Raw genomic sequence first — 144,179 nt, forward strand, 5'->3', positions numbered from 1 at the left:
GTTAGAATTTATTTCCTTCAGCTGAGACAAAAAAAGAAAAAAAGAATTGATTTTTTTTCCAGTCACTGAAGCAATGATAGTATCCAAAGAAAATCCAATCAAGTTGTGAAGAAGGATGCCATGTTATTTGAAGGGCGTTCAGTGGGCAGTCAAATAGAGACTTTCTGGATCCCAAAAGTGCACTGAGGCATAATGAAGAAATGAATTAAAAAAAAGTTATAGTCTGTGATCAAAGAATCCTGCTGATATTACAGAGCCAGCAATTTTTCATCCCTCATGTCAGTGCTTTGATCTACAATAAGTAAATGGAAAAGACAATCTGACGACACATCACAAATGTACCTGCTAGGTATCTTGAACCACAGGACTTTGCTTCAAAGATCTGTCAGTTTCTGCTCTGATGGCTCAGGTTCATCTGGCATTTCTCTGATGCCTCAGTGAAATAATATGTTGTTGGACATCATAATGGTGATGGTGAACAGTAAAGCCAAGTAAGCCAACTTCACAGAAAGCATCCTTGCTTTCCATTACCCACTCCATTGATACCTCACAGGTAACTCTGGAATGTTCCCATTTTTTCAGGGTCATTGATTAGGACAAAGTCCCTGACACCAACAAATATGCAGAAATTTTGTAATGTGCCAAGCTTTCTTTCTATATCCTGCTACCATGATAAAATATTTGGGAACTCAAGCCAATTTCATAAGCACAACAATCATACATACAAATGTGTGTTGATCTTTTAGTCCATTTTCCTTGTGATATGTAAAAGCTGCACAGGCTGGACTTGATTTTAATTTGTTTGCACTCTAATGGAGCAGCTCTCAAGAAGGACTTATGGGTTAGCCACTCTTTCACTTCCATATTTTTATGAACCAAAGAAAATTGGAGACATAGACACCATGTCAGACTCACCAATGGGTCTCTGGGAAATGTCAGCAGTGGTTAGCTGGAGGCAAGAACGTCATGCATTGTTGCCCCAGAGTCTCCAAGTGCAGCAAATGGCAATAATAGTAGGAGCAAACCCCTGGCTCTCCTTCCTTCTGGCTTCCTCTACCTGGGTAGAGGGGTAGAAACACCTATGGGGGACTGCCAGTCTTGTCTCTGTTCTCAAGGAGTTTTGCCTAAGACATTTTTTTGTTTAGTTTTATGAATTAAAACCACTGTAAAATTATTCTATCCATAGTGAGGTACATATTAATGCATGTCCCCATCTCTGTACATGTGTTACATTATGCATCAGCACCTAAATGGGAGCCTATTCTCAAATATATTATAATGGCTAATATTTTGGTCTGTCTTTTGTCACCCTTATGTCTAGTAAAGTTGGCAGTGTATGTCCCTTTGTATGTATGAACAGAGAAGACTTCAGTTGCCACACAATAAATATGCAGCACCATTTCATTCCTTGTGTGTATTTATGATCTGATCTAATTTTCTAATCTAGAAAAGAAAGGGCAGAAGAATGGGTCAGTGATTTAAAACACTGACATACAACTCAGGAAATCTGGGCTCTGCGGTTGACATCCTATGCAACCTTAAGTGACTCACTAAATTTTACTCTGCCTCACATTTCCTATTTGTAACAGGAGGAAAGTGTTATTTTTGACTCAGACGTACTGTACAGATGCATTCATTAATGATTGGGAGGCTCTCAGATACAACAGTAATGGAGGCCATATAAGTATCTAGAAAGACAGAAGATATAGAACATTATAGATCAGTTTGATGGCCATTAAAACTTCAGTGGGGGACTACTATTTGCAAGTAAGGGTTTACAGAGTTGGGCTTAATATTTATAAACAGAGCTTGTCTAAGCCAAGTGTTTACTAAAGATTTCACAGCAATCTACTACTGAGCTTACTGCTACCCTTCCGTCTAACAGGAATCTCTGTCAGTGCTAGCTACCTGTTAACATTTTTTTAATAACGTGTATCGTCAAAATATCAAGAACTCTTCTATTCCATGTTTTAAAGAATGAAAATTCTTCCTCTAACAATTGCACAGATTACATATGGATTTTGATTTACTATGCTTCACATTTTCGCTTGAATGTCCATGTGTTGTTAGTCTCTAAGGTGCCACAAGTCCTCCTGTTCTTCTTCATGTGCAAAGTGTGTTTTGTTCTCTAACTCAATGCATGTAAATCAAGAATGTGACAGTACTCATTTTTACTAAAAGCCAGTTCATCAACAGAGGATTTTGCTGTAAGCATTTCTTATGCCTGATATTTTACTCTTAATTGCTATGCCCTCCTTAGCTTATTTCATTTAGTCTGACACTTGAAATGAAAATAGGACAGATGACCATAATTAATTTAGCCACTAGTGTCCCAATTTCCATATTGGATCCCAAACCAGCATGCTGCATATGTGTCAGATCAGACAGATGGATATAGCAGATGGGAACACTGCTGTCAATCATATCTCTTCCTTTAGAATCAATGTCATTATTGCAAAAGAGTTTCTCTAAGACTTTCCACTTCCAATGGTATTAATGGTATTAAAGAATCTGTTATTAATTGGACACAGTTTTACTATTAACAATCAAGAGAGACTTATTCATGAAAGTTTAAAAACGAAACAATAAATACCATATACCTAAGTATTGTGATGGGGCAAGACCAGATGGCTACGGTAAAGTAGTAAGAAACAGGTATGTTAGCCCCAGGCTAAACAAATCCCTGGTACCATGGTAACCTAATGGCAGTTGCTCCAGGTTAATCAAGACACCTGGGGCCAATTAAGATCCTTCTAGAGGGCAGTGGAGATAGCTAGATTGATTGGGACACCTGAAGACAATCAAGGACTGGCTGGAACTAGTTAAAAGCCTCCCAGTTAGTAAGTGTGGTGTGGGTGTTAGGAGCAATAGGAGGGAGCTGTGCTGTTGGAGGAATGAAGCAGTAAGAATCCATATCAGGTGCAAGGAAGGAGGCCCTGAGGTAATTGTGAAGAAGATACTGAGTGGGGGCTGCTGTGGGGAAGTAGCCCAGGGAATTGTACACGTCCTATTTCCAAAAAGTCAGATTCCATAGCTGCTAATTTTAGGGTCCCTGGGCTGGAGCCCGGAGTAGAGGGCGGGCCCGGGCTTTCCCCCCTCCTCTCCCTGATTAATCACTGATACTGGGAGACAACAGATACTGTGCGAGGGAGGGTTGTTTCTCCTTACCTCCCTTGCTGGCTTATGATGAAAATGGCTCAGTAGACTGTGACCGTTGCCTCTAGAGAGAGAAGAGCTATGTGGAGGGTCACAGCGAGCTTCTGAGGCTAGCAAAATCCGTCAGGAAACGCAGGACCCACGGAGTCAAGGACAGAACTTTGTCACAGTATAATGAACTGAACTAAACCTGTATCTGATTACTCCATAACCCTAGATATATTCAAATACTATTCTGATTAGAACTTTGCATCTTAAAAGCTCTCTTTACTCCTGACAGATACAAAAGGTAAAAAGGCCACATTATGTACTATATTTAAGTGTGTCTTAAGTCTTTAAAAATCTGTGTAACTCTGTGAACTAAACATTTTGTTTTAGTTATCCTGGTAGAGCTGAAACCTGTTTAGTTTCCTACAATTTTCAGGGCATCACTGTCTACCACAAATATAGATGGGAAAAAGTCAAAGTCACCTTAAAGAAAACCATTTTTCTCTTAAGGCTATTCCTGTGTTTCATCTTGAGACTTGGGAGAAGCTCACTGCACAGATGTGCCAGACTGTAAATGGCCACTAAGCACAGAAATATTTTGCTATTTAATGACAATACTACTTGCTAATTATCCACAAAAATTCAAGCCACAGGCAGCCACTATGATTTTTTGGTCATTAATAGAGCTAATAAAAATATCACAGCTAGGAAAGGGACTCAAATGTTCTATTTATCTTTAATCTGACAGTTCCCTGGCCAACACCTTCCCTCCGTGTATTGCTGTGCGTACGTCATTGGTAGGATAATGTAATAGTATTAAAGCAATTCTATCAAAACATCACAACAGCATTTGATGGCTCAGCCCGGAAAATGAAACAGACTTGTCTCAGATTTCCAAGGAAATCACAGCTTTCAAAAGAAAGGTTAAACTTCTCCTCTTTGATTTGCACTTTGGGTTTTCTACCATATATTCTTCATTCCTTTCCCATGCCAAGTTTCCACTGCTGTAAGTGGGAGTGCAATGTAGGGAATAAGTGTTTTCTGAATCATGTGTGTCTGAATAACATTAAATGTTGGTTTAATTAGATCTGTTTTTAATTATGGGTATGAATAATAAGAGATTTCTTTTTGCCTGGTATATTCTAATGATTTGTATTTATTCAGAAAATATTAATGTCCTTTTTTTCTCTTTTCAATGAAAATTAAAGAATTTAAAATACTATGCAATTAGATCATCAGGGCAGATCATAAAATAAAGTTTTGCTTTTCTTATCAACCTATTATCCTTTTTTTAAAAAAGTGAGTAATCTGATTTCAATTATTGTACTTCTCAGTCCCTCTCTAATTTTTCTTGTAATTACAAATGAAAAAAAGCTAAAACAAGAAATGAGCTCATTTCTGGTTTTTTGTTTTTGATTTTCCTAATGACAGAGAGAAAATATTTTTTCTGCTTTAAAAAAAAAGACATAAAAGAGAAATGTATTATTTTAAAGAGAATAAAAACAGATGCTGTCTGTTTCAGGTATTCTTTCCCCTGCGCCGCCCCCCCCTTCTAATCTATTCTTTATTCCTTCCAGCAGTGAATTTTCTATCTGTTTAGTTTTGATGTGTTTTATCAGCCACATACTGTTTCTCAATTTTTAGGATTTAAGATTTAGGAGTCTCTTGTATCAATATGAAGGTGAAGCCTATGGCACTTCTAAGGCATATTGTTTCCTGTTTTCTGTATGTAATTTCTAATGCAAGTTAGGCTTCTCTTAACTGTGCTTCTTTTTGGATTTTTTACCATTTACTCATTGTACTATTTGTGTAGATTTTATAAATATATAAATATGCATTTCTCCTTTCTCTTCTCTCTCTCTTCCCTATCACTTTCTTTGAACTTTGATGTCTAAGAATGCAATGACACTTACTGATACCATCACTGCAAATTTGATGACAGACCTTCAACTGTAGCAGATCAGAACTAGCTTCACCCATTGTTCCATATTGGTATGACAGTGGCCTATCAATGTAGGGTACGTTTAATTTCTTTCTTCTGTCTTTTTATTTCCTTGCCTGAGGTCTCACTAAATCCACAGGATTTACTTCTCAAATCTCATACAAATTATTGTGAATACAGTTTTTATACTGCCCTTTAACATAAAGTATATGCTTTGACTTTAGTCCATCATAATCCCATATACAACTATTGGTTACATAAATGTTTACTAACCATATATCAGAGTAATTATTTTTCTAAACAAATGTAATAAAATCTTCTCTCAGATCACTGTATGTTGTGTCTATTAAATAGTCATGCATCTGATTCAGCCTGAATCTCTGTGACATCTATAGTCTCACTTCTGTTGTCTTAGAATGAGCCGTAGTTTCACTATATCCGAGGTCTATAGTTGATATATACTACTCTCTGCCTTGCTCAGCGTGTCAGACAGATTTGTGTCTATAATATATAGATTGCCTGTAGGAAATGTCTAAAAGATCCTCGGAAAAGATATTGAATGCATTATATCTGAGGGTATAAGTAAAACTATGACCTGTAGTTAAATTCTGACACAGCCTACAGGAGAGGGAAAGTGAAATAAAAACGCTATATACATTAACTGCATTACTTAATCTGTCCAGTACTGAGGGCTTCCAACTGTTGTGTGTAGAGGGAAAAAAGAGACAGTTCCACAAAGGTTCAATTCTCCTCTGTCTTTAAGCAGAACTCCCCTTGTATTCCTGCCAGTACTCCCTTCTGTGCCTATGCCTGTCAGGATTGCTCCATAAGAGCTGTCATTTGTTAATACGTCTCTTTCTTTGTTGTGTTTCTGTGGTGTAAATTCATCTGTGGCCAAATTTGCTGATGATCCAAGGATTGGAGATGTATCTGTGAGATAATGCAATATCTCATTAAGCAGCAGCAGAAGATATAAAAGAGAGAAAGGAAATGACCCCCCAAAAAATAAAATAAACTTGTACTACCCACACTGAAGCATTATTTGTTATTCTCTAGAGCAAAGAAAGAATAATACTTCCGATTTCGGGCTATTGCTGAACCAGGCTCTTGTCTGTTCTAGCACTAATTAAACTCCATTAAAAGATGCCTCCGTGGTTATCCATAATCCATAGGCAAAAGAATTCATATTTCCCTCAATTCATAAATAGCCCCATTTCTCATACGTGTTCCAGAGCTCATAACCACCTTTTAATGCAAGACTTCGCTTGGTAAAGCTATATTCTTCAGTTTGATTGAATCAACAAAATATGTGCAATAAAATGGCAACTCCATTAATCAACTACACTTCTGAAAAGATTGTGAGATTTAAGGTCAAAGTTCACCCAATTATCCCAGGTATAAACCCCTGTGCATTTGCTGGAAACTCTGAAGTGAAAGGACAATGTCCAGCATAAGTTTGAGTTTTCTGGCTCTCATGACATTGGTGTATAAATAAATATGTGAACTTGCAAAGAAGATAAGGTATCTTTAAATAATATATGCATCAATATATTGTTCACCAGCCATTTCTGGGTTGCATCATTTAACTACATAATGAGAATCTTAATTATTTATCCTTCCAAAGAGAAACCTAACATAGCCCATTATTAACTCACAATTACTCTTATAAGTTTATGGTCTTTTAAACATTCCTCTAACTAAAATGCTACCAGTCACAGCATAATACTTGCATGTTTTAAGATTGTTCTGATGTGCACAAGAAAGCAAAATAAAAAAAAAATTGCTGATCAGCAAATGAAAGGGAACAAATCATAACCATTTATTTATATACACCCCCAGTACAGACTGGTAGTCAATCCTATTCAATCACTTAATGGAGCATAATACTTAAAATTAGTTCTCTACGTGTCCATGTTGCTGAGGAGGAAAGGAGTTCTGGGGAGTGGAGGCATTATAGGCAGAGGCCCTAGGAACTATGATTTGGAAATTCTTTTCCCCAAGGATTTCAGCCAGTTTTGTGGGAACTCAAACTCCTTCATCTGGTGGATGGATTCATCTTTTGAATTTCTGCAAAGAGAAACTCACAGTTTCCCAAATCCTTTTTACAACAGAAGGATACAATTCAGTCCTGTGATTAAACCATATGGTACAACGTCTAGCTCTGGTTGACAGTGAGTTAATTTTTGTAGGACTGTAAAGTAGAATCGAGGAAAAATCTGAATCATCTCATTTCTTCAGAAAGTATCACCGGTAAGCTACTCCAAGGTCACATCATATATTAAAGCAGTGAAACACATCCCACCGGTCATGGCACAGGCTAAACCATGATTCTAAACACCTCATTTTCCCAGAACATCTGCCACCATTTCATGCTGAAGAATATTCATATACACATTGGAGAAAAGGGCATTGAAGTAGGCCTACTTCAGAGAAACAAAGTGTATAGGGAACTTCTGTTATCACAATGACTGGGGAGGGAGAGAGAGGAAGCAGGACTTTAGAAAAATTATTTTTTAAGCAAAATAAAATTCATTTCCAATATATTTATCTGCCTGAAAGTAGGTACGGTAACAATATATAGGAAACGGCTTGCCTTGTGTCTCTCTCTTTCTGGCATTATAAATATTCTGAGTGTTTGGACTACTCCAAGAAAACTCAGCGCTGCTTTACTTTGCATGGTATGAAGCAAACAATTCACAAGAACATATTCTAATTCCAGAAAAGAGACAGGCTGAGAAACTCTAATGGGCAGATAAAGAAGGATAGTTGCCTTATGTTTTTTTAATGTGGCAGTAAGTTGATTCCAAGGGATATCCAAAGGCCTGAACTATGTCATTTCATTTTAAGTTGGAGACCAAATTCCAGATGACTGATGGAAGGGTAATGACATTAACTTTCTTAAATCTGAGGGCCCTGAATGCATCCGTAGGACTTGGTAGCATTTTATACTCAGTTTGCACATGTATAAATGATTACACAGGATGAAAGTCTGTGGGGAATCAGACCCATAGCATATTAATCCATTTAAATAACTGTTTAGGAATGAAATGCTGAGGTCTGTCAGCGTGAAAAGAAAAGACTTTTTCCTCCATTAATATGATTCTGACAGTTATGGCTTTTAAAGGTGATGAAGTGTCTTTCTGACCAAGATAAAATTAGCAGCTCTAAAGAAATTTCTTAGGATAAAAAGATTCCTCCTGAATAAATAATTACAAAAGTAAGTAAATAAATACATAAATATCTACTTTTATCTTAGACTTAGGAACAGGATGTAGGCCTTAGGGGCCACAGATGGTAGCACCACCTTCAAGTGTAGAAGTAATTTTTATTACTCATATTAGCATAAGCATAAGTTAAAAATTGAATTAATAGCTTTAAAAGTCACATCTCCAGGGACCTGTTAGTATTTTAATAAAAATAAAATATTGATCTAAAACATAGATCACGTTAGTTTTGGGAAGAAAGAGAGATTAGGATATTGTATCAGTACTCAGTGATGTTATAGTTCTGTTCTTCAGCAGATCAGTCTGATTATAATCCAGACATAACCAGACTGACGATGGACACTGAATGACCATCATACCCACTCCTTGAAAGGGATACCCTTATTTCTTATTCTGTTCATTTCTATTGCTTGTGTCATAATCAGAAATGAGAAAATATTTTAGTGGAAAAATTCAGCCTCTTTCTGTTTGTAAATCATTTGTGAATAGCTCATAATTTTTTTAACATATTCCTTATTTAAACTTCTTCTCAGAAACATTTTCTCAAGTAATTCTTGATGTGTAGATTTTGACTGGCCACATAGGTCACATGATATTGTTCTTGTTCCCGGAATGGAAGAGTATTGCTTTTTTAGAAACAGGGTTTTAGTGCAAATATTTGCTTTTATAAGTTTAACATTCACTTTCCAGATGCACTAATTAATATTTCCTGAAAGTCATTTTTCCAGACAACATTGCTGTCAATAATTTCTTTCCCCCAGAGTATTGACTGTTTAATGTAGAGAGCAGACAAATAAGTGTGTGAGGAATACAAAATAAGCCATCATTCATAGAGAGTAAATTAGATGCTACTATTTGCCCTTTCTCTCAATCCCAGAAAAAGGGGATAGTCAATAAAATGGAAAGGTACTAAACTTAAACTCAATGCATAATTAATCTTTGTAAGTCATTGCCACAAGATATTATTGAGGCCAAGAGCTTAGCAGGATTCCATAACAAATTAGACACTTATCTGGATAATGGACCTTATCTACAAACCCCACTGTAATTAGTGGAGAGACTTCTATTGACTTCACTGGGCTTTGGATCAGGCCCAGTGAGAATAATGACACTTACATTAGGTGAGATGTATATATATAAAATAAAGGGTTGTGAACACTGTTGCCTCACCATATAAGTCAACCTGTGAGAAGATTAGGAAGAAAATTCTGCTACGGGCAAGTTATTCCATAATTACACACTTTGGGGCTCTTATACCTTCCTCTAAAGCACCTGACCCTGGTCTTTCTCATCACAGGATACTGAACTATGACTCCTGCCTGCTCCCTTCACTGCTCTTTTCCAATATGGAAATCCTATTTATAAAACTGTTAAGGTATAGAACTCTGGAAAGCATCAGCATGAAAAAAACAATTGGGCAGCTTTGCACCACTGCATTGGAGAACGTGGCTTAACCAGTTGGAGAGGATCACTACACAGCAGATAGCTGGTGGAGTTATACAGAGCTATTATAATGTCTAGTATGCACTCTCTCTCCCTGTAACCCAGGTGATATAGCCAGGGAGAAAGAATATGGCAAAGTATCCTTGCATCTCAATGATTCCTGCCTTAACTGATCCTAGCAGAGCACCCCTATTGTATCCCCACACCTCTGAGCTGTACCGAGCAATCTTAAACCAGAACTGTGATTTTCTAGGCTGTTAATTCTGCTAAAGCCCTGTTAGAAAAGATCTTCTAATTTAACCAACCCATCCTCTCCTGTAATCTCAGCAAAAGAGCAAAAGTGATATGGTATATTTCAATCAACTATTATCATCCAGAGAATATATTTTTGAACATACCCTTCTTTGCACTCCTAGCTTCCTAAGTCCCCCTCCCCCTCCCTGGGACTCAGGGCCCAATCTGCTTTCTTTTTCTTTATGTAAATGAATGTTTATAATTGAAGTCTCAGATGATGAGCACACAGTGAAAGTTATTACAAGAATATTAGTGGGGCAAGATAAAACTTAATGGTAACGTTAAAATTTATATAGTCTTATGCTTTTGAAAATATTGTGATATTTTTATTAGGTAAGAAATTATATTAAACACTAATATTAATTATCTGCTTGCTAAGAGGATATTACCTGTAAAGTATCCTTGCATCTCAATGATTCCTGTCGTAACAGATCCTGTATTCAGTAACTGTGGTTCTTATGTCCATCCTAATCATAGAATCATAGAATATCAGGGTTGGAAGGGATCTCAGGAGGTCATCTAGTCCAACCCCCTGCTCAAAGCAGGACCAATCACTAGACATATTTTTGCCCCAGATCCCTAAATAGCCCCCTCAAGGATTGAACTCTCAGTCTCCCCTTGGATATGGGACTGGTCTATATGCTGCCCCCTCCCTAGGAGGGCAGACACTAGCAAGGGATCCTTCTGTACCTGATGACTAATTGGAAAAAGGTCTAGTTGAAGGAGAAGCTTGGCCAAAGTTTCAACCCAGCTCCAGGGAAAAGAGCTCAATTTTCCATTCTTAAGAGAGAAGAGTGATTGTTTAAAGTACAACCCGGCTCCAGGATGAAGCTGGGGGTCCTCCTAAACAGTGGCAAGAAAGCTGATCAGGACTCTCATATGGACCCAAGTGAGCGTTAACTGTGGCAACTAATGCCGGTTGTATTTTATGGAAAGCCTTAATAAATCAGACCCCATGAAGAGGGTACAGGTTTTGAACCAATCTTGCCATGGTAATTGATTAAAAGAACCCAAGGGAGCACTAAGTAAAAGGTGCCTGCGGGACAAAAAGGGCCCATAAGAAGCAGGTGTGCTGGACTCCATGACAGGCATATTCTGCTTCTAGGACTAAAAATCAATTTAAAAAAAGTTTGCTAAAACCGTAAATTCCATCCTCCATGCACTCACATACCCACTTCTATGATCCCAAAAACCTCACGCAAGAATATCATGTATTTATAGGTTTCAGAGTAGCAGCCGTGTTAGTCTGTATCCGCAAAAAGAACAGGAGTACTTCTGGCACCTTAGAGACTAACACATTTATTAGAGCATATTCCACTCTGTATGCATCCGAAGAAGTGGGCTGTAGTCCACGAAAGCTTATGCTCTAATAAATTTGTTAGTCTCTAAGGTGCCACAAGTACTCCTGTTCTTTTTTCATGTATTTATAGTGTAACACAGCTCTCCTCCAATTAAAACATAAGAATACAAACAAGTAAATATATATGGCCTTATACTTCCTCTGTCTTTTATTTCACTTTTTCTTATAATACATGATTCAAAGTCAATGGAAAACTTTCCATTGCCTCCAATGGTTTTGGATCAAGCCCTTAAATATTAATTGATCAAGTTAAGTAAATAGTCATGATTACACTAGATCTTTTGCTAGTGGGCCTGAACTGAGCAGTTATCATTGAAAAACGTGCATTTTTTTACTGTTCTGTCTCTTCTCTATTAAAGTAGGATAATAGTATACAGCAAAACATAGAACATATGCTTTCCAATTGTGAAGGACTTGTAAGATAACGTACCCTTGATTCCAAAGTACACTCATCATAGATGTAATTTAAACACTTGGATAATATTTCTCCTTAATATATACTCTGCATGTATAAATGGAATAGTTTATACTAGTAGCTATTCACTGGACCTGTGGAAATGTGTCCATAAATATTGTGGGCATACCTATTTGCTGTGTGAAACCCAGCCGTGAGAACAGGCATGCAGAAATTTAAGCTAGTTAATATGTTGCATAAATGCATTTTGATATGAGGATGTGTCTTTGTGCAAATAGATGTGATCCTAAAAGGAAATGTGATCCTAAAATGCACCAGCTTTAATGTTGTTTGCTTTCTACCTTTGTGGGTTTTTGGGGGGGGAGCAGGGAGAGGTAAAGGGAGGTACAGGTTATTAAGTTCCACTCTTTTGCTTAAGCAGAAGCATAGAGTAGATTCCCATGTGTCCCCCAAACAAAAAATGTAGTTAATAGGCATATTATTTGTATAAACAATATCCTCTATCAGAATGTATCAGGCTTTATCTTCTGGGACTCAATGCTGCTCCTATTAAAGTCAATGGGAGTTTAATGGGAGCAGGATTGGGCTCCTGAATTCTAAAGTATTATAAAGTGTATTTACTTGACAATTGTATTTCTAATACAATTATTGAACAAAATAGTTTGTAATAGCGATGCAATATTTGCATTCCCATTATAGTAGAATCTAGCTAATTAAGATATTTGTCATCATATGGTTTCTTGTTATTCAGTGTGTCCCTTTCCCATTAAACTGCAATGGAGCATCTCTGCAGCATTTCATCAGTCGGGTGTAATTCTTTACAGTAGTTTGTGTTTCCAGATTTATAACCAAAATAATAATAATAAAAAACCCTCACTTTCAAGCTGAAGATATTATGTAGGGAAATGAACAGAGATATTTTTATACAGCATATTTTGTTTTACAGAACTGCAGTTATTAATGCTGTACATTACTTCCACATGACTACGTGTCTTTTTCAACCAGGAATAAGAGTACTGTGTACTGATTGTGTTAAGCAGCCATTTTAATTTCCTCAGCTCTATGTCCTCCCTAAGTAAATTTAATTCCAAATACTGAATGCAATAGCTCTTTGAAAATTGTCTCTCTTTTTTGTCACTGTAATTGTATGAGACATAGGCACACAGTTTCAAAATTGCTAACACATACATTGTATAGAATGCTAACTTACTAACAAAGCCTTCTACAAAACTTTTTGAATTAAACTTACCCATATCTTTGGAGAGTTTATGATTCTTCATGACCATTATTACAGACCAGCACAATTTGGAGGCAAAAGTTGTAATTGAGCCAATCCAGTGTTGATTGATGGGACAATAATCCCATTGTGTGGTTTCTTATAAAGTCAGGTATTGTGTTCAATGGTTAAGTGGACTAATTTAGAAACCACTATGATGTCAAGGCAACAGGAGGCAAACAATTTGTGCTAGTGATGTGCCTCCAAGCAATTTATTTTGACCTTTTCTATATGCTGCATGGAATGAAGATAAGGCAACAAGCTGTAACAGTAAAGTCCCCAGAGCCTTCTGTTTAAAGTTAAAGGGCCTACTTCAGCTCTGGCATGAGAAGATGCGGGTGCTGCTCCCATTCACTTCATTTGGAGTTTTTCCAAGTTTGGCCCCAAAAGTTCAATATACAAACCATCTGCAATTTGTAGAATCCATACTTCATGCAAGTTATAAAAATCACTATAATTAGCTGCTGCACATCGTGTGGAAAAAATGTTCTACTACTCATCCTCTAGTTAGAGCAAGCTGGAATTAAGCATTAGCAGAATTGCATATTGTGTCATGACAGAAAAGAAAATGCAATCTGTTGTCACCATTCTGATTAGATTGTGTAGAGATCTCACAAATCTGACTGCCCTTTACAGGTTTTTAAATTTTTATTTATTATTATTAAACTTTTTTTCACCAATTTTGCTTGTAAGTTGCTGATCCTGCCAGGCCCATTTTCCTCCTATTCTATTCTATATAGGTTTTTATACCACACTTTTCACTGTATTACCTGAGTTCCTTCCAGTAGTGCATTAAGCAATGTCATATCTGTCACATGTTTGTGTCTCATCCTCTCCCCAAAGGGAAGAGGCATGGGCAGAGGAGTGTCTTGTTTTGGTAGGATGTCTCTTTTTTTAATATAAATATATCTTTTGCTCTGTGTTTATGCTAGAGAAGGCAAGGTAAAAAAATGTGCCTTGCACTTGGAGTGGAAGTAGTGAGGTTTGTAATGGTCCTTAGTTGCTGGGGGAATTCATTTCACAATCTCAGACCACCACAGGAGAAGGTTTGTGTCCTCCACAGATGAGCTTTACTCTTATTGTTGAGAGTTCCCTTGTGCCAGAGGAGCACAGTTGTCAACCACGGTCTTTTAGGTATCCTGGGTCTAGGTCAGGATTTCTTTGAAGATAAGGACTGAGACTTTGAACTTGATTCAAAAATCCTATGGGAAACCAGTGTAGAAAGTGGAGGATGGGTTTGTTACGCTCATGGTAACCTGTGTTGCTGAGGAAACCCCCTGCAGTGTTCTGAACTAGTGGGAGTTTTGAATATGCTGAAGGCTTCATGCCCAGGTATATCTCATTGCTGTAGTCCAAACAAGAGCTGATGAAGGCATGAATAACTAAGGCAGATGGGATGGAGCTTCTTACCCAAGAGGAGATTGTAGAAAGCATCTTCTTTCCGAATTCAAAGCCAATATGGAGAAGAGACAATGTATACTTAAAATAAAGTCCAGAGGGTGAATTCCTTATTCACATTGGTGAGTACTTACTCACATAAATAACCCCATTGGCTTCATCCTATCTGTAACTGTCCACCAGCATGAGTGAGGGGCTCATTATCAGGCTGCAAGTGAGCATCGGGGAAAAATCAAAATTAAAAGAAAAAAGTGTGATTTAGAAAAGAGAAAAGGAAACTGGCACATGTGTGTTGGGAAATGAAAAAGGAGCATCTTCTCTCCACCTCAGCCAAAAAAAGCGTTGTTATGCCCCTAAGTGGGACAGGCTCTGTTCCCAAGCCCTTTGAAGTTAATAGGAGCCTTTCCTTTGACTTCAGTGGGCTGTGGACCAGACCCATGAGGAGGGCAATGAGCCCTTTATTAGAAGCTCTTGATGACTCTGCTGCAGTAGAGGTCCACTTGGAGTAACAGTGAGAGAGGCTGAGAAGCCAGTGACTTCTTTATTCCCTGCCTGACACCACCCATGCCTCTGCCTCAGCAGAGATTTAACCCAAGATCGAAGGGCATAGCCAAAGCACAGTATAATACAGATATTTGAATGATAGCTTCCTGGTTGTTAGACCTATCAGACAGGGAAATCTTAAAACATTTCAAATTGTTTGAAGAAGTAGAAAATAGATGGTAGAGAACAATCCTGCATCTTTAAGGAAGGAGCTAAATAGGAGGGATGTTTCAACTCCATTTTATGTTCAGTTTACCAATCACTGAAGTGGAATTACCTCGAGGAAGATATGTAGCAGTTGTTTTAACAGGATCCAGCAGCACCACACCACAGTTTAAGGAAGGAGGAAAAGAATATTTTCCCAGCTGAATCTACACAGGGAATTTAGATAGTTAGTATGCGATTACCAAAATCAAATTTTGCACAGCACCCTGGATTTGTATCTCTGCTCTTGTGAAATGTTCCCTTGGTTACTTAATTATCATAAGTATTTGGGGCCTAGAGCCTCAGTTTTGTCTAAGCAATCAGCATAGTGCTACCCCACCAGTGAAGGGGCTCTGATTCAATACAGAGTCAGTGGTTAATCTTCTTACTATTGTCTATAAAATCCATATGTTCCTTGGAGGACTCCCATCCAAGTATTTACCACACACAAAACTGCCTAATTTACAATTCCTGACAGGATCACAATGCGAGTGGTATGGCTGCCAGTACTGTGGTTGTTTACAGATAATGGTAATCTTGTCCTGTCTTCTTTCTTCCATTATGTTGCAGACTGTGGTATACATTTTTCAAATGACCTTAGGCAGCTAACTCTTTGAAACAGACAACTCAGTAATCAAAATAATTAACATTGGCCTTTCATCTTCAGTTCCTTCTGAACTCCTAAATAAAATGATTTGGATGTTTCAGGTTAATCTTCAGTGGCAATAGTAAATATTATACAATTGCCAGAAACAATTTCATATGGCTTTTGCATACTGTGCAGAGTTGTCCCAAGAGCACACTAGAGCAGAGGATGAACTATCTCTAATCCTTCCAAACTTCAAATTGAAACAATTGGCAGGACATTATAAGAGATTTTGCATAGGTTTCTATTTGGCTTGTGAATAGAAGGTTTCAGTTTCCAGCATGAGCATTAACCTTCAAATACCCTCCTTAAAAAAACAAATACCAGAGTGGTTTGTGTACTTATTTGAGATGTGCTATGATGGTAGTTAATTTTCTGTCATCTGAAATTTTAGCTCTAAATAAGAAAAGACCTCACTGCTGGGCTTTTACCTAATTAAAAAACAATAGTTCTTCAAAACTAATGAAGAATGGAACATGTATCTCTTACTTTAGCTTAGCCTGCTGTAAGAGAGAAAGCAGATGAGTTGCATGCATTTCAAGAGCAAGTTTAAAAAAAACCTCAAATTCCAATTTTTTTTGTTAGAAAAGGGACAATTTTTTCATTAAAATGTTCCTAAAAAATGTCCTGGTTTTGACCATCTCTAGTCATTGCATCAGCATTTAAGGAAATTGTAGTTTTGTTCTGCATACAAGAACATTTTGATATCAAAATATACGTTCTTCCTTTGTGTATTGCTATCTGTGGCTACTTTGATTTATAAACAAAGGCATTGGCATATATTCATTAAATAACAGCAGAAATGTATGGACCAATTTTCCTACATTTTGGGGGTTCTGGCTATTATAATTAACTTGTGAAACACCAGCGAATTATGAGGATAAATCATTAGTAATTGAGATATGCTCAGATACTAAGGTGATGAATGCCATAGAAAGCCTATAAATAATTTTATTAGGGCTGCCTATTAATTGCAGTTAATTCACATGATTAACTAAAAAAATCAATCAAGATTAAAAAAATAATCACTATTAATTGCAGTTTTAATCGCACTGTTAAACAATAGAATACCAATTGAATTTTATTAAATATTTTTGGATTTTTTTTACGTTTTCAAATATATTGGTTTCTATTACAACCCAGAATATAAAGTGTACACTGTTCATTTTATATTGTTTCTGATTACAAATATTTGCACTACAAAAAACAAAAGAAATAGTATTTTTCAATTCACCTCATAAGTATTGTAGTGCAATCTCTTTATCGTGAAAGTTCAACTTACAAATGTCTATTTTTTTACACAACCGCACTCAAAAACAAAACAATGCAAAACTTTAGAGCCTACAAGTCCGCTGAGTCCTACTTCTTGTTCAGCCAATCTCTAAGACAAACAAGTTTGTTTACATTTACGGGAGATAATACTGACCACTTCTTATTTACAATGTCACCAGAAAGTGAGAACAGTTCACATGGGACTTTTGTAGTTGGCGTTTCAAGGTATTTGCATGCCAGATATGGTAAACATTCGCATGCCCCTTCATGTTTTGGCCACCGTTCCAGAGGACATGCTTCCATGCTGATGATGCTCATTAAAAAAAATGTGTTAATTAAATTTGTGACTGAACTCCTTGGGGGAGAGTTCTATGTGTCCGGCTCTGTTTTACCAGCATTCTGCCATATATTTCATGTTATACTAGTCTTGGATGATGACTCAGCACATGTTGTTCATTTTAAGAACACTTTCACTGCAGATTTGACAAAATGCAAAGAAGGTAGCGATGTGAGATTTCTGAAGATAGCTACAGCACTTCACACAAGGTCTAAGAATCTGAAGTGCCTTCCAAAATTTGAGAGGGACGAGGTGTGGAGCATGCTTTCAGAGGTCTTAAAAGAGCAACATTCTGATGCGGAAACTACAGAACCCAAACTACAAAAAAGAAAATCAACCTTCTGCTGGTGGCATCTGACTCAGAGGATGAAAATGAATATGCATAGGTCCGCACTGCTTTGGATTGTTGTCGAGCAGAACCTGTCATCAACATAGATGCATGTCCTCTGGAATGGTGGTTGAAGCATGAAGGGACATATGAATCTTCAGCGCATCTGGCATGTAAATATCTTGCAATGCCGGCTACAACACTGCCATGTGAATGCCTGTTCTCACTTTCAGGTGACGTTGTGAACAAGAAGTGGGCAGTATTATCTCCTGCAAATGTAAACAAACTTGTTTGTCTGAGCAATTGGCTGAACAAGAAATAGGACTGAGTGGACTTGTAGGCACTAAAGTTTGACATTGTTTTATTTTCTAATGCAGTTATTTTTGTACATAATTCTACATGTGTAAGTTCGACTTTCATGATAAAGATATTGTACTACAGTACTTGTATTAGGTGAATTGAAAAATACTATTTCTTTTGTTTTTTACAGTGCAAATATTTGTAATCAGAAATAAATATAAAGTGAGCACTGTACACTTTGTATTCTGTGTTGTAATTGAAATCAATATATTTGAAAATGTAGAAAACATCCAAAATTATTTAAATAAATGGTATTCTATCATTGATTAATTATGTGATTAATTGCGATTAATTTTTTAATCACTTGACAGCCCTAAATTTTATTAAATTAAATATGAAACTTTGAGTAACTCAGATATTTTATCACCCAGAGAACACAGCATACAGAGTATCTTGACATTAAACTGCATCTCAAGGCAACCTTGATAGTTGCTTAGTTTATTTTATTACTTCCAAGTCTAGATGATGTATTCTGATACACATTGTCTGATGCACATTGCATAGTGTATCAGGTAAGCATATAAGCACATGCTTAATTATATATGTATTGAAATTGTGAACTCCTTTTTGTTTTGTGACTTCATACAATCATAGAATATCAGGGTTGGAAGGGACCTCAGGAGGTCATCTAGTCCAACACCCTGCTCAAAGCTTCTTTCTTTGCTTCTATCTTTGTATCTTCCCGGTGCTAAATTGTTACACCAGTGTCATAGGTTTCTCCCCCACTTTGGACTTTAGATTACAGATATGGGGACCTGCATGTGAACCCCTAAACTGAATTTCCAGTTTAGATCTGGTTTTGCTGCCACCACTCCCAAGTTCTAATTCCTTTCCCTGGGCAGCCTTGAGAGACTTCTTCACCAATTTCCTGGTGAACACCGATCCAAACCCTTGGATCTTAACAAAGGGAGAATTTAACCATCCCCCCTCCTTTCCCCCACCAATTCCTGGTGAGTCCAGATCCAATCCCCTTGGATCTTAACACAAGGAAAAATCAATCAGGTTCTTAAAAAAAGGTTTTTAATTAAAGAAAAGAAAGGTGAAAGACAAACCTCTGGGAGAGATTAGCATACCAGCTACTCTCACAGACAACAAATTCAAAACACAGAGGATGTTTCCCTAGGCAAAAACTTAGTTACACAAAAATTACCCAATTTGATTATTCCCTAATGCCCAAGACAAGTTACAAAGAAAATAAACATAAACCTATTTATTCCTTCACTAATACTCACTACTTGATAAGAGGCTGAATTCTTGAGCTTTCCCACTCCGGTCAAAACTTAAACTGACTCTAAACAAAGGAAACTTCTCTCCTTCCTTTTGAACCATCTTATCCCCCATTGGTTCCTCTGGTCAGGTGTCAGCTAGGCTAGGTGAACTTCTTAACCCTTTACAGGTAAAAGAGGCATTAACACTTAACTATCTGTTTATGACACCCAGTTTAAAAGGGGGGGGGAAGGCGGGGGAAGAGATATTGATGCTTATCTCAGTGTCTTTGGCCTGGTCTACACTAGGAGGTTATGTCGAATTTAGCAGCGTTAACTCGAATTAACCCTGCACCCGTCCACACAACGAAGCTATTTATTTAGACATAGAGGTCTCTTTAAATCGATTTCTGTACTCCTCCCCGACGAGGGGAGTAGCGCTAAATTCGACATGGCCATGTCGAATTAGGGTAGGTGTGGATGGAATTGGACACTAATAGCTCCGGGAGCTATCCTACAGTGCACCACTCTGTTGACGCTCTGGACAGCAGTCCGAGCTTGGATGCTCTGACCAGAGGGCAGGGGACAGCGACTCACAAAGTTCCAGGAAAGTTCCCTTATGCATGCGAAAGTTTCGCAGCCACTGTGATTCATCCCAGACCTGCAGCACTATGCGGTCCCAGCAGTCTGTGCTTATTTCCCGGGCCCAGAATCGCTGTTCCACAGCATCAACATGACCCATTGCCACCATGATGTTCATGGCGCGGAGTCCCATGCTTTGTGAGAGGTCTGTGCCCCTCTCAGACTTAATGTCCTCACCGCGCTGCCGTAGCCTCCTCGCCCGATTTCTCAGCATCTGCCTCTGAAAAAGGTGAATGATAAAGTGTAAGGTGTTGACAACGACCATAACTGCAGCGATGATCGCAGAGGGCTCCATGCTCTCAGTGCTGTGGCGTCCGCGCTGTCAGTCACCAGAAAAGTGCACGAACTGATTGCCCGCTGGCGCTTTCACGGAGGGAGGGCAGGAGTGAGGGTTGAATGACGACAGTTACCCAAAACCATCCTCAGCACATTTTTTTGCCCCAGCAGGCATTGGGGGCTCGACCCAGAATTCCAGTGGGCAGCGGGGACTGCGGGAACTGTGGGATAGCTGCCCACAGTGCACCGCTTCCAATGTCGATGCTTGCCCCGTTAGTGTGGACTCACAAAGTCGAATTACTGTCCTTAGTGTGGATACACATGTTCAACTTTGTAATATCGGTTCCACAAATTCGCTTTAAGTAAAATCGAACTACTTTCGTAGTGTAGACATACCCTTTGAGAAAGCTTGTGATTTAAATCAGGTTTCTCCTGTTGATCAGCTCCATTTACAAAGCAAAGTAATAGAGTAACCTCCTTGCATGGCGGAAAAGCCAGAGGCCTACAACCAAATGGATGGGACAGACTGTAGAGACTATGAGAAATTTAAAATGGCTTTGGTACCTAAATTGGAATTGATTTCAGAGACTTAGTTAAGATTTTTGGAAGTTCAAAAGAATAAGGGGGAAACATATGGAAATGGCAGTTTAGGTGGAGGAGTACCTCTGCAAATTGGACAAATGTTGGGGACTGGATAAGAAGCTAAGAAACCTCTGTGCCATTCTGGCTTTTGAGTATCTGGATAGCAGTCCAAGGGGAAACAAATGGGGAATGGGACCCAGGAGGCTCTGAGATGCTTCCCACAAATGGGAAGTGGGTAAACCCAAGTCAGGAAGAGCAGTGGTCACAAGCTAACCCTTTCTTTCCCTCAACGACTGATCCCAGGATCTTGTCAGGTGCCATGGCACAAGTGGGCAAACTTCCCCTTTACCTTGTATTGGATGCTGGCAATAGCTAATATGGTAGCAGCCTAGCCAGAAGTCGGCCAGGATCTTGCCCCAACAGAGCATCAGGATAATGCAGTGATTACAGTCTGTGGGGGGATGACCATGAAGCATTTTGTCCCCGTACCGCTGGACATGGAAAGAATCCAGGGCTGGAGAGACATGGGTGCCCAGGTAGCAATAGCTTGATTTGATATAGTGGGCCAAGCTAAAATGTTGCCTGATGATTACCTAACATTGGGGGTTTAGAGGACCTTCCATTTAAGATCTGAACCATGGATATATACCTGAAACAGAGTGGAGGGGATGTGCAAGGATGTTGGGTTACCTGTGGAGGTGTTGCTTAGGAAGAATGTGGACTCTTGGCCTGGATAGCACTCATAGCAAGTTAATTTTTACAAGGTGCCAGAGAGCTTCATCCAGCCCTGACAAAGAGGAGAGAGCAGACAGACTAAGAGTCTGACAGCCCAGTGGCAGAGCTGGATGGTGGTGTGGTTTGAGAAAATTGCTGAGAGGAGGGAAACTGAGGCAGAGCGGAGTGTCACGTGGCTGAGACTCCAGCCAATAGGAGGGAATTGAAGCTAGCAGGAAGGAAGAGGCCCCAACAGATGAGTACAAAATGGAGCTGCAGGCTTATCCCTCCTCCTGAGGGTGGCTGTGGCCAGGCCTAGCTCTGGAAACGCTGTTAGTGAGGAACACAGGGAAAAACTCCTGTGGTATAAGTAGGTATTCTGATTTTAGGTTTTAACCAATAAACATTGATAAAACACCCCAAATACCTACAAAACATGAAATCAGTGTGTGAAGGAGCAGAGAGACTGCAGCCAGGCACAGCAGGGGTTAAAGAACACCTGTGGGTTCAGTTAGCCCCACCACGTTATACCTGCAGCCAGGCTCAGAAGGAAGCCTGGCTCAGAGAGGGGCTGACTGGCAAAGATGCAGGAGCTCTCTGTAAGCCTGCCTGAAAGCACAAACCAGCAACCTGCATGCCAGCGCAGCCACTGAAGGCAAGTAAATCTTCCCCTGCCAAAGGGAACCTACAGATAAGCTCCAACTGTGGGGCAACTGGACTAGCGAGGCCATGCCCCAAACTAAAAGGACTTTCATAGGGAGCAGGCCAGGAAAACAGGCCCTGAGCGCGCCCCCCCCCCCCCCGCCCCCACTGCTGGGAGAAAGATCCATCTACCCTGTTTAGTGACACAGGACCCTGGGCCAGGACCTGAGGGAGAAGAAGGGATCAACTCCACCTACAGCCCCGCTAAACAACGATCTAGCCACTAGGCTCCCCAGCCACCCAGGGCCCTATCACATGGTGTTAATACAATAAGCACCCATTAAACATCAGAAATGGTTACTTGTCTTACTAAGTTACTAAGGACTTGTCTACATGGAGCAGTAAATAATACTGTAATATGTAATATAATTACATTAATCATTATGGTATGTTCAAAGTGAAACCCCCCAACCCCTCCATTTTTGATATTTACATAAAACTCAAAAATTGCAAATATAACCCTCCCCCACTCCTCCTGCCCCCCCCAAAATGAAATGAAAACTAAACCCAGAAAAACCGAAGAAATAGGTGTAAAAAGTTCCCTTGCAGGAAATGGGTAATCCCAGGGAAATTGAATCTTGGGATATCAGGACACAGTTGGTGGTGTCCCAGAACTACACCCATAAGATCTTGTACTTGGCACGTGATGTCCCCTTTGCAGGATATCTGGGGTGCCAATGCATGAGACACAGGTTGTTCCAGAATTTTTACTGATCTGGAATTTTTTGAGCCACATAGAAACAAAACGTGATTGCTTCCAGATGATGATAACAATTTGAGGTAAGTGTAAAGCAGCCATGATGCTGCTACCTGTAATAAAGGGACCTTTTCAGAGAGTGGCCAAGGATATTGCGGGACCCCATAGTAAGGAGACCAAAGGGTAAAACAATGTATGTTGGTGGTGATAGATGACACTACTTGCTACAGGCTCTGACTCTGTCCTTTGACTGGCAAAGATGCAGGAGCATGGTGGCTGATGCTCTCTTACCAGATTTTACCAGAGTGAGTTTCCCCAGCAAGATCCTCGTGGACCAGAGAGCCAGTTTCTTCTTAGTCTGTGCACATCACCCTCCAGCCAAGAGACTGGTGAAAAGGTTCAGTGGGACACTTAGAATGATGCTGAAAACTTTTGTAGATCAGCCCTCACATGACTGGGATAAATGTTTATCTTATCTGTTTGGTTATAGGGAAGTTCCCCAAAAATTCACAGGGTTTTCCTCTTTTGAACTGCTCTTTCAGAGATGGTTTCTGGGGCCTTTGGACTTAATGGGGGCTGAATGGGAAGATAAGACTTCTCCTGAGGTGGAATTGATAATGGACTTTGTGTTGTCTTTTAGAGGAAATCTCTCAGAGCAGGGCCAGCTCTAGGCACCGGCAAACCAAGCACATGCTTGGGGTGGCACAATTTTTTTTTTTTTTGCTTCAGCAGTTGTGCTATCGGAGGTTTTTTTTGCTTGGGGGGGTGGCAAAAAACCTAGAGCCAGCCCTGTCTCAGAGTATTTCTACACTGCATTGTAAGCCAGGTGCTATTGGACTCAGGCATGTGGACCTGGTGATTCCAAGCCCATGTTTAAAAGTCCACACTTCATTTTAAACTGGGCTTACAATTGCTGAACCTCTGTCTCTCAGCCATGTTAATGTGACCATACTGCATTATTCAGATCTTCTGACTTGGGTTTGTGGCTTGAGCTGTATCCACACTACAACATGATGACTTGAACCCAACTGCCAGCAGGATTCAGGCTCTGACCCTGAAGGTCCTAGGACCCAGGTCCTGAGTGCTTGCTGACCTGAGTCAGATTGGTTTTTGTGTGGATGGAAGGGGAACTTAGGCTCAAACCTAGGTCAAAGCCTGGGCTTACAGTGCAGTGTAGACATACCCTCAGAGCTCATGGATTTTGCTTGAGAGAACTTAACAAAGGCTCAGGAGAGACAAAAGGTTTGGTATGAATACACCATGTGTGCCAGGTTCAATGGGATAGGGAATAAAATAATGCTGTTCACTCCAGAACAGTAGAAAAACTCCAGACTGCCTGGGAGAGGGATCCTTTAAAATCAACAAGTGTGATGAATTATATTGCTGAGCTGACTGAACATCCCCATCACCACAGAGTGTATTGTAACATGACGAGGACATATTGTGATAGGCAGAATATGGTCCTAGTGGTATGTGGTCAATGAGAAGGAAGAAGATCCCATAGTGGATCTAGTGACAGAAATGGGGGCCAGCCCTTTGCTGAACACCATATCCCTTGCTGAACTCTTGCTTTTCCACAGCAAGCACAGCTTCAGATTTACAAGCAGATGTTCTCCATTTACCCTGATTGCAGCATGTTTGCTGTCCACCAGGTGGAGATGTAAATTAGCTCCAACTGGTAGTGTTTCTTTCAGAGCCATTGGGAAAGTTGATCAGAACCTGGAGAAAAAAATCAAATATGTTTGAGTTGGGGTTAATTCCACCCTCACACAGTACATGAGCATCACAGATACCCAAAAAGGGTGATTTCATGTGTATTATAGAAAGATCAATCCTCTCACGGTGTTTGCATACCCCATGCTTAGGACTAATCAGATACTAGACAAATTGGGGAGTGCACAATACCTTACCATAATTTACCTTACTAAGGGTTATTGGCAGGTATCTTTGAACCCTTATGACAGACTGCATTTACCATCTCAATGGGGTTCTATGAGCTCCATGTTTAGCCTTCAAGGGGATCCGCTTACTTTTCACCATCTGGTAGATAAAGGAATTTTCTCTGGCACATATAATCTATCTTTAGCCAGATGGGCTATGCAGGGATGAGCAAGTTTCCCATATGAAGAGGGTTCTTAACCACATTCATAGTACGGGACAACTATAAAGTTGGAGAAATGTAGAGTGAAGATGGCCAAAGTGATTTATCTAGGCCATAAAGTGGGAAGTGGCTGGATTATGTGAGAGCCTGGACACATGGCCAGCAGGAGTCGAGACTGTATTTAAAGAGGGGTGCCCTGTGAGAGGGGTGGCAATCCACTGCCAGAAGCCATAAGACTAGACTGGTGAGAGAATGCAGGAGAGGCACCTGAAATGTTGACCAGGCCTCGAGTTCCCAGAAGGGATAAGATCAGATTAAGGAGAGATGCATCTCAGGACTGTTGTTTTTTTGGTGAAGATCTGTAACTCTATAGTGCTTTCTTAAGAGTAAATGTAACTGTGGTTAAGAAATTCTTTTGCTAAGCTTGTGCACCTTACTTGCCTGCCACATGTCCCTGAATGGGTTAATAAAGATGCTCATTGCCAACTGCAAGGTGGAACTCTGAGGAAACACATATAGCAACTGGGGGTTAAGCTTGGATCTGATTTTGGGGTCCAAGATGGCTGGACTGTGGTGCCTCATATACTTAGGAAGAGGGGCAGATACAAACTCTGCACCTGGGAATGTGCTGTATTGACCCAGAGTTAGGAATAGTGACCCAGCTCTGCCGAGATCTGGTTGTCTTAGGAGCACATGGGATCCAGCACACAACCGACTGCATTGCTTTCAACGGAATTACTATTGTTTAAATATTTTGCTGAATTGGAGTGTTACTGTGGATTATTATGCTCAAATATCAGTGATATAGCCACAGGTCTTGAATATTTCCAGTTGTATAAGTAAACATGAATCCTTGGGGGGAAGGGAGAAAATTAGATCAGATGATTTTTAAAGGAAGATTTAGTAACTCAGGAAAAATGTTTTAAAAATAGACATCCCTCATTTGGTAAGATCTGACTAATAGCAAGTTCTACATGTGGTGATCATTTTCTGATTTAGTTTTTTAACAAGTCAATCTTCTACTACAGGCTAAGGAGCAGTAGTGGTTCTAACTAATGATGAATATACATCCAACAGCATAAGTGACCGAAATAATTCATCCCAATCAGTAGACTTCTCTTTTTCTGACTGATTATCTGATAAAAATTGATGTGAAACAAAATGTTGTTAACTGGAAGAACTTTTTTAAATGGTGCTTGTAAACAAAATTATTGAAAAAAAATGCTTTCTCATAAAAATGCTTTAATATTTTTTAGGTCTTTCTCTTTATTTTAAAGCAAGCAGAAAAAGTTCTGTCAGAAAATATATTAGATGGGCCTCAATACCACTGGTTTTAAGAATATATGTGCTCGACTAATGCCTATTGATATACAGAATGATGTCTCTCCACTACACTAGCTGTAACCCCAAAGATTTGTTTTATTGGTGTTCTTCTAACTTGTAAAAAATGTGGTGCATGTATTGATAGATCTCCAAAATCAGGAATGTTTTGTCCACCAATGGGTGTTTGGGGACAAATATCTGAAAGGAGACTTCTGAGGCAAGCTATTGATCATAATTCACACAATATGCTCACTAGAATAATTTACACTCATTTCTAGGACTTTATGGATGTAGAGCCACTAGGGAGTTGTCTGAGTAAATGTAGTTTTATATATCTTTCATCAGCTAAATCAAAGATCCAAATGCAAAATATAATGCTCAAGGACATCCTGTGGATCTGTGACATTTCCTGTAGAAACTGGAGACCATAAACAAATGTATGGATTGGTACAATGAGACCTATTGTAAATATATCAGTTTCATCTGTGACAGAAAAGATCTTGCTTCAGTATTTTTCATGTTATTTAATGGAAAATAAACCCATTTGCTCAGTCCAGGTCTCTGAAAGTTAAAGGATTAAGAATTTCCCAGCATGAATAAACTGTGAAATGTGTCTGAAAATTAAGTTTGTACTGCAAACCATTTAAACATTTATTTCCAAATATATTTCACAGTTTATGCTGAAAAGAATTTAACTTTTGCACTTCCAGGCCCAAATTCCTCCCAGGTATAATTCCATTGATTATAATTGTTTACAGGCCATTAACACATAATACATAAATTGCCGTGTTGTGCTGCTGAATTCATTTAGCCCTGAGATGACAGGCCTGAATGTAATACATACAGGTTTCTTCTAACTTTCAGATGTGTGAGGGAATACAACAGACTGAACACTGCAGTGCAAAACTGTGAGTTGCAGCATTTATGATAGTAAATACATAGGGCTCCATGTTCTCCGTGATTCTTTTATTCAAGTCAATTGGAGATGAGTGTTCAGCACTTCAAACAAAATTTGTTCAGGTGCTTAAACATAAGCGCTGTCCAAAAACTGAAAACTTATTTTCACAAAAGACCTGGAAATTTCAAAGTTGTTTTCATTTCAAAGTTTTTGAAGTGGAACTGGTTTGTTTGTTGTTATATATATTTTTTTCAATACTTTTTCTAAGCTTTTTATTGAAAATGTTATCAAAAATAGTTAATTGACCACAAACCCGGTGTGCTAAGAGCTGTACAAACACATAGTAAAAACAGTCCCTTTTCCAAAGAGCTTACAAAGTAAACAGAGAAGACAAAGGGGAGAGGGCATAGAAACACAGTAAGATGAAATGATTTGCCCAAGGTTACACTGAAAATCAGTGAAAGAGCTGGAAATGGAACCCAGATCTCCTGCAAAGGGGTGTGCCTGGGGTAATAAAGGGCAAGACAGAATGCTTGGTTGGTTGTAGCAAGGGAAATATAGAGCAGCCAAAACACCCCCAGGTTCAATGGAGCAGAAGAGTTTAGAGCCCTTCCTATTGTCCACCAAACTGTGCTGAATGTAAACTAAGAACAGCTGAGAACTGAACTCAAGCTGTACAGAACATCATCACGGGACTATGATCTGTTCCCAGTGAAGGTAGTGAGTCTATACTGTAAACAGTAATTTGTTTGGAACACAGTCTTTATTTGGAAGCCTGAATACAAATGATAGGTGGTCTAGGTAGTGATGCCTAGTTAAGATTCCCTGACATAGATAAAGTGGGTTTTATCGGCATTACAGACACATTTTTCCTCTCATGCTTTAGAGGAACTTTAATATCTTTATATTCATAGTATTTATCTCTACTGAATTAATATTTTTATACACCCAGCTCCAATTATAGCTATAGTTAATCAGTTTACTCATGAGCACTTATCCATTGTTTACTTGTTAGAAGAGTAGTATCTTTCAGGGGTAAAAAAAACCTCTCTTTATATAAGAAGGAAAATGACAAAAAGAAAATAATCCCTGTTTTTGAAAACTGTGGATACCTGTTGCAATATGCCTTAATGACTGGAAGACACGGTAATTTTTTTTTTGCATGTTCTGCAAGTGAATTATGAGTAAACTTTCAAAATGTCACAAAGCAGACTGTTATCAATATGTATCAACATCCTCAAGCTACTTGTTGGTAATAAATGTCAGTAGAAATTTTTATGGGTTTTACAGCTTATCTGCAATTTGTAATAAGCTTTGTGCATGACCCATTATTTTATGAGCGAGAACAACTGTCAAATGAATGTATTTGTAATGTCAGGAGTTTCATTACAACATGACCGCAGGCTGAAGGCGAGGTGCTAAACTGCTGTTGGGTTTTTATCTTTTGACCATACTTTGACAAAAGGGCCATGTAGCTTGCTACTTTCATTACTTTTTCTTTACCATTTTTAATTAATAATTTAACTTACATTTTCTATGGCCTCATTATCACTCCACTATTTCATTAACTAATCATTACAGCATTGCAGTTTATAGCTTTACAGGCAAGAGACTAGAAGTATTAACCAGTAGCTTTGAGTTACATAGCAATACCTCTGATTTGCAAGCAGAGCCTGCAGCAATGTGGATTTTATGTCATTAGAAATCTTTTCATCTTTTTTTTATTTAAAACAGAAGAAAAGATTTTAATTCTTTCTCTGAATGATTCATATCCTGTGGATTTTTTCTTTTAGGCAATGAAGCTATGATATTAAGATTGAGTATATAAATAATTCTCATAATTCACAGAGAAGAAAGAGAAATAATTACCTCTGAACATTTCATTATGAATGGAATTCTGTCAAAATTTTTTAAAAGGGAGCATTAATACAAATTAAAGTCTGAGGAACTCATTTTTTAAATACTTAATCCTGTATTTTATTTAACTTTAGCCAGACCAATGTGAATTTTTTTGATGGGCAAAATGAATGGCTTTGTTGGAAAAATATTAAATGTAGAATGTATCATTTCTGCCATGAACAAATATTTTATACTTTATTTTGTCTGTTTAGAATAGCTGAACTTGTATAATTAATCAACTCTATAGAGAGTCCACGATAAACTGAGTGTCATATATAGATATATATATATCAGAGGTGAAAGTAAGTTAGGCCACTTACCGGTATGGGGGTGGGGGGAGAGGCTCCAGTGGAAGAGGCGGGGCTGGGGGTTAGCATCCCCCAACCAGCCCTTTCAGGCGGCTGGCCCGCACCCGTGTTGATTTAAAGGACCTGGGGCTCCGGACACCGCTGCTGTGCTAGCGGCAGCAGCGTCCAGAGCCCCGGGCCCTTGTAAATCACCGGGGCTTGGAGGCTGCGTGGGGGGGGGGCAATGGGGCAGAACATTAAAGTGCTGCAGGGCCCTTTGCCGTGGCAGCGCTTTAATGTCGCTGCCATTCCCGCCCCCCCCCCCCCCTTCGGCGGCCCTGCCGACAGGGGAGGCAACGCTTTAATGTGGGCTGTGTATGGGCCGGTGTGGGTTCTTACCGTACCAGCTCACTTTCACCCCTGATATATATCCCTCTTTTTCCCTCCAGGTCCCGCCAACAAATCCATTGCCAGGACCCTTACCATCCACCCCCCCCCTCGTAAGAGGGTTAAGGTGGGCTATAAGAATGGGGGGTTGGCTCCCTGCCCTAGCAATTATAGGAGTCCCCAACTGCCCCCGTTCCTTTAATGAGCACCTTCAACTTGAATAAAAATCAAAGGGAGTTGAGGCCACTCAACACTGCAGATTACAATAGAAAGTGGCTAGCATAATTTGGAACTATATTAAAAGTAATAATAAAGGATGAAGTCCTGCATATTCTTATGCATGTGGGTAACTTTTCACACAAAACTAGTCACAGTGACCTCAAGAGTGTAAGTGGTTGCGGGATTGGGCCCATATCTCCACCCTCCACCACCACACCCAAGTACTTACGATATTCCTCAGCTAAATTATGATCTGGTGAGCTCTGTAGCCTGAAAAAAAGCAAACAAAAAAAAACAAAAACCACCACAATCTAGCCTTCCTCTGTTGTGCTTAAGGTATTTGTGGAAGCAGGTAGTTGCTTATGATTCTACACAAATTCAATGAGGTGAGGGGAAAAATACCTCTCCTACTGGCAGAAAAAGAATAAATATTATGTCCTTATAGATTATTTTACTGTATTTCACATCAGAATATAGAATCATACAACTGTAGGACTGGAAAGGACCTTGAGCGGTCTTCTAGTCCAGTCCCCTGCACTGAAGGCAGGACTAAATACTGTATTATCTAGATGAGGTGTTTGTCTAACCTGCTCTTAAAAATCTCCATTGACAGAGATTCCACAACCTCCCAGGCAATTTATTCTGGTGCTTAACTACCCTGACAGTTAGGAAGTTTTTCCTAATGTCCAACCTAAATCGCTCTTGCTGCAATTTAAGCTCATTGCTTCTTGTTCTATCTTCAGAGGTTAAAGAAGACAATTTTTCTCCCTCCTCCTTGTAATAACCTTTTATTTACTTGAAAACTGTTATCATGTCCCCTCTCAGTCTTCTATGTTCCAGACAAAACAAATCCATTTTTTTTTCAATTTTCCTTCATAGGTCATGTTTTCTAGGGCCTTGTCTACACTACGAGAGTAGTTCGATTTTACTTGCATCGAATTTTTGTAATCGATATTGCAAAGTCGAACGTGTGTGTCCACACTAAGGACAGTAATTCGACTTTGTGCGTCCACACTAACGGTGAAAGCGTCAACATTCGAAGCGGTGCACTGTGGTCAGCTATCCCACAGTTCCCGCAGTCCCCTCTGCCCATTGGAATTCTGGGTGTAGCCGGCAATGCCTTCTGGGTAACAAAATGAGTCGAGGGTGCTTTTGGGAAACTGTCGTCATCCGTCCATCACTCCCGCCCTCCCTCCCTGAAAGCGCCGGCGGGAAATCAGTTCGCGCGCTTTTCCAGTCATTGACAGCGCGGACGCCACTGTACTCCGAGCATGGAGCCCGCTGCGACCATCGCTGCAGTTGTGGCCGCTCTCAACGCCTCGCAGCTTATCATAAAGGTTTCCCTGAGGCAGATGCAGAAAAGTCAGGCGAGGAGGCTACGGCACCGCGGTGATGTCCTGAAGTCTGAGAGTAGCACAGACCTGTCAGAAAGCAGGCGACCCAGCGCCGAGGACATCACAGTGGCAATGGGTCATGTTGATGCCGTGGAACGGCGATTCTGGGCACGGGAAACAAGCACTGAGTGGTGGGACCGCATAGTGCTGCAGGTCTGGGATGAATCCCAGTGGCTGCGAAACTTTCGCATGCGGAAGGGAACTTTCCTGGAACTTTGTGAGTTGCTGTCCCCTGCCCTGAAGCGCAGTGACACCCGGTTGCGAGCTGCACTGAGTGTACAGAAGCGAGTGGCCATAGCCCTCTGGAAGCTTGCAACGCCAGACAGCTACCGGTCAGTCGCGAACCAGTTTGGGGTGGGCAAATCTACCGTGGGGGTTGTTGTGATGCAAGTAGCGAAGGCAATCGTTGATGTACTGCTGCCAAAGGTAGTGACCCTGGGAAACGTGGAGGCGATCATAGATGGCTTCGCAGCGATGGGATTCCCAAACTGCGGTGGGGCCATAGATGGAACTCACATCCCTATCCTGGCACCGGACCACCAGGCCACCCAGTACATTAACCGAAAGGGCTACTTTTCCATGGTGCTGCAAGCACTGGTGGACCACAGGGGACGTTTTACCAACATCTACGTGGGATGGCCGGGCAAGGTTCATGACGCTCGTGTTTTCAGGAACTCTGGTCTGTTTAGACGGCTGCAACAAGGTATTTACTTCCCGGACCACAAAATAACTGTTGGGGATGTGGAGATGCCTATAGTCATCCTCGGGGACCCAGCCTACCCGCTAATGCCCTGGCTCATGAAGCCCTATACTGGCGCCCTGGACACTGAAAAAGAACTCTTCAACTACCGGCTGAGCAAGTGCAGAATGGTGGTGGAGTGTGCTTTTGGCCGTCTCAAGGGGAGATGGAGAAGCTTACTGACTCGCTGTGATCTCAGCGAAACCAATATCCCCATTGTTATAGCAGCTTGCTGTGTGCTCCACAATCTCTGTGAGAGCAAGGGGGAGACCTTTATGGCGGGGTGGGAGGTTGAGGAAAATAGCCTGGCTGGTGATTACTCACAGCCAGACAGCCGGGCGATTAGAAGAGACCAGCGGGAAGCGCTGTGCATCCGGGAGGCTTTGAAAGCAAAGTTCCTGAGTGAGCAGGGTAACCTGTGACTTTATAGTTTGTGTACTGAGAAGCTAAACCTGCCCCCGTTTCTTTACCCAGGTAATGTTGACTATCCTATCCAGTTACATACCCCCTTCACCCCCCCTCCAACACACGTGTCGAAATAAAAATAGTTCTACTTTGTTAAAGCACACCGTTTTCTTTAATACTGTTTTCGCGGGAATTTTTTAAAACTGGGACGCAGACTGTGGTGCGGAGCGGGTGTAGTGTTGTGACGCGAATGCAGCTTCTAAACTCAAGGATTGACAGGCTCCGCTGCGGTGGGATGCTTGTTTCAACGGAGCCTGTCACCCCTCCTGATCGGGACTGTGTGTATGGGGGGTCTATTTGACTTTGTGGCAGGGGGAGGACGGTTACAGATCCCATGCTGTGTGGCTCTGTGATCCTGCCTAAGGACCGGCGCTTAAGATCTGTAACTGCCCTCCCCCGCCACAAAGTCACAGAGCAACCCCCCCCCCCAACATTACATCAAAACAACCTCCCAGACTAACCGGGGTAACTAGTCACTGCATCACTGCACTGTGTATGTGCCCTGCTGCTGTGCCTGCCCCCGACTATGTACCCTGCCAAAGGAGACTGTCCTGTCCAATTACCAACCCCCTTTCCCCTCCTCCTCCAAAAGAACATGATTGAAACAGTAGTTAACAGAAACGAAATTTTTATTATCAACTACACATGGCATTGGGAGGTGAAACTTGGACGTGGGCTTGTGTCAGGCGGGAAGGAAAGAACTTTTCAAATTTTGGGAAATGAGAGCTTTCTGCTACTAGAGCTCTCTGCAGGGGTGGAGTGAGACTTAGCAGGGACTCTGCCGCCTCTCCTTCTTTGCACTTTGGGTGAGGTGGGTATGGGACTTGGTGGCGGGGGAGGGCGGTTAGAGATGGACTGCAGCGGGGCTCTGTCCTCCTGCCTCCGTTCCTGCAGAACATCCACAAGGCGCCGGAGCGTGTCCGTTTGCTCCCTCAGTAGTCCAAGCAGCGTTTGAGTCGCCTGCTGGTCTTCCTGCCGCCACCTCTCCTCCCGATCCATGTTGGCTTGGTGCATTCGGGTCAAGTTCTCCCGCCACTGGGTCTGCTGTGATGCCTGGGCTTGGGAACAGGCCATAAGCTCAGAGAACATGTCCTCCCGTGTCCTCTTCTTCCTACGCCTAATCCACGCTAGCCTCTGGGAGTGTGATTCCAGGCTAGGTTGTGAGACAGTCGCAGATGGGGCTGTGGAAATGGGAAAAAGGGAGTGAATTCCTAAGAAAGATAAATGTAGTTGTGAACAAAGAACATAGTCTTTCTCTGTGAACAAGACCATGCACAGCACCTTTCACATGCGCACTCAGCACAAGGTCGAATTCTCGGCCTTCGCATTCAGTGCCTGGGGTCTTGAACAGCAGATTTGAGAAGCGAGGCAGCACAACGGAATTTCTGTTGCAGGCAGACATGGTAAGCCGTACACTTGTGGCAGTTTAAAACTTTTATATTACCACTGGCCTCATTTCACATTTAAAGCAATGTCAGTCCCTGCTGCCAGCAATCCGGCAAGCGGGAACTCTGCCCCTGTCCCACCCCCTCGCGGCTGTCCCCGGGAACGATCCCTTTCGGCTGCCCCTCTCCCGCCTCCACCGCGTGGCTGCAAACCAGCGGTTACAGTTCTGTAAAGGAACGGGAAAGCAGTACCAACACTAACATTCCCCTACCTAATTAAAAGCAGGTCACCATGGGCGACATCACCCTGATGAGGATCTCCGAGAGCGACAAAGAGAGAATGCTCCGGGAAAGCCTCCAAAGACCAGGGCCGTATGCCGCCCTGCTGTGCAGAGCAATGATCCCCGAGTACTTGATAATCTCGTGGCGCGGCAACGTGTCGTACTTCGGAGGACCCAATAAGGCCGCTCTCCCCAAGAACCTCATGCAACGGCTTTCAAGTTACCTCCAGGAGAGCTTCATCGAGATGTCCCAGGAGGATTACTGCTCTATCCCCGGACACATAGACCGCATTTTACTGTAGCTGCAGTAGCAGGGAATAAACAATAGAGCCGCTTGTGCAGGACAATCACTGAAAACCGGACATTGCTAGATTTCTTTTCAAAACTTGCACTGCCCCTTACTAAACCGTTAAGCGCCTAGGGCACACTAATCATGAACAACCCATTCTTTTAATTGTTAATATTCCTGTTTTGTTAAAAATAAATGTTTAGATGTTTACAACACTTACTGGCTGATCCTTCACCAGATTCTGTGTCCGGGGTAACGGCTGGGGACGCTTCGTAGGGGATCTCTGTAAGGGTGATGAAGAGATCCTGGCTGTCGGGGAAATCAGCGTTGTGAGAGCTGCCGACTGCCTCGCCCTCCTCATCTCCTTCCTCATCTTCCCCGTCCCCTAACATGTCCGAGGAACCGGCCGTGGACAGTATCCCATCCTCAGAGTCCACGGTCACTGGTGGGGTAGTGGTGGCGGCCGCACCGAGGATGGAATGCAGTGCCTCGTAGAAACGGGATGTCTGGGGATGGGATCCGGAGCGTCCGTTTGCCTCTTTGGTCTTCTGGTAGCCTTGTCTCAGCTCCTTGATTTTCACGCGGCACTGCGTTGCATCCCGGCTGTATCCTCTCTCTGCCATGTCTTTAGAGATCTTCTCGTAGATCTTTGCATTCCTTCTTTTGGATCGCAGCTCGGAAAGCACGGACTCATCGCCCCACACAGCGATGAGATCCAAGACTTCCCGATCAGTCCATGCTGGGGCTCTCTTTCTATTCACAGACTGCACGGCCATCACTGCTGGAGAGCTCTGCATCGTTGCCAGTGCTGCTGTGCTCGCCACGATGTCCAGACAGGAAATGAGATTCAAACTGGCCAGACAGGAAAAGGAATTCCAATTCAAATTTTCCCGGGGCTTTTCCTGTGTGGCTGGTCAGAGCATCCGAGCTCGCACTGCTGTCCAGAGCGTCAACACAGTGGTGCACTGTGGGATAGCTCCCGGAGCTATTAGCGTCGATTTCCATCCACACCTAGCCTAATTCGACATGGCCATGTCGAATTTAGCGCTACTCCCCTCGTCGGGGAGGAGTACAGAAGTCGAATTAAAGAGACCTCTATGTCGAACTAAATAGCATCGCAGTGTGGACGGGTGCAGGGTTAATTCGATGTAACGGCGCTAACTTCGACATAAACGCCTAGTGTAGACCAGGCCTAGAACTTTAATAATTTTTGTTGCTCTTCTCTGGATTATATCCAATTTGTCCGTATCTTTCCTGAAATGTAGCTCCCAGGACTGGACAAAATATTTCATTTGAGGCCTAATCAGTGTGGAGTAGAGCGGAAGAATTACTTCTCGTGTCTTGCTTACAACACTCCTGCTAATACTTCCCAGAATGATATTCTCTTTTTTTGCAACAGTGTTACACTGCTGACTCATATTTAGATTGTGATTTACTGTGACCCCCACGCCTTTTTCGCAGTACTCCTTCCTAGGTAGTCATTTCCCATTTTGTATGTGTGCAACTGATTGTTCCTTCCTAAGTCGAGTACTTTGCATTTGTCAGTATTGAATTTCATTCTATTGACTTCAGACCATTTCTTCATTTGTCCAGATCATTTTGAATTATAATCCTATTCTCCAAAACACTTGCAAACCCTCCCATCTTGGTATCATCTGCAAACTTTATAAGTGTACTCTCTATGCCATTATCTAAATCACTGAACAGAACCAGACCCAGAACTGATCCCTACTGGCTCTCACTTGATATGCCTTTCCAGCTTGACTGTGAACCATGGATAACTACTCTCTGTAATGGTTTTCCAACCAGTTATGCATCCACCTTATAGTAGCTCCATCTAGGTTGCATTTCCCTACTTGGTTTATGAGAAGGTAATGCGAGAGAGTATCAAAAGCCTTACTAAAATCAAGATATACCACATTTACTGGTTTCCCCCTCTCCACAAGGCTTGTTACCCTGTCAAAGAAAGCTATTAGGTTGGTTTGACATGATTTGTTCTTGACAAAGCCATGCTGACTGTTACTTATCACCTTATTATCATCTAGGTGTTGTCCTTATTCCCCTTTTTATAGATGGGCACTATATTTTCCCTTTTCCAGTTCTCAGGAATCTCTCCTATCTACTGCGACTTTTTGAAGATACTCACTAATGATTCAGATATCTCCTCAGTCAGCTCCTTGAGTATTCCCAGATGCATTTCATCAGGCCCTGGTGACTTGAAGACATCTAACTTGTCTAAGTCATTTTTAACTTGTTCTTTCCCTATTTTAGCCTCTGATCCTCTGATGCTACTAACCTTTCTGGTGAAAACTGAAACAAAAAAGTCATTTAGCATTTCCTTCATTTCCACATTTTCTGTTATTGCTTTTCCCATTTCCTTGAGTAGTGGTTCTACCCTGTCCTTGGTCATCTTCTTGCTTCTAATGTATTTGTAGAATGTTTTCTTGTTATCCTTTTTGTCTCTAGCTAGTATGATCTTGTTTTGTGCCTTGCCCTTTCTAATTTTATCCCTACATACTTCTGTTCTTTGTTTATATTCATCCTTTGTAATTTGACCTAGTTTCCACTTTTTGTAGGACTCTCTTTTGAGTTTCAGATAATTGAAGATCTCCTGGTTAAGCCAGGTTGGTCTCTTGCCATACTTCCTATCTTTCCTACACAATGGTATAGTTTGCTCTTGTGCCCTTTATAATGTCTCTGAAAAACTGCCAACTCACTTGAACTGTTTTCCCCCCTTAGACTTGCTTCCCATGGGATCTTACCTACCAATTCCCGTTTGCTAAAGTCTGCCTTCTTGAAATCCATTATCTTTATTGTGCTGTTTTCCCTCCTACCATTCCTTAGAATGATGATCTCTATCATTTCATGATCACTTTCACCCAAGTTGTCTTCCACTTTCAAATTCTTGACCAATTCTTCTCTATTTGTCAAAATCAAATCTAGAACAACCTCTCCCCTAGTAACTTTCTCCACTTTCTGAAATAAAAAAAATGTATCCTTTACACGCCAATAACTTGTTGGATAATCTGTGCCCTGCTTTGTTATATCCAGTGTTGTTCTTGCACTGAATTAGTTTGCATAATGTAGAACTTCACCAACTATTGAAATATATACAAGCTTCCTTTAGAAGTTGGTTTTTTAAGACTTACCTACACATTCTTCATTATTTAACCTCAGAAGAATAACAAATAAGGAAAATATAGGGGAAATATATCCCTTTAAATCTACATAAATCAGACTGGTTTTAATTGCTTCAGGCCTGATTCTGCTCTTATTGAAGTCAACAGGAATTTTAGCATTGACATCTATGGGATTCCTTATGAAGTTAGTTGGGAGAAGTCAGAGAAGCAAGTATGGCATTGTTTCTGTTCACTGATGGGATAAAATATGCTAGCATTTCTGATGCAAATACATTGTGAATTTATAATTCAGTTTGTGAAGGCTCATCTAGTCATATATTACAAGGCGAGACAGGACCATTGTGATCATCTAGTCTGAGCTCCTGTATAACTCCAAAATAATTCCTGGAGCAGATCTTTTAGAACAACATGCTATCTTCATTTAAAAATTGACCATGACCCTTGGTAAATTGTTCCAGTGGTTAATTACCCTCACTATTTAAAAAAATGTCTTTTTTCCAGTCTGAATTTGATCTCATCATGATCTTTGAATTTTTCTGGTGACAAGATAGTGAAGAGATTTTTTTTATTGTGATAGAGTAATGCTGTTATTTTATTAAATTTGTTAGTTGTTTATGCAGTTAAGCTATTTAAACAGCCGGCAGTGTTATCCGTCAATGTTATGCTGGCTGCATTTCTGAAGGTGATGAGCGCCCTTAATTCTCTTTGAATCTAGTTGAAGTTGTGGGTACTCAGCTTCTCTGAAAATGAGGCCAATTGGGGGAATGCATCTTCCAATTAAAATACTCATTGCAAATAATTGTGTGAGAAGGCCACAAACAGAAGCTCCAGCATGTAAACAGGCTGCCTGATACAGTAGTATGTCTTTCTTTCTTTCTTTCTTCTGCAGAGCATCACCAGCTTTGGGATTTTTCTGCTTCTGTTCTTTTAGGTTACGGACTACATTTCCCTGATTTGGAAGCCGGTATTAGCCCAAGGGCATACTTTGCTGATTATAGTTACTTCCTTTATTTTGTAGTCATTTGGATGAAATACAATTTTTCTTAAAAACAGGGAATTTGGACTATGGAGCTTTTTACCCCATGTTAGATGCCCCTCACCTCACCCTGTTAATTTAAAAGGTGACATCAGTGGCCCCACAGACAGAATGAGTGGGAATAAGCAGCTGGGAATGCTCCCACACTGCGTGCTCCCAATTTTGAGGCAATTCGGCTGCTGATGTGCTAGTGGGGGAGAGAGGCAGGAAGCATAGAAAAGAAGATAGCAGCTCCCACTGAGGTGAGGCAGATGGCGGCATTGACATCTCCTGTTTCCACACTTTATGCCTTTCGTTCTGAGACTCTTCTGCTGCTCATAGGGTATTGTTTAAAGGGCAAGGGTATGGATCATCTAACCAGAGCAGAAAACAAAGTCGCCACACTGTGCTTTTAAATGTAAGAGGAGAAAAATCCTTGAAAAACCTTGACACAAGGGTGTGCTCTGCCACTGCTGGTCCCTAGCATGGGGAAGGGGCAGGAGATGGAAGTGGATGTTTCTGCTTTCACCTGCTCCCTAGTTCTGCCACTGCTGGGCTCTGTCCAAAGCACTGTTGTAATACAGAGTGAGTTATAACCACCATGATTTGGGGCCACCACTGTGCTGAGGCCTCCTACATGCTGACTTTCAGAGGAGTACAGATGGAATATTGGCAAGTAACAAGGCAGTTGAGAAATAGCTTTTTTCTTTCTTTTTTCCCATCTGCATTGGAGTTTTGTGGATCCTCCATACCCTCATACAGTACTCACCATTTAGCCACAATTAGCACACATAAGCATCCAAGACACAATGTGGTAAATATCACTGTGTGGTAACAATAGGGAGATGGTGATTTTTCTTAAATAGCAACAAACATACTCCTGATTTTCCACCCTTTGAAGTATTGCATAGGGACCAAAACACTGTCACTGCTGAGCAGGACTGTACAGAGCCTTCTTTGGATCCTGTCAGTGTCAAATGTTGAGGTCTTAGTTTAGTTATTACTCTTGAAGTTAGTGTGAATTTGGTTGAATAAGGGTTGAGTGAAGGAGGCCTGACAATTCATAACCTACGGAGGCAAGAGGGCATAATGGCATTCTGTACAGCTGGAGACCGATGAGGATGGGCAGGCTGTGGCAACCAGCGAGAAGGGGACTAGGTGGTATTCCACATAGCTAGAAGTTTCCAATTGATACCAGGTTTTTAGCATGGAAACTGTGGAAGATATCCCTCAAGATCCAGCTGGTCCAGGGGATGGAGAGATATACAGAACACACCTGTGACTAGCAGCTCAGCCCAACCTGTAAGAAAATCAGACTTGTCCACAAAGAGTTCACCAAAAGAAGACAGATGATCATTGAGAATTCAATACTCAGAAGAATCAAAAGAACATTCTGCAAGGGACAGGCAGACAACAGGATGATGTGCTGTGTTCCTGGAGCCAAGACATGAGATATCACTCTTAAGGCTTTTGAAGTCGATGGAAAAGGATCCATTGGTGATGGTTCATGTCGACACCAGTCATGCTGCATTGCAGGATAGCTTCCAGATAATAGATTACTTCAGGGAACTCAGAAATATGCAAAAGAAGAATGTGCAAACAGCCTTCTCTGAGATCCTTCCTATGCCACGAACAAAGGAGACAAAAAGCGGAAGGTTCTGAATCGAACTGCTGGCTAGATAAATGGTGTAGAGTGGAAGGTTTTGGTTTTGTGGAACATTGGTCCACCTTCTCTGGGGAGAGGGGGGCTGTATATTTGGATGAACTCCACTTGAGTAGAATGAGGGCCAATCTTCTGGCGGGGGAGGAGTGGCTAGAATATAAGGAAGGGGTTCAACTAATAACAAAAGAGGAGGGTAAAAATAGGGAAGATATGAGCACTCAACACAAAATCGAAATCTTGAAAACAAAATTAATCAAGAGACCAAAGAACATGAAGAAAATAATATTTTAATTGACTATATAATAATGCCAGCAGCCTGAGTAACAAACAAGAGGAATTGAAATTGTTCATTTATTAGCATCATTTTGATCTAGTTGATATTACTGAAACCTGGTGGGATAATTCTCATGACTGGAATAAAATTAATGGTGAGAACCCGTTTAGGAAAGATTGAATGGGCAAAAGGGGAAGGGGAGTAGCACTCTGTGTCAAAAATTGCAATTACCATGTCTGAGTACTGATAACTCTTATGAAAATGATCTTGAATGCTTATGGATCAATATCCTAACAGATAAAGCACAGTATGGGGTAGTAGTTGGTGACTGCTATAGACGCTATAAAGCACGCTAGGGAACAGACCACCTCCATACAAACCTATCTATAATATGTAGGGAAAAAAGCTGTGTGATCGGGGGGACTTCAATTTGTGTGACATATGTAGGAGGTCTGATACTGCCACTGGTAAAACATTCTTGGAATTTATAAATATTATAGATTACAATTTCCTAACTCAAAAAATGTTGAAGCCAACCTGGTGGATTTTTTTAATTAGACCTGTCCTAACAGATATAGAGGAACTGATAACAGAACTAAAAATTAATGGCAGCTCAGATACCTGTGAAAATGACTTGATAACATTTACATTGTGCAAGCAGAACAAACTCCAGACAACCAGTACATGTTCTTGGTACTTTAATAAGGACAGTTTCACAAAGCTGAAAACAATTCTGAGGCAGATCAGCTGGGAGGAAGAATTTAATCAGAAAAAAAAATTATAATTGGGAATTGTTTAAGAACACACACCCTAATGCCAAAAAAGCCACAATCAAGGAAGAAGGTCATATTGTTTTTTTGTTTTTAAAAAGGCCTGGTTTAGGGGGTAAGTGAAGGAAGCTATAATATACATGGGAGAAAGGGGAAGTTGATAGTAATCGATATTAACCAGAAGCTAGGAAATATAGAAAATTGATAAGGGAAGCAAAGGGACACAAGGAGACATCAATGACCAGTAGAGTTAAAGAAAATAAGGAGGATTTTTTAAAGTATATTAGGAACAAAAAGAACCATAACAAGGTATTGGTCCATTACTAGATTGAAATCTTACAATTACCAATAATTCCACAGGATGGAAATTCTGATTTTTGCTTCTATTACCTACCATTATTGTTCATTATGAGTGACTCTTATCTTATTTTAATATGTAATATCTTTCTCCATTTTTGTACTTCTTATAACCAATGATGTTTCTTTTTAAGAAGCTTTTGGGTGCACAATTATGTTTATGATCCCTCAGGAATATATCCTTGTCATTATCTTTTTTTGTTTAATTTTTTGATGTGTGCGTAATACTTAAGTAAAAAGTCTCATGAAATGGCATGATAGACATAACAGTGGTACTTGGCATGTTTGGCTTTAATAATTATTGTTCTGTTCACAAGGACTGCTGCATGATGTCTGATTATACATATGGTGTATATCCTTTTTTCAAATTCTAGAAAGGTTTTTTGTGTGTGTTTTCAGACTGTTATATAACTTCCCTCATCTTCAAGACTTCAAAACTCCACCTTTGTTTTGCTCTCATTCTTTCCTTATCTCTTTCCAACCAATCCTTCTTACAGCTTCTACTGTATCCTTGTCCCACTCATACCTTTTCAACTTCCATCCTCCCCTTCCATTGTACATTTTGGAAGTACATCTCTCCCCTTGGACTTATGCAGGACTTATGTTTATGCAGTCTTTCTGTAAAGAGGGTGAATTTCACACCGAAATAAACAGCTTCCTTTATTCAAGTCCCTTCTTAGCACTGACCCTCTTATCCTCCATGTACAATTCTAAGCATAATAAGGGGCCTTAATAAATAATAATGAGTTTGAAAGCTGCATTATGGTTTTGATTTGTGCCAAAAGATTTTATTCGTTTTTGTGGTCACAGCAACTTAAATTCCTCTAGCAGCTCAGTGCAATTGTTGGTATTTCTTAGGTTTGCTCTTTGTGAAGCTAACTCAGAGAAATTAATGATCATATGGGCCTTTTTCAGTGGAATGTATAGAAGTTTGAATTCCAGATAGTCTGAATGCCTAGGGAACATTTTCTTGCAGCTCTGGTAGAAATCCATTGGCTGCTAAGTTCCCTAGCACACCTAAACTGCATAATTGATATAGTCTTATTGTTTTCAAATGCAAAGAGGGTCATGTTGTATAATCTACATTCAAGGGCAACAGAAGCACAGTTCACCAGCCCCTGCATTGTACTGTACAGTATGTGTGGAAGACACAAGAGACTAATTAAGGAATAAGTACTATTTTTGCAACAGGAAAATAGGAGTGACCACAACAATCTTAGGGCCAATTAGAAAAATAAAAATAAACACAACACTTGTCATAATTAAACGTTTTCATCAAAACTGTAAAAAGATGTTCAGAATGTTTTCAGATGAAGAGGAATTAAATTTAAATAATAGTGTATTGATAAGCACCAGACACTTAATGCATAGGTTACAGAGAGGGATAAAATTCAGGAATCAAGAAAATGTCTGATAAAGCACAATGAAGCCTTGTAACTAAATTCAGCCGCTACTATTTTCCATCCCAAACTAGCTCTATTGTATCATCAATCAAGGAACCATTTAAAATCTGACAGCATGGCAAAAAAGTGTTTAGAGGGTTGCTGTGGATTTCAGTTGTGTTTTAGTATATCTGTGACCCTTAATCTATAGATGGAAGTCTAGAACTCAAATACCTTGACTGATACATTTTATTTACTGTATCATGTCAGATTTTTAGATACTACAATATGGTTTTCTTACTGCAAAGTTACTATACATATAACACTCTGTAAACAGACATTTTTGAAATATAGAAAGTGTACTTATTTCTACTGCATTTATGTCTGATCTGTTAATCAGATCTTAAATGGAAGAAGGATAATCCTTCTCTGATTTTCTTTTTGGTGTTTGGTAAAGTATTAGTCATGCAAACTTTACAAATAATCAAATTCGACTTGAGTTCTCTACAAGCTCAAAGAGTATAACTATATGGCATACAGTTCAATATTTATTGTCCTGCCTGGGTTTCACATGTATAGAAATGACATTGTCTAATTAATCAGATGACTTTACATTACACATTGCTGTGCAAAATGATGAAGAAATATTTTTAACATTTTTAGTTTTAAATGTTTTTGCTTTAAGAGAATTTAAGACAGTAATTCAGTAAAATAAAATAAAAAAAATCTCCCTTTTACCCCACCCCAAAATTCATACATTGTCACCACTCATATTGAATCTAAGCTGCTCTTTTATCGTTTATTTCATAGTTGTATGATTGCAAACATTTGTGATAAAAAAAGACATTACAGATAAAGAATACCTATACTTGTGCATTTTCTAATAAATAGTTTTTTTTATTGTATCTGTGCTCCTACTAGGAAGGAAAATGCATGGAAAATCACAATTTCGTTAAGGCAGTAGTAGTATAAAAATTTCTAAAGCAATTAATAGACTAAAATTTGAAGAATGATCTAAATACATTTGTCTATGTACTGTAGCAAAGGACTGGGATGAAACCAAATTGTGAAGGAAAATTCAATAAGTATTAATGCATCCAGGGCCATCCAAATGTTCCAGCTTCCCTTACAGAGAGCGACAGGTGGTGCCCACTCATAAAGGCCTCTCCCATTCCCCAAGCCTCTCTTTGAAACTTCAACCCAGCTAATGTCAGAAGGGAATCCCAGTACAGTATACAGAGTTAGAACCAATCTGGGGGCGGGGGGGGGGGGGAGGGAAACCAAGTCAAGCTTCTTTCTTGTGTCTTAAAAGTTTGTCACACTCCAGAGTGTAATGAAAGTCACAATATTATGTAGAATGGGCAAGACTTGATTAAGAAGCAAGTAACTAGAATTACAATTCCCTTCTATTACTAGCACTGAATGCTGCTATATCTGCTTCTTTTGTGCTTGTATTATGTCCCCCTGTAAGTCTAGTGTTACACTGAAAACTGGTATTACAGGACTCATATTATTAGTTACAGCTAATGACACAGCTGTCCCTGCTCCTCCATGTCAGTAATGCTGGATGTGCAAAATTAGGAACACTACCGTGTTGCCACCATAATGCAGTGGTGCTTTATATAGCAAGGTGCAGAAATTCAAGAAGTGGTAGAGAACCTTTCTGTACAAAGGGGAAGGGTGGAAAAGCAATTCAAGTCACACATACATATGTATGGACCAGATCCTCAGGTAGTATAAACTGACAAAATCTCCATTGACTTCAGTGCATCTACTTTGATTTATACTAGCTGAAGATCTAATGGTGCAAGTAAAAGGTCAAGTTTTGCCCTCATATTCATGGGTACAATTCTCAATTACTTCAAATTGCAACCATGTATTTAAAGGGAAACTTGAGCACTGTTGACATGTTACAATGAGTCATTATTTAAATCAGAGCTGTATAAAATATTCTTAGCAACTTTAAAAATGGTCCGTGTTCACATTTTCACACAATATATTAAAAAATGGAAGAATGTTGTATATCAGGACAGTGCCTGAAGTCCTCAACATCCCGTTTTTAATAAAGGTTGAAATGAAACCACAATATACAACAGTCTTCTCATGCTTTGAAATGGGTTACGGTTTTGATGTCCTCACTGCAGTTTTAAGATGGTTTTCCATAATTAGGGCTTATCCTTGAATTCCATGTTGGGGAAATTATCTTTTTATCCTTTTATTCAGTTTGCCATTCTCACTGGAATGTGGAAAGAGGCAAAAGCAAAAGAACATATAAAATTGACTGCTACACAAAACCTCATTAAAAATATCCCAAAGCAGTAAATGTTATTACCTTTTGAAAAAATAACTTAATGATTTTAGAACTGCAGCACTGTACGTATCAGTATAAATGTACAGTATCCCTTGTAGGATACAGCGAGATCCCCAAGAGACCACAAAGAACTACCTGAAACCAGTACTTAAAACATCAATAAATCTATTTTGTATATATATGAGTTGTCCGGGTCTGTTGTCTAGCATAATTTCTTCTTTGGCAGCAGTTTCCATTCTGTGGGTTTATTTTGATAAGTGTTGGGGTGGCAGGTTTGACATACTGAGCGATTTAACACATCAATTTGTATTTATTAGCATTGGGTGAAATTGGTGAAACAGTCACCACAAATGTGTGCAAATTCATATGTCATAGTTTTTAGGTCATCAAGATTCCACCTTATGATTCCAGAACTCTTGTGCTAATCATTTCAAAAAGTCCAGTGAACTTCAGGTTATGTGTATTTGAAATGTTAATCTTTGATCATTTTTGCTGGTGGAGAGAAGACAAGGAGTGATGAAGCAGCAGAGAAAGGATTGGCTATATTTCTAATAAATTATGCACAGAGACACATACACCATCAGATGGAATTGGTATCAAGTCTGTATTGGGTCCTTGCCCCCACAACTTCCACCCTATTAAGTGATGTGTGTAGGGCCAAGCTGAGATGAGGCAGCAGACTTTCCTTGGCCAGTGGTAAGTGCCAGCAGGACTACCAGAAAGAAAATATCTAGTATCCTGTCTGATTCACTTCAGAACTGTTTCTAATTTTAAGTAGCAGTAAAACTGACTGGATCCCTAGCTACTTCTCAGAAGCCTGCAGCCTCAGTCCTTTGTTGCTGCCTAATGTATTTTTGGTGAGGAGACTACAGAGGACTGTGTTCTTCATATCCACTTCCTCTCTTCGTTTCCTCAGTCCCTTTCTGTCAGTAACAGAGGACTGAGTCTGTGTGTCTTGGCTGCTGCTTGTAGCCATCCAATAAGGTATTTCAGTGGTACTACCACCTGGTTGTTTTTACTACTGCTGTAAACACTGTTGGTCCAGAACAGCAAGAGAGAGATGGGTCGGGGGTAAGTAAAGATTAATGCAAAGCTACCTTTGTTTCTCCAGCATCCAGGAAGGCAAGAGAAGAGTGCAGACTCCCTTTCTCAATAGGGAGCAGGAAGAGTGGGCAGCGACTAGGAGGATGGAGAAAGGAAACAGAGGCAGGGGAAAGGAGGAGAGAAAGTCATGTTTCACATTTTTTCCATCAGTGGAAGGATGAGACACCTACAAGGCAAGGCCCATATGAAAGGTGAAGCCACTCAGCAGGGAGATAGGCAATACTCCATTGGGAAACACCCAGGAGGAGTGTGGTGGGGTCATGCTGGACTTCACACCAGGTTCCTGCCAACCCTGGATCTTCCTCCACCCCAGGTCATATTTCTCAACAACCTCTTGCTAGCTAATTTTAGTGCTTTACCTTGTAAATTCCCCAAGCCCTGCTTCATTAATGTCATGCTTTCTATTTAATATGGGGACTTCATATTGAAAGAAGAGAAAACAATTTGAAACTACCCACAGTTAGAAGTGGCAGTAGCAGGTATTCAAATACCCACCTAGGATTAAATCCTGGCCTTTTTGAAGTCAATTGAAGTTTTGCCACTGATTTCAATAGGGCTGGGATTTCATTCATAAAGTATCTTTATTCATAATGATCCCATGGCTATATTCAGCTATCCACACTGTTTTCAATTGGAACCTAGAATAGTTTGCCAGCCATTCAAATTATTGTTGGATAGTGCAGCACATTTGTAATTTGAATCTGACAGCTTCAAAGATGAGGTTGAACAGAGTAGCAAAGCTAATGTGCAAAAATGATCTATTATATGTAGGGCCACATAAAACAGTTCAAATTAACCTTTGTAAGTGCTGAACATCACTGTTTTAGATTAGACTAGATTGCACTGGTGGGATATTGAGACTGAATGATAGGTAAAACCATGCATTAAGGCTTGGATCCAATTCCTATCACCTAGTTTCAGCTAAAAGTTCAAATAGTCTCATATTTCCCTCTAAAAATGTGCAGCTTATTTTAGAGATTTAAGCATCCCCAGGTGCACAGTTTTATTCAGAACTGGAACAATCTTCCTGCTGGAGGTGACTGCTTTGTGATATTGTACTTGCTCCTTAAAACTCCTTTGTCTCCTATTCATCTCCAATGAACTATATACTATTAGAAATCGAGAATACTGTCCAGTGTGTTTGAATTACAGACATTTAAAAATTCTCAAATGTGCAATAATCCTGTATAGCTATATATATATATAAAATTACAGGAGTCCTGGGAGCAACTCAAGTACTCTCACGCAGTTTCTGGTAATCAGGAAATACCCTGGGAATTGTAACTAGGGCTTTGTTAATGTAGCAGCCTCAATTTGTTTAATTTTGCATGAAGCTAAATGCTTCACTTTGAGTATCAAGTTTGAATGAATTCTAAAACATATCTAAAAATCATGTCATGTTCCCAAAATCATGAAATTGACTTAAAATCTTTTTTTTTAAATTGATATAATTTAATTCTTGTATTTTCCCTTCTGGTTTCTAAGCCTTGCACTTTTGCCATGGTTTCAAGCTTTTCTTGGAAACCATAAGAGCTAGAGACTTAAAAAGCTGAATTTTTCATGCAATTTCTTGATTCTAGGAGCTGCTGTGGCTTTGAGGAAAACACTAAATATCACCAGACTTGAGATTCACAAGCATTGGCAACAGTGTATAGAGCAAGGCTGGTGATTGGCAACTGGAGGAAGAGAAAAACATCCAGCTTCAGCTCTGTGCCTCCTGCTCCTCTCTCCGTAGGGAAGGAACTGTGTTGTACAAGAGCTTACTTCTAAGATAGGCCAGCTGTGAGGAGGGGCAGCTAGGCTAACACATTATTTGCAAAAGGTGAGAAGAGAGAAGGGACCAGAGCCAATCTTCCCTATTCTGAAAAGTATATTCCATCACCCTCCTTTTTAAAACTGACATAGGGTTTCATCAGCTGCTCTTCTTTCCTCACAGGATTCTAGTTAGTCCTGAGAGCAGAGAGACTTGCTGAGGATGAGGTAGGTGCCTACCCAGCAGCAGGCAGAGCCAGTGCCAGCTAAGGTAAATAGGGCCCTGCTAGTGTTCATTGTCTGGGCGTGGTCAGCACTAATTGTGTGTGGATCAGAGGGCTATCTTCAAAAATTACCCCCTACCTTCTGGTACTTCACAAGAAGCCCAAACACACAGCCCTTTTCCCAGCAGCCTGGGCATAGATCCCCCATAAAAGCTTGTGCTTGGAACCCTCAAGCCCCCTCAGACCTTTGCTCCCAAATGAATACAATTTGGAACACCTGTTTTTTACAGGTAAATGTTGTACATGTTCAGTTATAAGCAACAGACCACAATGAATTTTAAAGCATGACATCTGTTTATAAAACAGTGTTGCTTGTTTAGTCGAAGAATTATTGTGAATACATGTATTATTGTCCTTGTGTAGCAAGAAATAAATGTCCCTAATATTCTGTCCCACCATGCACTGGGCTCTGGTTAAAACCTGAGATGGGCCCATTGGGATTGCCACCAGTTTAGCATTTCCAGGGCTTGGTTACAGAAATAGGTCCTGATTCTGATCTCATGGACACTGCTGTAAATTAGTGTGAGGGCGATGGCAAACAGGCCCACAGAGTGGATATCTCTAGGACATTGAAGGCATAAATTGCGTACTATTTCAGTTACAAAGTCATTTTCATGAATGCTAGTAATCTATTTTAAAATCATGAAAAATTGTTTAATACATTAAAATACTTCATATGTCTTCTTTAGTCTTTAATAATTAAAAGAATTTTTAATTTTCTTATGAGGTAGTGGGAATAGACAAAGTAGGCAATGGATGGGATAAATCAACATGATAAATTAATTAATGGATCACAGGGGGGACTTTAAATTAGGTCACTTCTTAGATTGAGGCAGCTGGTTATTTGCTTTAGAGCTCATGTTAGGAGTACCTAAGGAGATGTTTCCTGACTCAAAGCTCTCCAGCAAAAGCCACGCATAAAAAGCTCAATAACCCCAAGCATGTCATCTGGGAACAAGATTAATAAAGGGACAAAGACTTATAGGTTTTGTTCAGCATATGGATATTTTTCAGCATACAAGAATTATACATGCCAATTTTTGGCTAATTTTGTCCCAATCTGTTAAAAATGAAGCCCTCCATTTACCTATATATTTTTACAATGCCAGTAAGCTTGTTGTGGACTTTCTGCATTGCTAAGCCACTTAGATCAAATCAAAATGGGAAGTATTTCAGCTGCTGGGCAGCATGGTGCTTTTTTACTCTTTTTCAGTTTTGGGTATCATGCAAATCCATATGACCAGATTTTGATTTTGGGTGGAGTTAACCTAGACTTTTAACCTTTATCCATAGTTCTCGTTAGACTAAAATCCAGTAGAACAAGCCAGGATAGCAGTGACTCTGCTCCTAACGAACCCTCCTCACACCTCAGTGGGGGAAAAATTCCTTTAGTGCCAACCCAAACAGTAAATGGATGAGATGGAGAGAGGCAATAATTGCCAGGTTCCAGCTGTTCCCATCTCCAGCAAGTAGCAACAGGTAAAATTTTCAGAAGTATGTAAATGACTTACGAACCTAAGCCCCATTTTTGGAAGTGACTTAAGCACTTAGAAACCTAAGGCTCATTTAAAGTCACTGTGACTTAGACTCCTTGGGCACGTCTATATTGCAATAAAAGACCTGGCGGATGGGGGGAGGGGGGGACGACACTGTTGCAGGTGACTCAGGCTCGCCTGGCTCAGGCTGCAGGGATATAAAACTGCAGTGTAGACGTTCAGGCTTGGGCTGGAGCCCGCGCTCTGAGACCCTATGAGATGGGAGGATCTCAGAGCCAGGGCTCCAGTCAAAGTGTGAATGTCTGCTCCCTCACAACTTTATATCCCCGCAGCCCAACCCTGCAAGCCTGAGTCAGCTGACCCAGGCTCTGAGACTTGATGCACAGGTTTTTTTCTCTCAGTGTAGATGTACCCCTAAATTACTTACGTACTTTTGAAAATTGTACCCAGGAACTTCTACCAGTCGTTCTGAGGCTTGAGCCCTTAGCTAATCAGTTTTACTCTTTCTTTTGTCTTTTTAAATATTTCTGGGTGCCAGGCACTAGAGACAGTTCGGGGAGTTGTTTACTTCCTAGTTAGTGTACTCCATTATCTCTGTTCCCATCATCAGTGTGTTGAATTGACACCCTTCTTGTGCCTGAATGGTGTGGCAGGTAGGCAGCATTGCTAGTCATTGAACCCTGCCCCTGCCCCTGCCACATAAATGTGAGGTAACAGGAGGCATATCTGGTGGCCCTAATTCTGATAGGTATGTTGGCACTGCCTGGACCAAGAGATGGATCTGCTAATTAGCAGCTTTCACTTGAGTGGCTGCTGGACCTCTTTCCCTCCTTTGTCTGGTATTGTACATTGTGCTATCTTACTGATTTTAGATAATGATCTCCTCGGGAGGGAGGGACCTTCTCTCCTTTCATTCCTGTAGAAGCATCAGGCACACCACTGTGCTATACAAAGGCTGGATCTTGAAGCGCTGGGAGTACATACTAAAATTGTCTTCCTGAGCCTTAGAGATTTATATGACACTGCACAATTTGGAGTTACTACAATTTTGTTCAGGTGCTCTGGGCTTGTGCCCTATTTAGGACTAATATGAGACTCCAAACTTAAATGGATTTGATTTTCATGACTGACAACTACATCATAAAACCATAACACTGTTGGACATAACTGAGAGGTTCTGCTCACAGGAAGGTCAGAATTGAAATAGCAAGGATGCTATTAGATAGGACTGAGGTGTATTAGCAGAATTGTGAGAGTGGGTTAGTAATATGGGTGAAAAAATATTTCCAGAAGCCAGACTGTAATTTCCCATCACTACTGCCTGTAGAGTTTAAAAGGAATATCTTTATTGAATTGTAAATGATCATAAGTAGACAATCCAACTGCATCAGTACAAACACTAAGAACCATGTGTTACTTTTCATCTATGCTCTTTCAAGCATCTTGGAAACAATATCAATACAAGATCTAGTTTGAAGACTTTGCTAGTTCTCTTTAGCTAATGTATGTTCTAAAATGCAACACAGATGTACATGATAGGTCTGCATGGTGCTAGCTGCAGAAAGTAATGCATGGACAACAAAATAAAAATTGATTTACTGGTGTAAATCAATGTAGCACCCAGTGGTGGATTTAGAGTTAGTGGGGCCCTGTGTGCAGCTTCATTTTCGGGATCCAGCCAAGAAAAAGAACATTCTCTCTTATCTCCCCCTACCCCAGGTTTTCATTCTTTTTTTCTTATCCTCCTTCCTATAAGTAATAGGAAGTAAATGAAAATAAAGAGAGGTACCTTGATTGGGGCAGAGGCTTGGGGTGCAGGAGGCGGTGTGGGGATCAGACTCTGGGAAGGAGTTTGGGTGCTGGGTATGGGCTCTGGGCTGGGGCAGGGGATTGTGTGTGGGAGGGGGGCAGGGGGTATCACTTACCTTGGGCAGCATGGCTCCCAAACTGACAGGCACACCCCTCTGGCAGCAGCTTCTAGACCGGAGGGGACAAGGGGCAGGAGATCTCTGTGCGCCGCTCCCGTAGCTTCCATTGGCCGGTCAATGGGAGCTGCGAAGTCAATGCTCGGGGCGGTGGTAATGTGTGGAGACAGACAGACACTCACACACCCAGGGGCACAGGGACATGCCGGCTGCTTCAAGTAGTGGTGCAGAGGGAGGGAGCGTGGACAAGGAGCCACCTTAGTCCTGCTGTATTGCTGCTGGCACGTATGTGCATGCCCTTTGGAGGGAGGGGGGCAGTAGGTCTCCATGTGCTGGTGGGCATGGGAGCGGCAGGCTGGGATTAGCATGGGGTCACTGGCCACGGAATGCAGGCAGCTTGCCTGCCTGAGCCCTGCTGCAGCCATCAGCCAGGACTCAGGGGTAGGTTGTCAGATGAAATTTGTCCTGCATTTTGGGGTCCTCCCTATCATTGAAGGCCCCGTGCCACCGCACTGTTTGTTTCATGGTAAATCTGCCTCTGGTAGCACGACTGATTTAGATGGAATGACAGTGTTTTATACCAGTTGAGGAGCAGGCCCATTATGTCAAAAGGATTATGGGCCCGATCCCCTGGCATGGTGCAGTGACCAAGTGTAAGGGGAGTTGCCTGGGGGAGCAGAGGCTCTTGTTGCCCTCATCCATCCTTGCTAAAGGCAAAGCCAATTCCACACTACTTCTGTTCCTGGCTATGGTTTTATCTCCTTGGGACTGTTTGCAGCAGTGGCTTCTCTAAATGATGTTGAGGGACTGGCTCTACACAAAAAGATCCCAGGGTCCAGAATGTGCAGAGATTAACTTTGCAACCACCTCCTCACATAAACTGTATGCAGTTTGGCCAGATGGCAGGATCTGGCCCATCATCTCATTTACCCTGGCAATGATAACCACTCTGAATGTCCTTGCATCGAAACATGAAAAACAAACCACAGCTGTGGATGGATTGGATACTGTGCCTTTTATGTAATGGGTTACTGATAATCATAATAGTTCTAAGGGTTGCTTTGTTTTTTATATAGTAACATATTTCAATTCAATTATTTAAAAGTGATTGTTCACAAACATGGGTGTGTGATAACTCTGATATCATCTTCAGAGTAAAAGTCTATTCTAAGCCTGGTGTGATTTCCTGTCAATCAAGCTCGTGTTGATTTTATGGGAAAGATATCACATTGGAAGGTTTGAGTGAAAAATTCTTTAAGGAGAAAAATCAACGTTATAATGAAGCGTTTGCTTTGTATTTCTGGTCAATATAGCTGTGTCAGTTCAGTTCTGGTAGCTGATCCAAAATTTATGCAAGTGACTGAGGAAAATCATTGGAATACATACTGTATGTATATTTCATTATTTTTCTCTCTGGGAACAGTTATATCTTCAGTTCCTCCAGACCACTTGCTTGTTCGTTTTTTAAGTAATAACCTTCAAACATGAAAATTATGAATTTACAATTTTTAAACTAAAAAGTTATTTTTATGTTTATCTTTGAAAACTCGTCACGATCGGGGGAGGTCCCAGACGATTGGAAAAAGGCAAAAATATAGTGTCCATCTTTAAAAAAAGGAAGAAGGAGAATCCAGAGAACTTCAGACCGGTCAGCCTCACCTCAGTCCCTGGAAAAATCATGGAGCAGGCCCTCAAGGAGTCCATTTTGAAGCACTTGGAGGAGAGGAAGGTGATAAGGAACAGTCAACATGTATTCAGCAAGGGCAAGTCATCCTGACCAACCTGATTGCCTTCTATAATGAAATAACTGGCTTTGTGGATATGAGGAAAGTGGTAGACGTGATATACCTTGACTTTAGCAAAGCTTTTGATACAGTGTGGGGAAAATGGGCCTGGGTGACCCCTTTTGCACCAACCATGAAACCAACATGGACTCGCCTTACAGGCCGCAAGCCTGAACCAGATTAAGTGTCATGTTCTCTGCCAGTAACGATCAAGGGTTATAACCAGAGGAGGGGAGGGGGCAGGGAGGAAAAGAATAGAAAGCCCCAGCATCAGCAATAATAAAGTGTGTGTTTATGGCTCGCGAAATATAATAACCACTTGTGTGGAGCAATAAGCAATGCAGTAATTAGCTAAACTGACTAATCATGCCTCCCCATTTGTGTAACCATGCCCCCCAATCCAATTGCATAATTACCCCATTATGTAATTGTACCCTGCCTGGAACATTTAAGTAACAGGCACCCCAAATGATGCAAAGTAATGACAGTATCGGAAACCACCAAGAAGCTCGTGTAATATGTTTGCGGTTTTCAGCTTTAAAAAGGCTTGGTGCACTCCAATCGGGGGAGTGGTTTCTAACTGCTACCCCCACGCGTTGGTATGTATTCAATAAATGGGCCTCAGGCTTGAGTCTCTGATCAAAATGATGCGTGGGTGACTTTTTCCACAACAATGGTCTCCCACAGCACTCTTCCCAGCAAGTTGAAGTATGGAATGGATGAATAGACTATAAGGTGGATAGAAAGCTGGCTAGATTGTTGGGCTCAACAGCTAGCGATCAATGGATCAATGTCTAGTTGGCAGCTGGTATCAAGCAGAGTGCCCCAAGGGCTGGTCCTGGGGCCAGTTTTGTTCAACATCTTCGTAAATGATCTGGGCTATGGGATGGATTGCATCCTCAACAAGTTTGCAGATGACACTAACCCGCGGGGATAGGTAGATATGCTGAAGGGTAGGGATAGGGTCCAGAGTGACCTAGACAAATCGGAGGATTGGGCCAAAAGAAATCTGATGAGGTTCAACAAGCACAAGTGCAGAGTCCTGCACTTAGGACAGACAAATCTCATGCACTGCTACAGGCTGGAGACCGACTGGCTAATCGGCAGTTCTGCAGAAAAGAACCTGGGGATTACAGTGGACGAGAAGCTGGATATGAGTCAACAGTTTGTCCTTGTTGCCAAGACGGCTAACCGCATATTGGGCTGCATTGCCAGCAGATCGAGGGACGTGATTATTCCCCTCTATTTGACACTGGTGAGGCCACATCTGGAGTATTGCATCCAGTTTTTGGGCCCCCACTACAGAGAGGATGTGAACAAATTGGAGAGAGTCCAGCAGAGGGCAAGAAAAATGACTGGGGAGCTGGGCACATGACTTACGAGGAGAGGCTGAGGGAATTGGGCTTATTTAGTCTGCAGAAGAGAAGAGTGAGAGGGGATTTGATAGCAGCCTTCAACTACCTGAAGGGGGGTTCCAAGGAGGATGGAGCTCGGCTGTTCTCAGTGGTGCCAGATGACGGAACAGGGAGCAATGGTCAAGTTGCAGTGGGGGAGGTCTAGTTTGGATATTAGAGAAAACTATTTCACTAGGAGGGTGGTGAAGCACTGGAATGGTTTACCTAGGAAGGCGGAGGAATCTCTATCCTTAGATGTTTTTAATGTCCAGCTTGACAAAACCCTGGCTGGGATGATTTAGTTGGGGTTGGTCCTGCTTTGAGCAGGGGGTTGGACTAAATGATCTCCTGAGTTCTCTTCCAACCCTAATCTTCTATGATTCTCTGCTGTAATTTTGATTTTTGTATTTTGAAACAGTTTAGCTATTTTAATGCTCCAATTGCACTAAAAACCTTTAGGGCTAAATTGAACCTGGCTTCCAAAATCAAGCTCCCCTGTGGGGGTTTATGATAACCAGTTGGGATACAAAAAAAAATGTAACATTTTAAAAAGAAATGTTGCTCATTTTATCTCAAATAGTGTCTTTCTGATTCTTTCTAGTATTTATTTCTTCATAAGAATATTTCTACTACATAGATAGTGAAGTAGATGCTGAAAGAAACTAAAACTTCCACTGTAGAGTGGACATACTTTAAGACTTGTTAGCTACCATAAATAACTAAATAAGCTCAGCAGTTCATTAAACCTCAGTATTTGTAGTAGGCAGTGTATTCCCTATAGAAAATATAGAGAAGAAAGAGGTAACTGTATCTATTTAACGAAGGTAAAACTGGCAAGCTTTTCAGTACCAACCCCTTAATATCTAAATCAGGGACTATGTGGCCATGTCAGCCCTCAACATGCTTCCACTAAAGTCAGTTTTGAGAGAAAGGCTGGTCCAGTGGTTAGAATGTTAGAGAACTCAGTTCAATTCCATGCTCCACTACAGGCTTCCTGTGTGACCTTGAGCAAATCACTCAGGCCCAGATTCTCAAAGGTTTATACTTACCAACTCCCAATGAGGGGGGGAGCTCTTTGAGGATTTGTTTCTTGGTTCTTCATCTGCAAAATGGGGATAATAGCATGTCCCTACCTCACAGAGGTATTGTAGGGATAACTATATTAAAGACTTTGAGGCAGTCAAATACTGCAGCCATAGAAGCCATGTAAATACCCATTTCAGTGGGAGCTGCACTTGATTGCTTCAAGGGCGAGTTTGTCCTTTATGTTAACACAACTCCAGTAGTTACATAACTTCAAGAAGCTGAGGCAAGGAGTTCAAACTTAACAGTAATTCTTGTTCTGAGGCCTTTTCCTGACTGGAGAAAAATCTAGGCTGTGAAATGGCTGCAAACAGTTAACTATTTTGCTTATTTACCTAGCCCTTGGGGATAAAATCTTAATTATCTTCCTGACATGGGGGTTGTGAGGATGTATCAGTTATGTTTGTAAGTGCTTTGACAATGTAAAGCACTAGGTAAGTACTATTAATATAGTGTGTCACCTGCAGCTTGGAAGAGCAAAGAGCAACAGTGCCCAGAGGAAAGCCAATATTTTCCCCTGCATGCCAGCTTAGCATAATGTGAGGGCTTCAGTTTAGCAGATCCAGGCCAGCCAAGGGGAGATGACTTGATAAAGCGAAGGTGAGAGAAATTGGGTTGGCATTAACTTCAGTCTAAAGGTATAGTAGCAATGCCTCAGCACACTGATCCCATTGTTTGAAGCTACAAACCCAGAGAAGAGCTCATCAGCCACTCATTCCTCACAGCTTGTGCAGTAATACAACTGTAATTTGTGGAAAAGGTATATGCACAGTGAGGCATCTGGCTACATGCTGCTGCAGTATGGTCTTTGTCTCCCCCCCCCCCCCCTTACCTACTTCCTGTCCAAGTTTCTTCCTCTAATGCTAACTCCATGGGTGTGCAATCAGACTACTGATCCATGTGTCCATTACTAGAATTGTCTTTCCCATGCACACCCCCGCCAAAGGCAGCAAATGAGAATCCCAACTTTGCATCAAGCAAGGAGGGTCATGGGATTCTATTGTTTCTGACACTGAGTATGATGTGACCTTGGTGCTCCTTTTACCTGTCTGAAAAAACAGTGTGATATTTCCTACTTCACAGAAGTGTTGTGAGGGCTAACAACATAACATTAGTTAGCTGCAAACTGTTATTAAGGCCATTCAGTGGCAAAAGTGGGAATAAATCTGGGACATTCTTGGCTCTCTGTGCTGCTAAATCTCCTGGACCAGGGGTTCTCAATAAGGTGTCAGGGGTTTGCAAACAATCTGGCTTTTCTATATTGCTAAAAGAGAGGGGTGTTCCTGGTTGCCTGGCGGAAGGGTCATGGTCTGAAAAAAGTTAATAATACAACATGCTGAAAAACAGAATTCCATTTTCATTAAAAGATTTCAAAAGAAATTAAAACTTTTAATTTTGTCCCAAACTTTTCATTATTTTTAAAAGGAAATTGGAAACTCAAATAAATGAAAATTGCTTCCTTTAAATTTGTAAATTTATCTTTCTGGGTTTTTTGTTTTTCCTGTTTTCTCTCACTTTCTCTCTCTCTATCCCCTTTCCCTCCACACCCTCTTCTAGTGCAGTGCATTGAAAAGTAAGATCATGAAAGGGAGGGTGAGAGGAATCAAAAAACCCACCAAACTTTTAAAAACAACTCCAAATAAGATATAACATTTTTCAAAATAAAAATGTTTCCAAAAATTCAACTAAGAAATTAAGAAATTTTGACTAAAACAAAATATTTTTGCAAGAGTACACCATGCAAGTCTGACATGGTTCATAGATCCTCTGCACATGATAGAATTTCATCCATGATGAGCTTGGCTTTAAGTTCTCGGACATTTCCACCTCCATATGTATCAAGATACCCTCTTCTTTGGCATTACTTTTCTGTTTGAGGCAAGATAAAATGCACAAAATAGATAATGTTATGCAACAAGCTGTGATGAACACATTTGAGACATTTGTATGCTTCTGTGTAAATTAGTCCAAAAAGTAAGGCTAGAATAGGTGAAATTCTCTTTCCCATAAAAAGCTCAAGTACATGTAGGGTTAGGGAATATGGGGAATCATCCCCTCTCTCCCAGAAACTAGGGTGTGTGGTATTGCACAGCCTGGTTGGCAGAATCCATTGTTTTGTGGTGTTTGTACCGAGGACAGTCATGTAGTTTCCTGACCTACTTACATCACGCTCCAAAACTGCCCACAGCCCATTCTTCACCAGGCAAACACCCACAGAGTGGATTATTCTGAAACTTGGCTCTGTGGTGCACGTACCACTAAGGTGTCCCCTGCAATGTATGCTACCCTGCCCCATCTTTGCAGCAGAACTGCGGCAGCCCCCCTCTGTTTGGGGACTTCCACAGCTGGGAGGATTTCAACTGATACTGATTCTGAAGTCTTTGTAACAGGCTTCTATGTGCATATTTCTATGGCTGTGAATGGGAGTCTATATATTTATGCAATATATCATTGCTCCTTGTAATATTGTTAGATATTTGCCAGGGAAATGATTTAATAAGCTAAATTCAATGCTGATTTAGTTTTATGATGTATTATTCTAATACTAATTAGGACAGGATGTATATGGGAAGAATTTGTAGGAATATGATTAGGGAAATATAAAATTTAAAAGTACTTTTTATGAGAAAAGAAAGAGACCTCTTTGTATAACCACCATACTGATTTATTCTAAAAGGAACCGACTAGAGTATTTCTATCAGGAATATTTGTGAAAATGTTTTTTTATACTGTGTTTGTGGAATGTTTCATGAGTTGTGGTGTGTCTAAATGTAAAAGCAAAAGGATCACTTTTTTTTAATTGTAGCACAGTCAATAATCTATAATCAAAACCAATCAAACACTCTGGCAGAGTAGTTCAAGGTCAGGATAAAATTAGACTTCTGCTATTTGCAGATCATTTTTAAAAAGATCTTTTAAAAACAGAATGCTTTTCAAGCAAACTGTTTACAAACGAATTGGGGAATTAGTTTTCTATGTTTGATGTGAAGACACAAATGTCAGACTTACTCAAGCATAAGCCAGAAGGTGGGGGGCGGGGGAAGAATGATCTCTTAAAGTAGTAAGTGTGCTGTTCTGTGAGTATCTGAAGGGTCTGTGTGATATCTGGCATCAAGCAGAATTGTGACAAGAAGCTGGCAGTAAATTAGGTTTGGCAGCCAGTGACAGGTGCAAATTCAGACAGAATGAGGACTTTTTGAGCACCTAATGGCAGTCACTCACAGTTTATCCTTCCAAAGGTGACATCCATTCATGATGGGATCCAAAATATGGTGATCAAAGTAATGAATGATTAATATGACTGTAGATGTTTAAAAGGCAAAATGAAAATGGTAGAATGGAGGATACTTGTTGCAATGTCACTCAGAGCTGGAGTAGGTGCATGAAATGAGTAAATTGACATTCATACAAGGAATGAGTGCATGATTCTAAGGGAGTGGGGGAGAAGGAAGGATCAAGGGGCTGCAGGATGGCAGTTAGTGTTTTTATATGTTTTTATATGCAAATTGCTCTTACATGGTTTTTAGAACTCTTCGTCCCAAAGGATGCCAAAGCACGTGACACATTTAAAACTTTCATGCAAACTCTACCAAGTGGTCACATTATGCCTCAGTATCATACAACTACTTCTCTACTAGTGTAATGCTCAGTGGATGTTTAATAGCACACAGCAACACTGCAGAACAGTTCAGAAGAGAAGATGGGGGGGCGGGACTTAGTAAATGCCCTTTCAGTCTTAATAATATTTATTCAAAAATCACTAATGGCCACAGATACACAGGACCTCCCACCCCTGGGAACGATGGGGAGGTTTGGTTCAGTGCTAGCTTGAAGAGAAGAGTGCTATCTTCTCCATCACTAGTAATACTTCCTGAATCACCTGGGTTTTTTTGAGAGCTTTCCATGTAAGATACGGAAGCAGTCCAACCCTGCTGGGTTTGTGATATCTGATTGGATTGCACCACAGGTGCTGTGGATACAGGAAAAAGATGCCTGCCATGATGGTTTATTCTACCAGAAGGAAAAGTAACTTCCTCAGCCAGTCTCAATTCACCAGTATGGTGACAGAGGCACAAAATAATGCTTATAGCAAAACCAAGAATACATTAATGAGAATTCTGGTTGCAGCTGAGGAGTTTGACTTCTAACATATGGAGCCTGGGTAGCATACACAAGGAACAGCATGACAGGCTTCTATTGACCCACTCCTGTTAGCAGAGGATTGATTCCTGGTGAGTCATTGTGGCTGGTGTGGCTTGTGAACACTATTCTCTATCTAAAGGAAGTCAGAATGCTTATTTGGTCAGAACAAACTGGGCTCTAGGATAGAGAGGTCTTTGTAGGGGAATCCTGACAAAGACAAACTATGTATCTAAATATGCCACTAATGCTGAGTCGTATGCTAATGTGCCTTATGATTTGCATACATTGTTAAAGCTAGTTAATTATTCCAGCTATTGTATTTGTAAGGTATCCCATTAGCAGGATGGGATGGGATAAGAGGCCCTGATTATTGACAGTAAACTCTCAGATACAGTTTGCTTGGATTTTGATTACTATCCAAAGTTTACTTGAGGCTTTTTTCAAGCAACTAACAAAATCATCCAAAGCCCAAGATTTGGTGGTGATGGGGGACTTCAACTATCCAGATATATGTTGGGAAAATAACACAGCGGGGCACAGACTATCCAACAAATTCTTGGACTGCATTGGAGACAACTTTTTATTTCAGAAGGTTGAAAAAGCTACTGGGGGGAAGCTGTTCTAGACTTGATTTTAACAAATAGGGAGGAACTCGTTGAGAATGTGAAAGTAGAAGGCAGCCTGGGTGAAAGTGATCATGAAATCATAGAGTTTGCAATTCTAAGGAAGGGTAGAAGGGAGAACAGCAAAATAGAGACAATGGATTTCAGGAAGGCAGATTTTGGGAAGCTCAGAGAGCTGATAGGTAAGGTCCCATGGGAATCAAGACTGAGGGGAAAAACAACTGAGAGTTGGCAGTTTTTCAAAGGGACACTATTAAGGGCCCAAAAGCAAGCTATTCTGCTGGTTAGGAAAGATAGAAAATGTGGCAAAAGACCACCTTGGCTTAACCACGAGATCTTGCACGATCTAAAAAATAAAAAGGAGTCATATAAAAAATGGAAACTAGGACAGATTACAAAGGATGAATATAGGCAAACAACACAGGAATGCAGGGGCAAGATTAGAAAGGCAAAAGCACAAAATGAGCTCAAACTAGCTACGGGAATAAAAGGAAACAAGAAGACTTTTTATCAATACATTAGAAGCAAGAGGAAGACCAAAGACAGGGTAGGCCCACTGCTTAGTGAAGAGGGAGAAACAGTAACAGGAAACTTGGAAATGGCAGAGATGCTTAATGACTTCTTTGTTTCGGTCTTCACCGAGAAGTCTGAAGGAATGCCTAACATAGTGAATGCTAATGGGAAGGGGGTAGGTTTAGCGGATAAAATAAAAAAAGAACAAGTTAAAAATCACTTAGAAAAGTTAGATGCCTGCAAGTCACCCGGGCCTGATGAAATGCATCCTAGAATACTCAAGGAGCTAATAGAGGAGGTATCTGAGCCTCTAGCTATTATCTTTGGAAAGTCATGGGAGACGGGAGAGATTCCAGAAGACTGGAAAAGGGCAAATATAGTGCCCATCTATAAAAAGGGAAATAAAAACAACCCAGGAAACTACAGACCAGTTAGTTTAACTTCTGTGCCAGGGAAGATAATGGAGCAAGTAATTAAGGAAATCATCTGCAAACACTTGGAAGGTGGTAAGGTGATAGGGAACAGCCAGCATGGATTTGTGAAGAACAAATCATGTCAAACCAATCTGATAGCTTTCTTTGATAGGATAACGAGCCTTGTGGATAAGGGTGAAGCGGTGGTATACCTAGACTTTAGTAAGGCATTTGATACGGTCTCGCATGATATTCTTATCGATAAACTAGGCAAATACAACTTAGATGGGGCTACTATAAGGTGGGTGCATAACTGGCTGGATAACCGTACTCAGAGAGTTGTTATTAATGGTTTCCAATCCTGCTGGAAAGGCGTAACGAGTGCGGTACCGCAGGGGTCTGTTTTGGGACTGGCTCTGTTCAATATCTTCATCAACGACTTAGATAATGGCATAGAAAGTACGCTTATTAAGTTTGCGGATGATACCAAACTGGGAGGGATTGCAACTACTTTGGAGGACAGGGTCATAATTCAAAATGATCTGGACAAATTGGAGAAATGGTCTGAGGTAAACAGGATGAAGTTTAACAAAGACAAATGCAAAGTGCTCCACTTAGGAAGGAAAAATCAATTTCACACATACAGAATGGGAAAAGATTGTCTAGGAAGGAGTACGGCAGAAAGGGATCTAGGGGTTATAGTGGACCACAAGCTAAATATGAGTCAACAGTGTGATGCTGTTGCAAAAAAAGCAAACATGATTCTGGGATGTATTAACAGGTGTGTTGTGAGCAAGACACGAGAAGTCATTCTTCCGCTCTACTCTGCTCTGGTTAGGCCTCAGCTGGAGTATTGTGTCCAGTTCTGGGCGCCGCATTTTAAAAAAAGATGTGGAGAAATTGGAAAGGGTCCAAAGAAAAGCAACAAGAATAATTAAAGGTCTTGAGAACATGACCTATGAAGGAAGGCTGAAAGAATTGGGTTTGTTTAGTTTGGAAAAGAGAAGACTGAGAGGGGACATGATAGCAGTTTTCAGGTATCTAAAAGGGTGTCATAAGGAGGAGGGAGAGAACTTGTTCACCTTAGCCTCTAAGGATAGAACCAGAAACAATGGGTTTAAACTGCAGCAAGGGAGGTCTAGGTTGGACATTAGGAAAAAGTTCCTAACTGTCAGGGTGGTTAAACACTGGAACAAATTGCCTAGGGAGGTTGTGGAATCTCCGTCTCTGGAGATATTTAAGAGTAGGTTAGATAAATGTCTATCAGGGATGGTCTAGACAGTATTTGGTCCTGCCATGCGGGCAGGGGACTGGACTCGATGACCTCTCGAGGTCCCTTCCAGTCCTATAATCTATGAATCTATGAGTGTCTAGATTTTTATAGGCCCTCCCTTCCACAATCCTTGACAGAATTAAATCTTTCCAAACACATGATAAAATCTCCCTCTCCTTCCCAGACAGGCCTTGAAGCTCCCTACTTTTGACTATATATTATGATAACACACTTTTCACGGGTAGGTTTTCCTCCCTCCAGGCGTGCATGCCCTTTTCCTAGTAGGTTTTCTTCTATGCTCTAATTACTCTTGACAACAACTAGATGGAAGAGCCCAGCTCTATAGAAATCCCATGTTTCTAACGCCCCTAGAGATATTATGTTTCATGGTCTGGGACTTCAGAAGCACATGGTGCACTCTGAAGCTCAACTACAAGGTTAATTTTAAAGCACTGCTGCAGCTGGTCCTACCACATAATGAAGAAGAAAGTTTAATGTCCAGGCCTCTTCTCCCTTCCCTTGGTACAAGGACCTACTGCGGGGAGGGGGGAGACATTACAATTTGACTTAATAAAATTGGGTCTCCAATATTAATAAGTACAGAAATATTGGAAAAATATAGACTGAGTGCTTTATAACAGTATACCAATATTAATAAGTACAGAAATATTGGAAAAATATAGACTGAGTGCTTTATAACAGTATATGGGATAACATATATTTATCATATTTTATACTGGTGTGATTACCTGCATAGGCCACACAGGCTTTTTGTAATAATGTGACCTTACTCACTATCTACAGTAATACTTATTTGGCTTAGCATGAGGTTTTTAGGTTTGCAGTTTTGTACTCTCTCTCTTTGTCTGTCTGTGCTGTTAGTGCATGGACTAACATTAGGTAGATCGTGATGTTCTGCAAATGAAGAACCCTGATTGTACAACATTTAGTCACGCTGGTGAGCAGTTACTCACATAAGTAGTTTCACTGTTTTCTCTAAGGCCCCTCGGCTTTTCGACCCCTCACTCACGGAAGCCAAGAAAAAACAAAAGCTAATTGAAAAACGTATGCACAGATCTTTTAAGACACAAAACAAATTAGATTTTTAAAAATAGTAAATTTTATTAAAAAAAGAAGAAAGGAAACATCTGGAAAATCAGGCTATTGCTGGATGTTATAAAGCAACTGAAAAGGGGTTAAACCCCAGGAATGGCTCCCTGGGGTCCAGCTTAATGTTAGAAAAGAAAAGAAAAATACCCGAGATTTGCACAGAAGAAATCCACAAGCCAAAATAAAGAAATAGACGCAATCAGGTTTATCTAAACATTCCCTGTCCCAATGAATCCTTCTAGGTATGGATGATAATTTTTCATACCTGGTTCAAATTTTACACAGCATTCCTGCTGCCCCTGTCTCTTAAGCCAAGAGAAAAAAACATTTTAAAAAGTTCAAGCCTTCCCATTGGCTCTTTTGGTCAGGTGCCTGCTCCTTTTTCTTTATAGGTAAAACAAGGAGTCACGAAGAGGGACTTTCTAGCTAACTGGCTGCCTGAGTGTCCATAAAAGGGAGCTACCCTCACCCCACCCCCCCCCTTCATTTATCACAGATGGTCTTTCACAAAGTTCAAAAGGACATAATTGTGGAGAGAATATGCATCCTTTGTTTTGAGTAGCACATACTTATGATGCATGCATGTATCTCTGACTTGGCCATGTAGCCCTAATGAACAGATCATGTTCATTAGACTACAAATTTACCTTTTCTGACATACTCTACTCTTCTGGAATTGTAATTAGCTCCTTAGAAATATATAGTTGTTCAGATAAGACTGCTGTCAAAAAAAGGCAGCCACATACTTCAATGCTCTTTCAGGAACCCTGAAAAAATTGCTATTTTTAAGGTTCTGTTTCACAGATCAATGTTAAAACACTGTTTATGGTCTCAGCCATGTCACATAAGTTGTGTGATCCTAAAACATATCTATTTTGATGTTATCCATGTTTTGTATATCAGAGGAGGACCTGGAGGAGATTTTTTTGAATCTATTATTGTTCATCATTACAAGTTTTTTTTGTGATAGCGTTTGCCATTTTTCTATTCCAAATCTTATGCACAAACTGGGTTTTATAGTGTATTACGAAAATGGCTTAGGAGTTTCGCAGCAGGCAGCTGGATAAAGCTTACTCATTAGAAAATCTATTGTTGGAATAAGAACATTCCATGCTATTGTGATATAAAAAGCCATATTTCTGTGTTTATATGTGCATCTGGGACCAGTTATATAATTATATTGATCTTTTCTTTTCCATTTTGATCTTTGTATGGAGCTTACAATAGACACCATTTGACTAGCTGTTTGAAAGAAACCATGCTGATGAAATATTTACATGAAACGCATGAAAATAGGACACTTGAGAAATGTGTCTGAATATAAAACCCAAATTATTTTATGAAAAGTATAACCCAGTCCAGAGACTGTATGAAAAACAAAAATATGTGAGGGGGATAAAGACAGAAAATACATAATAAATTAATTCTGGTTAAGTTAACCTGTTTTCCTTAATTATTCCATTGTGGATTGATGAGATTTACTTGTATTATCTAAAGCATCCGCATATTAAGCATCATTTTCTAACGTGGCATACTGCTCTGAGCCAAAGGGAAATGATTAACTTACAAAGAGGGGTTGATTCATTTTATATCGCCAATTTTTATAAGATAAATGAATAGTTTTAGAAAATGTTTTTTCTTTCCTATTCTATTTGTTAATCAAAAATAATGAGCAGTTGCATGGAGATAAACCAGAAGTACATTTATTATATGTAGAAATCAAGAAGAAATAATTATATCCATATATATTTCTGAACGAGGAATTGATAAAGAAAATATAAACAAAGATTTTGCACAGTAATATGCACTTTGTCTTAATTAACCCATTTCTGTAGGCTGTATTTTTTATTCAGAGTACATATATTTTCTGTTTTCCTAATTGTTTCTTGTTAGCTTCTGATCTACACTTCTAAGACCATATCCTTGGCCCAGAGAAGGCTACTTTGTGCCGCTGTGACAGTGCAAACCCCCCCCCCAAAGGTAGCCTAAGTTATTAGCTGCGAAATCCCTGGCTATGTCAAGCCCTTTTCCACCACCACCTGCCCTCCCCCTGGAGTAGAGGGTGTGGGAGGTAATGTGCTGAACCATACTACATTCTGCCTATCCTTGGCTGCTGCAATGGCTCTCTGGAGGAAATTTCAAATGGGCACCAGTTAAAGTAGCCTTGGGGCTCCTCTAATTTACCCATTGGACCAAACAAGACCTATTCCTTGGGAATGGCTGAGTCCAAAGCTGCCTTTCTCCTCCTCTATCTTGCTCTGAGGCCACATTGGCCAGGGCCACAATATTTATATTGTCACAATTTCAATAGCAAGTCACTAACAGCTTAATATTAACATGGTACTGTAATGAAACTCTGGTTAGTCCCATCTTTACTTTGTAACCATATACAGAAAAAAAAAGAGAAATTACTGGTCTATAGGGCTGACATTATGTAGCTATCTACATATCAGAAACTTGTGGATTTGGCTTCTTCATCTGGTTGAGCCGGCAGCTCCCCAGGCCCCCCCCCCCTGCCCTGAGGTCCCCGCCCCCACGGCACCTCCCCCCCCCTCTGCCCTGAGGGCCCCCCCCACCGAATTTCTCTGCCCCTCTCCTTTGTAGTCACTGATCTCTGATAAATATCATCTTAGACAGGACTGCAAAATTGTCATGAAAAATTATCAGCACAGAACCTATTCACCTGGCCTAAACTGATGATTAAAGAGCTTTTTATTTACTTCTCAAGTGAATATTAGTTGCCCCTAATGTAAGTGGACATCTAGAATCTTGCAGTGCTGAATCAAAGTATTTGCTTATCAACTTGCAACTGTAAAAGGAACAAACCTTTTGTAAGTACCAGTAGTGAAAAGACTGTTTTCTAGCTGGCACTAGTTCTTATTGAGGGAGATTTTAATTGTGCCTCAATGAGTTTGACTTAACAGTTCCTTACACCAATGGAAATCAACCTACAAACATGGTTTCCCTCCCCCCCACCCCACCCCACCCACTATAGATGCAGTCTTGACTCATATGCATGGGGGTTATTCCTACTTAAATCAATAGCTATTAGTTCTGAATGTCTGATAGAAAAATGTAGCCATACTCACTCAATAGAACAGGAGGTGAACAGTTTCTTTTATCACATTATGAATTTACGAAGGAGTGATTAGTTACAATAGAGTATAATATGTCATTATATTAAACACGATAAATTGAGAAATTAAACAACAGTTGCTCCCAAGGACGCACTTTTTTTTTTAAACAAAAGCAAAGTCTCTCAAAAGAAAGGCTTTTGGAAATGTGTGACAAGTGTTTTATGTGATTAATTCCTTGAGTATAATTTGAGGCAGTCATACTTACTGGGGGTCAACATAAATGTCTTCATGAAAACACCTTTATATTAGCAAGTGTAGAGTAGAGTCACTATTGTAGATTTTAATCTACTTTTTGTATTCCTGGCAATCATGTTTAATGAGATTCCATTCACATCTGTTTCCAAAGTTGCTTCCATTTGTATTTGAGCTCTTCAGAGGTCGCCATTAAGTTGTTGATTCTTGCAGATCTGACCAGTTTTGGTGGGTGGCATTTGTGTTACATAATATACTAAAATACCTTGCTAGTTAAACTTATCTGTTATAGTCCAGACTTTCAGCGGAAATGGAAATTGGTCTTTACCCTCTTGTTTTATTATGGGGTTTTATCACAGTCAGCTCTAGCCATGACAATAGTCTGTAAAAGAAAAAAAAGGAGAGTAGTTAAGATATCTCTCCCCCACCCCTTTAACAATGAGCATTCTGTGCACATGACTGATATGTAGTGTGTACAAAGGTATATTATGATTATTGTCAATATTATAGAGCTAGCTACACTTCTGCCCCCTTTCTAGTCTCTGAGCTCTCACTCTAAGGGTACGTCTACACTACGAAATTAGGTCGAATTTATAGAAATCCATTTTTTAGAAATCGATTTTATAGTGTTGATTGTGTGTGTCCCCACTTAAGACCATTAACTTGGTGGAGTGCATCCACAGTACCGAGGCTAGCGTCAACTTCTGGAGCGTTGCACTGTGGGTAGCTATCCCACAGTTCCCGCTGTCTCCGCTGCCCATTGGAATTCTGGGTTGAGATCTGAATGCCTGTTAGGTCAAAAACATTGTCGCACGTGGTTCTGGGTACACATCGTCAGGCCCCCCCTCCCTCCATGAAAGCAATGGCAGACAATCATTTTGAGCCAGATTTGTTTTGTATTCATTTGCTCCCCCCTCTCTGTGAATAGTGGGGAGAGGGATAGCTCAGTGGTTTGAGCATTGGCCTGATAAACCCAGAGTTTTGAGTTCAATCCTTGAGGGGGCCATTCTGTGTGACAGTTGTGTGTGCTTGTCCTTGATGCAAACCCACCCCCTTTGTTGATTTTAATTCCCTGTAAGCCATGTCGTCAGTCGCCCCTCCCTCCGTCAGAGCAACGGTAGACAATCGTTTTGCGCCTTTTTTCAGTGCAGATGCCATAGCACAGAAAGCATGGAGCCCGCTCAGATCACCATCAATTATGAGCACTGCAAACACCACACGCATTATCCTGCAGTATATGCAGAACCAGAACTTGCAAAAGCAAAACCTGGCGAGGAGGCCACGGCAGCGCGGTGACGAAAGTGATGAGGACATGGACACAGACATCTCTCAAAATATGGGGCCTGGCAATGTGTACATCATGGTGTTAATGGGGCAGGTTCATGCTGTGGAATGCCAATTCTGGGCCCGGGAAACAAGCACAGACTGGTGTGACTGCATAGTGTTGCATGTCTGAGACGATTCCCAGTGGCTGCGAAACTTTCACATGCATAAGGGAACTTTCATGGAACTTTGTGACTTGCTTTCCCCTGCCCTGAAGCGCAAGAATACCAAGATGAGAGCAGTTTTCACAGTTCACAAGCAAGTGGCGATAGCCCTGTGGAAGCTTGCAATGCCAGACAGCTACCGGTCAGTCAGGCATCAATTTGGAGTGGGCAAATCTACTGTGGGGGCTGCTGTGATCCAAGTAGCCAACGCAATCAAAGAGCTGCTGATATCAACAGTAGTGACTCTGGGAAACGTGCAGGTCTGTGATCGGCGTCGGCCCACCTACCCGCTAGGGGGCGGTGGGGAGCTACGCGGTCACTGGCCGGCCTGGGTCACGCCTCCGTCAGCGGGGAATTAGCGGCGGGGCGGCCGCCAGCCAGAGTCTGTAGCGCGCCCCTCAGGCAGGGGAGCGCCGGCAAAGGTCAGTAGCGCGCCCCTCAGGCAGGGGAGCGCCGGCAAAGGTCAGTAGCGCGCCCCTCAGGCAGGGGAGCGCCGGCAAAGGTCAGTAGCGCGCCCCTCAGGCAGGGGAGCGCCGGCAAAGGTCAGTAGCGCGCCCCTCAGGCAGTGGAGCGCCGGCAAAGGTCAGTAGCGCGCCCCTCAGGCAGGGGAGCGCCGGCAAAGGTCAGTAGCGCGCCCCTCAGGCAGGGGAGCGCCGGCAAAGGTCAGTAGCGCGCCCCTCAGGCAGGGGAGCGCCGGCAAAGGTCAGTAGCGCGCCCCTCAGGCAGGGGAGCGCCGGCAAAGGTCAGTAGCGCGCCCCTCAGGCAGGGGAGCGCCGGCAAAGGTCAGTAGCGCGCCCCTCAGGCAGGGGAGCGCCGGCAAAGGTCAGTAGCGCGCCCCTCAGGCAGGGGAGCGCCGGCTAAGGTCCCAGCGTGGCTCTGCCGGGTAGGGGAACGCAGGCCCACCCTACACCACTGCGCTCCAGCCCAGGGCCCTGACAGTGGCAGAACGAGGGTCCCACCACTGGGTCAGCGGGGTCGTCTCGCTACATAGACTCACCACTGTGCAGCTCTGTCCCTGGGCTACTTCCTACCAGATTGCTCGCCCGAATCCCTCTGGTCCCGTGAGTGCGTTGGGGTAGTCCGCTGCTGGCAGCTTCGGCTCCCCCTCAGGCTCAGGCTCCTCCAGCTCCTCTGGGTACTCGGCTGCTGGCAGCTCCCGCTCCCCCTCCGGCTCCTCCAGTTCCTCTGGGTACTCGGCAGCAGGCAGTCCTGGCAGCCCCAGTCCGTCCTCCAGGTGAGGTTTCCACGGGTCCAGGGCCTCCCCTGGTGTGGCAGCAGGCTCTGAAGGGAGCAGCCCACGGTCTGTGTCTGCCTCCCTCCCTGGTGCTGCCCTAACTGAGCTAAGGGCCCCGCCCTTTATACTTCCTGTTCCACCCCTCCCCTTCCGGGGGGTGGAGCGAGCTTGGGCTGGCCCCGCCCACTCAGGCTGAGGGAAAGGCACTTTACCCTCAGGTTCGGAGGGAAGCCACCCTGGCTCCCTACAAGGTCATAGTGGATGGCGTTGCTGCAATGGGATTCCCTAACTCTGGTGGGACAATAGACAGAACCCATATCCCTATCTTGGCACCGGAGCACCAAGGCAGCGAGTACATAAACCAAAAGGGATACTTTTCAATGGTGTTGCAAGCACTGGTGGATCACAAGGGACGTTTCACAAACATCAACATGAGATGGCCGGGAAAGGTATATGACTCTCACATATTCAGGAACTCTGGTCTGTTTCAAAAGCTGCAGGAAGGGACTTTCTTCCCAGACCAGAAAATAATGGTTGGGGATGTTGAAATGCCTATAGTTATCCTTGGGGACCCAGCCTACCCCTTAATGCCATGGCTCATGAAGCCGTTACAGGCGGCCTGGACAGTAGTCAGGAGCTGTTCAACTATAGGCTGAGCAAGTGCAGAATGGTGGTAGAATGTGCATTTGGACGTTTAAAAACACATTGGTGCAGTTTATTGACTCGGATAGACCTCAGTGAAACCAATATTCCCATTGTTATTACTGCTTGCTGTGCACTCCACAATATCTCTGAGAGTAAGGGGGAGACATTTATGGTGGAGTGGAAGGTTGAGGCAAGTCGCCTGGCCACTGATTACACACAGCCAGACACCAGGGCGGTTAGCAGAGTACAGGAGGGCATGGTGCGCATCAGAGAAGCTTTGAAAACCAGTTTTATGACTGGCCAGGCTACGGTGTGAAAGTTCTGTTTGTTTCTCCTTGATGAACCCCCCCTCCCCTGGTTCACTCTACTTCCCTGTAAGCTAATCACCCTTCCCTCCCCCTTCCGATCACCGCTTGCAGAGGCAATAAAGTAATTGTTGCTTCACATTCATGCATTCTTTATTAATTCATCACACAAATAGGGGGATAACTGCCAAGGTAGCTCGGGAGGGGTGGGGGAGGAGGGAAGGACAAGGCCACACTGCACTTTAAAACTTATTGAATGCCAGATTTCTGTTGCTTGCAATGCTCCTCTGGGGTGGAGTGGTTGGGTGCCCGGAGGCCCCCCCCCCTCTGCATTCTTGGGCGTCTGGGTGAGGAGGCTACGGAACTTGGGGAGGAGGGCAGTTGGTTACACAGGGGCTGTCTGTGCTCACGCTGCCTTTCCTGGACCTCAACCATACGCCAGAGCATATCAGTTTGTTCCTCCAGTAGCCTCAGCATTGCCTCTTGCCTTCTGTCAGCAAGCTGACGCCACCTATCATCTTCAGCCCGCCAATTATTATCTTCAGCCTGCCACCTGTCCTCGCATTCATATTGTGCTTTCCTGGACTCTGACATTGTCTGCCTCCACACATTCTGCTGGGCTCTTTCAGTGTGGGAGGGCTGCATGAGCTCAGAGAAGATTACATCGCGAGTGCATTTTTTTCACCTTCTAATCTTCACTAGCCTCTGTGAAGGAGAAGATAGTGTGAGTGCTGAAACATTTGCAGCTGGTGGAGGGAAAAAAAGGGAGAGTGGTAGTTAAAAAGACACATTTTAGAGAACAATGGGTAGACTCTTTCATGGTAAACCTTGCTGTTAACATTACATAGCACATGTGCTTTCGGGACAAGGTTGCATTTTGCCTCTTATTGAGAGTATGCTGGTTTGGTGTGAGAGATCACTCACGCAGGGCCGGGCAACAGAATTCGGCTGGCAGGCAGCCATGGTAAGACACAGTCTTTTGGCTTCTTTAAGCTTCATAACATGTGGGAATGGTTTCAAACAGCAGCGCCCTCATTTCCCATACCAAGCAGCGTTGGGTTGGTCATTTAAAATGGGTTGGCAATTTAAAAGGAGGGGCTGTGGTTTTCAGGTTTACATGCAGCACAAACCCAAGTAACCCCTCCCACACACCCCGAATTCTCTGGGATGATCACTTTACCCTTCCCCCCCACTGCATGGCTAACAGCGGGGAACATTTCTGTTCAGCCACAGGCAAACAGTCCAGCAGGAGTGGGCACCTCTGAATGTCCCCTTAATAAAATCAACCTATTTCAACCAGGTGACCATGAATTATATCACTTTCCTGCGGATAACACAGAGAGATAAAGAACGGATGTTGTTTGAATGCCAGCAAACACCGGGACCATACGCTGTGTTATGGAATGATTCCAGACTACGTGCTACTGGCCTGGCATGTTAAAGTGTCCTACCGTGGAGGACAGAATGAGGCAGCCCTCCCCAGAAACCTTTTGCAAAGGCTTTGGGACTACATCTGGGAGAGCTTTATGGAGATGTCCCTGGAGGATTTCCGCTCCATCCCCAGACACGTTAACAGTTTTTTTCAGTAGCTGTACTGGCCGTGAATGCCAAGGCAAATTAATCATTAAACACAATTGCTTTTAAACCATGTATAATATTTACAAAGGTACACTCACCAGAGGTCCCTTCTCCCCCTGGCAGGTCCGGGAGGCAGTCTTGGGTGGGTTCGGGGGGTACTGGCTCCAGGTCCAGGGTGAGAAACAGTTCCTGGCTGTCAGGGAAAATGGTTTCTCTGCTTGCTTGCTGTGAGCTATCTTCAAAATCCTCCTCCTCATCATCTTCCTCGTCCCCAAAACCCACATCCCTGTTGTGTGCTACTCCATTGATGGAGTCAAAGCACAGGGTGGGGTAGTGGTGGCTGCACCTCCTAGAATGGCATCCCTTTTGCGATTCTAGGACTCCATCATAGTCACCTCTGCTGATGAGATCTGCGCTCACCTGCAGATTGCCACGTTGGCCAAACAGGAAATGAGATTCAAAAGTTCACGGGCCTTTTCCTGACTACTTGGCAAGTACATCTGAGTTGAGAGAGCTGTCCAGAGTGGTCACAATGGAGGCCAATACCGTCAAATTGTGACCACACTCCCCCACACTACGCCAAATTCGACCCAGCAAAGTTGATTTCAGTGCTAATCCCCTCATTGGGGGAGGAGTATAGAAATTGATTTTAAGAGCCCTTTAAGTAAAAAAAATGGCTTTGTTGTGTGGACGGGTGCAGGGTTAAATCGATGTAACGCTGCTAAATTCGACCTAAACTCATAGTGTAGACCAGGGCTCAGGTGTTACGCCTCTTGCCCTAACCCATCTCATGATGGGATCATGCTTTTCTTCTACTCTTATTCCAGGTCCAAAGTCCACTGCCCATGTATATCAACCACTTATCACCAAAGAGGTTCAGCGGGGTTTTTGGTATATGCGTTCCCTTCCTTCAGGAACTTGTGATCAGCAATAATCACCAATAGCCTTCTTAAAACAATCTATATTTAGTGGTTGGAACAAAGCATTAGAGAAAAAGGTATTCTAGAACAACAAACAGGCTGCGTACAGATTTAATCTCATCTAATCTTATGCTCAGGGCTGGCTCCAGGCACCAGCTGAGCAAGCAGGTGCTTGGGGCGGCCAAGGGGAAGGGGCGGCACGTCGGGCTCTTCGGCGGCAATTCAGTGGAGGGTCCCTGTCCTTCTCGGAGGGAAGGACCTGCCACCAAATTGCCGCCGAAGAAGAAATCAGCACAGTGGAGCTGCCGTCGATTACGATCGTGGCCTTTTTTTTTTTTCCCTCCGCTTGGGGCGGCAAAAACCCTGGAGCCGGCCCTGCTTATGCTTCACTACAACCTAAATTAATTAGGATTTCTTCTTAAGTTATAGGAACAGAACAACCAATTTATATTCTCCTAGCAATTTCAGATCTTCTTAGAAAAAAGAACAGGAGTACTTGTGGCACCTTAGAGACTAACAAATTTATTAGAGCATAAGCTTTCGTGGACTACAGCCCACTTCTTCGGATGCATATAACGAGGTTATCTCCATACTGATTTATACCTGCCTCTGGAGATTTCCATTACTTGCATCTGAAGAGGTGAGGTTCTTACCCACGAAAGCTTATGCTCCCAATACTTCTGTTAGTCTCAAACGTGCCACAGGACCCTCTGTTGCTTTTTACAGATTCAGACTAACACGGCTACCCCTCTGATACATGCTAGTTACAGATATAGATATTCCTCACAAAGCACCAATAAACTTATCACAATTATGTTTAAAAATAAACAGTAACAAAGCTCAGTCTTTTAATAATAATCCTGCTTTTAATTTTGGATTTTAAAATTTGGTCTTTTTTATTACAAAACTCTCTGGCCAAAATTGTCGAATGTGTCTGCTTATAGCTAGGCCCTTAAATCAATATTTAGCTTCCAAACATAAATTGTATTCCTATTTTCAAAGGTTCCTGCCAACTTACAATTTCCACAGAAGTTACTGGGAGTTGAGAATGTGTGGCATTCCAGGGAACAGACCAGTGATTTAAGTGCTCAAATGTGGAATTGACTTCCTAATTTTAATCATTCAAGTTTGACATTTTTGTCTGTAGACACTTTCTGACCTGCGAAAGACCACTGAACATTTTGCTTTTCTGCAACAAGTCCCTCTCTGAGTGAGGGGATGATTCTTCAGAAGTTTGTTAAAACTGTTGAAATTTGACAGAATAAATATTTATTATTTGCTTGTGTCAGTGTCTTCCAAAAGGGTTACATATAAAATGGGCCTAATGGTTATTACCTTTGTCATAGGAAGGTTGTGAGGTTTAGTAATTGACTGTAAAATGCTCTAGAATTCTCACTTTGGGTGAAAAGTATTATTAATGAAAAAGCAATACATATCTTCTTTTCAGAACAGAAGGGAGAGTTAGTAAATTGGAATCAGTTCTACAGGGGGAGAATCAGCAGTCCATGAGGACTTTGTAGTTGTCACTCATGAAAATCACATTTCTGAAGAATAAGCTCTTCTCATATTAAATTCATTTGATAGCCAAGTCTAGTTAATGTAGATTTTGTTTATCCATATCTCCAGTGCAGTTATCCTAACAGTTTAAGTGATTAAAGATTTTTAATTAGATGGTACCAATAATTCACATCTGTAATTGAAACTAAACATTTTTTGCTAATATAAATTTTACACAACACCTTCATGAGTGTTTGTTTTGCATTAGGATGAATTCATTCATGCCATCCACACTCAATTGCAGGACTAATGAGTTTTATAAAGGAACAGCTGAAAAGACAGGATAATATGGTGTAGTTTCCACGTTTACTAGAGAGATCTGTATAAATTAGATTACAGTGCATCTCTTTCTAATCTGTCAGACATTTATAAAGGCAACAACAATTCCTTACATAGTCTCATTCTATAGCTTTTCACAGGTAAACAATCCGGGCTATGGGGGGAGAAGGGTGAAAGAGAAAAGAATTCTAAGGCTCCAATCCCACAGTTCTTACTTTGGTAAAGCTTTGGCCATCTGAAACCAATGGGAGATTTAGAGATAGCAATGTTTATTTTCTCCTATCTTTGAAAATCTATATAAATAGTTCTGTGGTTTACTCCTTGTTCGCGTACATTCAAGAAGTACCCGTGGAATTGTTTATCTGTCTGGATTGTTACAGATGAAACTCAGCAAGCCATTGACTTCTCCCCCTCTCCCCCCCACCTTCTTATATGTGGATAGAATTGGAGAGAGAAAGTTGGGCAAAGGAATTGTGAAAAGCATGGCATGAACAATAATCATTATATAAATATAAAAAGATCCAACATGTTGCCCACTACATATGAAATTTGGTCAGCATTTTTCACTGAATCTCATTGGATATGTGGGCAAGTGTAGGGACATTTGCAGTATTCAAATCCAATTGAAATTAAATCCACTGAACAAGAGTTAAGTCCCTTAGGCTCCTTTGATAATCCTAGCCTTCAGGTTGCACTGCCAGTATTTCATAAACTGAACCCCAGACATTTTATCCTTTTCTACTGCAAATTTTGCCCCTGAACAGGACATTGACTTTTAATCTGAGAGGATCCACTTCTTTCCAATAACACAAATGTTGCTCAAACTAACCTTGAATAGTTCTAATTAAAATAGTAACAGAAAATTTGCATGTCAAAAATTAAATTAAAACTATTGATCAATTTCTGAGGACTTTCTTCTGCTTTTAATCAGCTGAACTCCCATTAAAGTAGATGGGGATTTTGTTGTAGAATTGAGACAGGATCTGTCTCCATAAGAATTGTGGGTGAAATTCACCCCTGTACAAAGGGTCAGTAGTAAGCCTAAACCCCATTTATGTACTATTTTTAGGGATTAGATGGGACATAGGTGGAGTATAGACCTTGTACTGCATATAGTAAATTTCACCCAATCTCATAGGGAACTAGGTGGGACCCTAAAACACCAGTTCCACTTGTTTTAACAGACATGGATTTTTTTGTTTTTATTTGGGTTTTTTTTTAGAGGAAGTAGGTCCAAATCCTCTGTGCATTTAAGGTTTGTTTTGCACATGTTTTTCTGGCATGCTTGCATCAGACTGTATGGGAATGTAGCTATTGATGACAAGATGGTTAGCACCATTGATGGAAGAGAATTAGTGTGGCAACTGAGGTCCTGTTTTATACAAAATGCTGTATCCCGATAGACTAAAGTAGTTAGGTATTTGCTAATAAACATCTGTTTATGGGGATATAGTAATCCAGGCCTACTGTTCTGTATTTATTTGATATTCTGTTTATCCTAATTAACTACTTGCCAAGGTCTCCTCATAAATGTGATAGTGCATGGAATGCAACCAGCTGTTTGTGGCACTGATACATTTATAGTTCAGCTGCTTCTGATTGCTAGAGACAGTCTTCATTCTAAATCCACATCTGAGACAACTTTAGAGGGCTGAGAGAGGTGATCCTGTACAAGCTTTGTTATCCAAACTGAGGGCCAGCTCATCCCATTACACACTTTCCCTTTTGTCCTGAAAATGGATTTGGGGCGGAAGGGGAAAGAGTCCTGGTTTCAGGGCACTATCCCCATTCTTCACCTCATGCAGATGGTCCTATGCTGGAACTGAAGCAGAAAGAGCAAGGAAGGTGCTGCTGTCCATGGTGCTGTTCCAAGAATTTAAAATGATACAGAGAGCCTTGGTCAAGCACTAAAGGAAGATATTTGTATCCATGGTGGTCAAATTTTAAACATATTTGAATTCTTGGAAACTTTATTTAATAGTACTGAGTCACCTTCTAAGAGCTAATGCCAACAGCAATTAATTGTAGCTAATGTATAGTTCAATCAATAAGAAAACAGAAGTAGTTCAGCTTTTATAAGATTTTGTCTTTTTGTTTATTTTATTGTTTTTACTTAAAAAAATGTCTAAGTTAATGCACAAGGTCGGCAAATAACAAATGGATATAAACTGGCCATGAAAAAGTTCAGACTGGAAATTAGAAGGTTTTAGAACAGGAGTTGTGGGGCAAATAATTTAATTAGTTTTTAGAGCGGTCCAGACAAATTTATGAGTGTGATTGTATGACAAGGTTGCATGTGAGGGAACAGGGTTCAGCAGCCCTGGAGTTCACTTCCAGTTTGTCTTATGTTTCCAAAAGCTTCAGTGTTTCAGCTGGCCATTGCAGGAGTCAGGAAAAGTTTTTCACCCAGCTCTCCCCTCACCCTCCCGCGTATTCATTTTGTTTGTTTGTTTTTCAGTCTTCCTCTGAAGCATTTTGGATGGTCACAGCTGGAAACAGGACATTGAACCAGGAAAGTGAGGGCTTTGAGGCGGCACCAAGCATTCTCTGTCTCAGGTGCTTGGCTGACTGGTTCTTGCTCACAAGTGCAAGATCTAACTGGCTGCCATATGTGGGGTTTGGAAGGAATTTCCCCCTAAGTCAGGTTGGCAGTGACTTTGTTGTGGCTTTGCCTTCCACTGCAGTATGTGGATGTGAGTCACTTGCCAGGATTATCTAAGTGTATCTCTGTAATGGGGTTGCTGGTTTGTTCAGCAGGAGTATTGGTCACGACCTGCTTCTCCATCTCTCTTTTGACACCGTGTGTATGGGACCATTAGATGGGGTTCAAGTGAGTCAGCTTTCTTAACAGTAAAACCCTGGTCCTGCCCATCCAAAGGCGTAGGAGATGTGAGGTGAAAAGGGGGACCTGGGCCCTCCTGCTCCACCCAGAGCTTGGCCCAGGGCTCTGAAATTGTGACAGTGAACACTGGCCTACACTTGGACCACCTCCTATTCATCTTTCCTGGGCTACTTCCTTCCACACCTGATGTCTCAGTGAGTCTGGCTGCAGTTTGATTATAGTCCTTTGATCCAAACCCTCAGAGTCTCAGGTGATCCTCTGGTGTGCCCACACATGATTCTCCCTGTGACATTGCACTCCATAGGCTTTATAAAAAATATGTTTATAAGTGTGAATATGATGTAACTGGAATATGCTTTATGCAAAAGGTATCTTGTAAGGTATCATTACAAAGTTTATAATCTACTGAGTGTGTTCATCCTATTTGTATGAATGTATCATTCTTGTATGAAATATGAAGTATTACGATGAGGTCCTATTGTAATTATGTGTAGTGTGGGCCATTAATGGTGGCTTAGGAGCTTGATGGCTCCCATTAACTAGAACAATTGGTTGTAAATGGCTCTGTTTATTTGTAAGCCTTCCTGTGTTCATGTGAGTCAGGCCGGAAAGAATGGAGGCTTGGGGTCTCACAGGACATGTGACCATGTCACCTGGTACTGGAATCCATCTTAATCCTGATGCTTTTCTATTTAGAAGGAGGGGTGTGGACCCACAGAGACAAAAGATTCCCTCCTTGTGCCAAATCTATAAAAGGGGGTGGAACAGAACAAAGGAGGCTGCAGTCATGAGAAAACCCCTAGTTACCACCTGAGCTGGAACTAACAAGAACTGTACCGGGGAAAGGATTGGGCCCAGAAGGAGTCTAGTCTATGAAATAAGCTTATTGGAACATCTCTTAAGGTGAGATTTATCTGTATTCAGTTTCTTAATGTATTAGGATAAAACTTGCCTGTTTAGTTTTATTTTGCTTGGTAATTTACTTTGTTCTGTCTATTACCTAAAACCTCTTAAATCCTACTTTTTATACTTAATACAATCACTTTTGTTTATTAGTAAACCCAGAGTAAGTGATTGATACCTGGGGAAGCAAACAGCTGTGCATCTCTCTCTATCAGTGTTATAGAGGGTATACAGAGTAAAATGGACTTATTTGGGGTTTGGATCCCATTGGGAGCTGGGTGTCTGGGTGCTAGAGATAGGTGACTTGCTGAGCAGGTTTTGGTTAAACTCTGCAGCTTTGGGGGCATGGACCAGACCTGGATCTGTGTTGCAGCTGACTAGCATGTCTGGCTCAACAAGGTAGGATTCTGGAGTCCCGAGCTGTCAGTGGAAAATGGGCTCAGAGGTAATTCCAGCATGTCAGGTGACTGCCTCAAGGGGGTCTCTGTGACCGAACCCGTCACACTCCCTACCTCTGTGGTGATGTCTCAAAGGAGGGGAGGAAAGATTCACAGCCGGACCTCCTCAGTAAGAGCTGCTGCTTCTCTTCCTGTCTCCTCCCACAATTCATGGGGCAGCAGAACTCTTCAATATACATTTTAATATAATTCCAGTGGGACCGATCCTGAAGCCAATATTTCTTATCCAAGTGACACTCCTACTTCAGTCAAAAGGGTATTAATAATGATTGAGAAAAGACTGCAGTGTGATTATCTACAATCTAAATTAATGTTGCCATGTAAAGGATCATTTTAAAATAAAAATTATTTTCATGCGAAAGATGCAGACTATGGAAATCTCTGCTGGGTCACTGAGTGTTAAATATTATCTGTGTTAAACCTTTTATTTGTTTTAACCAACTACATGGCTATCTGGACTCCCACCAGCCCTGGCCTTAGATCTTTTTTTCTTATTTTCTACAGTAAGTTATGTCATCTGGTAACTACCCTGGGTATTATCCTTGCTCTCTTGTAAGTCCCTTTAAATCAAAGATATTTTGACTATGAAGTAGAACTTGTTTACAGAAATAAATAGATAAAATCAGTAGAATATTGTACTCTTGGAAAATTGAATGCCTATACTGAGACCAAAATATATAAAATTCCCTTCAAGAGGTGACTGGCCTTCTGAAGCAAGAAGGTTGTTACTTCTTTTTCACCTGATAGTGGTACAAAGGTGGTAAGTATTTTCAAACTATCTCCCTCAATCATGGGATCTTAATATTTACTGATCCCTCTGTTTATTTCTGTGTTTCACATTTCAGTGGGTCTTCTTTAAGAATTGAAATTTCTGTATCTGTTCTTAAAGTATATTTTATCTTCTTTCCTTCATATTTTAAAAATATTTAGATTTCACCAAACTTATAGCAATGCAATAAGCTGTGAATAGACACTGCACTGTAATGGCCTGGGAAATTATCTTTTGAATTCCATAACAGTCAAGAGTAAATGAGAGCATTTTCTGAACAGTTTATTGGAATTCAAGTTATTTTACTAAATAAGTGACAGTTTTGTTAACCTGGCATTAGCTTTATTTTTCTAGACAAAATATAACAGCTGTTTTCCAGGGGTTCAAAATCAGTTGTAGGAGCCCTTTAAAGCATGCATGTTTACTGCCATTCACCCCATACGCCTGCTTTACACCTGAAGTGTGAAATTAGTCACTAGGGTTTCAATGAAGAGGGACCCTACAGAAGGTAGACGGCGGGTGGTGAAGATAGAGGAAAGGAAACTTGCCTCAAAGACATTTAAATTATTCCAAGTGTGGGAGGCAACATGACAGCTGAAACATAAAGTAACATTAAACATCTATCATTCTATTCAAATTGTGAATATGCTTTCTAATCTTTGGAATAAATTTTGTCTATGGTGACTGGACTCAGGAGCAAATGTAGGTCATTCAGATTAAATGCCATGCTAAGGACATAGGGCTTGATTTCCCATTTTCTTGCACTTTGTATAGTTATGAACACCAGTACACAGTGGGTGTAAAGTGGTATCAAAACAGAATGGCCATAAATTACATCCACTTTACATGGGTGTGAATGAGTGCACAAGGCTCGGTGCAACAGTGAACTAGGCATATTCATTGCGGACATAATTCTCACTTCTATCTGGGCCCTTCTATGTTGCTCTAGTAAGGTGAAATTAAAGTGGAATTAAATTATATTGTGAGAGAGGTATAAAATGGCTATTGTGTAAATGAGAATTGGGCCTTTTAAAAGAGTGTAGGAACAAAGATGGAGGAGCAATCAAAATTAAAGCTTTCTGTCCACCCTAACCTTTTCTTGATGCTACTTGCTCAATTCAGAGAGTTTTTATACTCTTCCTCCTCCTTCTTTAGGGGTTTAGTTTAGAATCTAATATCAGCTGCTGTGTCACCCTTTCATTTGTTCAACACCATTGTGGGTTGGCCTTGTTTTCATTTTCATCTCATGAATATGCAATCCTAGTGCATGTGCATGTGCATCAGGTTTCTAACTGATGTTGTTCTTGTGATAGGAATTTTCAGAACATTTTTAAAGTTTGAAGTTTTAACTTTTTTATCATTATTCAGTCAGTTTTCTGAGATATCCCTTTAGCTCCAGCAGGGTTTAATGAGAGTTGGAATTCTGCTTCAGTATTTAAACTTCAGTAATTCTTTAACCGATTCTTCAGTCATCAAAGAAGGCATTGTCACTAAATAGTCTTTGGAGAGGTCTTTTTTCTTTGAGTTTAAGAAGTTATTTAAGTAGCTGGTTAACGTAACCAAGTCCCCAATTAATATAAATAATTTTGTTCTTAAATGGCTTTTTATATTAGTAACTAGTTATAACAACAAATGCCATAGCTATAGTTGTTAAAAAAGCATTTTACTATTCAGATTACAGTGGTTTCAAAAAGTTACTGCATTCAGATACAAAATATTTGCAAATAAATATCACAAAAGGAGTGTATACCATTGTTAACATTTAAGGAATAAACAAAGGTTTTCAAATGTAAGAGGAAACATGAGGTTAGAAGTAACCAGAACGAATACTACATGCTTACTTTAAAGTTAACGGAATGAAGACTTTAGAGTACTTATAAAAGAAATGAATTCTAATATTTCTGTAATTCTTTGCATAGGTTTGAAGCCAATGTTTTTCTCCTTGTAAAAAGGCGTCGGGAAGAGTGCCCTCTTTTACCGCTTTGTTTATACCTCTGACAATGACAATATCTCTTATATATCACTCTTCTGTGAAGTATTCTGAATAGAGCACATTATTACATTTTTTTACACCGTCATAATCCTTGCTAAAACACAAATATCTTACTAAGGTTGCTTTCTTGAGATAGGATTATCTCTGTACAAAACTGGTATCATATACAAGATGGATATGCCTGGTCTTTGAAAAGACAACTTCATTGGTTTGTTTGTCTTTAGACCAAGTGGTTTTTAGTTTTACAATCTACCATTTTATTGCATTTACAACTTGCAGTTAAAGATTCTTATTAAATATTCAGTGCAACACAAAAATGAATATAACGCTTTCAAAACGTTTCAAAACATAGTGTAAAATAAAATAGTCTATAATGTTAAAACATAATAGATGTTATGAAGTTTCATTACAGAATCTGTGTAAACATACTTAGAGGTATTATGGCTCAGACGTGTTATCTTCTTTGATACTTTGGAGTGTCTCTGGTTGACAGAAAGCAGAGACCTAGCAACTTCCTTAGCCTGAACATTTCATATTATCAGGTTAGTAAACCAAAAATATAAGTATGTGAGTTATCATATTCTCCAAACATCATGTGTATGCAAGTAATGTAAGTATCTCTTAAAATTCAGTACAAGCACAGCCTTCAGATTTTAAACCTACCCTACATGAGTTTAACCCATATGGGAAGGGAGTTGTGGGAATACCAACTAGAATTCCCTCTCTTGTACTCGGGCAGTTGATGGCACAGTGAGGTGCAATGTTTATCCCCCTTCTAGAAATGTCATGGGATCAGCCAATTAGAACTTTGATATTGCTCCCAAGCGGGGTGGTAGCTCTGGAAACAGTTCATGTGAAAAGTTGCTAATGCCTATTCACTCAGAAGTAGGCTGATATCTAAATAATGTAGCATACAAGCCTTCTCTGAACACCGTAAGTTCAGAGCATGATACAGAATGTTCATCTTTTCCAAATACCCATCTGTTTATGAAACCTCCAGAAAAAGGAAGCCCATAGTCAAGTGTTTTCCATTTAAAATACACCTCTACCCCGATATAACACTGTCCTCGGGAGCCAAAAAATCTTACCGCATTTTCGGTGAAACCGTGTTATATCAAACTTGCTATGATCCTCCAGAGTGTGCAGCCCTGCTCCCCCCCCCCCCAGAGCACAAGATAATCTTTAAGTGCAAGTTTCAGTTCTTGACTGGATGACTCTGAAACCTTAGAAGAGCCTTCAAGATGTCAGCTAGAACACTTCCTGCATGAATGTTCACCTGAATACATACTTACATGAATATTTTGTACATTTTGCCTTCCAAAGTTTTGTGTACATAAACATTTCTGACAAGTGGTAAAAGAGGCCATCAGAGAATTCAAAGTGAATTTGTTTTTGTTTGAATTAATTATCACAGATACTACTTTATATTTGTTGCACAAGTCTAGTTTTATCCTTCCTAAGGCTACCAAGATGTTCATGTTTCAGCTCTGGGATTAGAGTTCAGAAATTCCCAGCTCCCCAGTTCAGTGCTCAGAACATGACACTGCACCTGAAGCAATTTTTAGTTATAAGTATGCATTTAAACTGGTTACTGACTTTTTTTTTTTTTTTGGCTAAAATGCACCATGACTCACAAATGCAGCCAACCTGAACTTTCCTGAACAGCTGATTATTTAAATTCCTTCTTTTACCTTAGTTACCCATAGAAACACCTTACATCTTTTAATTACCATTTCATTAGCAGCAACTGCCGAGAAAAAATGAAGGTGAGGAATTACAGGATTACTTACGTTCCATGACTGCCAGTACTGCTCCTCAGTCAGTAGGCAGGTGCTGGCTCTGTTGATACAAAAGAGACCTCCAAGACAGTATGATTGAGATGCAACACCTTCAAAATAATCAATTGTCAGTTACATACTAGTTAGAACTCAAACTGCAAGAGTTAGAATATTTTTTCTTTAATGACTTATGATTTATTGTTTAATAGACAATATATGGTGCTTGAAGACATTTTTATAGAAAGTGGAATTCTTTATGATTAGAATCACCCACTCTCCATGTGTCCTGCATTCAGAATATTGTGTTCAGTTAGCTTCCTCAATACCAGTGCTGAGAAAATTGGCAGAAAGTATTCATACATGTCGGTTTGAATAAAAACGCACCCATTTTGCTTTGATCGTATTCCAAATCTTTCTATTTTCTTCTTGCAATGTATGAAGGAATATTTTATTAACAAGAAGGTTTGCCAAAAAGAGACAGCTTCAGAAAAATACATTTGGATGAGTGTTTGTGCAATGTATGGTTGACATCCATCTTGAAAACTCTTTGTGGGATTTGGAGGCATCCAATTAGGGTACAGAAACAATGCTACTTGACTGAGGTGATCAATGACATTGGATGAACAGCAAGTCAGAACTAGCAAATATACAAACCAGTAGTTTCAATGAACAGTTTGGCAGTGCTTTGAAGGTTGAAATACATGCATTGAGCCTCAGTGGTAGAAAGTCTGCTGGGGGGAAATAACAGTGGCACATTATCACCATGGAACCTACAGGTAGTCAACAGTCTCAAGAAGTGGATGGTGCTAAGATGGTCAGGGGATGTGCTGACTCAACACCTGCCTCCCAACAGTAGGGCCACCATGTCTGGAGCCTCCAGATTTTTAAAACTGTCCTATCTGAGCCTAACCCAGGAGTGAAGGCGGTTCTGGAAACATCACCTTGAATCCCATCTCTGGTTCCTAGGCTGTTGCTGGCATTGGGAGGAGCAATTCTTATTCCCCTGCACCAACAAGGTAGACAATGAGAGAGGTGACTTTGTGAATGTTTACGGGGGCTCATCCCATAGTAGTATGCTCAAAGATCCTTGTTTGAAAATTTAACAAATGGGCGATGATGGCATGAAGATGTTGGGAGCTGACATCTCCATTGTATATGAGAGATGATCGGTCATGCAAGGATATGACTCATTCTCATGTGTTTGGACTTACCTGGTTTATTCTGACATAATTTCTGATTTTCTGTTTACTCGGAAGTGCTGATACTGAGTATTTCCATTCATGGTTTGTCTGTATGGCTAACTGAAGAAATGTATAGTCTTGTCGTCTCCAGTTGGCATTACATTACATTCATCCTTATTAAATATGCTGCCTCTTTTATTCTGTGTTTTGCAGATGCTTATTTCTTTTCACTTTCATGCTAGTATTACCCTATTTAGGAGTATTTGTGATTTATCATTGTCTCTATGAGGACCATCTTGCAGCACTAGGCAATGCTACATTTGACTGGGAAAACAAATTTGTTTTAACAATATGAACAATGTTCATGTACTGCAACATTACAGTTTTATTAACAGAATCACTGTCATATTGGTCATTGTCCTGGAAGTGTTTCCTAGCGAAACTCATGTGCTATAGTGCCAGACATAAACAGGCCAGGCAAAAAGTTCTGTGAGAGGTTTAATTCTTCTTTTGCTGGTTGCAATTGGAGTCTTACCACATAATTACATTTTCCTTCTGACTTAAAGGAAAAAAAAATAAAAAAATAAATAAATAAAAATCCCTTTACCCTTGAAAGTTCTTGTGCCTAACCTCGGTCCAAAGGAGGATTTATTTTCGTGAGGAAGCTCAAAGTAAATCCACTAAACTATAATATCTATCTCTCTACATTACTAACTCCATCTATCACAGGTGGTAGTATATTGGGATATAAATGGAAACATGAAAATATTCATTGGGAAACTAGTTTAGTTAGCCAGTTCCACCTTTTGCTAATTCTCTCTAAGAGATATGTGATGTCCTTGGCTGTAATTTTGGGATGGCCTAAGTAAGATGTTGCCACACAAGCAATGATACTACACAAGGGAAAATGCAGAAGTGAAAGATTTTGTTTGTTTATTTTTAACAACTTTATTTATATCTTTAAAAAAAAAAGCTTGGCATTGAAGGCATCTTTTTTTCAAATTATCTTTTGACAGTTTACAAAGATAATATGTGTAAAGAAAAGAGATGGAAATATTATAAGTCCAATCAAACAGCATGCCACCAGGGCTTACTCATAGCAGCTTCTTTCCAGAACAGAAAAGCAAGCAGCACAATTCAGAATAATTCATTTACAGCAAACATTGTCCCCTAAGACTCAGTCACAGTTTTCAGAAGGTGTCAGATAGCTAAATATTAATACTGATTTATATTACAGTGCACCTTAGGACCTCAGCAAGTATATACTGTTGAACAGTAATCACAAAGGAGACTACATATCCTCAGGAGATTTTCTTCTATTATCCTCAACAAAGTACATTTTTTGAGAACTTGAAAGACATGAATTGGCGCAAGGCTTAGAGTTGTGAAAGTTGCCATAGCTTACATCTTGTGATGTAAATATAACAATAAAGTTTCTTGCATTTCAGCTTCCAATGACAAGCCCTCTGTATTGGGAAATTCATATCCCCCAACTCAAAAGAACATAAGTGAAAGAGCCATGTCTTCTTCCACCAGAATACCTATATATTTTGCCCACTCATTGATGCTGTCTCTTTTAAGAGCAGATTAGATAAACACCTGTCAGGGATGGTCTAAATAATATTTAATCCTGACATGAGTACAGGTGACTGGACTAGATGACCTCTGGAGGTCCCTTCCAATCAGTCCTATGATTTTATGATATATTTTAAAATGTTCAACATTAGTTTATGTAGATTGCTTACTTTATTAAAAATATATATTCAGAGAGTAAAAAAAGTAACCAACAAACTATCAATATTACAATAATTTATATAAGGGCTTGAAGTTTCAGAAATCAATATTATGTCTAGAATGTGTGATCTTGTGACTGTTTTTAAAGGGCAAACACCATAAAGCTGTTAAGTTATGGAATGGAGACTGTAAATATGAAATAACAACAAAAGAATGGAATGAGATAATGCAGAAAGTAATTATTGGCTCTAATACTGAACAAATAGTGCAAATTCAGTACTGTTTAATTTACGGAATATAATCTCTATATAATAAAATTCATAATATTACCCTAGTTATCTGTATGAAATGCAAAACAGCCAGGTGTTCTTTCATACACAAGATATGGGACTTCGGGATGGTAAAATATGTACATATATGGAAATCCATCCTGAAATCAACTAAAAAAACAGATATAGATCTCAAAGACTACTTAAAGAGTTGTGTGTTGGGAGTTGGCCTGTTTAAAAGATTTTAGCCAGGAATAAGGAAGGTTCTCCTATTCCTGCTTTTTATAGCCAAAAACAAAACAAAAAAACCCATCACAACAAATCTATGGATCCAGGAAATGATTTTTATTGTAGATCAATAGGAAGAAAAAAACTATTAATTGAATATCTTATAATGGAAGAATTAACACATTTTGTGAAGTATCAGAGGGGTAGCCGTGTTAGTCTGGATCTGTAAAAAGGGACAAAGAGTCCTGTGGCACCTTATAGACTAACAGAAGTATTGGCGCATAAGCTTTCATGGGTGAATACGTGCATCTGACGAAGTGGGTGTTCACCCATGAAAGCTTATGCTCCAATACTTCTGTTAGTCTATAAGGTGCCATAGGACTCTTTATTGCTTTTCACATTTTGTGAGTAATATGCCAGACAAATTCACATAATAATAATAGAATGGTTAAAAGTAATGGTCTATATCACACAGGAAAATAACGCAGCAGAAATACTGAAGTCATTGGGATGCTTTGATATAAACACAGTAATTGTATATTTATAGAATAGTCAAGAAGGATATATATAGAGGATAATAACTGAATTACATTTCACCCTCCTGCTTTACTTTTCCTTTCTTTGTAATCTCTGACACTCTTCATACTCTACTACCCCCCTGGAAAGCATACATTTCCTTCTTTCCCCCAAAAGTTAATATGAATGCTTATATACATGCACATACCATATTCTGATTAAATAATTTGGAAAAAAGTGAAAGGCTAGTGATACAATAGTCAAATTAATATGGCTAGTTTATGTAATTTGCAATGTGACTTCTTCATATTGGTATACATAATGATATTTATAAGAAACAAAAGTCCTTATAGTGCTGGTGCTGGGCACAAGCAAAATACTGTACAGTTTTTGATACTATATTTAATTCTAAAAGGTTTGAAAAGCATCAATAATTTAAAGAGTTTTTTCCCCACAGTAAAGTAGCTCTTATTGAAAATTTACCACCAAATGAATAAGCACCCCAGTTTTCCATGAGAAAACCTGTTTTTACAGAATAGTTACACTCTCAAATTGTACTGTCTATCTTCCTGAGGTTTTAGTCTACCAGAAGATCATGTGCACAATTTTGAATATAATAAACTGAACTTTTTCTATAAAACTAAAACATGCACTGAGATGCTTTGCATTACAGGAGTTGGTTTGTAACAGATGCTTTGCAAAATTAAGTGTTTGGATACATTTCAGAATTCATCAAAACACTGTAAGCTTTTCACTAAATTTGAAGTTTTGGCATTCCATGATGCCAAGCATTTGTCAATAAAATTAGTTTAGTGCAAACATTAGAATTGTGTTTTCTTTATCACAGAGCAATGAAGATCAACATATTTTTAATTAGCTTTCAAAATTTTAATTTGGTCTGAATTAATGACTTCTGCTGGAAACAACTGTTCTTTAGGTCTGTTATCACAAGTGCTCAAGAAAACATATTTTTTCTTAATTTTTCAACAAAAATGAAGTTATAATTTGCACTATATGAGAACTTAGTTAACTTATAGCAAACCATATAAGTGGAACATGTTAATAAGGCTGGGAAATGGCTTTTGGAAGCACTTTCTTGTGTGATGCAGCTTTGGTTAGATATATCTCATGATATTATAGTACATAGTAATTTATAGTTTCTTGGCACAATAAGAAAATATAGAGGACTGTACCTTAGGAATTAAGGCTGGAAATTTGGAATCATTCTTCTATTTGCCCATCCCTACTGATTGGGAAGACAAGAAATAGTGTTCCAGAATGCAATTTCGTTTCCTTTTTATAAAGTCAAGATTAAATATTAAATCCAAGGGATTTGTGATGGTCTTGCATAGGCGAAATGTGAAGACAGAAAGCTGGAGTGTTAATGGCTAGAGATTTATTCAGACTAACTGAGCAGGAAGGGACAGTCACACTGCTCTCCTTGTCAAAATTGTCCCCAGTCTTGCAAATGAGGCAATAGAAACTCTAGATATGTGCCCTTTCATGGCTAACCAATAACACCAGGATAGTTGGGACCTTTGCTGACATAGCCCAGTCACCCTGAAATACGATGGTCCTCTGTTCTTAAGAAAACAGGTGATGCCAATGACCGACTATCTACTCTTGTTTTGAATGAAGACCTTGATATTCTTATCAACAACTTTGTCACTTTAAGATTAGTCTACAATAACATATTATACTTGGGCCTACACCTGCAGACCATTTAGAGACTAAAAATAAATCCAGAATGTTGCAACTGTTTATTAAGTGGATCTTCACATTGGAAGTATGTAACACTGGTGTTCCTACTCGTTGCCTTTGAGCTTCGCGATGGAATTCAAGGAGTTGATATTAACTTTCTAAAACCGGAGAGTCTGCCTCTGCCATTTTTGATCTACTTTCTCATTACTTGTTACTGGAGGTGCTGGAGTTCCCTGGATTATAGAATAGATGGAGTTGTAGGCAGATCAGCTCTGTGAAGGCTCCTTGTCCCTAGCACATACTAGCTTCATTCTTGCTGGGGAATGTGAAGGAAAAGAAAATGCTACTCTATTCCACCTTCATCCATTTTTAAGATCCTGCTCCCAATTAATTGCTCTAGTTCTTGCCTCTGCTGCTGCTCATTTCTTTTCAAAGCAGTAAGTACAGAATTAACATGACCGTTAACAGTTTCAGGTCTGCTCACATACCTGAATACCAGCAGTAGAAGTAAACACCAGCAGATAGAGTGACAAATCCTAACAATAACTCTGCTTCTTAAAAAAAGCTGAAAGAATCAGCAAAGGCACTAGAACTGCATCTGAAGACTAAGAAGAACAGTCAGCACATGTGAAGACAAGTCAGCACTCTCATTTGTTTTATTTTTTAAAAACTCTTGACTTTTATGCCAGTCTCATTTGGGGGGTGTGGCGAACTTGACTCATGATTTTTGAAAGTTTTGAACCTGAAAGTTAGCAATAATACTTCACATCGCAATCAAAAAGATTGAGAGATATAAAAGAGCACTAATTCAGCAGAAATTAATGGCTTAGGCTCCCACAATTCAGCAAAGGTTTTTCAACCCTGAGTTCTTTACTGTATTTAGTAGCATTTCTACACATTTCAGCTACCATTCATTATTAACTATAAGTATTAACTGTAGGCCGCCAGTGATAAACTATGGCTGTAATATTTCTTGCAATTGTGTTTCTATCAAAAAGACAAACATTTTGCAGTTTGTCATATATTGTATACTATAATTAACTTAAAAGTACACCACACAAAATTTGAGTGAAGATTTTCTTAAAATGAGAATGATGATGCAAATGGTATTCTTAAGTATAATGCAATAACATATTGGGGTGATATTCTTTTTTGTTATTTGAATTTGGTCAGGCAAAAATAGGAAAATATTTCAATTCATGTGTTAGACTAATGGATGGCGAAAACTATTAAATTCTACATGTCAGTAGCTTCTGAAGTACTTTTTAAAAACAGACATGAAATAACCTTCTTTCCTTTTTAGAGACAGCACTTTAGAACCAGCACCTTAGAACCAGCACCCTCCAAGGGAATAACAAACAGAAGATTGAGGAATATTGAAGTGATTGTAAGTATCCGGGGCAGTCTCTTCCAATAGGGAAGTAGTCACATTGACACCAAATATGTGTAGATAATCTTTGAATCTCCTAATTTCCTGTAGGTTTGGCTTAATTTGTCTTTGCTTCCTTAATTGTTTGCCCTTTCTTGTTGATGGATGTGATAATTCTTTCTAAATATAAACAGAAGGTTGTCTGGACTGGTCTAAAACTAATAGGCTACAAAATTTAAAAGCTGCAAGTGAGTGAGTCACTGGGGACTTGAACTCTGGTTATGATCCAGCCAGACACTTCTCTCTGTGAGCAGCTGAGCAGAGAGCAGCTTCTCCAGGCTCCAGCCGCAGCTGCTGCTCTTCCCACCCCACCCCCAGTGGCAGCGGCTGGTTACTGTGGGTAACTGGTCTTTTTTTTTTTTTTTAACCAGACTTTCCACTCCAAAACTGGACACCTGGCAACCCTAGTGGTCTTTTGTTTTGTCTGTTCTCCAGTCCATTCAGACTGTCCTGTCCTGGATGGTTTCTCAGCCACTTCTTTACATATGCCAGAAGGGGCAACTAAGTAAAATTAGCTTTATGTGAAAAATGAATGCTTATTTGTAAATAAGAAGCCAAAACTGCTTAGTCAAGCTGTGTAGGAACAGGAAATTTGCATTCATTATCCGTATCCTATTAATACTGGATACACTGGATTCAACAATGCTACACACCTCCTTACCCAGAATTTCCATCCTGGATATGTTAATGGGCAACTTCACTATGAATGGTCCCTTGAAATATGTGTTAACTACTTATGCTAAACAATCTGACCCACCTAGTATTTAGCTGTGACACTCTAAGTACATTTCACAGACTTGAAGAAGAGTACTATATGAGCTCAAAAGCTTGTCTCTCACCAACAGAAATTGGTGTAATAAAAGATATTCCCTCACCCCACTTGTCTCTCTAATATCCTGGGACCAACATGGCTACAACAACAATTATATCTATATATTACACAAATACATATACTATATACAACAATACATGTCATAACAACGACTGTTGCATTCACACACAATACTTTGTGCTTGACTGATATATATATAGAGAGAGAGAGAGAAAGAGAGAGAGAGATTGTAACCTCATCAGGGTTATGAACCTATAGATTCCTTGGTGTTCGAGACACCCAATTCTCTGTAGGTTTCATGAAGGTCAGATGATGCAAGGATCCCTGTTTGGACATATGCAAGGGGACTCATGACCTTCAGCCAGCACTGGTTGCAGCATTTCATGACAAGTGAGTAAGGCATGTCACAAGCTGTCTTATCAGCTCTGATATGCCAGCCAAACTGAGGTAAGCTCAGCTGAAAACCTAAAATTTTACCTACCTTTCACTTCAAGGAGGGACATGTCACACAATAGTGCAATTAACGTTCTTGTTTGGCAAATGTAACTTCTATATAGTTATGTTCTTTCATTCATGTTGCTCTGAGCATCTCCTCTTGAGATCCAATTCTGCTGAGAAATCTTTTGATTTATACTGACAAATATGAGGAATAATTGGGAATAACTTAATCAAAAGTGGTGTTTGTTAGTTCGTAACAGAATCCTAGCTTGGCCAATCACCATATTGTCGTCCTTATTTAAATGTTCTTCTTTTTCCTCCACCCACTCTTTCTGTTTGTATTAATGTGATAATTTTCTCAGGACAGGGACTGTGCCTTTTCCATTTTGAAGAGACCTAGAATCATTTAAAATGTACAGGGACTCCTTCTTTTACACTTTGATGAATTAATTAAATAAGACTATTATACAAATCGCACCAGTCAGAGATGAAAACCTATATAAATAAGATTTCACCTATATCACATGTAGGGAGACAGCACTTTGTTGACAAAATATCTAGGAGGCTCATGTTCATCTTTTGTATTCCAGGTGTGATGAACAGGATATTTGTTTAATCAAGTCCCACTCAAAGGAGTACTGGAACACTGAGGCCAGAAGTTCTCAGTGACAGCCCCTCTACTACGGAAGTCCCTTTATTCAAGCACAACCTGATTTCTTGTCTTTCCACCTTCAGGGTGAAGTTCAAGATACTTTAATTTGTGCAAGCCTTTTCATATTTACTGCTGAAGAATGACCAGTTGGATCTTTCCCAGAGACAAAGCAGCAACAACCTGGTGAAGAAAGCAATGTAACCTAGGGGATAGGGATGATGGATTCTTCCAAAAAGCAGGGGGGCCACGAGGCCCCGCTTCCTCTATGCCCTCACCCCTGCCCCTCCTCTTCCCCCCGAGTCCCTGACCACCTAGACAAGCCGGAGCCCAGGCCCCTCCACCTGCCTGCGGTAGGGGTAACCTAGAGCAGCCCCTGGCCCATGTCCCCAGCCCCCGGATTCCTCGCCAAGGGAAGGTGGAGGGTCTGCAGCTCCCCACAGCTGTCTACGTGGCTCTTACCCAGACCCAGCTCTGGCTTCTGGTCTGGCCTGGGGGGCTGAAGAGCAACAGCCAGGCCATGATAAGAGCTGTCTGAGCAGCTATGGGGAGCCACGGACACTCCATCTGCCCTGGGCAGGGTTCTTTGGGGGTGGGGACATGGCCTAGGAGTTGCTCTCTGGCCCCCCACCCCGGGCACGTGGAGGGTCCATAGATCCCCACAACTGCCTTGACTCCCCAGGCCACTGTTCCCTGGGTCGGGCTCCCATTTCCAGCCTGGCCAGGGGCAGGCGCTCGGGGTGAGGAGTAGGGGCAGGAGGACAGGCCTGTGGCAAGCAGTGAATGGGACAGGCCCATCCACTTTCAAAGGTGAGAGGGCCATGGCCCCTTGACCCCCCCTCTGTTCCGGCACCTGTGCTAGGGGATAACACAGATTCATCGATTTCAAGGCCAGAAGCAATGATTGTGATCATCTAGTCTGACCTCCTGTATAACACAGAGCATAGGACTTCTACAAAATAATTCCTACAGCAGATTGTTTAGAAAAACATTTAATCTTGATTTTAAAATTAATGGTGATGGAGAATTCACCACAATCCTTGGTAAATTGTTCTGGTGGTTACCATTACTATTCTCACTGTTAAAAATGAATGCCTTATTTCCAGTCTAGCTTCTGCTGCCAGCCATTAGATGATGTTATACCTTTTTTCTACTAGGTTGAAGAGATCATTGTTAAATATTTGTTCCCCGCTCAAGTCACTCCTTAACCTTCTCTTTGTTAAGTAAAATAGATTGACCTCCTTCAACTTATCACTATAAGGCATGTTTTCTAATCCTTTAATTGTTCTTGTGGCTCTTCTCTAAATTGGAAACCTCTCCAATTTATCAACATTTTTCTTGACTTGTGGGCACCAGAACTGGACATAGTATTCCAGCAGCAGTCACACCAGTGCCAAATATAATGGTTAAATAACCTTTATGTTACTACTCAAAATTGTGCTGTTTGGTAATTGCATTAGCCCTTTTGGCCACAGCACTTTACTTGGAGCTCATGTTCAGGTAATTATCCACCGCAACCCCCAAATCTTTTTCAGAGTTGCTGCTTCCCATGATAGTCCTCTATCCTGTAAGTATGCCTACAGTCTTTTTTCCTAGGCATATACAGTTAGCCATATTGAAGTGCATATTGTTTGGTTGCACCCAGTTTACCAAGTAATCCAGATCATTCAGTATCAGTGACCTGTCTTCTGCATTATTTGCCATTCACCAATTTTTGTGCTATCTGTAAATTTGATCAGTGATGATTTTATGTTTTATTCAGGTCATTGATAAAAAGGTTAGAGCATAGGGCCAAGAACAGTTCCCTGTTAGACCCCACTGCTCAGTGATGTTTCCCTGTTTACAATTATGTTTTGAGATCCATTAGTCAGATTTTAATCTATTTAATGTGTGACAGGTTAATTTTATATCATTCTAGGGTTTTTTTTAATCCATAAATTGTTTGGTACTTGGTCAAATGCCTTACAGAATTCTTAGTGTATTACATCAGCACTATTACCTATTATCAATCAAACTTGTAATCTAATAAAAAATATATATAAAGTTAGTTAGTTTGACAGGATCTATTTTCCATAAATCTGTGTTCATTGGCATTAATTATATTGCCGCCCTCTTTATTCTTTATTAATCAAGTCCTCTATCAACCATTACATTACCTTGTCCTGGATCATTTTCAGACCGACAGGCCTATAATTATATGGGTCATCCCGTTGACCATGTTTAAATATTGGCACAACATTAACTTTCTTCCATTCTTCTGGAACTTCCCAACTGTTCCAAGAGTTATTGAAAAGCAGTGTTAATGGTCCAGCAAGCTCTTCTTTGAAACTCTTGGGTGCAAGTTTTCTGGACTTGCTGATTTAAAAGTGTCCAACTTTAGTCGTTGTTGTTTAACATCCTCCTGGGATATTAGTGGAATGGAGACAGTTATATGATATGACTATATCATCTATTTTTCTCCAAATACAGAACAGAAATATTTATTGAACAAGTCTGCCTTTTCTGAATTATCAATAATTTTCCCATTTCCATCTCACAATGGACCAATAACATTATGAGGATACTTTTTGTTACTAAAATACTTTAAAAAATTCCTTGCTATCCTTAACTCTGCAAGCCATAGATTTCTATTTGTGTTCCTTTGCTTCTGTTATCTATTTTCTACAGTTCCTAACTTCTGGTTTTTATTCATTACTATCAACTTCTCCTTTCTTACATTTGTTATATTTTTAGCTGTCTTCACTTCCTCTCTAACCAGGTCTTTTTTTTTTTTTAACCAATATGGCCTTCGGCCTTGATTGTGGCTTTTTTTGTGGCACCAAGTATGGTGCTCATAAACAATTCCAAATTATCATTGACATTTTTCTGGTTAAATTCTTCTTCTCAACTGATTTGGCTCATAATTGTTTTCAATTTACTAGTCTGGACTTCATTCTGTTTGCACATTATAAATATGATCAGGTCATAAACATCTGTATCTAATCTACATTAAGCTTTAGTTCTGTAATCAGTTCCTATGTATCTGTCAAGATGAGGTCTAATATAGAATTCAATCTGCTTACTGCAATACTTTTTGAGTTAGGAAATTATCATCTATAATATTTAGAAATTCCAAAGAAATTCATTTCTAATACAGAAATTCAATTATTTGTCAGTATCACCATTCAGAGAATGGGTCTGGTATATGTGTGTGGATGTCCTTTTATACAGAAGGCCCAACTTTATACTTCTCAACAGGAGGTCTAGATTAATTATGAGTTATGTCTAGATACATATGAGTTATGTCTAGATTAATTATTAGTTATGACTGAGAGAATTCAAAGTGTTCAAAGGTATGTTTGCGTAAGGTAAAGTATGCTTAAACAATTGTCTTTGTTATGATTGAAGTTTTCTCAGTCCAATCTGACTCATGATATCATCAAAATGACAGCTGCTGTTGGATTGTTTAACTATTTTTTCACTGTAATCAAGACCCTTTACTTTATTGATATATGCTTCCTTGTTTTTATAATACAGTTGGGATATATTTTATAGTGTTTTAATTTAATACCAATATATGTAACTTTACAGTAAACTAACAAAGTATTTGAAGCAAATTTACACCAGCTCCCTTCAGGTAACAAGAGGGAGCATCCCAGGTATCTTGTCACCTTTATCTAAATAGAAATTCCTTTGTCTTTTTTTCCTTGAGGGGAAATATCTTGCAGAGGACATCTTATAGATATTGTCCTAGCAGCTAGACGCGGAGGGCCTGATTTTGAGAAGAGCAGAACAACTCCCACTCCCATTGAATTCAAGGGGTGATTTGAATATTCAGCACTTCTGAAAATCGGGCCCAAGAAGTTAATTACATATGATGTTCCCTTCAAAATGTTCACTGGAAAAAAGTTTCAGAAATGAGCTTGCAAATATGACATTTAAAACTAAAATCTCCCACTGAGCCATATAATGCTTTTCTTTGAACACAGTTATGGTTTATTTTGTATGCATCTGACAATGCCTTTATGAAAGACAACTGATAAGCATCAGTTTGGCACAGAGACTACTATTACACCCGCCTGTTCATTATTATATTCCTTGCTTTTGTGTGTGAGCGAGAGAGATGGAATGCACCCCTGTTTTCACACCCTACACACTAGTAAAATAATCTTTGTACAATGTATACCTTGTGAGGTATCATTTGAAAACTTATAACTTGCTAGTCAATTTTGTCATGGTGAAATTTATGTAGCAGCATTGTGTGTAAAGTTATGAATTTCCCCTGTGCGATGTTATTAGTCGGTGTTCAAAACCCCCCTTAGCCCTGCCCAGGCAGAAGTCATCGAAGAGGTCTGTTTTGAAGAAAAGAGTGTATGCTTGTCTTAATTTGCATTTAAGCAATAAACAAATTTTCAGGGAAAACTGTCCTGAAAAGTTTGGTCAGTAATGCTGTTCAAAGCATATAATGAGAAACTTAGCTTTGACTCTAATATAGTTTGTTAAGCTAGGCACTAGAAAGCATTTTTATCTTCATTTTCTTGTAACCATTTCTGACTTTTATGCCTTATTGCTTGTACTCACTTAAAATCTATCTTTTTCTAGTTAATATACTTGTTTTATTGTTTCAGCTAATCCAGTGTGTTTAAATTGAAATATCTGGCTAACTCTATTTAGGGTGGTAAATTGTGTATTTTATTCCCATAAAGGAATAATGGATTTAACATTTGGACTTTTCCAAGAGAGGGCTGAGCAGTGCAAGACATAGATTTCTAGGGGGAAATCCAGGACTTGGGGTGTAGTGGGGTCACCCTGCAGTATAACTAAGGTTGGTGAGTGCCAGAGTGTAGCCCAAGTGTGTTTGGGAGGCCGCAGTTACATACAGACACTCAGAGTGTGACTTGCATCATGGAAGGCTGTTTGTGAGCAGCCCAGTTGGGAGCTATTACCAGCAAGGCCTTGTATGTCACTCAAGGTCACAGGGCAGGGGTAACATGGCCCCTCACTGGTCTGGTTTGCACCCAAGTATGTCACAGTGGGTATTTGGAGATCAGAGAGAATAATTAACATTTATACTATTAATATTGTTACTATAATGCTTTCCCTCATAGATCTCAAAGCATTTCACAAACATAAACAAATTAAGCCTCCCGAAGTCCTTGTTAGATGAGTAGGTATTGTGACCCCCCCAATTTACACATGGGGATATTGGGATTCAGAGAGGTTGTGACTGAGTCAAGATACCATAGGAAGTCTGTGGCAGAGCCAGGATTAAAGTAGTAATGAATCCAGAACCCAGATCTTATTACCCCAAGTCATGTGCATTGACTACAAGATCATCCCACCTTTCCATTTAGTAAATCAAATAACCTTCATACATTAGTTTCCCTATTGTTTCCCATTGTATATAACTATATCTCTAAAGTTTTTAACATTTTGACCAAGATGTCAGCTAAGACCGGTTTTCCATATGACTCTTCAAAACGTAGAATTAAACCATCCTTTTATTATGAAATTGGGACCTGTAAGTGACACCAGAGTTTTTGTGTTACTCATAAATATTAAGAAAAAACACCAATTACAAAATGAGACTATTAATACCTTGTAGTTATGTTAAAAGAAAATATTATAAAGATATAGGCATTTGCTGAAAGACTATTAATTGTTATGGGTTACAACTGAATATGACAATTCCTAGCATAGAGTATACTGTCTTATTATGATTTACTATGAATCCCATTAGTAATAAAGAAAAAAGGATGTGTAATTTTATTGCCAGTGAAAAATCAGAGTGTTCTACGGGAAATGATGATGACACAATTTCTGGAAAATGCTAAGTGACTGCATTATCGTTAAACAATCTGAGGTCCTGATTGCTGATTGACTAAACAATTTCAAGTGACGTTCAGAGTGAGTGGAAAATTGTCCTTTAAATGTTTTATTGATTCACATTCAGCATACTGAGACCAGGTAAAACTGTCTGTATGTCTCAGTGAGTCAGTATGATGGGCTAGTGGACTGCACTGTTACCAAAGCATTCCGAATATGAATCTTGTGTCACTCATTTGGTTACCGGGCCATTCAAAAGTGAGATCTTCATGGACATAATAATCTTTAGGATGGTGCCTTGTGCCTTTTCCAGGGTAGCCCCCATTGGCCAGTTTCAACAAGAAGTGACCTCTGTATTTTTATTGAACCAGGCTTTTCTCTTCTCTGATATATCCAGTGGACACGACTCTGTTCTACACTGCCATCTTTTAACCCACTAGCTCATAAAGTTACAATGTTGATTAGCAATTAGGATCATAGAGAGAAATTTAGCACTGGGAAATATTACAGGGAATACTCAAAATATGAGGATTTTCAGTGTGTGGGAAAAGAAAACACTTCCATGCCAAAAGAGTGGTATATGATTATAATGGAGATAGTGAAAAATCTGGTTGGTCAGGCAGTGCTGCTAGGAGACATCTGTTTCTTAATCTGTACTCCCTTTAGCAGAAAATGCTGCTAAAACATATAATCCCTAAGTACAAATAGAAGCATACGAGATATCTGCCAATGGGCAAAAGTAGAGTCTTCCTCCAGTAGGCTTCTCTGCTCTGCCCTTGAATGAAAATTTGTTTTCATTCCTGTTTAAGGTGGATTTGAGGAATAAAACTGGGTTTCCGTTAATGATCAACTTGTGACTTTTGTCTTTGTCATAATATATAAACATACATTCACTCACAAAACCATAACATATGGTGTGTGTGTTCAAAAAATTATACTCACAAATCTATACCTACCCAGCGAATGCAGAACCACTTCTGATGAAGGAAGAAGCCACCTGACTATTAAAAATAAAATAAACTGGTCAGTTACTTTAAGCAGGCCAAGCCCGAGCCAACTTGTAACTAGACATGCACATTCAGTGCTGCTCAATGTCATTTGAAGTCAGAAGAGTTGCATCTATTTGTGCCAGTCCTGAATTTGGCCAGTTTGTCCACATGGGTGAAGGACAGAAATCATTTAACCTATTTTTTTAAATATAATTTTTCACTGCCTGAGCATTAAGATTTTCATACAAATATAGTAATTAAGATTGAGACCCTATACAACAACAAAAAAACCCACTAAGACCTGGTAAATAATTCTGTTTTCAACATACTGAATCTTGATATATAGTTCCTTGAACTGTTTTCAGAGTAGCAGCCGTGTTAGTCTGTATCCGCAAAAAGAACAGGAGTACTTGTGGCACCTTAGAGACTAACAAATTTATTAGAGCATAAGCTTTCGTGGGCTACAGCCCACTTCTTTGGATGCATATAGAATGGAACATATATTGAGGAGATATATATACACACATACAGAGAGCATGAACAGGTGGGAGTTGTCTTACCAACTCTGAGAGGCCAAGTAAGTAAGTGAAAAAAAAACTTTTGAAGTGATAATCAAGATAGCCCAGTACAGACAGTTTGATAAGAAGTGTGAGAATACTTACAAGGGGAGGTAGATTCAATGTTTGTAATGGTTCAGCCATTCCCAGTCCTTATTCAATCCTAAATTGATCATATCTAGTTTGCATATCAATTCCAGCTCAGCAGTCTCTCCTTGGAGTCTGTTTTTGAAGTTTTTCTGTTGTAAGATAGCCACCCGCAGGTCTGTCATTGAATGACCAGACAGGTTAAAGTGTTCTCCCACTGGTTTTTGAGTATTATGATTCCTGATGTCAGATTTGTGTCCATTAATTCTTTTGCATAGAGACTGTCCAGTTTGGCCAATGTACATGGCAGAGGGGCATTGCTGGCACATGATGGCATATATCACATTGGTAGATGTGCAGGTGAACGAGCCCCTGATGGTATGGCTGATGTGATTAGGTCCTATGATGATGTCACTTGAATAGATATGTGGACAGAGTTGGCATCGGGCTTTGTTACAAGGATAGGTTCCTGGGTCTGTGTTTTTGTTCAGTGATGTGTGGTTGCTGGTGAGTATTTGCTTTAGGTTGGGGGGTTGTCTGTAAGCGAGGACAGCTCTGTCTCCCAAGATCTGTGAGAATGAGGGATCATCTTTCAGGATAGGTTGTAGATCTTTGATGATGCGCTGGAGAGGTTTTAGTTGGGGGCTGAAGGTGACAGCTAGTGGTGTTCTGTTATTTTCTTTGTTGGGCCTGTCTTGTAGGAGGTGACTTCTGGGTACTCGTCTGGCTCTGTCAATCTGTTTTTTCACTTCAGCAGGTGGGTATTGTAGTTTTAAGAATGCTTGATAGAGATCTTGTAGGTGCTTGTCTCTGTCTGAGGGATTGGAGCAAATGCGGTTATATCTTAGAGCTTGGCTGTAGACAATGGATCGTGTGGTGTGTCCTGGATGGAAGCTGGAGGCATGTAGGTAAGTGTAGCGGTCAGTAGGTTTCCGGTATACGGTGGTATTTATGTGAACATCGCTTATTAGCACAGTAGTGTCCAGGAAATGGACCGCTTGTGTGGATTGATCTAGGCTGAGGTTGATGGTGGGATGGAAATTATTGAAATCGTGATGGAATTCCTCAAGGGCTTCTTTTCCATGGGTCCAGATGATGAAGATGTCATCAATGTAGCGCAAGTAGAGTAGGGGCGTTAGGGGACGAGAGTTAAGGAAGTGTTGTTCTAAGTCAGCCATAAAAATGTTGGCATACTGTGGGGCCATGCGGGTACCCATAGCAGTGCCGCTGACTTGAAAGTATATGTTGTCCCCAAATGTGAAATAGTTGTGGGTGAGGACAAAGTCACAAAGTTCAGCCACCAGGTTAGCTGTGACATTATCAGGGATACTGTTCCTGATAGCTTGTAGTCCATCTTTATGTGGAATATTGGTGTAGAGGGCTTCTACATCCATAGTGGCCAGGATGGTGTTTTCTGGAAGATCACCGATGGATTGGAGTTTCCTCAGGAAGTCAGTGGTGTCTCAAAGATAGCTGGGAGAGCTGGTAGCGTAGGGCCTAAGGAGAGAGTCCACATAACCAGACAAGCCTGATGTTAAGGTGCCAATGCCTGAGATGATGGGGCGTCCAGGATTTCCAGGTTTATGGATCTTGGGTAGCAAATAGAATACCCCTGGTCAGGGTTCTATGCATGTGTCTGTACAGATTTGTTCCTGTGCTTTGTCAGGGAGTTTTTTTTAGCAGATGGTGTAGTTTCTTTAGGTAATCCTCAGTGGGATCAGAGGATAATGGCCTGTAGAATGTGGTGTTAGAGAGCTGTCTAGCAGCCTCTTGGTCATATTCCAATTTATTCATGATGATGACAGCACCTCCTTTGTCAGCCTTTTTAATTGTGATGTCAGAGTTGTTTCTGAGGCTGTCGATGGCGTTGTGTTCAGCATGGCTGAGGTTATGAGGCAAGTGATGTTGCTTTTCCACAATTTCAGCCTTTGCACGTTGACGGAAGCAATCTATGTAGAAGTCCAGTCTGTTGTTTCGACCATCCAGAGGAGTACACGCAGAATCCTTGTTTTTGTAGTGCTGGTAGGGGGGATTCTGTGGGTTAGTATGCTGTTCAGAGGTATGTTGGAAATATTCTTTGAGTCGGAGATGTCGAAAGTAGGATTCTAGGTCACCGCAGAACTGTATCATGTTCGTGGGTCTGGAGGGACAAAAGGAGAGGCCCCAAGATAGGACAGACTCTTCTGCTGGGCTAAGAGTATAGCTGGAAAGATTAACAATATTGTTGGGTGGGTTAAGGGAACTACTGTTGTGGCTCCTTGTGGCATGTAGCAGTTTAAATAATTTAGTGTCCTTTTTCCTTTGTAGAGAGGCAAAATTTGTGTTGTAAATGGCTTGTCTAGTTTTTGTAAAGTCTATCCATGAGTAAGTTTGTGTGGAAGGTTGGTTTTTTATGCGAGTATCCAGTTTTGAGAGCTCATTCATAATCTTTCCCTCTTTGCTATATAGGATGCTGATCAGGTGGTTTCGCAGTTTCTTTGAGAGTGTGTGACAGTCTCTCAGCATAATCTGTGTGATATGTAGATTGTAATGGATTTTTTACCTTTAGTTCTTTTGGTATGATGTCCATCTGCTTGCATTTGGAAAGGAAGATGATGTCTGTCTGTATCTGTATGAGTTTTTTCATGAAGTTGATGGATTTCCACTCCATACAGCTAAATGCAGTGCCTTGCATAATGACAGGTTTCAGAGTAGCAGCCGTGTTAGTCTGTATCCGCAAAAAGAACAGGAGTACTTGTGGCACCTTAGAGTCTAATTTATTAGAGCATAAGCTTTCGTGGGCTACAGCCCACTTCTTCGGATGCATATAGAATGGAACATATATTGAGATATATATATACACATGCAGAGAGCAGGAACAGGTGGGAGTTGTCTTACCAACTCTGAGAGGCCAATTAAGTAAGTGAAAAAAAACTTTTGAAGTGATAATCAAGATAGCCCAGTACAGACAGTTTGATAAGAAGTGTGAGAATACTTACAAGGGGAGATAGATTCAATGTTTGTAATGGCTCAGCCATTCCCAGTCCTTATTCAATCCTAAATTGATCGTATCTAGTTTGCATTTCAGTTCCAGCTCAGCAGTCTCTCGTTGGAGTCTGTTTTTGAACTGTGGACTGCACAATTGAGCACTCAAATGTAGAGGACCATTTTGAAAGTTTAGCCTAATTAATTAGTAAAAAGCCATTTACCAGTACAATAAAATTATTCAGTGTCAGGTAATTTGTCAATTTATAGATGTGAACTTTAAATAATAAACTAAAGTGACTCTTTATTGTCACTTGAAGATATCGGAAGTTAAAATGTTTCATTATTTGTCAAATCCATACTAGTTAAAAGAGCTTGATCCTTGATAGAAGATCAATTGCATGGAGCTAACAATATATTATCAATGCTATCTAAAAAAGTAAGGCAGTTTCTTAATGTTTGAGTCATTCAAAAAATGTGATGACATTTTAACCACCATAATTCTGAGGCCAGGTTACCTGTCAGAAATGAATATATTGTATTTCCTACTACTTCGAAGTAGAGGTTAGAGTATCAATTTCCCCTACACATTTTCTAATATTCTCTTTCATATTATACAGTATTTTCTTTGATATGCATAATTTTCTCTCTTGTTCTGACTTATTACTGCATTTGCAAAGCTTTTCCAAAAGGATACAACCCACAATGTTGATACCATAGCTATTGTAATCTGTGGTTTTGTTCTCATTCGCACATCATCTCTTCTATTGTAACCTGAGTTTGGCCAATCATTAAATGACAATTTATATGTGATCCTTATCAGATTGTAAACACTGCTGCTTTGCTCCAATTGGAATAAATGTAAGTCATTTTTTAAATATATTTTATTGATATATTTTATGTAATCCAAGACAGCATTGTGCATTCATATAAAAATAAAATGCACATATTACCTGCCTATTCAAATTGACAAATGCAGTATATCATACATTATTTAAAATAGAAGCAGAAGTAGTTGTGGCGACTTATTAATGCAGCCAGGTTTGTTGTTTGCAACCTGAATTAGAGCTGCTGCTAGTGATGGTTTCTTCCAAGTGCCCATCGTAGACAGGTGGATTTTGGTTTCCACTTCTATAGTCACTATTTGTGGAGACCATCACTCAGGAATTAGGCTGCTGCTGCTTGAGGCTTTGATTCATGTAATTTCATCCCTTACATGTTGTCAGACAAGTCAAAAACAGCACATCTCCTACTCTTTGCAACTCAGGCTCTTTCTTGCATGCTGTTTCTAGTCAAAATTTCTATATCCTCAAATGACAACAAAGCAACTAAGTTAATTGCAGAACAGGACTAAGGAAAAATTTCTCAAAGGTGTCCTTCATACTGGTAGTTTTGGAAAGTGAATTTACAAGGCAAGATCAAAATATTTTTCTTCAAGTAGCAAACTTGATCTAGAGCTGGGCAGTGCCTAGCAGATAAAAGTTTTATTAAGATGGTGTTAAAAAAAAAGTGAACAGAGTTTGAGCATAAAAGTTTCTGGTTATCAGGGAATAACATACAGATTATCGAGGGTACAAAGTTTGGTTTAAAATCAGGTGGCATAAGGAATACATAATCTGCAATATTACAGACCTGGGTGAGACCAACTGAGAAAAGGGTCAGATCATTGCAGATCACTTCAAAGCACTGTATTGTGGTAATCTAAGAAGGCCAGTACTCTTGGCAGTTAGTCTGGTGCTGAGGCTGGTAACCACACAAAGGGAGAGAGCTGCTAACTCTTCCGGTTCCTCCGCCTGAAGTGATAGCTATTTTTAATCAATAGCCAGAACAGAGAAATTGAAGCCTCTGAGCTCAAAGGAAGGGAAGAAACATTTTCTTCAAAACTATATTGTGGCTCCAGATGGGGAACCAGATGACATTGTATGGATGATATGTTTTTGGCCACCCTCTTGAATCTGATCACTGAAGAGTGTGTCCCAGTGTTCTTATTTATTTATCACTGATGTAAAAGATTTAAATCCTTAGAAACAGCACACACTAGCTTTCCACCCTTTTTCCTTGCACAAAAGAGGAGGATTTCCCATGTGTGGTTTATAGGTTCTGTTATTCAAAACCTTCCTAGAGTCCAGGAGAGTGAAAATAATCCTCTCTTAGAGATCCTGATGAGTTAAGAATCTAGGCTGACCTTTTCTGGCCCACCGGACCAGTTCTATGAAGCAAGAATATTAGGCTGAAGGTTTGCATAATGGTTTTGGCTGGACAGGCAACCAGTTTTCTCATGTGAGCTACAAGAAGAATGCCTTTTCTATTCTCAGTGTATACTAGCCTCTGAATCACGTTAAAGACTGTCCTCAAGGTGACCATTCTCTGAGAATTACCTGTCTGTTCTTGAAGTTTATTGTGAGTGCCCATCATGAGTATCACCGAACTGAGTCTGCAGGGATAAAGACAACTGGGCCATTCTGTTGGAATTCAATTACTGACATAAGGCCAGAAATGAAATTTGTGATGATGGAGATATCCTATACCATGACCACTGAGAAAACTGTAAGATCTGACTCCAGACCAAGCTAAGTCTAGAGTGGCAAAGAAGTGTAGTGAAAAGATCTTGGCCCAGAGCAAAGAGCAGGTAACTTGATGTGAAGGCATAATGGTAATGTTCTTGAAGTCTGTGGCTTAACATTTAGCATACCTTAAAAAAATTAGCCTGTCTCTAAACACGTGACTTAATTAGCCAAGCTGTTATCTGCCTGGAAATTCTTTGCCTTTGTCTATAGACCACTGAACTTGGTGGAGTTGGGATGAGAAATACCAGTAAAGTGTCTGTGTTGAAGCTGGGGCTGATACTGGAAAGCTTGCAGCTGTCTAAATAGGTTTGAGAAAGAAAGAGAAATTCTAACCACTGCCGCACCCTACTCTTGCAAAATGATTGAACTGATTGAAACTGTTAATTTATAGGTAACCTGATATCATCATAAGAGTGGAAATCTCTCAGGGATTTCTGTCCTTTCATTCCATCCTTTTCTCCATTTCTTTACCATCTTGTTCATTTCTGCACCTCTTTTTATTATTGTCTGGTTCCCTTTGCAAGTTGTCTATGCTGGAATATGATAGCAACATTTTAATTGCTACTGTATTTGATAAAATTATAAAATATTTCATAAAATAAGTGGAATATATGATTGTTGAGCTCAGTTGCAGAATAATTATTGCAATAATTTCATTTTGTTACCGTTATTTCCAATAAATAAATATATAGGATCATCTTAGTTTCTGAGAAAATGCATTTCCATGGAAACATAGGTCTGCAAATGGACCATCTATTTTTGTTTTGTTTACCTGGGGATTAAGAAAATTATTTATATAATTCAAATGTGTTTTAAGGCCCAGAAAGAATGCCTACTATAACTGAAAGTTTTCCAAGTGTTTCTAATGTTGATAATTTGCCATCAACATGTAAGAACAACCCTGAGAGAGGTTCACTGGTAAATAATTTTGAGAGTGGTTCATTTGGGGAGCAACTATAGCTCTTCACATCATCTACCAGTAACCTGAAATGAATCACTCATAGCTATTGTTTCTAAAGGAATGGCTAATTTACTAGCACAGAAATGTCATTACAAGATCATAACTGTTGTTTTTAGTAATATATATTTTTCCTATACCTAGAATTATCCTGATACTACCAGAAGCCTTGCCTTTGGGATTTTTATTTTGAATGGCACTGTGTACTCTGACTAGTTCAGGGATCTCCCACAAGCCATTTCTATATGGCAGCATATGTCACAAATGGCAGGAATGCTCTGAGAAGCTGGCATATCATTTTCTCTTCTGCTGCTAACCATCTGAGGAATCTTTGCACGGTGACTTCAATTTCCTCTGTTTGACAGACCTTATCTTATCAACAGCTTAAAACATGTTTACAAATACAGTACAATCATAGTGCTCTGCTTTAGATGCCAAATTATTCTGTAAGCCATTGATCTTTATTACACATTTGCAGTGTGTTACTAAATAGGTTAGTAATTATACATCTGGGCTGTCATAGCATCTACTCTTGGGCAATCTCCTTTTATTTTGTATTTGATTGATAGCGTATTGTAGGCCTGAATCAAAATGAATTTAAAATTGTAACATCAGCTTGTTAAACAATTTAAATTATTTCAACATTTCAACCTAAACATAAGGTGGGAGGTCTAAGGGAGGGGGGAGAAATACCTAGTGGCCTACAAAATGTAACACACATGAATTCATTTATTTTTCCAAACCAAGCATAAAGCACTAGGTTTATGGTAAGCAAATGTCTGCCTGCTTTCAGGAGTGCAATGTCAGGAAATATTTGTTTAGTAAGCTAAAAATGACAGTAGAGTTTGTTTTCTTCCTTCCTTTTTATACTGGGTATTGGAGGTTTCAGATATCATATGTGCCATTCTAATATACCAGTAAATAATATATTATTTCTATCTATTTTGTGTAATGGCTAGTATTTACTGTAACTGTTTGTGATTAACTTGATTAAGTTTCCCATTGCAAATGACCCTGAAGACTGCTCATTAAAGTTGAAATTCACCTGTCAGAATAGGGGATATGAAAGTCACCCAGCAAAGTGGAATCTCTGCAATTCTCCTATGTAGGGTCACAAGAAAGGAGCAAGGAGTACCCCTAAGTGGTGTGGGCACATATGGGAATTCTGCGCCACTTGCATATGTCAGAGGCAAAGCTCCATATAGCTACATGTAACCCAAGCTTGGGAGTTGATTTGAGTTAATCAGGGTGTGGACATGATCAGTTCATGATTATGCACATCCAGTAGTCACAAAGCTCTTCTTAGGGGGTGAAAAGGAGTTTGGGACTTTGTTTTAAACCAGAGGCTGGGGTGGTAGCAGTAGTGAAGTTACCCCACTCTCTGCCCATGGATTAGGTCTGGGATTCAGTACCTATTATTCTGCATACACATTGTGCTATAATTTGCATATGCACATTTGCTTATGCAACTTATAAGGCAAGTTGAGACCCTTTGAACTCTAGTCTAATGTATAAAAGGGGATATTTGAGCCACAAGTCCTATATCTGTCTTTTATATTGATGCATTTTACAATTAATCTAAGGGTTTTATTGAAATGCAGTTGTAAATAATAAAACATTTTAAAACATTAAAAAAACATTGTTTTTAAATAGAGGTGCAAGTCACCTTGATCTATGTTTAAATTCTACACAGGCTGCCAACAACATTGAATACTCCCATCCATGTGTTTAAATTCAGCAAATTCATGCAGCTCTTAAAGAAAATTGGTTTTTAATTTAATTTGTATGCCAAGTTTAAATGCTTTTGTTATTTTACTTACAGTTGTATTTTTTTAATAAATTTAATATTAGAAAATCCTCAACACACAGCACCTTTTGTCTCTCTCAAGAAATGAAGTCATTAAAATTTTAACACCTTAAAAAACTAAATTCACCTGTATAGGAAGTCTGAATTCCATTAAGGAATGGTATAAAGTCCATTAGAATGAGAGAGCTTACAGAAGTCATATTAATGGCAATTTAAAACTTTAATGCATAGTCTCCATTTATTTTATTATATTTCATTAATGTAAAATAAAATAATAATTTGTCTCATACCTTAAGAAAAAACAGTAGATGTAATAATGTTTTTCAAAGTTTTCAAACACACATATTGTCCTTCAAAAATGAATTTATTTTAAAATATTGAGTGCTCTACACCAGAATGTTTTTAGGTTTGCTTTATTAGGATTCAGTGTATTTTAAGGTTATGCAGGTCTGCTGCATTAAGGAAATATCTGCCGTGTTATATACTAATTAAAGTTGTAATTAATGGGGGAGGGGTATAGAAAATGGGGTAGAAGTGAGGCTTTCAACAGATCTGTTTTCATTCTAAAACAATAACAGGGTTAATTTCACCAAAGTGGTTGATAAAATAGCCAAAAAAGAAATGCAGCCAATCAGTAAGTTTCATAATGAGCTGTTTAGCAGACCGAAGACAACCAATGTTCTGTCCAAAGTACTTGCTAATAGCATGAACTTGATTAGATAGCAAGCTGAATGGCCCTGGGCTACTATGGAATTTACAGTGGACTTAGGGTGACCATATAGCAAGTGTGAAAAATCAGGATGGGTGGTGGTGGGGGGTGGGTAATAGGTGCCTAAATAAGACAGAGCCCCAAATATCTGGACTGGCCCTATAAAATCAGGACATCTGGTCACCCTAAGTGTACTTGACTGTTTCACTGTATCTTACAGTACTGGAATTATTGTTCATTTTAGCAATAGAGGGTCCTGTGGCACCTTTGAGACTAACATTTTCATTTTAGGTGACATTGCAACTTTTCTGAAGCAAATAGCAGATTTGCCATTTAATGTAATGGGACCGAGGATATGGCTCTTAATTTGTATAAGTATATTGGATACAAGATAATAGGTCCTTGCAATATATACATTGGAAGGCAGGATTTGAAAAGCTTTTGCATGGAGGGCACAGGATCCAGCTCTGCAAGTGCTTCCTACACATCCCCATGCAGCTTGGTTTGTGGATAGGCAGTTTAACTGGGAAATGAGCAGAAGAGGGGCCGATGAATCTTTCATTGTTTCTCAATCAGCAGCTGCCCACCACCAAGTGGAGCTACTGCTGCCCGAGGACCATGGTATTTTCTGCTGAGCAGTCTAGTGGGGAATATTCTTGTGCCACGCCTGTAACTCCTAGAAACTGTTACTCTGGAAAGTGATGGGGGAGAGCAATTAGCACCGTGAAATTAAAAATATAGAGATGGAGAGGGTTGTTCTCCACCAGCATGTGAGGACAAAGTGGGTCTAAAAAACTATCAAATCAGTAGGCCTTACCTTTCTCAGGGAAACAGGGTCAGCAAATGGTTAGACAGACTGTGCAACTAGCTTTTCCATTCTCAGGAAATCTACCTTGTCTCATCAGTGATTGCTATAGTAATTTTACACCTACTTCACAGTGGTGTAAATGAGCACATGAGGGGCAGTGTGGAGCAGAATCAGGCCTTCAGAAAGCAGCTGTTATGTGGAGGTATATATTGATTAGGGTGAACAGATGTCCCGATTTTGCCCCCCTGACCCAACTCTGCCCCGACTCCGCCCCCTCCCTCCCCCATTGGATCCCGCCCTTGCCCCACCCCCAGACCCGTCCGCTCAGTGCCTCATTGGATCCCTCCCCAAATCCCCCCCCCCGGCCCTGTCTCTTCCCCAAGCATGCCGCATTCCTCCTCCTCCCCCTTCCCTCCCAGGCTTGCACTAATCAGCTGTATGGCGATGCAAGTGCAGGAGGGAGGGGGTAGAACCAGGACATGGCAGCCCACTCAGGAGAGGCAGAGGCGAGTTGGTGCAGTGGGGCAGGGCATGTTGCTGCCGGTGGGTGCTCAGCCCCCATCAATTTTTCCTATGCTCTGGAGGCTCTTGGTTTTTTTACTTTTGTTTTTGTTCTTTCCTCCATCGCCGGCTCTTGGGTTTTTTTGTTTTTTTTTCCCTCCGCCGGCCCCCCCCCCCGCGTCCTGATATTTCACGTCTCTCATCGGGTCACCCTAATATTGATTCACTGAATCAAGTCTTCATGCTTCTTCAGGCACAAATGTGCTCTAGCCAGCAGTACAGTACTTGGATTCTCATCCAGGCTTTGAAGGTTGGTGTCCAAATGTAATTCTGTTTTCCGTCTCCATGCCAAGCATTCCTGCACCTTCTCCCACCTTTTAACTGGATCTACAAGTAAGAGAACACAACCGTCATCCTTTAAAGTTGCAGATGAAGGCCATGATACTGTAATACGTACTGGGCCACAGAGATTTACTGGGACACTGCAAGCAACATCTGAAGCAGGACTGAACTTCCTACTAATCCCCCCTCCTCACCCCTCCCCCCGGTCAGATCAACAACATAATAACACACAAGACAACAAGGCTATGATAAAGATATATCATTATCTATTGGTGGAGGTTCTGTCAACATTAATCATTACAATATCCTTACCGCAACCTTTCCCTAAAATCTTTGGGGGGTGAAACTACAACTGGAAACTGTCCTGCTTACCAACTGATATCTCAGGTATGTCCTATTTGTTGGTCCATCATACAGACAATGGACTGAAATAATTGCTGACATAAATAAGCCCTCTCTGCCTTAAGGGTTTAGGTCCTTTTTCTGCCTGTTACTGGTGTGGAATTAAACACTCCTGCTGTATAGTGTAGGTAAAACAAAGTGAGCTGATTTGAAAATGGTTGTGCTGCAGTCAGTGGAAGAAGCAAGAACCTCTTTCCTCTGACAATGAGCGGTTTAGTGTTCCTAAATATCAAGCTGAAAGAATAAGTTAAACTAAAGGAAAATCTCTCAAAAGAATGAATCCTAAACATACAATAAATCCCAACTGTGATGATAAATGTGAAAGGGGAAAAGGATAATGACCAAAAAGTAAAAGTTTAACACCCATTGCATCCATTACACTCAGTTAAGTATTGTTAAACCACTGAACAAAAAAGTATTTGATGTATTTTGCATCAGTGTACTATAGACAAGTGTACTTCATAAATGCACTACAACGTAAGTGCCTATCTGTTGCTTTTCTGCAAAGTCCAAGTTTGCAAAAGCAGAATGAGATTTTTCTGTGCATTGAACATTATGAAGTATCAAAGGGGTAGCTGTGTTAGTCTGGATCTGGGAGGTCCACTTCCTAGATACCATGGTGCAAATAAGTGACTGTCACGTTAATACCACCCTATACCGAAAACCCATCGACCACTATGCCTACCTTCATGCCTCCAGCTTCCATCCCGGATACAGCACACGATCCATTGTCTACAGTCAAGCACTGAGCTACAACCGTATCTGCTCCAACCTCTCAGACACAGACCAACACCTACAAAATCTTCACCAAGCATTCTCAAAACTACAATACACGCATGAGGAAATAAGGAAACAGATCAAAAGAGCCAGACGTGTACCCAGAAGCCTCCTACTGCAAGGCAAGCCCAAGAAAGAAACCAACAGAACTCCACTGGCCATCACATACAGTCCCCAGCTAAAACCTCTCCAATGTATCATCAGTGATCTTATAACCCATCCTTTCACAGGACTTGGGTGGCAGGCCAGTCCTCGCCCACAGACAACCTGCCAACCTGAAGCATATTCTCACCAGTAACTATACACCGCACCATAGTAACTCTAACTCAGGAACCAATCCATGCAACAAACCTCGATGCCAACTCTGCCCACATATCTACACCAGCAACACCATCACAGGTCCTAACCAGATCAGACACACCATCACCGGTTCATTCACCTGCACGTCCACCAATGTAATATATGCCAGCAATGCCCCTCTGCTATGTACAATGGCCAAACTGGACAGTCCCTGTGTAAAAGGATAAATGGACACAAATCAGATATTAGGAATGGCAATATACAAAAACCTGTAGGAGAACACTTCAACCTCCCTGGACACACAATAGCAGATTTAAAGGTAGCCATCCTGCAGCAAAAAAACCTCAGGACCAGACTTCAAAGAGAAACTGCTAAGCTTCAGTTCATCTGCAAATTTCACACCATCAGCTCAGGATTAAACAAAGACTGTGAATGGCTAGCCAACTACAAAAGCAGTTTCTCCTCCCTTGGTGTTCACACCTCAACTGCTAGAAGAGGGCCTCATCCTCCCTGATTGAACTAACCTCGTTATCTCTAGCCTGACTCACTCTTGCTTGCATATTTATACCTGCCTGTGGAAATGTCCACTACATGCATCCGAAGAAGTGGGAATTCACCCACAAAAGCTCATGCTCCAATACGTCTGTTAGTCTATAAGGTGCCACAGGACTCTTTGCTGCATTATGAACACAGGCATGCAATCAAACGTTCATAAATTTGTAAATTCTTACCAGAAAATTTCCTTCTTTGCATGTAGCAGGAACAGAGTATTTAAGTAAGATGCACACTCTCAAGCACTCCTAAATGTATATTAGTAAAATATAGGAACATAGTTATTTTCTGCCTCACTGCTTATCAGTAAATTGGGAACAAGTGAGTAAGCTGAGTTTTAATATTGGGCAACATCTTTTTACTCAGGAAAATATACTAGGCAGATTATTATAGGAATTGCTACTCATCACATGTAAAACCAGATGCAAGTTTAGTGTCCTCTGTGTATATTTTACAAAGTGAATAGTAGGCGTGTAGGCATGAGGTAGAGATTTCAGGGGCTGGAAATGGATCCTTTCATCTCAAGGAAGAGGGTTCCTTGTATAAATTACATCACTTGTCCACACATTGTGGTGGGACACTAAAAATTGTACACACAAAGTGCACATATTAATCATTTGACTATAAACACAGAAAATTCCGTGGCAAAAACAAAACAGTTGAGACCTACAAGTAAAAAAGAAATTTCCGATAAAGTTTTTGTAACATCTTTTCTTCAGCTACCTTCTACATTCTGTATGCTCTGTCATGATATTTCACGGCACAGACTGTAGTACTTATGTAGAGTCAGTTGTCCATTGGGTACAAGAGTATGGCTACGTGCTGGGATTACATAATGGATTTACAAACCCAATGTTGGGTCAGAGCAGGAAGGAGTTAATTGTCTGTCCTGGAGACAGGGATTAAATCAGTGCTTCTCTGCAGCACCTGTCTAAGGCCTGGTCCCCACTAAGCCCCCAGTTCGGACTAAGGTACACAAATTCAGCTACGTTAATAACATAGCTGAATTCGAAGTACCTTAGTCCGAACTTACCGCGGGTCCAGACGCGGCAGGGAGGCTCCCCCGTCGATGCCGCGTACTCCTCTCGCCGAGCTGGAGTACCGGCGTCGACGGCGAGCACTTCTGGGATCGATTTATCGCGTCTTAACCAGACGCGATAAATTGATCCCAGAACATTGATTGCCTGCCGCCGGACCCTCCGGTAAGTGTAGACGTACTCTGAGTTTCAGGCCTGAAAGGAAGGTCTTCCAGGAATAGTGGATCACGAGGCAATGTAAACGGGAGGCTGGCTGAGGGGACTGCTTTGTCAAGAGGAAGACATGTCTTCCAGGTTGTCAGGGAACTGGATTTGCAGGTTTGAAGATTGCAGATCTCCAGTGAAACACAAGGGGGTTTCCTGGGAAAGAGATATCTTCATTTACAGACTGTCTGAGCATTTGCTAGCCTTGGCTCCCAGAGGAAAGGTCTATCTGTGGGTGAAGTGTTTTGGGGCCTGACCTCAGCCCACACCTGACCAAGAGTAGTGGCCCTTGCTTAACTATTGAATTTAAATACAGAATTCTTTCTTTTCCCTGACATTACCCTGGAGCAACATCCATCTCTTCAGCTCCTGCTGTAGCCTGTTGGGTCTCTCCTGAAAGGGTACCCATGTGTATGGGCTCAAATCAAACCCCCAGATCTATATGACTTAGTGTCAGCACTTTTGGAATCCAAACTGACCTAGACTTGAATTTCTCAATTAGCTCCCATCCTTGTAATGGACTAGACCAGGACTATGGATCTATATTGGAATACTGGGAATCTGGAGATCCAAAAGCTCTATCTTCTCTCTGTTTTAGATAACACCTGGGGTGTCAGGTATTTAGTTCATCCCACATTTCCCACAGTGTGGTTCTCATCTTGCAACCTGTAGGTGAATAATATCATCTGAATCAAATTATTTGTGTAAGTAAGTATTACTCCCATCAGCAAGATCAGCAGGAGCATGCCCACACAATTCATGTGCATTCAAGTGAAATGGAAAGACTCAGGTTATTGCCCTGGAGGTAACTGTTAATGATCGGTAGTCTAGCAAAGTAAATAATACTAATAATAAAGCTTTAAAATAAATTCTAAGGTTCAAGTGTCCCGGTTTACTTTCTTTTAAAAGGAGTCTTCATTGGGTTGTAGAAATTTAAACTGATCTCTTGTTGACTTTTTTAAAATTCCTAGGTAATCAAATTGACTCAGTCTTTACTATAAAATACTTTGATTAAAAAAACACCAAAAAATTATATAAGATTAATATAGAATTACGCATGTAATCAAATAGGCTATAATCTAAGACCTAGTAATTGATAATAAAGCTAAACATATGCACAAAAGCAAACTATAATTCTACAATTCCTTACATGGATTTTTATCCCCCACCCACAGAGTTCCCAGTCCATCTGCAGTAGGACGTCTCATCTTTTCATCAAATGAACAACTTCATTAGATTTATTTTTTCAGATCTTCCTTTGCTTTTGATGGAGAAACTTCTGTGCATGCAGGAAAATAGGCTTAGCTCTCAAACAGTTGCATTTGTAGTGTCTTCCTTAACCTCTCCTCTTCAGAAGAAAACGAACTTCAAAACTAGGATTAGATTCTGCCACTGTCACTGAGTGGCTCATACACAAGCAACCCCATTGACTTCAATGTGTGACATCAATGGTATTATTCAACTAAATAACTAGAACTCCTCATGATTGAGCATTGCAGAACGGGGTCATTGTAATAGCATTGGCTGAAACAAATGAATTTCAAATTATAAAACTACTAGCACAATTTTCTGTTTGCATTGGTTAATCCTAGTTCCTCTGATTCAGCCACAGCTGAGGTGCACTAGAGGCATGTGAGTGAGGCTGAGAGTTATGGTGTAGGAGACTGATTAACCACACAGTGGAGTTAACCACAGACATTTTTGTGACATTTACTTTATCGGATAAATGCCTTTTACTGATATCCAGATATCTAGAGTCAATCACATTTAAAATATTAAAATGTTTATTAAAAGGCCCTCTAAATATCAATTGCCCAGAACATTAATGATTCCATTTACTTCAGGAGTTCCCAGAGTCATTTGTTCCAGAAATCCCAGCTATACAAAAACAGCTTCATGTTTTAATAACAACATTTTGTATTTTTAAATTGAATATACTGCTCATGAAAAGTGGCAGATAAAAGAATAGGAAAGCCTTTGTTTACCAATGGAATGCATACTAAATAACTAGAGACAGGGCAAGTGTCCACATCCTGCCACCTCTAAGAGGGAGAGGGTCAGTTTAATTGTGGATCCATGCCATGGCTACACAACAATACCAACTGTGGTTATGACTTGTAAAGGTGGGCCACGGTCCACCAAGAACTGGCCCGCGGCCACCAACCAGCCATCAAACACCCACTGCATTATAACAACTAGCAGTCACTACTGGACTACATTAAAATGGCAAATGAAATGCCATATATGCCATGAGCACTCTTGTCAGCCATTCAGTTCAGCTGATTCAAATTTTTCAAAAAGTTTTAACATTGTGAATTGAAGTGTCAGCATTTCAAGTCTGTTTCCTACCTTTCAAATGCCTCACCCTAATTTTTTATTGTTACCTGAAATTGGGCCTGCGAGTAAGCTTAGGGAGGACTAATGACCCACCAGAGTTTGGCAGAAAGCAGCATGTTTATTATACTGATAGCTAAGCTCAAAAGAAGGGTTTGGGGGCACACTCACACTCACATGCTCACACTCCCAGAACAGGCACGGCACTGGAGATGTCAGGATCCTTCAAGATAAGTGTCCCACAGCACAGCAATGGACGGTGCGATGAAGGTAAGTCTTCCCGAGGCACGATGGAATGCAATGTTGCGAACCACTGGCCAGGCAAAGGGCCTTCACGGGAGGTAAAATCTTGTGAGTGCACTCCCACGCACATAGCCCCTTCCCCTTTCAAGGACCTGCTCCTCATGGCCTGCGACTACAGATGACTTGGCCGCAGCTGGTTGGTCACACTCCACCTCGGGCAGTGTCCATGCAGTGTCCATGCTTTGGGTGTGTGATTGCTGCCTGATTAGAGTTCCAGACACCTTGTCTACCTGGGAGCTCTTCTGATCTTCCAGCTGCTCAAGCAGCCCATTCATCCCACAAGCATTCCAGGAGGGAGGGGGAGGTAGAAAGCCACTTCACAGGTATTCAAAGAGGGAGAGGAGACAAAGTTGTGGGGGGGAAAGTGTAACAGACCTTTTGAGCATACAGATTATACATAGCATACAGATAACTGCTGCTCCTACAACACTTATGTATCTTATACCTACTACTGGATACCTTCTACATATCCCATTTCACAGCAGCAAAAAAATTGGAAGTCTCAGAAGATCAAGTCTCTTCACGGTCTCTCTCTTATTTATTACACCTGCTTTGTCTTTCAGGATAGAATCCCACATTCAGTCCTTGTAAATTTTGCTGTATTTATTGCCAGCATCAGATGCAGTGCCAAGAAAATTGGCCTTGCTATGGAAGGGGATTAACTCTGATATTGTTAATTTCTCTAAAATACCCTTGTAACATCTCCAGACAATGCATCTTTCATTGATTATTCTTAGTTTCTATTCCAGACAATGTCATGGAGACAGCAATTCTCCTTGATCAGCATCCTACCTTTCCTGCAGGCTTTCTTAACTGAACATTTTAGCCTACATTTTCATCCTGCCACAGAGTCCTGTAACTGTTTCTTTAATCTGTTTATTTTGGGCCATTTGTTTTCCTTTAGCATGATGCAAATTCTACTGGAATACATACTCAAGGAAGCAATATTTTTGCACTAATCTTGTATTCTTCATCCTTCACACTGTGTGACATCAATTGTTTTTAGTATGCCTGACTCTGGTGAACCAAAACAGATACGGTTTGTGTGAGTTTGCATTGCCTGAAGTTAGCTTGGAATTTGAGGGTTGTATTTGGCTGAAAAGTCCTTGATAACCTGCAGTGAGCAATGCAGACACTGAGAAATGGTCAGGTTTCATTGGGGTACAACAAAGTGTTGAAATCCCCAGGGTAAAACCAAGAACACATGTGTATCCCAAGGAATCCTGCCATACCATTATTGCTTACAGCAAAAGCACTGTGATCATGGAAACAATGCAAAGTCCAAGTGCCCCTCCAGCAAGCTCTGGGAATACTTCAGAGCTTGTACTCGTGTATTTATTCTGCAGTTTGCTGTAGCTTCTGCTTTCTTTGAATGCATAGCTGAGAAGCTGATAGCTTTCCAGATAGTGTTCCAGATAGCTTCTTTGCTTTTCTAAATGCTTCGTTTTTCAGCTTCTCTTTAGCCTGTGCCCTGTGGCACTTCTGAACACGATGTTAAGTTAAACGTTGAAATGGTAGCTTGTTCTAAGGTATTAAAATTCCTACCATTACTGAACATCTATTCTCTACCACTCTCTTGTCAATGCCTTCCTCTTAACCAGGGCCATTTAACCCTGCTCAGAGCATGTCTCCCCCATCACAATAATTAAAAAATTTGGGGCTCCCAATGCCTTGTCTATAACTGTGGAACTGCACTGGTGGTACTAATGATTGGAAATTTGAAGAGAAAACAGTGGTGTACTGTAGGCAAAGCCATCGTTTGCAATAACTTTCTCAGTAGTCCTCTCAGCAGTAGGAGATTGGTGGAAACAAGTCTCAGACTCATTGTTGAAATGGTTATGAAAATAGTTCTTTCTTGTCTATGCTATTACTTAAGCTGTTTTCAATAACACTGCATCCTTGCAGCAAATGATATTCAGTAGTGGTTCAATTTGCTAGTGTAGACAATGTTCAACCACTTACTGCACAGATTCAGTCTGTCATGCTGTTTTCCACATTGGGAAGGAAAAGTGACAAGCATGGCATTTGTATTGGTTAGTTCTAATTTCCAGTCCTCCCTGCACACAGTCCTAGTAATGAGACAAGTTGTTTGTGGGCACGTGAACATGATTCTGTCTGTTGTGGTTTGGAGGAACCATTTGAGGAACACTGAAAATACATATTGAATGTCTCTGTGGTACTGTCAAGGACAGAACCACGTAGCTACAGTCTCAGACTTCTGCTTCCACGAGCATGTAAATGAGATGTGACTTGGTGCCATGCAACAGTATGACATGCAGACTAATGCCAGGAGTAAAACGTATCCCACCAGTAAAGCTTTTACTTTAAGGAAAATGTGTTCTCTTTTTCCCCAGGCTGTGAGGACAATAGGAAAAAAGGGAGACTGTGGGGATGGGGAATGCATGGGAAGAGCAGGAGGGGTGAAAGAGGATTGTTTTCTTGGTCATTAAAAATCCATCAGCATTCCTTTTTTGGAATGCATTTAGGTATTTTATAAGTGAAGCCCTATAGACCTGCCTATTTGTTCTCTCACCTAATGATCCTCAATAGAGTTCCTTCTTTTGCTTCCTTTTCTGCTTCCAGGCACCTTCTCTTCATAAATAATGCTCCTGGCATTTTCCACCAGGTTTCTTTCTGAACCACACACTTGCTTACAACACATTCTATGCCAATGCCCTTCCTGGTTAGGCTTAAAACATCGCTAACTGTATGAAGATTTCTAGAGGCACTAGCACAGTTTAATGTGTCATCATGGAGTGCAAGTGATGGAGAAAATGTAAAGAAATCACATTCACAGAACTTTTCTCAAGGCTGAATCTGCCCTCTGATGTATGCAACTCCAATGTGGTGTTAGATCCAGGAGGAAATTTCAGAGTCAAGGAGTCTGAGTGTGCTAGAGAATTACTTGCACATTCTCTTATCTCCACTGTAAAGGGAAGAAAATCCCTACATGGTGCTGCCCTGAAAGGATGTTTCTTACTTTCATTTTGTATTATTGACACTTATATTCACATGAGAACTTACTTAAATATATACTTAAAAGGAGAAAGAATCTTTCCTTATGCCTTTGAGAACATGGAGAGTTTGAATTCCGGTTATTCATCAGATATTAATTCTAACCAAGCAAACTTAAAAAATATATAACCTATGAGGACGGGACTCACCAATCACCAATAGATATTAATGAGCCATATTCTTTCCTAGAGTAATTCAAAATACATTGGTGAAGTTAAAATAAGGATGAATTTGATTCAAAGCGACTGTTGGCACGCTTCAAAAAGCAATATACACACTCACATATTCTCGTGCATGCACATAACAATACACTTTTTAGGGCTATCAATTAATTGCAGTTAACTCACGTGATTAACTCATAAAAATTAATCACAATTTAAAAAAATTAATTGTGATTAATCGCAGTTTCATTTACTCTGTTAAACAATAATAAAATACCAATTGAAATATATTAAATATTTTGGATGTTTTTCTACATTTTCAAATATATTGATTTCAATTGCAACACAGAATACAAAGTGTATAATGCTCACTTTATTATTTTATTACAATATCTGCACTGTAAAAATGATAAATAATATTTTTCAATTCACCTCATACAGGTACAATAGTGCAATTTCTTTATCTTGAAAGTGCAATTTACAAATGTGGATTTTTTTGTTACATCACTGCCCCAAAAACAAAACAACATAAAACTTTAGCGCCTACAAGTCCACTCAGTCCTACTTCTTGTTCAGGCAATCGCTGAATGTCAAAGCATGAAGGGACATATGAATCTTTAGCGCATCTGGCACGTAAATCTCTTGCTATACTGGCTACAACAGTGCAATATGAATGCTTGTTCTCACTTCCAGGTTACATTGTAAATAAGAAGCAAGTAGCATTATTTCCCGCAAATATAAACAAACTTGTTTGTCTGAGTGATTGGATGAATAAGAAGTAGGACTGAATGGACTTGTAGTCTATAAAGTTTTACATTGTTCCTGAATGCAGTTATTTTTTGTACATAATTCTACAATTGTAAGTTCAACTTTCATGATAAAGAGATTGCACTACAGTACTTGTATGAGATTAATTGAAATACTATTTTTTTCATTTTACAGTGCAAATATTTGTAATAAAAAATACTATAACATGAGCCCTGTACACTTTGTATTCTGTGATGTAATTGAAATCAGTATATTTGAACATGTAAAAAACATCAAAAATATTTAAATTAATGGTATTCTATTATTGTTTAACAGTACAATTAATCATGATTCTTTTTTTAATTGTGTGATTAATTTTTTTATTGCTTGACAGTTCTACACTTTTTGTATGTTTCAACTTTTTAATACAAGAAAAACAGAGCAAGTTTAGCCTGTACTTTTTGTGTGTGTGAAATTTAAAAAAAATAATCATGAAACAATGAAAAGTACAAAAGGTAAATGACTTACAGCTTGCATATGTTACCAAATGCTGCTTGTTTCTTGGGATCTCTGGTAGAATTATGGAATTACACAATTTTACAACTTGTCAAAGCTGCCAGACCAGATAATACTACATAGACATGACATTTTTTTTCTCTTGAAATCACAAATGCAGCTCATATCTGAATGAATATTAACAGGTTTTAGGTGCTGTGTCAAAACCTTTGAAAGGGATTAAGATAATAAGAGAACAGATCACAGGGATGCACAGGCTGTGGTTTAAATAGTTTGGGACCTAAAACAAAAAAGGGAGACAAATATGCTGCCCTTCCTACCTACTTTATAAAGTTGTAACTCTCTGATTCTGTTTAAGAACCATAGCATTTCCTTTTTGATACACACATAAATCAAAACTCACCAAAGGCAGTCTTGCATAAAGTGACAGCTGTTTATTTAAATTATGCTAGCCTCAATGTACAACCATCTCTCTCTGACAGACATATGTTCAGTTAGTGTATTAGAAATAGATGCACATATTGTTTGCCATAATGTAATGACTAGGGACTGGACAGCACCAGTTGCTCAGACAGTTGTACTATGTTTGGGATGTATTTAAAAAGAAAAATGTTTTTATTTTCTATTTTAATCAAATCAGTATAACATATGTTTCAAGAAATATTTTCACTATGTTTTTGTAACAAGATATGAATAAATGATTACATTAATACTAAGCAAACATGTCAAAAATGTAAATGGCTAGTCTCAGGTTTACTAGTAAGTCAATACCTGGTATGTGTTTGTTGAAAACATGATTTACTGGTCATTTTCATATCTGTTCATATCGATGCATGGGGATTATGTCAGTTGTCCCCATTAGGAAGTTTAATATGTAAGTTAAAGGTGAAATAAAATCTCCATAATTTAAAATAAGTTGTATTGCCTCCTACTGTATTTAGGTATCAAAATTCACCTCCTTATAACACTGTTCAACAATATTTTTCTTGCTCAAAGGACTATTATATCTGGATGGTTCCATTTCTCAGGGCTGGGTTTTATTAATTTACCCTTTTGTTGGTATTGCCTGAGCTATACAGTATTTGTTTGTCCTTTTCCTTTTCTTGTTTGTGTATGTGAATGTAATGTTAATGAAGGATACTGGATTGCTTGCCCTAGAGAATAAATTGCTCTCTTTACCTACAGAACAGAATCACAGGCAGTGATGATGTAATCTTCCCCACTCTTTTTAGGCAATGTACCTTGCTCCTGACCTTAAGTGGGGAGGTTCTTCTTGAGAGGAGAGGGAGTTTTCAAAATATGAAATCAGCTGGAGTAGATGCACTGGCTGCCCAGCTATTCCTGAGGTTAGCCCTGACAGCTAAAGCTCAGCTTTTGTTACTACTGCTTTTTGTCCCTTATTTGTGTACCTTTTCCTTCTCCCGAACATACCCTTTCCCACTCCAAATACTATACAGAGTCCCAGGCATTATTGGCCAATTCTTTAATATGGACTTATTTGGGGTTAATTCACATTCAGAATAACACTTGGGGTTTGGTGTCCCACTCCAAATACTATACAGAGTCCCAGGCATTATTGGCCAATTCTTTAATATGGACTTATTTGGGGTTAATTCACATTCAGAATAACACTTGGGGTTTGGTGTATGCAAACCCATACAGGTCAAGCTTGAGGGAAATATTTTTATGAAGCCTTTTGAAATAAAACATCTCTGCTTATCTCCCCTGGCTATCTTTGCTCTTTTCGATTCATACATTGTGGTCAACTGACTAAATAATTTTAGCTGCTATTTTATTCATTGTGTCAATAAAAACTTAATTTGATTACAGGTGTACATTACTCATACAGGCGAGAAAAGAATTATGGAGAAATTGGTACTCACATTATGCTCATTCCAAAGAGCACCTTCTGCATGTGTTATGCCATACTTATTACAAGTGGCTTTCATGATAGGTAATAAGGTGACGGTCTGCGCTGATAAAATCATAAAGTTATCAATGGATTCCGAGGTGGGATGGAGTGGGTGGTAATGCATGATCTCAACAGTAACAGTAAAGGAGTATGAAATAAAATGGGAGCTGCTTTTTCATTGTAGTTAGTCTTTATTTTCTTTTTAGATTCCAACATGCAGCCATCCTAGCTGCACACAATTGCCTTCCAGCTTACCTTTGTCTGCAGGAAGTTACATTATCAGCAGAGAATACAGCAGAGATACTCACACAAAATACAGTGAAACGTAATAACCTTTCAATCCATTCAAAGTGCTTCAAGGCAGAGTACACAATAATAAACAATGAACAAAGATGATATATTTATATCCAAGGATTTTATAAAATACAAAAATATAATAATTGTGCTGGGAAAGAGTTGGAATGTGTCTGTGCAACTGGGCTACTCAATGACCTACTTTTTGTATCATATTTAGCCTCTCTTTCTTCTTCCCTTCCCTCTTCCTCTCTGGTCATGAAGTCAAACACTGCGTAATGTTTTACATTAGTGCCTTCTCATTATTGAGATTTGCTATACAAATATTTAAACAAATTAGAGAGCTTTTGGGGGTTCTCATTCCAAGGTCATTTATATCATAGAGCTACTGCAGAGACCTGTGCAATGTCTTTTGTGGAAATGAAGAAAGTTTTAGTTTTCTCATGATAGCATTGTTTATAGTTCATCTGGCAAAACTTAGATAAATCCACCAGCTCTGCCAACACCAGTTCATCCAACAGCTTGGTGAATCCAGCTTGCTAACGCTTGGAAACATTTTTAATATTTCCAGCAATGAGGAGTTTTCTGTCTCGTTCTTGGATACACGCCAGTGGCCTAGACTGGCCACGCCGAGTTTCAACTATCTTTGTTCATAGTAGAGCTGCTCAAAAATTTCAATAGAACAATTTTCTGTCGGAAAATGCAGTGTTGTTGAAATGAGAAAATTTGAAAGCAATGTATTGATTTTGATGCAATTTTTGATGGGAAAAAGTTAAAGCAAATCATTGTAAATTTCTTGTTTCTTTTGATAAGGTAAATATTTCATTTTGATTTAATTTTGACTTATATAACATTTAATTTTAGATATAGTATAGCCAATACAACACACAATGTATGTCATATTATGTTTTGCCGTAGTTGTTCTGAATCAAATTGGGGGAATTTTTTGTTTTGTGGGAAATTTCAGAATTCAGCTCTTTGTTCCAATTTGGAATGAAAACAAACTTTGAAATGATAGACATTCTGTTTTCTGACCAGCTCTAATCTATAGCCTGTCCGTAAAGTTCACTGAGGTTCTGGAAAAGGTTGCTGCTTTCCCAGTTCCCAGGGTATCAGTTGACCATGAGTTGCCTGAGGCCCATTTTCACGTACACTGGACATGATGCAGGTTGGGGGAAGGATGTAGAGGGTATGATGTTTCCAGTTGTGATTGAGGAGGCCTATCTCCATCTGCTATCAATGCACTATGCAATTGAAGAACATTTCAGCATTGCTCAGGGTTCCTGGAGTCCGAGGTGGTTTCATTGTTCAGAAATCTTTTTTCATGTATGGCTACGTTTACACTGCGAGCTCCGTGTGTCATTCCCCTGCTAGTGTATACATACTTGCACCAGCTCTCATAGACCTGGCTCGAGTATAAATAGCAATATATCCGTGACAACATGGGTAGAAACAATGGAGGCATGGCCGAGCCATGCTGTGTACATACCCCCCGGGTTCAGGCAGGTTTGTGCTTGGCTTGGCTCAGCAGTGCTTCTGCTGCTGCTACCAATGTTATTGTGGCTACACTGCAATTTATATGATGAGAGCTGGTGTGTGTGTGTGTATCGAGCAGGGGAATCACACCTCTAGCTAATAGTGTAGACATAGCCCAAGTCTTGAGATGATTTTCACCATTTCTCTCAGATGAGGACTTTGCCGCAGGTATCCAGGGCACCTTGAACTGCAGAATGCTTTATCATAAAGCCTTCTGAATTGTGCTGCTTTTCTAAAAACTGCTCAGAAGCTACAGCTGGTGAAGAAGGGGTGGACCACTCTCCTAGGGCTAGTAGCTGGTGACACGAGTGTCCCATAATCTGCACTGGCTCTATACTTACTTTCAGGTTCAGTTCAAGCCTTACAACTGAAGTTGTAAGCCCGATGTGGTTTGGGTTAATTATGTGAGAGACTGTCCTTTCTCTGTCACATCAACTGAGACTGCAAAGGGTCAGATGGCAGTATCATTAGTAGCCTATCAAACGGATTTCCAGTTAACTGAGTACTTGTGACATACTGAGCCCACACCAGTAGAAGTACTATTTCTGAAAGTTAGAGACCTGTGCCTCTTTATTACACTTTATTACAGTGTTACACTAATCAATTTCATGTAATTCTGCTGGAGATCAAGAAAAAGACCATGACCTTAGCTTTTCTATTTTGAATTCCACTAGGCTAAGTGTGATGTATTCATTATATTTTATTTTTAAATTAAAGGTCATATTTTCAGCCTCGCCCTAACCAACCTCCAATTCTTTTTTTTTTTTTTTGTCTTCAGTTATAAAAGAGGGTTTTTTAAGATAAGTGTTTGCACACTGGAATTATTTTCAGATACAATTTGTCATTTATAATTTTCAGTCACAAACAGATAGTAAGACATCTATATAGCACAAAATGTGCCTGCAGTTATTTGAGCCAGCAAACTATGAATGTAAAAGATGGAGACTACTGATTGCAAATCATGCCCTTTGTTCACAACAAAGCACCAGGAAAAAATTCCAAAATTCACTTTGTACCACATGTATGTTTTAAGTACAGGCAAGAAGTCTACAGAGAGATCTAAGCCTATACGAAAAATGAGGCTTTAGATAAGCAGCACAAGGAAACAGGATCCACATTGCTATATGGAGACACTGTAAACCTTCAGGCTATGTCTTCACTGGAGAGTTAACTAAAGCTCTAATTTGGATGTTGCCCCTATCTTCCCTCCTGTCCATAAACAAAATCCCCTCACTGGGGTGGTGGTGGTTTCTACCTGGCCTAGTTGGCACAGCTGGGGCTGTGGGCTAAACCTCCACTACTGTTTTCACCTGGGCTGGTAACCCACCCAGTTTGCAGTGTGGACCCAGGCTAAATCACTCAAATACTGATAGTCCTCCAATGCCTTCCCACAATTCCCCCCATGTGCTCAGAATGACAAACATGTTTCCCCACAATTCACTGGGAGAAAATCATAGACCTGCTCAGCTTATTGCAGCACAAAGAACCACAGGATAGGGCCCCAGCAGTTCTAGCGACACACACAGGGAAGTGTAGCACCAGTGAGGACGCAGTAAGTGGCACATCTTTTTGCAATGTGATTGCTCACATCTAGGCAAGGCTAACGCAGGAACCAATTACCTGAGTTAACTCAGCAATGAAGACATATCCTTAGTTAACTGGGAGATTGCATAAATTACAATTTATCTTACTTCTCCCTTCCCACCCCCCCCCCCAAAAAAATAATTTGAGGCTAATCTAGATAATAAGCACATCTCTATTAGTAAGCGGATATGATAGGTTACAGGCTACTGGAGAATTCCAAAATTCTCAGCAGCTTCCATTGTTAAATGCCTAAATGGGAGCTGTTGGGTGCTAAGCTCCTTTAAAAATCTGGCACACAGAGAATTGCCTACATTGGAGACATAGGTATATAATAATATCTAGATTGCGGTGATATCCTTGAGATAAACTGCAGAACCATGTGGTAAATTGCATGTTCCACGTCCTTTTGACTACCTCTTCTGCACTGTGCCGATTTATCCATCTCCCATAGAATGACTTCTAAAAATACCAACTGCTCCACAGCAATTTAGCATGTGTGTATGTGTAACGTAGAAACATGATGCTGTACTAAGTAATGAATAACTGCAGCCTATATGAGATGAGTTCTTATAGAAATGAATTATTTTCTTCTGTAAAGTGTTCATATATGAATAATAGCAATACATTTATATATAAATGCCAACTACAGTGATGAATGCTGTAGAAATACCTATACATAAATAAAATGCCTCCTATGGTCAAGATATGTTGCAGCTGGGTTTTCCAGTTTAACAAGATAAATTTGATGCCAAGAGTCAGTATCCTGAATAATCCTTGTGAGCAGTACGTTGCAGGAAGGTAGAAAGCCTGTGTGTTTTAAGAATGTAGAATGGTGGGAAAGAGATATTAGGAGCATCTTTAATAAAGGCAATGATCCCAGAAACTCTTGTTGAGAAGACCTGAGATCCTTTAGAACTATCCAATCCTGTTCCCTTTGAAAGCACTGGCAAAACTTTCAGTGATTTCAGTTGGAGCAGGTTCAGGCTCAAAGTGATTAGCCAAGTGGTCTATAATTCTGGCCAATCAAATACATTTTCATTTCTGATTCAGAGCATGCCCCTTCCTTCAGTGTCACAGATACTGTATTGCCTTCTAAATATATTTTCTTCCCCATTGGATATTCAGTGCAATAAGGTTAATCATGATGAACCAATGTGTTATTAATGTAATGTATATTTTCATATGAACTTTGATAAATGAACCATTGTTGTAAAGTTTTCCCACCTTTCATCCTGCCCTTAAGTACTTCTTTTGTATTTTAACATCTACTTCCATTTTTAGGTGTTTTTTTTGTATGTTGTCAGGACATGAATAAACTAACACTTCTCAGGTTTGGGGATATCATCCAAGAATTTGTCCAGTTAGGCTGCTTGACTGATGAAATATTTTTCACTACTGTATGGTTTATACTTCAACACAGAAAGAGCAGACCCAATAAATCAATACTTTCAAAAAGGTTTTACTATTTAAGCCCTGATCCTGCAAAGAATTGTGCATGTGCTTACCTTTACGCACTTGCAGTAAATGAAACTACTGTCAGTGCATAAAGATAACCTGTGGAAGTCATTGCAAGATTGGGGCCCATCATTTTCCTTGCCATGAGCTACCAAATGACATTTAAATAAAACCCAAATACCTTGAAAGCCTGTACCTTAATCCTTCAGATACCTTTTTGCAGAAGATGACAATTTGACTAGGGGTCCTAGAGGCTCTGGTAATACAATAATAAGAGGCAGAGAGTCCCTTCGAGGGTCCTCTAGACATTGCTTGGTGGTTCTGAAGACTTGGTGGTTGAGCACACTGCTGGGATACGCAGAACTGTGAGCCTCTGTCATCTTTCTGCCTCAGCAAGAGTGAGTTTTGCTGGAGATTAGACTGTGTGTCTACTCCCTGTCACACCAAACTGTCGTCCTCATCAGGAAACTCCTCAAGGGTCTTTTGGCTCAACCTTGCTAGCAGGTAACTTGTTTCTTTCCAATGCACAGCCCCTATCACCGTACATTCATAAAGGATACTAAGTTTGCTGCTCTGAATTGGTTTATAGTAAAAGTAAAACAAGTTTATTAACAAAAGAGCATTGATTAAGTGATACTAAGTAAAAGAGATAAAGGCAGAGATGGTTACAAGCAAATACAAGTGACAAACACACATTTTAATCTACAGAGGGTCCTGTGGCACCTTTAAGCCTAACAGAAGTATTGGGAGCATAAGCTTTCGTGGGTAAGAACCTCACTACTTCAGATGCAAGTGAGGTTCTTACCCATGAAAGCTTATGCTCCCAATACTTCTGTTAGTCTTAAAGGTGCCATAGGACCCTCTGTTGCTTTTTACAGATTCAGACTAACACAGATACCCCTCTGATACTTGACATATAATCTAGCAAGATACAGCCTTTGTTCAAGATGGTTTCTTTTACCCATAGTTTCCTTTCCAGCTTTTTACTGGCCGGCAAGGCCAGGTCCCATCATAGAGATCAAATAATTTGGTTTCTTTGTCTCTTAAGGTAAAGGATAAAGATGGAGACTCTTTCTGTTCCTTATATCCCCAAAGGGAAATCTTTGTCTTACAAATCAGGGAGGGCTCCCACGGATTCAGGATTTTGTCTCTCTCTGTGATGGAGGAGCCATGTTTATTCTTTATCTTTTAAGTTCAGGTACCTAGTTTATCTTGACAGCTTGTTTTACAGCTAATATGTAAATTGAGGTAAACCCACATTCCTTTGTCTAAGACAGACCTATTTGTGACCTTTACCTGGGCTAGGCTGTCTTGTCTTACACATGTTCTAGTAACACCATACAGAGGTAATTCATATATTCACATATTAAGTTAACACATACATTTTATTAATATCCAGTGCAATATTAACTTTCATTTGATACCTCATAAGGCACAGTTTATACAAATATCGTAGTAATGTGTAAGATGTGAATATAGCTATGCCTAGCGTAACTGTGGTCCATAACAAAATGACAAATAAGATGAACCCACATGTATGCCCTATGGCTAGCTGCTTGGATACCAAGGTGAGATGCACCAGGAAAAAATTCTAAAATTTCCCCAAAAATAATGCAGCTGTAGTATAATCCATAACAGGTCATCCACTATCTAAATTTTACCCAATATAAATAACATATACCATGAAAATCAAATTTGACAAGCAAGATCAGATATAACCATATTTTGGACTAGAATAGCTCAAAAAGAGTAAAAGTAAGAGCTATTCAGAAAGATGTGGCTAATCCTGGTGACAAAGAGAGATTATTATCATTTTACACAGTTTGTAGGAACTGGGTAAAATCCTGCTTCATTGAAGTTAATGGGAAATCTGCCATAGATTCCAATAAGGCCAAGATTTCATCCACTATATTTTCTCTCTTCAGAATAAATGGTTTCTGAATTTTGGATTGTCTTATGTAAATATGAGAATGTGAAGGGGGCATATATATGTTTGGCTTCTCTGTGCTTTTAGGAATAAATTGCACCTCTGCACACTGTGCCAGCCCTCATTTGGAACACGAAGGAATAGAGCACACTAAGATCACAGGTTGCTCTTTCTAAGCTCCCCCCTTCTCCCTGGGTGGAAGCAGTGCTCTGCTTTGCAGCTGGGGGATTGGTTAGGCTGTGGTTGTTTGAACTTACTGACAAGGGGGAATAGAAAGGATACTGTGGGGGTGGAAGTATCCAGCCCTAAAATAGAGCCCTTGTGAGGTGCTAGCCAGGTTATGCCCTCCTGCAGTGATGTGGAAAGATTGCTATTAGATATCAACTCCACATCAGAGAGAGAAAGAAGAACAGGAGTACTTGTGGCACCTTAGAGACTAACAAATTTATTAGAGCATAAGCTTTCGTGGACTACAGCCCACTTCTTCGTTATGCATCCGAAGAAGTGGGCTGTAGTCCACGAAAGCTTATGCTCTAATAAATTTGTTAGTCTCTAAGGTGCCACAAGTACTCCTGTTCTTCTTTTTGCGGATACAGACTAACACGGCTGCTACTCTGAAACCTATCAGAGAGAGAAGTGATTTAAGAATCCTCTTGCTTCTTTTCTTTGTTATTCACCATTATTTTTGAAGTTCAGCTTGGATTGGGGATTTCCAACACACACAACATTATGAAAGTAAGTGTTGTTCCTTGATTTAAACACCAAATTCCAACCTTGAACATTGAGAGTTAAGAGGTACGTTTTCCAAATAGATGCAGTGATGACCACAGGTTGTCCTTGCCTTGCCCAAAACAGACAGCACATTTTGCTAAATGTACTTTTGTTTGTTTAATAAGCCTTCTAAGGCAGCTGAGCTTCATGGAAGAGAGTGCATTTTTAAAATTGTTTAAAAATGCAACTCCATCCTAGAAGATCAAGTTTTCTGCAGGCCACCTTAGTAGCCTATCAGGGAGTCAGAGATATACAAACCTGACTTGAGGTGATACAACAATACAGTGGAGGTTATGTAGAGCTCCTCTGGTCTGGAGATGGTTCGTTTTAAACTTTATTTCTGGTGCATAAGGGACTTGGTTTAGCCAAATGTTTGATATGTGAGTATGAGGGAGTTGATACACCTCAAAAGATCAGCTATTTGTTAGCCCATCACTAATTCCAACAGAGAAATCACAGAGCATTTAGGAAGATATATAGAATCCATGAGAACTCAGTACAGTCCCAGAACATTCTGTGAAAGTGGTGGGATGAAAAGGCTAAATGCGCATTTAAATCTTTTGAATCATAAAATCTGCAGGATCAGGTAAGATCTGTCAAATCTTTTTCAAAGACCTGGTCTACACTGGTGAGGGGGGATCGATCTAAGTTACACAAGTTCAGCTACATGAATAAGGTAGTTGAAGCTGACGTACTTAGATCTACTTACCATGGTGTCTTCGCTGTGGTAAGTCGATCGCTGACATTCTCCTGCCGACTCTGCCTGCGCCTCTCACCTGGTGGAGTGAGATGGGAGAGCGCTTGGCGGTCGATTTATCGCGTCTAATCTAGATGCGATAAATTGACCCCTGCTGGATCGATCTCTGCCCATCGATCCAGCGGGTAATGTGGACAAGCCCTAAGTGTCTCACAAGAAAGCCTCTCCTGAAATATGAAGCACCAGAAATTTCTTGCTAAACAAGCTTGTGCTTGTAAAACAATGCTGGTGTCAGCATTCACTTTCAAGACAAGAATTTCAGCTTCTCTTTCAAGTTGCACAGAATACATATGAGGACACATGAATAATCTGATTCTTGACACTTTGTTACCCCTTTCCCATATAACACTCAGTGCTTGATCCCCTAGTACAAATATTTACTTGTTGACTTTTTTGTTACATAGCTGAATCATTCTCTGCTTTATACAGTCAAGACTACTCTCTAAGGAATGGAAGACTGGTTATTTCAGATCCAGTATTGCAGTGATTGACTTGGGTGGTTTGTGAATAAAATTCAAGGCACCAGTAGCAGTCAGGGCTTGGTAAATGTCTGGATTTTCAGTTTTCTACTGAAACGGAGCTCACTCCAAAGCACTGAGACATTACTGTTTCTTGCTTGTGACCTAACATTTGTCCAAGTATGTATCTGGTGTCTAGCAAAGTCCAGACATCACAAACTGTTTAGAAAGAAAAATAATAAATAAAGGATAGAGGCAGTGGAACAAGGAGTTTTGGAAGTTTGTCCAACAATATCAGAGATCAGTTTCGATTTTATTTTTATAGCTTTCAATATTTTTTTTCTGAATTGAGGAATGAATGCTGTGTATTTCTATCATTTTCCTTGATTCGCTATTCTTGCTTTTCACTCAGTTCTCTTGAATCTTATTGATTCCTACATTAAGAGTTTGAGACCTTTTCTCACCTCTTCCTTATGGCCTCTGCAATTTGATTTCTAAAAATCGATATACTGTAAATAGAGATGTTACTATTCTCTGCTTGCCAAATTTAAAAAAACCTAAAGCAAATAAAAAATCTGACAGAGAATGAGTAAAACTTACAGAAGAATGTTAAAAGGACATCCAAATATTTTCAGCATGCCAGAATAGTCCTAGGATAACAAATTATGTATACTGTAAAACTGGTGGGGGAAAAAACTTTGACAGAACCATTTTCCACTTGAAAATGAAGTTTTATTGAAATTCAGATGCTTCAAAAAATCATGTTGATTTTCCTTAAATTTTGTTTTGGAAAACACTGTGAAAACATCCCAATTCAACACATGTGTGAAGTATTTCACTTTTTCATTTTGAAACTACTTTTTGTTTCAATTTTTATTTTGTATTATATTATAATTTTAAAATTAAAATTGAGATAAAGCATGTTGAGCATTCTGAATCTGATTTTGTTTTTGAGAATTTAGAATTTTTCAAGATTTGTTCTGAATTGGAACAAACACAAATTGCAAATCTCAAAATCCTTCATGAAAGGGAATTTCTGTCCTCTGCGCCACTGTGTAGTACACCGCATTTGTCATTCCTGTTTTAGGAGGTGTATATTTGGTTGCAGGCGCTATAATTTGTTTTTGACAGTTCAGAAATTTAGTATTTAGACTGTTAAATTAACATTGAGCATCTATCATATAATGGTTGGAGACCCTGTAAATATGAAAAACAAACACAAAACCCACTCCACTCACACTATACAAAAAGAAAGAATCCTATCTTCTGCAGATTCAGGGGAAGTTCTCCTGTCCTAGTGCTAAAGAAAGAGAGGTTTCTAGTTTAGAATAAAAATCATAATAACCCAGGTTTTTTATATATTATTTTATCTCCTATGTAGGGGGATGTTCAAGGTTTTTCAAAATACAAAGGAAAAAAAGTGGAAACATTTACACTAGACTTAACAAATAACTAGCAAAAGTAGCTGCTCGATTGCCCATGGAATCAATAGTGAACATTGTGCAAATCAGAAACCTTAACTCAAGTTCTCTGAGCATTCAGGCAAGCCAAATTGCAATTAATTTTGACTCATTTGTACCCTTAGATGTTGACAGTGCAAAGTGGGGATAACTATGTGGTTTGGGACAAATGGATTTTGATTACCTTGGGTCCTTTTACAGGTTCAGGAAGAGCTATGCACATGACTGGATTAACCCATCTCTGGATCCTAGGGAAACATTCACTTCTGGGGGCCCCCTTCAAATATGAATAACAACAAACAGCCAATAAATGGAAAGAAGGGAAAATACATTTTCATGATGTTCCCTCCCATACATTTCACCTCAGTAAATTCCCATCCCAGCTTGTTCACTTCCTTCTCCAGCAGCAATAAGTTATTTATTTACCAAGTGCTATCTTCTATCCTTTGCTCTGTTGGGAATGGCAAAGTGAGTCACAGCTGTGTGTCTGGCTCTGCCCACTCATCCACTGGTGCAGATGTGTGTGCTTATTGAAAGAAGGTCACTTATTTAAGTTAATGGTGGTGTGATCTTGTATATGAGGTCATAACACCACTTGAATTTGCTCAGCTGCTCCTCCGTCATGATGGAGAAAACCCTGAGCCAAATTTGAGTGGTGTGAGTGCAATCCCATTTGCTAGGTGGCAACACCAGTCACTCAAGTAAGGGACCTTCTTTTTTTTTTTTTTAATAATCAACCTTCCTCTCTAGAATATAGGACCTATGCAATTACCTAATTTGCTTATGAGCTAATATAGCCTTAGTTATGCATACCCACATTCTCAAAAAGAAAAAAAGGGGACCTCAGTCACGTACTGCATAGTTTAGTTAGTGTTCTGACTCTAGTACATAGTTGAATTAATTCCTGATTAAAAAAAATCTTTCACATAGTTCTCAAAATTCCTTGAGGAGACTGAGAAGGGTTCAACCGTTGATTGTTACCCTTCCCAGAATCTCTGCAGTGATCCAGTTAGAATCATTCCACAATAACTAGGTTACTTTAGGTCAGTGGTTCTCAAACTTTTGAACTGGTGACCCCTTTCACATAGCAAGTCTCTGAGTGCGACCCCCCTTATAAATTAAAAACACTTTTTTATATATTTAACACCATTATAAATGCTGGAGGCAAAGCAGGGTTTGGGGTGAAGGCTAACACCTCACCACCCCTCCATATTATAACCTGGCAATCCCCTGAGGGGTCCTGACCTCCAGTTTGAAAACCCGTGTTTTAGGTGGTGTCTTATCTCAGAACCCTGATTAAAGCCTCACGAGACTTAATCTGGTTCTTAAATTCCATTGTTCCATACTGACCCTTTTGAACCTCTGAATTATTCCTTTATATCTTCTCTCCTGGGAAGTTCATTGTCTAGAGAAGAACCGACTAATTGATCACCTATAATTCCTAAGGTCTAAGGTGCTTGCCAGATACTTTCTGGGACAAACGTTGTTTGTTTTCCACATCATGAGCAAAGAAGTGCAGACTTCCATTAGAAACATCCCTTGGTTGGATGGAAATATCTCTACTCTTCATTACTGACAGTTAAGGAAGACCATACAGGTGTTGGCCATGACCTGAAAAAATGGATGTGTAAGAGGATTTTGGTTTGCTTTTTAATCCTAATTTATAGTTTGGTAGTGAGAGAGAAGAGGCATAAATGCACCAACAAACCTATATATTGGTATGTACAAAGGCAGGTGCTTGACTAAACAAGTGGATATGCTGCCAATTATTTTTGGGTCTAATTGAAAATGTGGGACTTATAATAGTGGAAGCTCTTTGGGAAGATGGGCTCAATTAGACCTTAGTTATATAAAAACAATGTGTCCTACAGTGGTGCTTCCAGAAGTTTTAAAAGTCAGGCCTTGTCTACACTGGCAAATTTCTGTGCAGTAAAGCAGCTTTCTATGTTGTAACTCCCAAGGCGTACACACTGTCAAGCCACTTAGTGCGCAGAAACTGCGCAACTGCAGCGCTGTAAAAAAAAAACACCCCGACAAGAGGCGTACACCTTTCTGTGCCAGGGCTACAGTGCCATGGTGCCAGCGTAGATACCCTGGTCGATTACAGTGCCGCAATTGGCCTCTGGGCGGTGACCCACAATGCCTGTTCTCACCTCTCTTGTCTTTGGTTTGAACTCTTCTGCCCTGCCTTCAGGTGACCAACTGTGAGTCCCACCCCTTAACTTGGGAATTTTGAAAGTCTCCTTCCTGTTTGCTCGGTCACATGTGCAGTGGTCTCAGTGCATCTTTCCAGGTGACCATGCCTGCTCTACGCACCAGGTGATTCCCTGCTTGGAGCAATGCCAGGCTGCTGGACCTCATCAGTATTTGGGGAGAGGAGGCTGTCCAGTCCCAGCTGTGCTCCAGCTGTAGGAATTATGATACCTATGGACAAATTTCAGTATGCATGCCGTGACCGGGGCACACTGCAGTGCAGGGTCAAAGTGAAGGAGCTGCAGAATGCCTACCACAAGGCACGGGAGGCAAACCACCACTCTGGTGCTGCGCCCATGAGCTGCCAGTTTTACAAAGAGCTGGATGCGATACTTGGTGGTGCGATACTACTGTGAAAGCCACTGTGGATACTTCAGTGGCTCACATGCCAGTTGAGGATGGACCAAGCCAGAAGGAGGAAATCTTGGATGAGGATGTGGAGTGGGAGGGGGACCCAGAGGCGGAGGATGACTTGGAGGTCAGAGATGCATGCAGCCAGCAGCTCTTCCCTGGAGGAGGCTAGCCTGTCACAGCTGTTGGAGCTTGGTGAAGTGCAAACAGGAGAGGAGGCCTCTGGTAAGTGGATTTGATTTTGGGAATTGCTGAAGCAGAGTTGTTGGGGGCAGGAGGGTTGCAGAAAGCAGGCTTGTATCTGTATGATGACATACCACCACATGCCTAGTCTGAGTGGTAGAACAGGGTGTTGATTTACTCCCACACTTCACAGGAACCTGCCTCAGAGATCTCCAGGAAACTCTCATGGAGTTACTGGGCAATCTGCTGCCACAGGTTCTTTGGCAGAGCTGCTTTGTTTCTTACCCCATTAACAGTAACTTTCCCATGCCACGCTGCCTTCACGGTGGTGGTGGGGGGTGGGGCGCACGGGACCATTGCTGCACACAGACGAGCTGCATAAGGGCCAGGGTGGAAGCCACACTCTTGGAGAAGACCCTCCCTTGATTCCCTGCTCACCTTCAGCAGAGAGATATCTTCCATAGTGAACACAGCCTGTGGAAAATGTGGGGACAGGAATGATTATAAGCCCACCCCCACCCCCCTACACTGCTAGCTCTCCCCAACAGCTACATGCCTAGTATACAGTACAGTCTGGAACACTGATTTCCCCTACCTCTGCAGTTACTCACCACTTTTGCAAGTCTTGTGGCTCATGTAGTCAGCACTGAGGTCAGCCAGTTAGTGGCTGTGTTTTAAATCACTGAATCAATGGTCTCTGTGTTGCAAACAATATTGTTTCTGTAAAAGGTTGTGTTTTGGCTTCATAGATATGACTTTGGAAGCCCATCCTCCCTTTTTGTTATTGCCAGCTGAGGGGCTGTGCAGAATTAGAAAGCAGCCACGAAGAACTAAGGAGGCGTTTCAGTGTGATGTCATGATGCACGCCACAGCCGAAAAACAAGAATTGGAGTGGCGGGACAGCGAGAACATCCATCCCTCTGCAGTACTGTACCCGCTGCACTGTACTAGAAAGGAAATGGATATAATACCTGGACATACACAAATATTTAACCGTCCTGGGACCCCACCTCCTCCTGGGACGGGACCCTCCGTTCCCCATCCCTCTCAGTGCTGATGTGGTTTTTTTTTTGTTTGTCTCTCTCTTCTGGTTGTTGTTTTTTAATAAAATAATTGTTATGGTTTGAAAGCAATCTTTTTTACATTAATTGAAAGCAAAGCCTACAAAGCAACAGGCAATTTTCTTAAACCTTTATAGTGCATTGTCTGCACCAATCACAATCACCTTCTAGCATTACAAGCACTGCACTCCCGAGCATAGCAACAAATATTAGTGGTTATCAGCTTCAAATTGCTGCCTCAAGGCATCCCTGATCCTTATGGCCCCACACTGCGCCCCTCTAATAGCCCTGGTCTTTTGCTGTTCAAATGCAGCTCCCAACCGCTGAGCCTCAATGGTCCAGCCCTGAGTGCAGCTTTCACCCTTCCCTTCACAAATATTATGCAGCATACATGTATATTGTCATCAGCCAGGTCCAGCCTCCCACATAGGCAGCACCAGTGGGCCTTTAAACAGCCAACAGCACACTCAACAGTCATTCTGCACTTGCTCAACCTCTTGTTGAACAGCTCCTTACTGCTGTCAAGGTGCCCCATGTATTGCTTCATAAGCCCCTTCATAAGGGGTAGCCAGGGTCTCCCAGGATCACAATGGTGATCTTCTGGTCTGGGAAGAAAGTACCTGCTTACAGCATCCTGAACAGGCCAGTGTTCCGAAAGATGCGTGCATCATTCACCTTTCCGGACCAGCCTGCGTTAATGTCAGTGAAATGCCCACTGTGATCCACAAGCTCCTGGAGAACCATTGAGAAATACCCCTTCTGATTAATGTACTCAATGGCTAGGTGGTCTGGTGCCAGAATTGGAATATGTGTGCCATCTATCTCCCGTCTGCAATTAGGGAAGCCCATTTGTGCAAAGCCATCCGTAATGTCATGCACATTGCCCAAAGTCACGGTCTTTTGGTGCAGGATGAGATTAATGGCCCTGCACACTTCTGTCAACACTTTCCCACTCCGAATTGGTTAGTGACTGATCAGTAGCAGTCTGAAGTAGCATGCTTCCACAGTGCAATCACCACGCACTTCTCCAATGGCAGGGCAGCTCTCATTCTCATGTCTTTGTACCGCAGGGCTGGGGCGAGCTCATCACACAGTCCCATGAATGTGGCTTTCCTCATCTGAAAGTTCTACAACCACTGCTCATCATCCCAGATGTGCATGACGATGTGATCCCACTACTCAGTGCTCGTTTTCCAAGCCCCAAAACAGCGTTCCACGATGGTCAGCACCTCCGTGAATGCCACAAGCAACCATGTGGCGAGATCAATGTCAAACTGCTCTTGCCTTTGTAGTTTATGTAATAACTACACACTGCCACTTGTGACGTGTTAGTGAGAGCGAACAGAATATTAGGCAACAGTGCGGGATCCATTCCTGTAGACCGAAGAGGCAGAGCAAAGCGCACAGTACACAAACCGTTGAAAGATGGCGCCAAATGCAGATGCAAGCACAAGGATTGCTGGGATGTGAATCAATGCATCACAGGGTCTTGGGACAGGACCCAGGATGCCCTGCGACCCCCTTCTGCCTTCCCACAACTCTTAGCGCCAGAAGAGGAAAAGATGCTCTGTGGGATAGCTGCCCAAAGTGCACTGCTCTGAATACGGCTTCAAGTGCCACAAGTGTGAACACGCTCCCAGGCAGCTGACAGTGTGAACACACAACAGCACTTTCCCTTCAGTGCTCTCTGAGCAGCGCTGTAACTGCCAGAGCTGAAAATCTGCCAGTGTAGATGTACCCTCAGTATTTAGTAGGCAGTCTAACCAAGCTTTATGCTCCCAACTTAAACTTGTTAAAAGGGAGGCAGGCTTGAATTTCATAGGCTCTGCCAAGACCTTTTCCTTTGGTGAATGCCAAGGGATACAAGTCTACATACAGAGCTGTACTTCCAGGAAATTGGCTTGCCTCTTCCAACTATTCCTGGCCTCAAGCCACAAAATCTGTCAAGATATATGACTGAGAGTGTGATGCATGTCGCTTGTCACAACTGTATTGGCTTCAAGTGTCCTTTGAAAAGAGAGTGCTATACATGAAATGCAACTTTTGAAGGTTCTGAAGGTGGCAAAGGATACTTAAAATGGCAAGATAGGCTATTATTTTATATCTGACATTATTTATCAATGGGATAAAGCAAGAAATCTGGGGACAGGCATCATCTGGTTTCTTTTAGTTCTGACTTCAGTCCCTCAATAGTCTTAGTCATCAACCTCTCTCTCCTTGGCTTAAAGAAAGCATCCTTAGAAAAGGATATTGTAGCCAGCAATTTTATGTGCAGCCAAATCTAAAGTATGAGGGGAAGAAGAAGTAGGTCATTGATGGTCGATGAGTTAAGGGCAGATTTTAGGACTTAACTAGTGTTTTTGCTTTTGTTGCTTTCTATCAACACCTTTATCTTTACTTAGTACTTTATGATTTAATACTGTACATACAGTATTTGTGAAATATCAAGGCAGCCACAGCATTGCTGAGGGAAGTTTTGCCATAGCCTTTAGGCTAGTGGTTCTCAAACTTGGGCCGCCGCTTGTTCAGGGAAAGCCCCTGGTGGGCCGGGCCTGTTTGTTTACCTGCTGCGTCCACAGGTTCGGCCGATCGCAGCTCCCACTGACCGCAGTTCGCCGCTCCAGTCCAATGGGGGCTGCAGGAAGTGGCGCGGGCCGAGGGACGTGCTGGCCGCCCTTCCCGCAGCCCCCATTGGCCTGCAGCGGCGAACCGCAGCCAGTGGAGCTGCGTTCGGCCGAACCTGTTTACTGCAGGTAAACAAACCAGCCCGGCCCACCAGGGGCTTTCCCTGAACAAGTGGCGGCCCAAGTTTGAGAACAATTGCTTTAGGCTACATATCTGCTGAATGTTTCTGCAAAAGTAATAATTCAAGCTGGTTTGTTGCTAAATGGGAGTATTTAAAAATAACTGTGAACAGGCTTCAGTGGTAAATGAAATTAGCAAAAATTGTTTTCTTCCAGTCGGACAAGAGTGGGAGAGGGGAGGTTGTGGGAGCAGTAAATAATTTTATGGAGTGTTTAAGGTATCTGTTACAGGCTGCTTGCTCTCAGGCTGGAGAGCCTGGGGCTAAACAAGATGAGAGCCCCACTTGAGGGGAATCAGATAATTTCAAATGTAGAAGGCAGCAGGAAGAGGTGGGATGGTTGAAAGAAGCTCAGGAATTAGGAGCTACTAACTCCAAAAGGAAGCAGGGCTGAGCTCCACTCAGATGGAGCAGTCTGACAGTGGAAGAGCTCTGGATGTGGTTGAAGAACTGGAAATAAGTATGAATTCTTCAATTATGATTTTGGACTTTGTCTTGGGCTCATTGAGGATTGGATTATTTTATGAATAAGGACTCTGAGGTCTAGGTGAACTTTATTTGATATTAAACCAGCACTAGAAGTCTCTAGTGCAGCCCTATTTGGACTGCTTAAAGGGCCCAGAAGAAGGGGCTGGGGGCTAATAGGGACAGAGTGCCTGTAAAGTAATCCTAAAGGGGCTCTCAATAAGTGACCACAGTGCTACAGTATCATTAGAGTCTAATGTTAACTTGCTGTTATATTTGGCAAGTAATTTCTTCAGATTTGGGGCTAAAGTAAAATAATTCAGACAAAACTGTTCTGTAGTTTAGGTGTTTCCTGTGTTTTGTCTTAACATTTCCAATAATGTTGCCCTCATATAAGAAAACTGAAACAATAAGGTTCAGTGTAAACCAGTTGCCCTTGCTTGATATTATTATCTATGGAGCTACATGAGCAATTTGTTAGTCTGTAGTGCCCCAAATAAATATTTGAATAAAAACCTGAAAAGATAGGTGGGGATATATTTTTCTAATAATAGAAGGAAGGTCATATTCAAACTTACATAATTTTGTCATAGCCTACTCATATGCCTATGTATAGTCGGCCATAATTGCAATAAGATTCACATCTCAGACAAGATTTATATTTTTAGTCACTGAAATACTGAATGAGTGATTAAAGGGAGTATATTAGAAGCTGGTGTGAATTATTTAAGCTTCATTTTGGCTTTATATTTCAGATTTAATTATTCTTCTACCACTTGGTACTACATGGAGTACTGTCATAGTATTGCTTAGAGCTGCTTGAAATTTGTTGACAATTTTTTTTCTTACTGGAAAATGTAATTTGAGGGCAATCAAATTTTTCCCACTGGAAAATGCTAATTTCAATAAAACTTTTTCCCCCTGATTGGGATGGGGGGGGGGGGAGTGAAAACACCAGAAACCAAGGATTGCTTCTAATCAACCTTTGAAAATTAGAAAAAAGTCTTATTCCACCATTTACCAGTTAGAATAAGTAAATTAAAGTGAGAGTGGATTTGTTTTGGGGTTGGTTTTTTGGGGGGTGGGGAAGGGGGATTAGGGAGGAAAAAGCAGGGAGAACTCCAAAAAGAAATGAAATGTGTCAGTTTTGAAAACCTGAAACAAACAACACATTGGAAAGAAATGTTCATTTGGCTATGAACCAACATTTCAAAATTAAATGAAAGGGACACCGAGTGTATCAGTGGTGCTTACTATCCTCTTCCATGTGTCCTGCTGATGGTGAAACACATCAAGGCCATGCAATGAATTTCCTTTTCTTCTGTTTAGTGTCAGGGTTAATGTTAGACTGGTCTGTGGGATGCTAATTTAGTAAAGGTTCTTTTTATGCCTAAAACTTGTCTTTTATCGAATGAAGGCAAAACAGGGCTAAGACTTAACACACAATTTGAAACATTCTTAACTATGGATGGCTCTAATGCGAGGTTTCACTGTAATCTTTGTACTTTAGTCAAATCCTATTCTTGGGTGGTTACATGGCTTCCATTGAAGAAAATGGGAGCCAAAAGCAGAATTTGGTCTATAATGTGTCTCCCGTGCAGCATCACTAACATTAACAAAGCTTAATAAATTGAATCTAATCTATTTCTGTGACAAATGCACATTAGAATGTTAGATTTTGAAGAATATTAGAGAAATATACTGTATATCAAGAGCAGATTCTGCAGGTATATAATAGGATAGCCATAAAATAGTAAGATACTTGAGTTAAGTTAGAATATGGCCATTGCACCATTTTCATATGCACATTGTGCTAGACCTGCAAGACACATTTAACTCGCACTGTAAATTTGGGTGTACATTACTCTTTACTATGAGCCTCATTAATGGTTACATGTATTGCTTACGTGAAGAAACTATCCCCTATAACAAATATGCCCACTTAAAGAAAAAAGAGAGCACTTTCTTATTTCAATATAGGGGTTTGTTCTAGAATCCAGTGTTACAGATGTTTGCTGTTTGACACAGGTGTAACTTCTAGAACATACAACTGGATCTGAAAAATCAATGGTTTACTGAAATATTTTATTAGAAGGGTTTGGTTTTCAATATGTGAAAAAATTTCTAGCCTCTCGGAGAAACTTGAAGTTAGGCCATAAATACTCATTGCTGACTTGTATGAGCTAATCACTAGCAACCCTTACTAGAATCTTACCTCCCTAGGAAACCCCAGATTGCCCTCTTGGCCAAAGAAAGCCGCTCTCCTTTAAAGTGAATACAGATATAATCTGAAATACCGGCAGCCACAGACAGACACATATACCATTTTACTTGGCTGATACCAGTCTAGTAGTATCCATATTGATAAGCAAGATAGGGTAACCTCTCCTCACCAGTATCCTGAATCTTGCTCTGACCAGTGGTTTGGATGCTCACTATGTTGCCCAGGCTCAGCAAGTGGCGCACCAATCACAAGACCATTCCCTACACAATTAAAGAGTGCTGAGCGAATAGTGGAGCAAAAGATGCTGAGCTGGGCGGGTCAATATCCCAGTACAGTCTACATGGTAGAGAGGGCCATAATAGCATGACAGAGTAGGGTGAAGGGGGGTGAGGCCTGAGAAGTAAATAGCAGACTTTGTTTACCCAGTCTAAAAAGCTGGATATGCTGCTGGCTTTCTCTTTTAACTTGTTCCTAAATTATATAAATTGATCTATATGTCCCAAGAATAGTTATAGGTGAGTAAAATACAGCTGATACTTGCTCTATTATAATTCTTATATGGGATCAGATGGACCTAGCAAACACAACCTCTCCCAGCTCAGTCATTAGGTGAGTGTTAACAATGTAGCTAGGAACATGTGAAAACAGCATTAAAGGCGATGTTTCTTTTCCACATGTAGTGGAAGAATGTGAGCATGCTTGTCTGGAC

The 144,179-nt window shown here is 40.4% G+C and overlaps 1 long non-coding RNA gene across 1 annotated transcript; it reads left to right on the forward strand.

The window, feature by feature from the left end:
* Window positions 1-5,037: 5,037 nt before the first annotated feature.
* LOC135973417 (uncharacterized) lies at window positions 5,038-91,646 on the forward strand. Its single transcript, XR_010590246.1, has 3 exons — window positions 5,038-5,157; window positions 79,353-79,559; window positions 91,490-91,646. It is a non-coding gene; the product is annotated as an uncharacterized LOC135973417 (long non-coding RNA).
* The last annotated feature ends 52,533 nt before the right edge of the window (window positions 91,647-144,179 follow it).

This window comes from Chrysemys picta, chromosome 9, assembly GCF_011386835.1.
Source record: "Chrysemys picta bellii isolate R12L10 chromosome 9, ASM1138683v2, whole genome shotgun sequence".
Lineage (NCBI taxonomy): Eukaryota > Metazoa > Chordata > Testudines > Emydidae > Chrysemys > Chrysemys picta.